General features: G+C 43.1%; 3 protein-coding genes and 2 non-coding genes across 5 annotated transcripts; 1 reads left to right on the top strand and 4 right to left on the bottom strand.

Annotated features, from left to right (window-relative positions):
* Positions 1 to 32,528: 32,528 nt before the first annotated feature.
* On the bottom strand, positions 32,529 to 34,636 carry RASL11A (RAS like family 11 member A). The gene is made up of 4 exons (XM_063150476.1): positions 34,487 to 34,636; positions 34,335 to 34,391; positions 34,177 to 34,256; positions 32,529 to 33,978 (listed from the first exon to the last, which is right to left on the bottom strand). The coding sequence occupies exons 1-4, from the start codon at positions 34,605 to 34,607 to the stop codon at positions 33,526 to 33,528; spliced, it is 711 nt and encodes a 236-aa protein (XP_063006546.1). The 5' UTR covers positions 34,608 to 34,636; the 3' UTR covers positions 32,529 to 33,525.
* A 4,532-nt stretch (positions 34,637 to 39,168) lies between these two features.
* On the bottom strand, positions 39,169 to 43,947 carry RPL21 (ribosomal protein L21). Its single transcript, XM_063149077.1, has 6 exons — positions 43,865 to 43,947; positions 42,363 to 42,441; positions 41,747 to 41,808; positions 40,645 to 40,757; positions 39,837 to 39,987; positions 39,169 to 39,299 (listed from the first exon to the last, which is right to left on the bottom strand). Exons 2-6 carry the CDS (start codon positions 42,427 to 42,429, stop codon positions 39,210 to 39,212), a joined length of 483 nt encoding a protein of 160 aa, XP_063005147.1. The 5' UTR covers positions 42,430 to 42,441; positions 43,865 to 43,947; the 3' UTR covers positions 39,169 to 39,209.
* Positions 40,453 to 40,585, bottom strand: LOC134415292 (small nucleolar RNA SNORA27). Its single transcript, XR_010027026.1, has one exon. It is a non-coding gene; the product is annotated as a small nucleolar RNA SNORA27 (small nucleolar RNA).
* LOC134415281 (small nucleolar RNA SNORD102) lies at positions 40,961 to 41,041 on the bottom strand. Its single transcript, XR_010027015.1, has one exon. It is a non-coding gene; the product is annotated as a small nucleolar RNA SNORD102 (small nucleolar RNA).
* A 13,314-nt stretch (positions 43,948 to 57,261) lies between the features above and the next one.
* Positions 57,262 to 90,050, top strand: USP12 (ubiquitin specific peptidase 12). Its single transcript, XM_063149076.1, has 9 exons — positions 57,262 to 57,441; positions 68,244 to 68,324; positions 73,720 to 73,933; positions 76,920 to 77,146; positions 82,189 to 82,265; positions 82,444 to 82,527; positions 84,864 to 85,061; positions 86,824 to 86,902; positions 87,444 to 90,050. The coding sequence occupies exons 1-9, from the start codon at positions 57,394 to 57,396 to the stop codon at positions 87,543 to 87,545; spliced, it is 1,110 nt and encodes a 369-aa protein (XP_063005146.1). The 5' UTR covers positions 57,262 to 57,393; the 3' UTR covers positions 87,546 to 90,050.
* Positions 90,051 to 143,769: the final 53,719 nt, after the last annotated feature.

The following is a 143,769-nucleotide window of genomic DNA, read 5'->3' as shown; positions in this document are numbered from 1 at the left end:
TCACATCCTGCTGTTTTAAATTGCCTTCATTACTTCATTTATATATTTTCTAATCTAAATCTCTCCTGATTAGCTCCATTTGATCACTGAGAAAACTTCCCCATGCTCCATGCAGGGTGTTAGCTCATCCATGAATCACTGCTTCCTCAGCAGTCAGCCCCAAAGATTAGAACACTATAAGCAAGCACAGTATATTTAATGTGTGATGCAAACGACTAATACTATGTTTCATTTTGTGAATTATAAAATAAACTCCTTCTGGAGATAAAAGAATGCAAATCATGCAGAAAATTATTTGTTCAGATTGTCAACCATGTGGAAGAAGAGTGTTTAGCAGCTTTAATGCCTGATCTCCAATAGTAGACTGGATGAAATCTAATGCAGCTCATCTTGTGGTGCTCTTTTGGATAAATATGTAAAGAAAGCTCCTATAAGGAATGCTCCTGCATGTTAACATCCTGCACTTTTATTTTTTTAAGAACATGATTTAGCAGATATCCTTTGGCAAAATTCTCTCTTAAATGTTCTGCTCACCTACCCCCAGGTGACATCTTCCAACCCTTCAATGGTACCTCACAATTATTGCTTTTGAAGCCCTTTGGAATTTACAGCTGTATAAATGTCAGTGCTGTTCTGTAAAAATATCAGTTATGTGAAAATCTTGGAAAGCTGCCCAGCTATGATGCTGCCAGGAATTTGGATATAAGTGCAACATGACTGGTTTGGATTCGATGGAGACTAGAGCAAGTTTTTTGATTCATAGTTCCTAATAACCATGCTCTGAGTGTCAGAATAGAGTTTGCTGTGGTTTAGATTTATCCATTCCTTTAGAGGAAGAAAGTGGCAGCTTCTCCATAAAACACATTGTTTGGGATGCCACCAGGTGGTGCCAGCAAGTCAGGAAAACAAGAGCGGGACAGACCCGGGGAAATCAGCCTGGACTGAGGATGAGGCAGCTGCCGGGACCTCTTCTTTCTGTTTCTAGTCGGGAACTTCAATCCCAATCCCTTCCAGCTGCTCTTATAATATTTTTCATGTTTTTATGTCACGCTTCAGAAGCCTATTTTAAGACTCAGCTGAGGATGCTGTAGGGCAGCTGGCAGGCCCTCAAAAATGTCCTCTTTATAAAAAGACAAGCACTACTGTTGTTTTTCCTAGCTCCTAACAACTGTTTAAAATCAAATGACGTGGAAAATCTAGTGATCTTTATGTCTTAATCCTTCATGCCTCATTTCTTTTGGATTAATATTTGACTGTGACTATTTTTGTTACTTAGTCACTGCAAAAATCAAAGCAAATTCCAGTGCTTCTTTTAAGAAATCAGTCATTCTTAGCTGTGTACCAGACTCTTTCTTCTGAGCTCATATTGCTCACATCCTGTTAAACTGTTGTCAGGATATTTCCCATCTTTGAGTCTGGATGTAAAATTAAGTCCTGCTCAAATTTAAATGGCATGGAAAATTCACATGGAGTTTTGTGAGGAAGCCCAGAGATCCACAGAGAGTGGAGCTGTAGAGTTGCTCTTGCCATGGGGTGGTAACAGGGCCAGGGAAATACCCTATAGCTCCATCATTTCACACAAGCTGGGCAAAAGGATGGGGTACATGGAGTGTTTCTCAGCCTTTGCTCATACAGGCAGAAGTAAAAAGAACATTGTAGTGGATCAAGAGAAGGGATTATCCCCTCTAATCACCCTTAATTATACCATATCTACATACTGCATCCAGTTTTATATTCCCAATACAGGAAAAATAAGATGGGGATGATGGGGAGAATGCAGCAGAGGTCACCAAGACATATTCCTGGATGTGAGTAGGATGAATTACCTTTAAGTGCTCTTCTCTCTCTGATTACAGAGGGAGCCTAAATACCTAAAGTTAGGCTATATGAATCTCCTATGAGGTGAATTTCTGAAAGTTGTAGGAGGGTCTGGACCAGAAGGACTGAAAGCCTGATTTTCCTGAGTGTTTAGCAGCTGCTCCAGCAACTGATTTGGACTTGGTTTTAAGCTTGTCCCTGTGAGTGTGCGGTTTGCCAGGCCTTTTTCATTGGTTCCACCTGTGCAAATGTTAACCTTTAGCCAAGCTTTCATCACAGGTTACTCACTGAATGAATGTAAAATCTCTATATCTACACCACCATCTTTCAGGTGATCCAAACATCATTTCAACAGTAATTTTTGCATTGACCCAAGAAGAATAAGTCCATATCATCAGCTGAGTCAGCTTTTATGGGTAACAGACTCCATAGACCAGAAGCATCCTACAGACTTGTGTGTAGCCCTAAGGGAGAAACAGGTGTGATCAGCAATTCCTGCTCTGTGATCTGCATTTGAGTGCCTTGCCAATTGATGCTGTGATGCTGAGGTGGCCATGGAAGTCAGTACCTCCTGCTCCCAGGGTTCACTCTCGTTTTCAAAGGTGGAAGTTGAAGATGCCTGGCAGTGCAGGAAATGAGGCCTCTTGTGCAAGTCTGTAAATACAGCTGCAAAAATGACATAAAGAAGAAAACAGATATAGCTGTCTCTTACCTGTCTGCTGCCTCATAGACTCCTGAAACTATTATTGCACAGAGCTCTTGTTGGCCACAATTTAAATGGTAACAGCTGTAGCAGAATAAAACATCCTAGTGTTTTCCTCACTGCATCTGCAAGACACGGTAAGGGAGAATACAAATTTAAAATATTATTTTTATCTCAAAGTCACAAGATACGTGGTGAAACTCTACCTCTCCTTAAAGAAGTGGATATTCTTGGAAGGTCAAATTGTTAGAAAGCTGTTTGCATTATTTAGTCATCTCAAGATGATTTCAAAATTTTAAAATAATACAAAGAAATTGCACTCTTTTCTTCTTCTTAGTTTGCTATCCCCGAAAAAGTTCTGTGCCAGCAGAGCATACAGTCTCTGTGCATGCAGTCTCCTTCTGTAACAGTGACATTTAGGCACAGCTATTTAAGAACTCAGTGTAAGAGACTGCTACAGGTTGTATTTGATAACAGCAGAGGTGTGGGGGAGTCTGTGACCTTTAGTGCAATAAAACAGTGGGATAACAAGGATCAAAACTTAAATCCTGAGGACCCACAACAAGCATGGCTGGTGCTGAGCCCTTGGAGGAAAGGCATCTTTGGAGCTGTCAGTCATAGCCTGCTTGATATGTCACATTAGCATCTTTTCCACGCTGACCCCACTGAAATGTCACAGCCCATTTATTTCATCCCAAGCATCCAGTGCCAGTGCTTGTGGCACAAGGTTGCATTAGCCCTGAAGGATTTCCTGTGCATTGGCCTGAAGACAGAAGACAAATAGAGGTGCTCTGTGCTCTAGCTTGGTCAGTCAAATTGACCTTTCAGAGCAGCCTTACATGGATCTATCCCAGATTTTCAGCACTGTAATCTGAGGGAAGTTTTGTGTTTGTGTTGCAGAGAAGCAGGCTCTCCTCCAAGAGGGATGGCAGATGTGTGTGTGGGAAGAAACCTCAACTAGTCCCTGCAGGAGGGATAATAAAATCATAGAATCATTTAGGTTGGAAAAGACCTCTCAGATCATCATATCCAACCATTAACCCAGCACTGCCAGGTCCACCACTAATCCATGCCCCCAAGTGCACATCTACACATCCTTTCAACACCTCCAGGGCTGGCTACGCCAGCACTTTCCTGGGCTGCCTGTTCTAATGCCTGACTATCCTTTCAGGAAAGAAATTTATCCAAAGGAAAAGAAGGTCCTTTCCATAGGGACAAGGAGAGCAAGCTGTGTAGGGAGCTCTGTCTCCTTTTTCACAGAGTGTAAGACTTCCTCAGATCTTGCCTCTAGCATCAACATTTGTTTGCATGCTTGCATGTGTCAGTGTTTATCAGAAACAGCACACTCACCTCCAGAGGCAATGGGAGAAGAGGCATGTCCCAGAAGACAGATACATGTCAACATACTCCTCCTCACTGGTGGTCAATGCTACTGCATGACCATGGCATAAGAACATACACAGGAGAGAGTAAAACTTTTCCAACTCTTACATTAATGTTGTTTTCTGGAGAAAAAAAAAAATTAGTAATTTTATAGAGAAAGCTTTAGAAGCAATTAATATGTAGGTGAACCAATAGCCAAATTATCCTTGTAAACCTTGGTGTACAGTTCTCAGTACAGGGCAATAAAACCTGGGAAACAGGAGCTCAGTGTCCTTCAGCAAAAACCAAACAAAACCTTCCTTAGTTATTTTAGAAAGCTGAATAGCACTCATAAATATATTTTCCTCCTTCAAAAGGCAGGTCACAGCAGCCTTAATTATCAGAGGGACAGAATGGAAACAACATAAAAATAAATCCTTTGAAAGTTTGCTCTCATTACCACATTTGGCATATTTAAGCATAAACACCATCTGTGTTTATCAAGAAACACAGCAATAGCTGCCGTCCGATCCCGCAGTGACACCAGTGTTTACAGAGATTTACAGTAAGGGCACAGGCAAGGCTTCCACAGAAACTGAGCTTCTCTGAGAGGATTTGCTCAGTCGCCAGCTGCTCACGTAGATGAAGGCACTTTTGCCAAGAGAAGCATCATCACAGAAGGAAAGCAAAACCTCAAATCTCTCATGGAAGTTTCTTCTGGCAACCCCAAGGAGGCAAATAGCAGCAAAAGTAGCTCGCAGCGAAGGATGAAGCCATACAACACACATTGTGCTTTTAGCGTTGTACCTGCCAGGGCTGGGAGGAGGAGCATCTGCGGCTCTGGGGTCAGCTCAGTGCTCTGCCCCCCTCACTGGCAGAATGGGCCCCTCCTGCTCCTGTGCCTTTGCAGCAGGCTGGGAATGCTGGAGGGGACTTGCCCTGGCAGAGCAGCCCCCAGGCAGGGAGGGAGCGGTTTGTGACCTGAGCGGGCGCTGCGCTCTTGCACCAGTCTCTCTCATCCAGCTCCGGTGCAACAAGAGATCCAGGGGAGGTTGTAGGCAAACAGGTGCCAGTGGGAACAATTCATCTACAGATGCTGTGGTAGCTTGCACTGCCAGCCACCTGTGCCCATGGGTTTGGACCCTGGGTTAAGTTTATTTGGGCTCTCCTTGATACTACTGCATCCTTCTGTGCAGAAGCAATAGCAGAGGGAAAAAGCAGAGACAAGAGCAGAAGCAAAACATGCCCTGCCTAAAGCCAGGATGCAACTTTGCCAAGGGGCAATGATGGCTTCATCACAACCTAGACACTGTTGTCTAGCTCAGCACAGGCTTTTGGAATCGTCTCACCAGGACCAAACTGTCCCATGGATGTGGATCCAGGCAGCTGATCAGCAACAACCAGCAACACATCCTCTGTGAACGTGAGGCCCTAAGCTGTCTGAAGCACAAAGGCACAGGCAACGACAGGCCTGCCTTCGCTGCAGGCTGTGGCACCAGTCTTTGCTTCTCCTTTGCTGACACACAAGATTTAGGCAAACTGCTCATACTAAAATCCCAGTGTGCTTTAGCTTCACCATGCAAAAGAGCTGCGTGAATAAATGTCAACTATTTTTAGATGATAGAATTGTGTGAATACATAACAAGCTCTTTTACACTGAAAGATTAGAAGAAAAATACACGGACATCCAAAGTACATCACCTAAATCTGAACAGCCTGGAACAGCATCTGATTTCCACTGCTCTAGCATCATTTGCCCAAAACCAGTTAAGAAGACTGGTACCAATATTCTCAGCATAATTTGGCTCTTCCTTCTTGTAGAGGTGGCATTGAGTGGCCTGATTGTGATAGAGATACAGTGACTGATGCAAAGGCAATCCAATTAAAATTAAAACAAATTAAAAATCCACAGTATTGATGTTAATTTTTTTTTTTTAATTCCAGCCTGATGGCTTTATGAGAAGCGGAACTGTGAAAGTTAGCAAAAACTGTAGGCAGCAGTTTCACTGCCTAAACTCTTTCACCAGTATGTCCATAGTATTTAATTTGAATTTTCCTTTTCTTAATTTTCTCTCATTTACCCTAATTACATTGTCAGTGTGCTTGCCTGAGTAATTTTTTTCTATCAACAGTGTTTACTGTCCTCAGATATTTACAGACTGCTTTTATATCTGCCCAAACACATGTGTTATACATCAGAAAAACCTTATTGTGCTTTATGATTTTACTTTAGAAGTTGATCACTCTGATCTTCTCCTGAAATTGTGGCTTTGCCCTGGATTCTGTCATCTCACCTAGATGGTGGTCTCAGTGCTCGGTGTACACTCCCAGAGGCTTTGAAGGCAGCAAGGAAGATCTACATGGTAAACACCCTGTCCCAGACAGAGAAGCAATTTTCAACCTGTGCTTAACTCTAAGAACACAAGAAATCCTACTTGCTTTGCTGAGGTTACACATGCCCTTAAAATAAAACTTTGTTCAGCTGCTGTGCTGGAGTGGGACCAGAGGGTTCTGGTTTACATCAAGCCCATTGAAAAGGGTGTTTTCACCCATTTCTCCATGACAAAATGCATGTGTGTGAGTAGAGTTCAGGGTGTGTTCTCTTGCAAGTATTTGATTTGCTGAGCACTGTCACTTCAGTATCTCTGGATGTGCTCTTCTACCTGTGCTTCTCCTCCCCAAACATTTGGGGCTTATGTATCTTTCCTGAACAACTTCATGTTCCTCCAAGCCAAGACACATTCTTGTTATTTTTTTGTCCAGCTTAAAAAGAGCATTTGAACAAGTGGAGGGATGAAGAGGGTTTTGTTGATGTGTTTGCCTTGAGAAAATATGACTTATGGTGGGAATGCAGGTGGAGTGGTTTCCTGGTGAATTTCTGCTGAGTCACTGCATTATTTTGTGCCAGCTCCAAGACTTTTATCAGTGGCTGTGGTGGTCCTAATGTACCTGTCTCATAGAACTTCCCTGGTATCTGTGAAGACATTGGTCCTTTTCTCCTGCTTCCCCATGCTGACATGCCCAGCACCTCTTTTTCTCCTGTACATAGCCATTTATTTTTTTGAAAATAGTGGGACGCATCAGCTTATGTCAGTCAAAATTTGATAGTGCAGGAATAAGGAGGAACACCTGCACACAGGCTTTTCTGCCTAAACCATGGCATAGCAAGAGCTTCATTTGTGTAGGAAGCTTGGCTAAAAGAAGACTTGCTTGAGGAAACAAGGAGTTATCCCAGATGAGTTATGGAGAGTTGTACCATGCTAATCACATTCTCATTCCTTTTAAGCTAACAACGGACAAAATCAGTGAGATCTTCAATACTGAATGGCTTTAAAGACAGATCTGCTTTACTTAGATGTCCAAGTATGGGCCTCAGTCTGTAATGCCACTCCTGCAGATCTTGTAGCTGAAGCTCTCCAGGTCTGGCTGCACACTGCACTGGTAAGGCAGGCAGATGCTGGTGACTGCTTCAAATAGAACAAGTTTGAAGATGTGACATCTGTCGTGTGAGGGAAAAACAGTATCAGCATATTGGAACTGCAGGGGACCAGGTGAACAGTTGCTACATGCACCAGAGGCTGCTTCATCTGTGATACTCAGACAGTGAAATGGCCACAAGCACAGCTCAGAGAGCTGCAAGATGTGTGGGGTAAGAGTGAAGGGCACCCAGCAGCCCTATGGTGAAAAATGGTGTGTGCCAATGGAGCTGCCATCCTGCCCAGCCACAGAGGGCAGGAGCAGCCATAGCTCTGCTCATGGTGAGGACACCCAGGCCTGGCACTGCCAGCACTGGTGGAGCAATTAACTGGGACCCTTGACACACCCATACACAGCAAGTCTCACCTCCAAGGTGATGGTAGACCTGGACTCTTCCATCTGTCAGGCTTATTTTTTCGTGACTTCAGATCTCACAAATCTTGTGTTGTTGACCCCAAGGAAATTTTCTGCTGGGATGCCTGATTGCTCCTTTTGGTTCTTCTGTTGACCTAGAACAGATTGTAGAGCAACCAAGTGTGAGGGTCATGCAGAGGGATGAACCCCATTGACTGCTGCTGTACAGTGAACATATCCATGGCAGTGTGCATTTGTTTGGATTACCTGCCTGCACCTACAGCTCAGGGGTAGATCCAGACAGTCCATTGCACTTGTACGTGCACTGAGTCTCTTGGGAGCTCAACTGTGCCCAGGTGTTTGCTGCACCGAAGGGTGGCTGCTGGGCATAAAAACTGTGCCAGAGGTGTGCTAAGTATTCCACCAGGACAGCTGCAGGCTGGTGGTGGAGGCCCATGTCCTGTCCCTTCCTAGTTTGTCTACATAGGTGTATCCAGAGACCAAAAGGAGGCCCAGGAGAAGATGGTCCATACAGGTGAAGAGCAAGGCAAGGACAGTCTCTGGCAGAGGTGACGGTGTCAGAGCTGAGCCGTAGCTGGAGTAACAAGCCAAGCCACCACACCACACAGCTGGGTTGCCAAAAGAGGCGAACCCTGACCTCTGCAGAGCCAGCAGGAGGTGTCAGGTTGGAAGGAGCAGGCAGAGGGGGAACAGCTAGAGGGGGAACAACCATGCACACCAGGCTGGAAGGACCCCCCACGCACCTGGGGGCTGGATGGGCCATTTCTTTAAGAAAAATCATCCTCTGGCTCAGAGCCCAGACTCTCAAATCTGCTGTGAATCAAGCTGCCCTCTTTCAGCACTGCACATACCTTTCATATTTCTTTCCCTCAAGGAACTGTTTTGTGATGATTAATGAATTATGAAGGTCACCTTTTGAGTCTTCAGCTCTTGCAGAACTTGAAAGAAAACAAAATCCGGAAAAGTTTGAGCTAAAAGTCATGGCAAATGCATCCATTTTACTTTATTTATGATTGTGTTCACAATGGATTTATTAAGTACGTTCTTTAAATAAACAGAACTTGAGACTGTTTGTGAAATACTGGGATTTTCTGCCTTAAAACATCTGCTGCCTAATTCTTAAGGACCATTTGGGTAACACTAGAGCACGTACAGATATGCATCTATTTCCTGGAAATTGCTTAAGCATACTTCAAAAATGTAGAAATATGCACCTTTACCACCCAAGAAAACCTAAAACTAAAATGAATGAGACTGAGCAGTCTCTAGCTGAGAGAAATTCAATAAATCTAACCTGCACATGAACTGTGTTGGTATGTGAGATTGGAAAGCTTACTGGCAGGAGACAGGGAAGCTGACTGTAAGTCTGTATAACTCAAACTAATAATTTATCATGCTGCATAAAGCAACCTGGCTATTTGAGCACTGTGCTTTTTCTAATGGTGTGCCTATTGAATAAACATCTGAACTTCTTCCACAGCTGATGATGCTCTGGATGAGAACTTCCTTTTGAGTGTCCATATCATTATATGGTTGATAATTTATATCCTTGGGGAATCTTCTTTTAGATGCCAAGTACAAAGAGGCAGATATTAGCAACATCTGCAGGATAAGCTTTTAATGAGATATGTTCTTGACAAAAATCTTCACGATGTTTGATGTCTCACCCCCTCTCTGTCTGTAAGAGTCCGACTGCACAATGACATCCAGTGGTTATATAGACAGTGTTAGACCTTCTCCAGTCTGGCTGCTTCTTGGCCTTCCTTTTTGTAACTCTCTTGTCTCTAATCAAAAGGAAGTCAGAAAATTAAGTCAGATTCAGCCTTCAAAGTCCAGCTGCTGCAGAGTGCTCCACAGCATTTCTTGCAGCTTCCTACCTTCCTTGCTCCTCAGCCCATCACAGCCTCGATGTTCCTCTGAATAATGGCGTGTCCTGCCCAAGTTTGGTTGAACCTCACTGAACTGACTTGAAGGCTGCAGCTGAGATTGTAAGAAGCCCCTTTGAACATTTGCTAAGCTGCTGTCACATGGGGTGTAGATATCCCATCCCGTTTGTTTGTAGCGCAGATTGCTGTTCTGTTCTAGAAGAAAACAAAAGTCCCATTTCCAGTGCATGCTGTTAATGTGGCTAGACTGCACAATTGTTGCAGACACTGTGATGAAACTCATTGTCTGTGTCTGTTATGCTGATTGTGGGTCTCTCCAGAACAGGGACCATATAAGCTTGTGAGTTTTGGATGAAAGCTGCCCTAGACTACTATTTCCCCCTTCCAGAACTGCCACACCTCATCAAAGACTAATCTTGCTCTAGACCTGGGAAAAAGAAGAGGGAAAAAACCATATGGGTTGTAATATAATGTGGTGCATCATCTGACTTGCAAGGGAGGCTTGAGAAACAGAGCAGAATTTTTTATGACAAGAATGAAAAGACCCTTTCTGGTCTGGACCCTAAATGATAGCCATGTGATCCCAGCAATAAGCAATCACCCTAATCACAATTCTTTAGAACATGTGACTTAAAACTATCTTCAGAGCTCACAGGTCATCTCCATGGCAAAAAGGGTGAGTTGGTACCCAGCTGCTCACATCTGTTCCCCTCACTCAGCTCAGGAGCTGTTCAGAGGACTTACTCTCTCAAGCCTTTGCATAGCCCCCTTCCAGCCCGGCGCTTGAAGGTTTTGCAGAGCATGTGTGCAAAAGGCTAAATTGATAGCCAGATTCTTTTACATTTATCTGGGGATGTACAAAAACACTATCACAACCCCTTAAGGATCATCTTAGTTATTTACAAATGCACAAATTCAAAAGATGCCTCTTTTTACTTAGTGATTTTGATCTCAGGTCCATTTTTCCCTTGGTCTTACCCTGCTCTTAACCCATCAGTTGAGACACATCAGCCAGCTTCCTTGCCATTTCTAAAGAAACACCTTTATGCCAAACTCTCTTATTCCTGCAGATGAAGGATTTGTCACTTTCTCAGCTGGCTACCCACAAATGCAAGCTCACAGCATCTGGTTTTACACTAGTGATTGACAGCACATATATTTATTCCTAACTAGCAATGTCTCCATAGCTGTCCTGTCAGCTGTGTCTGCCAAGATGGTGCACATTGCACATCCTCACTGCTGCTGAGCTGCATCAGAGCAAAGCCACCTTGACCCCTGGACATCACTCCAAACATTTCATATCCTGGAACAGCTGTAGTGACTCGCACATGTCTCTTGAAAGAGCACCAGTCTGGATCCTGGGTTGTCTGGATTTGTTATCAGTGAAAATGCACTGATCCTGCTGACATTTCTTTTCTCTAGGTCTTGTGTGGCTGAAAGGGAGGCTCAATCTGAGCATGACAGAATGCTTGATTGTTAATATTAAATATGGTGTCTCCGGGCCTTGGAGCTTCTTACACTATTCAGGACAGTTATTAAATTCTCCACCAAGACACCTGAGGAATGTTTTAATTTTAGGAAAAGAAGAGTGTCAGCCTTGAGCAGGCAAGAATTAGCCATTCATGTTCCCTCACTATGCAGGGCATGGAAGAAGGGAGGAAAAACCTGGCAGGAGCACTGTTTGCCTTGGCTTGCTGAGAGCAAAAGGATGGTGTGATCTAGGATTTGTCACTTGGAGAAAGTCCTTCTGGTCAGAGCTTTAGCAAGAGAAGCAAGGATCCTTCCTCAGATCAATCTCATCTTAAACACACATTGGAGAAATCCTGCAGCAATTCTCATGTAGAATTGCAGGCTATCAGGTAAGAGGGTTTGCTATGTCATACAGGAGTCATTCGAAGAGAGAAAACTTTCTTGCTTGAGGGACTTCAGCAGCCTCCCAGCTTGAAAATTCAATTTTTTTGGCAACAGCAACTGCCAACTGATATTATTTCTCTCCCACCTGTGAAGAGAAAATAATAGCTCTGTCTTAGGTGTATGATTTTGATGGAAGTTGTGGTTAAGAATAGAAATGATGCTGAGATGCCAGTCTTGGCACCTCTGGGGTGCAGAGCAATGGGTCTTTCAGCTCTGCATACACCAGCAGTGGGGTGGGCAGTGCTCCCCTTCTCAGGCAGGGGCTGGCCCATCGCCTCGCTCCTCGGACCAACTTTGCCAACACAGCAGCTCTGTGTCCTGTGTGTGTGTCAAGGTGCACAGAGTGCTGGGGTGTTCTAGACTGGTGAGAAAGCAGGCTCTGTACAACTGCTGACCTTGCCAAAAAGACCCTTACACAAATCTTCAAATGAAGATCAAATATAATCTCTTGATGATAAAATTTCACAGGAATTAATCACGTTCATCTGGATTTATGGAGTAGGAAGCTTTTGCTCTGTTCTGATTCAGTTAAATAATGATCTGTACCAGCTGCTGTAAACTGGGTGAGTTCACTTCTTTGATTCAGTTATGCCTACGCATTTTGGAGTCAGCATCCTCCTCCTGCATGGAGCTGTCTTCAGAAAGCTTTGCCCGCCCATGGGGCTGAGAGAGCTGGTCTGTTTGCAGAAGTGGAGCTGTGCTGTCCCACAGCCCACCATTTGTGAGGGCACCACCTCCCACCCACCCCAGTGTGCATGGATGAAGCACACACCACCAGAGGCAAAAGCCACAGTTTGCAGTGAAGTCCCCCTTAAGCCTTGTCTTTGCTCTGATGGTTTCAAAACCCTGGGTAATATTTCAGATGCTGATGTGCTGCATCACCTCCTCACAGGTGTTCAAGGTTGTCCCCCCATCTCCCTCAGCTGCTTACCTTGCCAGGAGATCTGCCATCTCCCACCGTGTCCTGGGGCACTGAGCACCTTGAGGGAAGGGACTGTGCCTCTGCACCACCAGTGGGATGGGGGCTGTGTCAAGAGCTCCCAGTCAGGCTGCTGGGGCTTGTGTAGGCTCAGCTCATACCCCTGTCTCTGCACTGTCAGTATGGGGGCCTGGCGGTGGAGGTAGGGTGTCTTTCTGTTGGTTTTAGCTTCTATCAGCAGAATATCTCTTTTCAAGATTTCATTCTGTTCTGATTTTTCTAGTCACTTAGCCGTGGTCTCAGTCCTCCTGCAGTCTGAAGGGCTAATGGATAGTTCCCCCTTTCAAGAATGACATGTACTTTCCTGAGGCATCTTTCACCTTTGGAGATACTCCCTTTAGACAGAGATGACTCTTCCTTGCTTCTAAAGAGAGAACCCCTTAGAGGAAGGTCTGTAGTGACAGATATTGCAGAGCCTGGGTGTGGAGCAGACAGAACAGTCATAGACAGAGGTCATTTCAATTTTCTAGGTGGGCTAAACTATCCAGACAGGACAATGAAGTTACTGCTCTCAAGGCCTGCCTATTTTAGGCCTTTATGACTAGGTCTCTGTGACATGTACTAACAGTAAAATGTTGCACTTCACAAGCACTTCTGCCAGACTCGCTGACAGCACAGCAGCAGCTGGAAGGGGCGCTGGTGGTTTCCACTGTGCTTTCCAGTTAGGAGCTGGGACATCTTTCATAGTCCTTCAAGGAGAAGAAACATAACAATGAATAGATTTAGGTTCTGGCCTTCTTTTGTTCTTGATTGGAACAGCTCCTGTCCTAATTATAATCATTTGCCATGTGATTTTAAAGCAATTATGAATTGACTGTAATGCATGCAGATTACTGATCTCTCATGCACAAAATTAATTTACTCTGCCAGCAATTTCAGACACTGAACTTCAGCTGGTGACTCACAGCTTTGCGTAAATGATTCTACAGAAAACCAGTGAAATAGTAAACGTTCAATACACATTTTTCTTTTGCAGAATCTTCATTATTACTCCTTAAAAGGAAGCTTTGCCAATGAAAAAGAAAACACTCCCACGCAAACACAGGCAATTTAACTGGATACCTTTTATGAGGCAGGAGATTGTTTTATAACTGATGTATTTATTATGATTACACTTAATTACGGGGAAAAAAAAAGAAAAAAAAAAAAAAGAAAATCACATGGGCAGAGAAAAGTTGAGAGCAAAACCTTACCAGGTCCCTTGTCCAAGAGTTGCTGGGTCATCTCTTCAGGTGCTGCATGAGAACTGCCGCAGGTTTAGTGACAGTGGCTGGAGGATGCAGCCTAGGAGGAGAAGCTATAAAACACAGGATGGTCCTTGAAAGATAGAGGCCCTTCCAAAACCACAGGCTGCTTATGAAACAGGCCAGTTCAGTCAAACCAATGGACATTCCTGCTTTGAAATCAATAAAGTAGACTTAAGTCTGATGAAATAGGTGAAAACTGCATGGAAATCACAGAATCTTAGAAAGGTTTGGACTGGAAGGGACCTTAAAAAGCACCGAGATGTGCTTCTCAAATCTTGGTCAACTTTACTAAATTATTCAAAACCATTTCAGACAAGACTGCCAGGGACCCATCTCAAATTATTCCATGTATCACCACTAGCATACTGACTCTCCAATGTCAGGGAAGCAGCAGATTCACTATATATGCACAAAGGCCATTTGTCAGGAACTTCTGGGTGTTAAGAAGATTGGGAAACTAACCTGGGAACTCAGGAGATCTCTGCCCAAGGAATCAGCCAGCCATCTGAATAAATAGGGATAGATAGCTTGCCACGGGAACCTTACAGCTGGTCACACTGTCGGGAGAGGGAACTGATACCAAACCCTCAGTTCCAGCTGAAGTTGTGCCAAGCAGTCCAGGCTGCAGAATTAGATCAGTCAATTCCTTGGCCTTTGTCATTGTCTGCCCTATACTCCCTTCAGAAGATTGTGATGATAAATTTACTACAGTTTCATAAAATATCACATGCCATTCCTTGCTTATGAACCACATTGTGACTCTTCTACAGCAGAGACCATTACCCAGCAGGAAAAGAGTGTGCTAATTCACAGCATCATTTCTGGCAGGGCAATCCAGAGCCCTGTATATGACACTATTGTATAGACAGTCAATTGTCTATACAATACTTCTGAACACCAGGCTTCTCCTTCTTTTACTTACTGATAACAGCCACAGTGTCTCAGCCTTAATTCACATCAAGGTAAAATCCTGCTGGTTCCAGCGAGGGCTGAGGCAGACCCACAGTGATGAAGGAGCATTGGAGACCGAGTGTTCAGCTGCCTCATGAGTGGGAGTTATTAGCAAACAATGAATTAATTATCTTTTATAGAGGTCTTGCAGCAGTGCACTCAGGGAGAGGAAACATAAGAGCCACTTGGAAAGGAACAACAGTACTACAGCATGAATGAAGCCTTTATCACAGCAGACACAGCAGTCCAACAAAAGCAGGATTCCATGGCTGTGGCAGAGGAGTAGCTGATCAGTAGCACTGCAGCCCTACAGGTATATATACCTTCAGGTCGTCACATAAGCTGAGGTGTCACAGGATCCAGTGCAGATAATTGAAGGGGACCATTAGGGAGACAAAGCGTAGGACAACTCTTTGTTCCACAGATCTGCAAATACTTCACATCAGCAAACAGGTCAAAATATCCTGTGCACCTTGGGTTTTTGTGTCCTTTTTGTCCTGACAGTACTCGCTGTCCCAGGCTTGGGCAGGGACCATGGGCAAGGGCTTGACCTTAAATACAGTCCTTGGCTAGAGGTGAGTTGATAACCAGGGTCCTCACGCTCACCCCACAAATGTCCCCAGAATGAAGCTGAGCTATAGAGTCCTCATTTATCTGGAAAAGAGAGGGAGGCACGTGTGCAGTGCAGGCAAGTTGCTGGGAAATACCTGCACAAGCACTGCTGGCCAAAAGGTGGTTGAGTACGATGCTGCTGAGGACTGCAATTACTGGTTTTACTGAGTCAAATGGAATTTGGTGGGACTTGCCCACTAGACAGAAAGTCCTGGAGACTAGAGCCAGGCATTACTGTACTTACCCCACATATTTGATGGTATCCATTCCAAAGGCAGTTGTGGCCAATGTGACTATAATTTCACATTATCTTAGCCCTCTTCTTTTTCTGCCATCTTTCTGACAGCTCTAGCTCAGGAGAAGCTAAAAAGGACATAAACCAACCCAGGGAATATAGAAGTTCAGGCAATTAACATATCAATTATGTTTTCTGTCTCTCTATCCATCCATTCATGCATTTATCCATCCATCCCTTCCTTCTCAAGTACAGTCTACAGAGAGGGGCGTGGTTGAATTGAGTCAGCCAGGAGATGGGACAGGTGATAATCTGGGATTTCCCTTGTCTTCTAACTTCTATACTGGCAGAAGCTGAACCCCAGTGGTACTTTCACTCAAGCTCAAGAGAGCCTTACTTGACTTTACCAGGCTGTCCAGTAAGAACTTGCTACCTTTGTCTAAGACACAGATGACTTTGCTGGCCAGGGGCTACACTTGTTTATGTAAAAAACACCTAAGTGGACTAAAGGTGTAAGAACCAGCAGTCTTTAAAGGATGTACCAACTTTACTGAGTAGAAGAGACCCAGAGAGACAACTCAAGTACTGAATCCCCCAAGCAGTTGTCCACACTCTGAGCTCATGCCCTGACTCCAATCCAGATGCCTTCAGAAGAGAAATCTTGTACAAAAAGGACTAGCCCTGAGCATTGTGGACACTCAGAGCAGGAGGCTGGGGTATGTCTCCAGCAGTATTTAGTCTCCAGAATAACTCATCTAGTCTCCACTGTGTTTAGCTGTGTGGACAAAGCTGTGCAGAATCTGGGTGGTCAGTGTATGGATGACTGATCTATCCTCAAGTCATGAGCACATCCTTAGACCTCAACAGCAAAAATGGGTGTGAGAAGTAAGGAAGTAACAAAGTTGTTAATGATCCTGGAAATTGAATAGAGTTGAAAGCCCAAAAAGGAATCAAGAAGTAAAAATAGAGGTGAGGCTACGTGTTTAGAAGTTTGAGAAGCTGTGATTCAGGGAACTCCTAACTAGGAATAACCAGGTTCTCTTGGCTGAAAGCAAATATATTGCTCTTTGCCGAGAAATGGGCAGTGTTTCCAATCTCTGATCCCTGAGTAGATTTTGTCAAGCCAAAAGCAACTTGAATGCATTCCTTCTCCATTGGTGTAGTATATGGTAGAGATAATTCATGCTATATATGTATAAAATATTGTAAAAGTCCAAAGTTATGTCTTTGACCACTCTGGCTGGGAGCAGTCTTATTTCCATTCACCTAGTTCCCGGACAATGTTGAGATAATATCAAGTCTCTTAATGTATGAATGGGACCATCCTGGGCCATGATTGCTGACTTCCCTGGCATCTGCACCTGGGAAGATTGCATCTAAAACTTCCTGGGCCATGGTTGCTGGAATGTCTAAGCTACTCACAAGACCTGCACCTGAGATGATTACATCTACCGTGCTCAAGAACTGGAGTGACTCTGCTACAAATGAATACAGACTCTGCCTAGATGCTCAGACATTTGTCTGGACCCCTGGACCTACCTTTGTCTGTTTCTACACATGTATGGCCCCAGTTCTACATGTGAAGAGACACAAAGAACCGTTCAGTCATCCCTGCCTCAGGCAGAATAAACTGTATATAAGGTAGCTGCTTGAAGAACTCGGGGTGAACCAGTGGGGAAATGCTGTCACTTTGTCAGTTGGATCCTGGTTCACCCAGCGCCAAAACCCAGGTTCGATGCTGCCCAAGGCTGTGGTGGTTTGTTTTTTCTCAAAATTCTATTTTGTTAATGATCTAATAAATCTTTGTTAAATTTTTTTAATAAATTTGGCTACCAATTTGATCATTTATAACAATTGGGAACAAAAAGTGACATGAGAATTTGATGGTGGCAACTTCTCTAAAATCCCTGATTGGATCTTAATATATAGTAATATAACAATTCTTTCAGAGATATTCAACAGCTGGTTGATTTGGTCGTGCTTCACTGCCCAAAATGTGAAACTGGAAATGGTAAAGCCTCATTCAAAGTCTTCTTCCTTGATGTTGAGGCAACATGTGTTCCCCAGAAATTGGGAGTTTAAAGGATTTTTGAAAGTTCACCTCCCAAAAGGCAGTAAGACCAGAGTAACATCTCTTCTGCATGGAAAAGCCTTCCTCCTCCTTCTTCATGACTGCTTATGTTTTTTTTCCTCTCCATTCTTTTAGTACCTACAAACAAGAACATAGTGATGCTTTGCCTACCTCTTCAGGCTCCTTTGGATGACTCAGAACCACTGTGTGCAATTTTGTGACTTAAAGAGGGAAGGGCAAAGCTCGGCCACTTGTTACTGTACTTAAAGCTGTTATTGTGTGTAAGTACTTGCAAATATCAAGGCCATCTTTGGAGACAATGATGTGTAATGGCTCTTCCAGCTATATCCCGTTTTCCAGTGGGACATAATGGCTAAATCAATGCAAAGTGTCATGAATTTCTTTTTTCTGTTCTCCCTGGGGCTGTTCTTTCCAGTTACGTGTGTTCAGCTTTGAACTCTAGAAAAATCAATGAAGATTTAGTTGTTCTCAAAAACCCCAAGCTAAAAATTTAAAGCATTTTCTGTCATCTTGGTGTGGAATATGTAATCCCTCTCCCCCTCAAGTACCCTTCGGAGCATGTGACTCAGCAAGCTTTTGTTAAATAAGCAGTAGCATAAAAACAAGTTTTTACTAAAATGGTTTTTTCCTCGAATCTCATTCTTAAATATAATCAGTGAAATTTTATTAGTAGTACTGTCATAAAAGAAACACTACCACTTTGCTGTTCCTGAAAAATAAAGGCAGTTTTCACTCCTAACAAAAGAAATTAAAGAAATTTACTTTTGTATCCATGCTTTGTCATTTTCCTTGTGTCAAACCCTGGTTTTCAGTTCACTTCTACACAATAGAAAACCTCATGATGCAGTTAGCCAATGCCTGCAAGAAGACAAGGCATAGCTATGAAACTGTATGGAGGAATAAACTGAAAATAATAAAAAAATGAGCCAGCACACTAAGCACAAACCAAAATATTTCTATGTTTATAGAAAAATAAATCTTTACAGAAGACATATTTGCAATAAAACCTTCATTTTAGCACCTAGACCTTCACAGTGGCTCTTACTTCCAGTACAACTTCCCTGCTTTAGGAAAATCAGATACCACAACCAGTAAAATAATGCCTTACCTCTCAAACCCCCTTTAGAAGCAGTAAAGTTTCATGCCCTGAGATATAATTCTGTTCTTACTACAGAAAAACCTACAATTTTCAGGAATGATGCAACACCATCAGAGCATCTCTCTGCAAAGTGTATCGGGGTCTGGGGAGCTAAAGGCATAGCACCCAGAAAGGTTTGGCACCACAGCTCACCGGCAGACTGCTCAATAAAGCAGTGGGAACGCTGAGCAATCCAGGGCAAACAAAGCAATTCATTACCATTTCAGAAAGCTCTTGGTTCTGATTTTAGCAGCTCAAATATCAAAGCTGCCTGGATATTGGAAAGTCAAAGCATCTGCTTAGGAGCATCAGGATTTCAACAGGTAAAAGCTGTGAAAAGTACTTTCAAGGCACCTCTTGGCCCATTCCTCTGATTTATATATTTCATAGTATTTGTATATTCTTCCTATGGCTTGTGTGGAAGTTTGAGAGTTTTGCTTTGCAAACAGAAGCAGATTCAACAGCCCAGCTCAACCAGTTACTAGCACTTCTGAGGAAGGAAAGAAGCCAAATCCTCCAGCAGCATGGGGGTGTATCAGCACACCAGCTGGGTTACTGCTGACACTGCCAAGCAGGCAGGATGCAGAACCAGGCACAGCCTTTCTGGTGCTGATTCTGTGCCCCAAGCACCCTCATTTCCCCCAGTAATGAGGTTAGTGTTGGCATTGAGTTTATTTGGGTCTGATAGGAAGAATGTGTAACTCCATTTTTGGGCGGGGGAAAAAAACCCAAGCTCTTTATCTGCAGCTGCTCAGTAACTGATGTCATCAAGACTGTTTCATTACTTTAAGTTGAAAATTGTTTTGTCAAGCATCTTCCCCGACTCTTGTGTAAGAACAGACCACATGGGGTGGAGAATGCCAGGAACCGACGAACACTTACATCTGTGGTCACATCATCATAACTCTGGGAGCAGAGGATAAAAAAGGGGAGCTTGAGAACTGAAAAGGCTTCTTGTAATGCCACTCATCAAACATGATGTCCTTGCAGGCCGTTTGCGGGGAGCAGGTAAGCCAGGAAATGAAGCTGGAGGGTATTCAGTGTTTGGCTCTATAACAAAGCAAAATAGCCCACGAAATTTTGCTCTGGTTTATCTCATTCTCTCTCCCATCTTCTCTGCCTCAGCCAAGCATCACCAGCCACACTACAGCCAACAACTGGCACTTTTCTTAAAAGCCACAAGCCAGCTCCAACTTGACTGGTGTCTTCAGAGTAATCTGAGAGAAGTTAAACCAGAAAATTAGATTCTCTCCTCATCTGACCAGCAGAAATTTCTGGAGAGCAAACTGCAGGAACCCGGGCATATCAGAGGTGTTCTGAGGAACAGGTCAAGCACACAGGAGTTTGAAACTTGGTGTTTGAGATTGTCTAACACAAATGGGGTTTCTGAAGGAAGAAATAAGTCTTGGCCAGCACTCAAGACTGTACTGGGAAGTATGTGGAAAAGAGTGAACCTGGTCCTTTCCAAGCCTTGGTGTCCTAGATGGGCAGGTGAGGAGGATGTCCCTGTAGATGCATACAAAATGCTTCTGTCTTCCAGAAGGCTCCTGTAGGATGCCCTGGTGAGACCCCTTCCCTCTGAAAGAGCAAGAGAGGTCTGTGTAGCAGGGGATGACAGCACCTCCTTTCCACCTGGCTGGACCATCCATCATCCATTCATGCCACTGCAGCAGCGACAAATCCAATTACATGCTAACCCACCAGCTCCTCCATTCATCTCCTTCTGCAGGGGAAAAACTTCCATACCAACTATGCAGCAAAAACCACCACCACCACCCCAATAGCTCACATTTGGGAATGTTGGGAGGACATTCTGCTGTGCCTGGGCTGGAGAGGTGATGTCCTGTCTCTTGGCAAAAACAAGGGCAGGAAGGAGAGGCAGCATCCAAGCAAGGGGTGCAGGGACAGGGATGGGGACAGGGATGGGCAGGGAGTACAGGCTGTGTGGTTCTGCACCCCACCACAGAGGACCAGGGATTGTCCCAGCAGGCCTCTGCTTGATCAGGAGCTCAGCAGAAAATGTTACATACACAGAACTCAGCAGAGGTTTAGCACCACATTGTGCACACAAAACCAGTATATGCTAACAAAATGAGACTACATATTTATTATACACTGGAAAACAGGAAAAAACAGTACTTAAAGAAGACCCTGTAACTTTCTTTTTGTGCTCTTTCTTTTGTGCTCAGCTTGACCTGCCTCATGCTGGTCTCTGTGAGGTTGGGGACAGACAGCACAATCCCCACACTGGGCCGCCACACAGCCAAAGGTATTCCCTGCAGAGCAGAACCTCTTGCTCAGGTGTGCTGAGGTTCCTGAGCTCAGCATTTACCTGTGCACAGAGGGGAATAAGACTCAGGAAGATTTTTCTGAGCATTATAAATTTCTGGTGGAGATGGATCCTCCCAGGCCTGGAGTAAGAGCCTCCCATGATTGTTCACATATCACTGATGCCTATAAGCACTTGATGAGCTCATTTCAGGAAACGGGACTAATGCCCACATCCCACCCTCTCTAGAGGCTGATTTCACTGAGTCAGGGCTAAGCTGTGTCAGTAGCTCCTCCTTGGTGGGGTCTGCCCCAGGCAGCAGCCCCCAGCTAAGGCTTGTGCAGAAGGCTTCTGCTTCCTGCACTCTTCCTCCCTCAGCTGTGTGCCTTGGCTCTGCCAGCTGAGCACAGCCCTCTGCCCCACGCTGATGGACAGTAACAAGGGCCTGGTTCAAATTAGAGCTGTTGATAGTAGCAACTTGCTCAAGCCTTCAAGCACAGCCCCAGGGAGATTAAACAAAGTTGTCAAAGTCCCCAGTGAGCAACATTTCCAGCAAATATAAGGGATGAATCAACCAAATTTCCTCAATTCTGGAGGAAGAGGGCAACAGCAGAGCAAGCAGATGATGTACAGTAACCAGCATTTCCTTTCCCAAAGCACACCAACCCCTGTCTGGAACTCTCAAGAGCTGCTGCTCCCAGGTTTCAATGACTCTGATTTTGGCTGACACAACTTTCCTCACTCCAATGGATTGCATCATCATTTTCCTAAAGTACAGAAAAGTTGGAGAAGGGAGAAAAATCACCACAAACCACCCTTTATCTTTCCTAATTCTGTCTCCACATTAGTAGATTGATTTAAAAATCATACAATTTAAAAGATAAGCGTTGGAGCTCAGGATGTTCTCTAATTTTCTGAACCTTTGGGTCACATTAGATCATAGCCCATCACTTTTCTTTTAGTGTGTGAAGGTCAGAAATTTGCATTGAATGACAGGAGAGATTTGTCTCCAGGAGACAAGGGTTTTAAAGTAAAAGTCACACCACAGGACTTGTGCTGTAAAAGCAAGTATTTATAACATTAGAAATAATTTAGAAAAATTGGTAAGAAAATCTAGCCTGCCTTTGCTTTCTGGTGAGGAAAGTGACATTTTCTTGCAGCAGCAAAGACTACATGAATCTATCTTTATTTTTCAGACAGGAGAAGCTGTCTGTAGTTGTTAGTAATAAAATCTCTCAAACTACCTGCTTGTGGATAGACTATATAGAGTTTTCCAGGAGAAGAAAAGGAACATAAGAAATAGAAAAAAATATAAGATATAAAAGTCTTCCAAGTTCCCATTTGCTTTGGGAAATCTTCCATTATGGCCTTTGATACCACAAAGTGCATCTTAGGACTAAAATTGGTCAAGAGTCATCAAGAGTCTTTCTGAGGCTTCCCATTTTAAATGTTGTTTAAATAATATAAACTATTACAGCTTCAAGAGTCTTTCTGAGGTTTCCCCATTTTAAATATTGTTTAAATAATATAAACTAATACAGCAGCTGTGCTGTACTGCTTGAATGCACTCTGTTATATGTACAATACTTGCCCCCCAAAACAGACATCATCTTCCTTATTTTCACCCTTTGCAGTGTGCAAAACACCACCCCAGAACTACATCCCACCTTGCTTGCAGTTTTGCAGCAAATTCTGAGTGTCCACTGGGAACTGAAACAGAGCAGTGAACATCCATGTGTTAAAATTTTTATAAACCACTTTTGGAGAGCTCTGAAACTCCACATTGCACAAGCTCATCAAGGAATAGGCTGATTTCATTAGGTAATGCAGAAGATTGAGGGCGGTTTTGCTTTTGTAACATCTTGTTTTAGCTAACTGGAGCAAAGATTTGTGACTTGGGATGTCTGTGAATGTCCTTAACTGTGGCTCCTCTGGGGTAAACCTGACCTGAAGGAGGGCTGGGGAAGAGTGGATGTGATTAGATGTCACTGTTTTGGTTTTTTTTTTGTGGAAATGCACGTGCTGAAGTGAAGAGCTTCAGCCCAGGTTTGACTGAATTTTTTGGTGAAGACAAGGGTGGGCAGCACAGGCAGGAGCAGCTCCTGTCCTTGCAGGGGTGGGAGCCCTTGGAGCCTCCCCTGGGGAGCAAAGCTGCACCCTGAGCACCAGGGCTTTCCTCTCCAGTGAGCACTGAGCCCTGCATTCCACACTAGATAGTGACTGATGAGGCGGTGCAACCTTTCCATGGCATGCTGCTGAGCTGGAGATGGAGAAAGTGCCCTGACCAAAAGTGCCACAGGGCCACAGGGCACAGCTGTGTTGCTTTTTGACAGGGGGAGGACAAAAGGGAGTTACTGCTGAGAGTGGAAAGCATGACAATTATAGCAGATTTCTGCTGGTATGTGCTGAGTGACTCTCTAAATTAAGTAATCTAAAATGCTCCCTGGCAATGTTCAAGCCACTGCTGAAGGTCATGCTTGAGAGCATGGGCTCCCTGCTGGATGGGAACTGCTCCAACAGACCAAGGGACCTTTCCAGTTCCATCTCACCCAGCAGTATTCCCAGCGCTGGTGGCAGGGAGCCATGCAGCAGGGAGACTTGCTCTGGTTTACATTTCCAGCTCCCTTTCAGGATCAGGAGCCCTCCACATTCCCGGCATTTCCCTGGATCCTCCAGGAAGGTGGGCAGCCCTCAGCCCCGTTCTCCGGGGGAGGATAGCAGCCCCTTTCCCCAAGGAGTTGTGTGATCACAGGCACCCACTAGCACGGTTCCACTGCTTTCCAAGCCATGAAGAGATGGAACTCCTGCTAGTGAAGGAATGAAATGCATTTTTCTAGGCCAGAAAATGGGAGGGTCAGAGAGAGCCCTTGAGGGCCTGGTCAGGTGGAGAAAGGAGATGAAATGGGCAGAGACTCACAGCTGAACAAAGCAAGATGGTACATTGACGAGCCAAATGTGACCAAAAACTGGGGCTGAGCAGGGCTTAGGAATTCATCCAGCATTTCCAGACCTAGGGCAGGAGTACCTAACCCCACTGCCCTCCTCTTTCTTCTTAAAAATTCTGAAGGGTGAGATTTTATGGGATTGATGTGCTCATTTTCCAGACTCTTAAAAATTATGTTCAAATTTCTGGCCTAAATCCCTGTGCAGCAGCTTATATCCATTATTTGCTGTCTTCTCTACAGCTGACAGGAAGGAGACAAGACAAGCCCCATGGAGACAGAGCTGAACTGTCAAAATGCCTGGAGGCAGGAGGGCTCCTCAGCACTAAGCCTGTGCTCCTCAGAAGTTAGGTGGGATCTGAGCTGGTGCCATGGACCCAACGTGCAAATGGGGGATTGCAGTCTGGATGTGGGATGCCACGGGGGAGTGCTTGTGACCTGACGCCCTAAATCCAGCTGAAGGCCTGGGAGATCACAGAAGAGTAACAGTGGCCCAGGGAGTATGGAAATGACAGCTTAGGAGCAAAGAGTCCCCTTGTGCAGCATTTTGTCTGAACAAGCGTCTTCTCAATTAACTGACATGTTAAATATATTTGTTTAACTTCTTTAGAAAAAATATTATCTGATTTGTTTTCCATCAGGACATACTGGGGAGCAACTGCCATTTTGAGAAACACTTTAAAAAAAAGAGCAGAAACACTACAAGATAAAGCATCTACATAAGGTGCAAGCCCACCATTGCTCCAGGGGTCACAGAGCTAGTGTTCTAAAATAAGAGATAACAACAACTGGAAGCATGGGCAGGGAACTGAAAGGAGCCAGTAAGCATTGATCATTCACTCTGGAATGAAACCAGAAAGGAAAAAGCTTGGCTGGAGCTTAGACTCTATGGCACAAGAAGAAACGTGAAGGATGGATGCTACACGTGTCTTAGCAGCAAAAGCAAATGTGGAGAAGTTGTGAGTCCATCAACAAATGTGTGAGCCAAGACACTGACAAGATGAGAAGCAAAAAGACTAAAGCATTTAACACTTTTTTTTTGCATACATTTCATTGGCAAGTCTTACTCCCACACCTTGCATATCCAGCATGGTTTACAAGAAGGGGAACAACCAATAAGGGGAGGAACAGATGAAGGTCTGCCTTGAGAAGCTGTAAGTATTGGGATTCAGGTAAGACTGGGATTCAGGTGAGCAGGTGGGATTCACCTGAGGGTGCTGATGTGACCTCATGGCTGCTGTCCATTATCAGAAACTCCCAGTGATCAGAAACAGCTCTGACAGCTGGAAATCCTCCTGCAGAATTTTCATGCAAAACCTGAGCAAACAGGAATTGGATGAACGAATTGTTAGATGGATTGAAAATTAGCTGGACCAAAAATTAGCTGGACCATTAGGTCAAAGAATAATAATCAATGTTGTGATGGGCCATCTGGCAGCCAGTAATGAACAGAGGACCCCAGGGAATGACACAGGAGTTGATATTGTTCAACATTTTCATCAGTCACCAGTCTGATGACACAGAGGGCACTTTCAGCACATATACAGATGGTAATAGATTAGAAGTAATGACAGCCATCTCCATTTGGCTGAGCTGGCAGCGGCAGTCCAGAGGGACTTTGAGAAACTTGGGATGTGTGACAATAGAAATCCCATGGAGTTTAATCCCATGGAGAGCAGTGCAAACCCTTTGCTTTGGTGTAGGACAGCTTCCTTCTGCCTACACAGCAGCCATGCAGGAAAGGACCTGAGCTTTGCTGTAAGACTTCAGCACAATTGAAGGGTAGTTATTGCTCCCTTTTTACTCACTGCTAGGAAATCTGCCCCCGAAGTGTTGTCTCATTTAGGGACAACAGTTCAGTAGTTCATTGAGGAACTGGAGAAACTCCACAGGATGGTCAGTGGCCTAGAGCACAGGAGCCACAGAGAGATGCTGAGGGACATGGATTTGGGTAGTCTGGCAAAGAGGTGGCTTAGGAGAGGTCTAAAACCAGTCTGAATCTGCATGAAGGGGAATGGCAAAGATAATGGAACCAAACCTCTCTACATTAGTGGCAAGCTATAGAAAAAAATCCTGATCTTCACTGAGGTGAACAGGTTTGTCTCTTCAGGGGCCTGAAGGAGGGTCACTGAGTGGACTCCTGTGGTGGAATTCTGCCCACCTACTCCCACTGACACTGCCTGTCTCTTGTGTGGTTGGCCCCAGCCAGTTCAAGCACAGCCCTGGGAACAGCTCATTCCCACAAGCTGTCTCCCAAAGGACAGCATGGATGGGGTGGTGTTAGGTCCTGCCACACAGCCTTTATCAGGACCCTCTTGGGCACTGCACTCTAAAATGCCTCTGCGAGCCTCATGCAAGAAAACACAAAGCTGTTTTGCATGCTAAAAGTACCACTCTTATGGGCTCAAATACAGCTCTCAAATAATTTGGAGTATTTTTAACTGCAGAGGGAAAGAAAAAAAAAGGAAAAAAATATAATTTAAAAAATATTTTTATCATTTTTAAATATTACTTGAGTATCCCAGAGGGCCCAGAAGAGTCCCAGGACTGAATATTATTTCATGTAGACCTTCCTAATCTAGGGGCAATCAGCTTTAAGCAGAGTGGGTATGGACCAGTCCACTAGATGTTGGGACTGGGATTCAGTCTCCAGCTCTCTTTGATGTGGAAGCATAGGCACAACTGTGGAGACTTTCAGGCAGTTGCCAGGGGGAACTTCCCCAGTGTGTAAGTCATGTTTGCCAGCTCAGCTCCCTGCTGGGAGGATGCTGAAGATCAGGAAGGGCACAAGCAGTGGGAGGAGCCCATGGTGTTGCCTCCAGGTAAGCAAGAAGCTTTTATAATTACCAGTTGCCATCATACAACACACAGGCAAGTGCCTGGGTGGTGTGGCTGGAAGCAGAACTGACATCTCCTTACCTGTCCTCTGCTCTGTCCACATGAGAGTGGACCCCTGAAATTCCCAGTTTCCTCCTCTGTTTTTCCTTCACTATGCAAGAGGACAATGCAGCCAGCAACACAGCTCACTGCCTTGGTTAAAATAACTCAATTCTGCTTAATGTCTTTCTTTTATTTTACCAGCTTCATGTTTGAAGATCTCATTAATACAGACAAACAGATTATAATGCCTTCTAAGCAAGCTTGATCAGAAATCCCTGAAACAATCAAAAGCCCAGGAAAACAATTTATTGCATTTGATGCATCAGTTCTTGGAATTGCAGCTATATTAGGCAATACATCTTTGCTCACTCACATTAAGCTAATTGAATGCATATTTATTGTGCACTGTTCTCCAGCATCCAGGCAAAATCAAAGGAGTCTGTTTCACTAGCGAGATGGTAATTTTGCATAAGGAATATGGACAGATTTACATCAGGCTATTAATGCTATTCCATTATTCAACACCAGAGCTAAAATTAGGAGTCACCTCAACAACCAGATGCATATTTTATCTTCAAGGTAAGAGCTTGAATTAGCACAGACCTCTGCCTCCTGCCTATAACCCCTAATTCTAGACAGGCTCTTCTACAGTGGGATCATTGGCGTGAGAGAGGCACATGAGACTCAGGCTAACACTTATGTTTGCATCTTCCTGTTTAAATCCTGAAGGGTCACCAGAAGTCACACTCCATCTGCATCCATTTGCTATGTGCTGAAAAAACATGAGCATCCAGATATGACATTTTATGAACATTTTTTAATAGCAAATCACTTAGTGGTACCTGTTTGAAGGAAATGGAGGCCACCTGCACCTGACTGAGCCCACTGCAGAAGCACCAGTGCTTTCCCAAGGCCTTCCTTGAAATAATACAGCATCTTTCCCCCTGCTGTGTGGCTGAGGGACAGGGAGCCCCTAGCACGGAGCAGGTGCTGTAGCTCATCTGCACATTGTAATAACAGCCAAAGCCTTGTTGTGCAACAGCCACAAACCAGCCCATTAGGAGGCTTTTTAATTGGCCATATGTGAGCAGCACTTGGGCAGATGTAAAAATTCCCTCCTAACTAATGCTGTGTTTAAGTACCTTTAATCTGCAGGGACATTGCTACTTGAGTGGGATACTGGGCACCTTGAATGCAATAAACCCAAGCAGAGCTCTCTGCTTTAGCCTCTACATGCTGTCTGGGACATGAGGCATAAGAGAAAGGGTAAAAAACATCATAATTTTGATATAAATCCTCAAATGCTCCTCCTGTCTGTACTGATGGAGTGGCTACTTATGTCTAAAGCCCAGGCCAGCTCTTTCCCAGCTCAGTCCAGAGGCTCAGAGACGGTGAAGAGTGAAAAGTCTGGACTGTGGCCTTATCTCCTCATTGCTGGGGAGCACAGACCAAGGTGCCCCCACAATGCAGGGTGGTTTCCCACCCATGGAGGAGCAAAGTGATGTATCTCATGGGCTGTGGTGCTTGCTTTACTCAGAAGCTGCTGAGGAGTCTCAGTTGAGCTGAGGGCAGGCTCCCCAGCCATGGGCAGGAACTCCTTGGGGGCTGGGGGCAGCTGCCCTCCCACTGGCCCTGGGCACACTGAGGTGACAGCCAGTCCTTTTCTTTCTCAGCATCTGAGTGCCACCAATGAATTTTCAACCAATTCAGCCTAATTGCATCCATATTTATTGCCTGCTGTTTTCTTACAGGAAGGCAACACCTCCTTATCTGCTTCAGATCCTGAGGGGCTGCCAGTACCACGCTGCTGTCGCTATGGTTTCTTCATGTTCTCTGCACTCCTCAGGCTTCTGCCAGATCTGTCTTCCAGGGTTAAAAGAGACGTTTGGACTTCTAATACCAAAAAGAAATGGTGGCATAGGGAGGTCTGCTTGCTGAGCGTGGTTCAGATCAAATCATCAAGCTCTTCAAGGCTCGTGGAAGGGTTCAGGCTCTGAGCCCCAAACATCAGGCACATTACTTTTCTGGCTCAGGGATTTGTTTGCAGGAATGGAAGGAAGTACCAGCTGCAGGACAGGAGTCTGTAATTCACCTCACTGCTCAGCTGGGGGAGAGTGTAGTCCCCTCTGCTCTGAGCTGCTCCCAGAAACAACATTTGTTGATATTGGCTTAACCACCCCAAGGGATAAAATTACTAGGAAATGTTTACAAGGGCCATTTGAAACCTGAGAAGAGGATGTTTTTAGTAAGGCAGAAAGAGCCAAATACCTTAGAAGAGAAATATTCCAGCTTTAAGAATTAATTACTGCTTCCCAGTAATGCAGGCTGACAAATAAGCTTGCGCAATTTTCCGGACAGACACATTTTAATGGAAATATTGTGCACAGGTCAAGAGCAAAATAGAGTTGCTGAACCACGACCCCCACAAGCTTGGGTACATGGGTGCCTCTGCCCAAACACTTGCCCAGCAAAGCCCAAAGGGCAGAGCATGGGGCTGAAGCCACTTGTACACAGCAGCTCACACCATGAGGGTCGCAGGTGAGGATTGCTCCAAGGGCTTGTTGTTTTCTGTCACAAAGGAAAAACATGATTAGCAAACAACCAAGCACATTTTTCAAAACAGCAGCTATGATATCTATGAAGCTCTGTAATCATTATGCAAAATTCACTATGTAGCTTTTCAGTTGTAAATCAAATATCACAGGGCACTGAAATGAAAGCTCAATCTCTATATCTTAATTTTTCTTTTGGTAGTGTGGGAAGATAGTATATAGCTTATTATGGTCCACAGTATACACTGGCATAACAAGTCACAATATACATTTATTATTTTTTCAGTCAAAAGCATCAAGCATTGAATGTAGTAAGAAAATTTCATGAACCAATTCCCTCAAAACCATTTTCAATAAAAAGTCTTTGCTTTCTCCCTCTTTTTAGATCGGCAAAATGAGGAGTGTGGAGGAAGAGCAAGCCTGAGAACCAATAGGGAAATCTGAATTGTCATTAATTACCCCAGATGCAATCTGAGCTGCTGTTTTGTGAGCTCTACTCATAACAAGGTTTTCAGGGATGTCACTGAAGGTACCTCAGGGACACAACTCTTTGGCGTGTTGCCTACAGTTTAGTGCAGTGACCCAGCAATGGCATCACCCTCAAAGATATTGCTCCTAGAAGGACAACAGACTTCGGGTCCTCGCTTCAGGAGAAACTGAAGAGATCCTGCTGCCCTGCTGGTGTGAATCACCACTGGTCATGTGCCAAGTGCAGCTGCCATAAAAGGTCACCTTTGCTAAAGGACTTAATTCGGAATCTATTCAGACCTTCCATTCAGCAAAAGCTAATGAAGTCCCACAGGAATAAAATAATTTTACAGGAGATCCATGCATGGCATGCAGATTTGTTTCCAGTCATCCATCCATCCATCCATCCATCCATCCATCCATCCATCCATCCATCCATCCATCCATCCATCTCTATCACTTTTGCTCGCTGTCTGAAGCTCGAACCCAACTCTTGCCCATGGTGTGAACACAGTCCTTGTTCGCAGCCTGCCTTGTTCACAATTCTTCCTACAAACAAACCACAGAAAACAGCATGAACCTGCAGCATTGACCATTTCCTGTGCTGAGAGGAAAGCCCCCATCAAGAGACAGTGAGGAAGCAGCCTGGGTCGAGGTGCTCGAGGGGGCAGAAAATGAAGGGGACATCCATAAAGCTTTTTGAAGAAAACACCCCTATCTCTGTCCAGGGATGTGCAGCTCCTGAGTTGAAGTGCACGGAACAGGTTGATGGCAGCTGCTATTTTAAAATTCATGAAGCCCTAAAGCATTATCAGATGATTTCAGAGCTTGGAGATAAGTAGACAAAATAGTCCAACAGGGGGGAGATGCTGATGTAGTAGCAGCCATAATAGTGTGTGATGCTGCACACATCCCTGCTTCTGAAAACCCACTCATCCATCTTGTCAGGGAAAATTGCTGTGATTCTGTTTCATAGCGGAGGTGGTGGGAGGAAAGAGGCAGATGCATATTTTCCTCTGATGAAGGAGAAAAGGCCAGGCTATGCACCACTTACCCTCCTGAAGCCACCCTGCCCCCTCTGTGAAGGGCTTAGAGACTGGGGATGGCAAGTATTCAGTAGGAAAGGCATAAGTGGACATGGCCCGGGAGAAACAAGGCTTTGGAGCTGCTCTGCTAGTACCTGTGAGATGCTTTGCCCTCCCTGCCCTGGTAGGCCTTCTTTGCTCAGGACTTTGCTACAGCTTTACAGGACTGAAGAAAATGCTGGGCTAAAATGTGCTGGGAGCCAGCAGGTTCTTCCTGTGCTTTGCTGGCCAGCTCAGGGTTGAAAACTTCTGGGTGAGAGTAGATCTGTGCCAGCCAGGGGAAGTTCAGACAAACAGCATAAATGCCTAATTTATGTACCTCTACCCAAAACTGCTACCCAGCATGGGCCAAAGCAGCTGCTGCCTTAAGTTGGAGGCATATCAGACCAGCCATCCCTTCCTGCCACCGACACACCTTAATCATCCAGATTCCCCATACATCCCTGAGGGGATCATCCTACTCCACACATGTGGCTGAAGCAGCCCAGCAGCATGAGAATCATGGGATGGAGACAGGGGATTTTGCACCCTTGACCTGAGGATGGGTGCCTATGTAGCAAGAGCCACCTCTAGCTTTTTCCCATGAGAGAGAGAGAGAGATGAGGAAAATTTATCCCCCTGCTCCTGCCCATCCCTGCCCCTTGAGTGCCCACTGGTTCCTGCACAAACTCTTCTCCTGTACCAGAGTGAGGACTCAAGCTCCTGCTTTGCCGGGGGCAGTGGGAGGCACCTAAGTCCGTGCCTAGTGGGATTTTTCACCTGGCCATTGAAGACCATGGTAAGATGCAGACTTGTCCAATAACATTACCTGCCCCTTTAGCATATTTTGTACTATGTGTGTACTGAATATCTTTAGCAACTTGCTTGGTGAAACTCTGTACTGTATACATGAGTAAGAAATAATTTCCAAAAGCTGCAGGTTAAAAAAAACAACTGAAACTCTACCAGAGTGGTATTTTCTCTTGGAAACAATTTGTTATCCTGGTTTCAAGATGGTGACATGTTCCACAAATATCCCACTTGTGACTTTTCAATTCCTCTTGAAAATTCCCCATGGACACATGGTCCATGTGGTGAGTTCAAGTCTGCCAGGGACATGCTCATTCTCACCAACCCCATCATCCTGCTCCTCTCAAACCCAGAATCCTGGGCCTGGCAGAGCAACTCTCACAGTAAAGAAACATTTAGCATGTGTTAAGTATTGTATTAACATGTTTAAGCAGTATTTGGTTTGTCCAGGCAGTTGCACAGAGCATTGTCTTTGACGTGCTCAGTCCCCCTTCCCTCAATTAGCACCATCAGGAAGACTCAGATGCAGATAAAGAGTGAAGGTGGCCCAGGAAGCTTCAAGGCCCAGGGATCAGAAACAACAGGGACTGCCCACTAACTGCAAGGCATGGCACCTACCTGCCTTTCCTAACACAAGGAAAAAAGGAAGTGGTCTTTTGACTTACCTATTTTATTTTATAAAATAAACCTTACTGGCCTTGCACTTGAGTGAGGACAGCGAGTTTCCCCTGTACAGATTAATCCACTTCCACACTTTCCACTCAGCATGGAGTAGTTTTATTTCTCACATACATAATTCAGAAGCATACTGAAAGGGCAAAACCTACATTCCATACTCAGACATCCAGCAAACAGTTAACAAAACCCATTCTAGTATGGTTTAGAGTTTATGTGAAGTAAGAGTAAAGCCTGACCTGTTTCCAATAGCTACAAAATTACTCCGGGGAAGATAAAGGTGTGATTCCTTTTAAATGTAGCTATTTTTTGTCCAAGGAAAAAGTCCTACGCATCAGTCCTTCCTATCATACATCTCCAGAGAAAGCAACAGCCAACCCACACACTCCTCTGCTGTGGATTGCTCAGCACTTTGTTCCACAGCAATCTGTAGGAGAAACTCAACCCTCCTGTTAAATGCTTGGGGCTCAAATTTTTAATTCTGTAGAACAAATCTCTAAGGCACATGAGAAATTTGAGCTCATTCCTAACAGCCTATCAGCATTCAGGCTATTACAGGTGCAAGCAAAACAGCAGCTTTGAGGGAGAAAACAGTTCTGTTATAACCAGAATTCTTACAGACACTTTTGTATTTTCATGTTTAATGAAGAGAGCTTTTTTTTTTTTATCTCCTACAAAGTTTTCCACCAAGGGCTTTCCAAGCATTGTATAAAGGCAGGTAATGATTTACATCATTAACCCTCCCATTTTACAAACTGGAAATTGAAGCCTCCAGAGAAAATCATATGAATAGCTAAACACAGAAAAGCCCAGTCTCCCCAAAAAAGAAATGGAATCAAAGCCTCCTGGCAAAAGTCCCCTTTCCAACTACCTTTATTTAGTTGCTGTGCAGCTTTTTTTTCCTTTTTTTTTCATTTAAAAATAACCCAACCAGTCAAATGAGAGAACAGCAAGGAGATTGCAAGCTTTGACATACTTACTTCTACACTGCTGGCATTAGTACAAAAATAAAGATTTTTATTAACTAGTTTACAAAAATAAATTCTATTGAGTCCCAGAGGATGTCATTGGGAGGTTTACTTGACTTTGGAAGATAAAGCCTGTTTGAAACGTCTCTTTAGATCTTGCATGTTGGGAGATTTGGGCCGAGGGATGATGGATGACCGCCTCCTGTCCGTGCTGCCGGCATGCTGTAGTTTGCTGATCTCCTTGCAAAGGTACTGGAAGACATCACAGACACCTTGGGAGTCCTCACTGGTGGAGATTTCCAAGAACAGGCTGCCCAGTTCATCTGCCAGCTGTAGTCCCTCTTTTGCCTGCACTTGCCTGGCATGGAGGAGATCTGCTTTGTTCCCCACAATAATGATGGGAGTCCTGGCGTCGGGGTGCACCTTGCGAATGTGCTGGTACAGAGGCTGGATGGACTGGTAGCTGCTGTAGTCTGTGATGGAGTAGACCAGCAGAAAGCCCTCTGCCCACTTCACACACCGGGACAGGGAGTCCAGCACCTGCACGCAGTCCTCCTGCACCTGCAGAACAACAGAGAGCACAGATTCGGCACTGGGTCAGGAGAGTATAAAGACCAAGCACAGCACCATCAAGCGGGTCCAAAGGGAAGCCTGAGCTCTGCCTCAGGTGACCAAGTCTGGGCATGTAGGAAATTTGGGCTCAAAAGCTGAGCCTTTGGGTAGCAGAGGAGAACCGATTGATCCAAAACATCTCCGTACCTGAATGCACCCCGGCGTGTCTTGGATCTGCACGGCAACGTGGTCCCCGTCCAGATGGACGAGGCGGGAGTAGAGGCTGCCTGTGGAGCAGAGCGCCGTCAGCGCGGGCGGACGCGGGGCCCCGCCGCGCCCGGCCCGCCGCGCCCCGCCCGCCTCACCTGTGTTGGGCTCGTAGTCGCCGATGAAGCGCTTGGTCAGGAACCGCACGATCATGGCTGAAACACAGAGCGCCGCGTTAGGCGGGACGGACGGACGGACGGACGGGGGAAGAGGACGGGCAGGGGAAGGGGACGGGCAGCCCCGCACTCACCGCTCTTGCCGACGCCGCGGGCACCCAGCACGGCCAGGCGGAGCTGGGCGCCGGGCGGCCCCGGAGGGCACTCGGCGATGGGCGCCAGCAGGAAGGGCTGGGACATGCCCGGCAGGCGCATGGGAGAGGCGGCTCGGCGGCGAGAGGGCTCGCACGGCTCCGCTCGGCTCGGCCGGCAGCGCCCGGAGCGCCCGGCCACGGCGGCTTTTAAAGGCCCCGGCGGCGGCTCCGCCCTGGGGCCGCCCCGCTGCCGCTGCACCGCCCCCCGCCGTACCGCCCTCTCCCCCGATTTACCCCCCCGCGTTATACCCCTTCCTCTTTCTCCCACCCTCCCCACTCCCAGGGCGTGGCGTGGTCCCGGCGGGCACAGCCCAGGGGTCTGGCGGACAGCCTGGGCAGGCCGTGCAACCTGCGTCCCACGGCAGGGGCGAGCATCCTGCTGGGCATCCCCCCCGCCCGAGGCAGACGGGCAAACGCACCACCCTCTCAGCAGTGACGGACTCCAGTCTTGAAAGAAAGGAAATTATTATTTTACCTCAGACTATTTTGTTTCCACACCCGAACATATTCCTCTACAGCCAATGTTGAAAACTCAGCTTGTGGATCGAACAACAGCCAGCCCTGAAACCTAAGTGGTCTTGTTTGGGCCCTTTGGGTTTCTGAAGTAGAAAAGTTTTGGAGAAGAATGGTGCTCCACCATGGGCTGTCCTTAAATAGGACAGCCTCAGATCTGCAAGCAGCTGTGCAGATGTTTCAGTCTCCACAAACCATTGCCCTGGCTCCTGCTTCTGCTCTGTGCTGCCTTGCAACTGTGTGAGTACTTAAAAGATAAATAATCCATTCAGAGGCTGCTTTAATTTTAATCAGGGAGATACCACATGCCAGCAGGACACAACATGGAAAAGGACTGTGGATGGTACTCAAATGGACTGATCTCATGGCACAGAGGGATGGAGTCACCGTGAGAGCTGCAGATGCTTGGACAGCCCAAGTGACCCTGGATGCTCACACACAGGCAGATGAGTTCAGACAATCCTAATTACATCAGTTAAAGTAGCACCTGCAGAAAAGCATAGTGGAAGAAGCACCGTTGATTATTTGTGCTGCTTTAGTGCCAAAGAACCCTTATGGGTTTCTTTTCACTTCCAAAAGCTATCAGCCCTAAAGTTCCTACTTTACTCCCCATCATGCTAGCAAGCTCTTTTCTTTTGGGAAAGAAGATTTCTCTGGTACCACTAAAAGCTTTTGGTTTCCATAGGTTCCCGCTATTGTCACCTCCCCCTAGTGATCCCCCTAGAGGATCGCTTGTCTTTGGCCTCACTCACAGAGCCAGCAGCAGCTATTTTTGGACACTTCTTTACAAAAGACCTATCAGAGCACATTCAGTGTGCCCCTGAAAGAATGCTACTGAAACAAGTCCATTCCAGGCAGAAGATTCCCAGGTGCTGAGCTGTGAAAGCAGCATTGAACAACCGTCCTCAAACCTTGAGGAGCTGCCTCTTTCTCCTGTACAACTGGAGCTGCCTTGCCTGCTGCTGGGAGCACCCTCAAAGGGCAAGTAGGGGTGGTCAAGCAGAGAGATAACGTTGCCCAAGCCCAGGCAGGATGCCCTGTGAAGGAATTCATGTCCAGGGTGTGATGGACTGTGTCTCCATCAACACCTACCCAGGTACAACAGGAGCAGCTCAGTAAACTGAAGCATTGGGGGCCCAGATTAGCTGTCCCCACGCTGCACACTAAGCCCCCCTGGGATGTGTGGGCCTCCAGGCTATTCCAAGGGGCCTTTCTCTGCTCTGCAGGCCCCACTTGGAAGTCCAGGCTGTACTTTTTTAACCCCCTCTATGGATGGCCTATCCCACTACCCCTATGGCCCATCACAATCCCCTTTCCCTCAGCAACACTGCTCAGTGCCAGGTATGCCATACTGCTGCCTGACACACCCTGCTGTTTCAAGCTCTGGCAGCATTCAACAGCAGTACTTTTGGGGGGAGTAGGTGGCTTGTTCCTGTGATGGTGGCATGGAGAACATCCTGAGAACATCTGGAGCTTCTTTTTTTTATTTTTCTGAGTTCCTAAGCTGTATGGGTGCTGCTGGTGGGAGCAATGTTCCTACCTCGTGCAGCCTCTGTACTGACAATGGTTCCTCCTTCCACTTCCAGGTCCTGCCTTTTCACTGACCCTCCCTGCCTGATACTGCCTACACAGTGCTCAAGAAACCTCAAATCCTGCTGTTGCCAATAGACTGAAAAAGATGAAGCTGACAGCTCAGAAGGCAGCTTCCTTGCTGCTTCTCTAGGAGACAACAGGAGATTTTGCCAGGGGTAAAGGTTTATGGCTGTAAAGGAGCCTCAGAACAGGACCGCAGAGAACTGGTTACAGCTCATGGATTTAGTGTGTAAAACCCTTCCAGAGCCAAGTCAAAACTGGTGACTCCAAACCCTGTAAGGAACATGCTTCATGTTTCAGCTCAGGACTGGAGATGTCTCTACAGGCAGTGCTTCAGCTTTTCCCAATTCACAGATCTCCCTCTTTCGTCAGGATTGTGCAAAAACAGGGCAGCCAAACACACAGGAAGCAAAATTCAGCAGCTGAGATCAGGTACTGAGATCTGTTAAGTGTCTGGGCTGTGAAATCTCAGAGTGGAAAACCCCCACTTCACTAAGTGCAACAAACAGGCTACACATTCATTTATTTGTCCTCTTTCCAAACATTAAAAACAAACAAAAAAGGTTATTTTCTTCCTGTACAAACCCAGATTCATTTTCAGTCATTTCTGGGAATCCTGACCAAGAAAACCTTCCCAACCTCACTTCCCAGCCTAGACGGCTTCCAAATATGCATTTACAACCAACTACCATTGGCATAGTGACCTTAAAAGCACTTTTTTAAAATAAATTGCATAGTGTTGCAATGCAGTGTCTCTGGGAGCGCAGCTCTTAAACAGGACCACTGCAATGCTGTCCAGTCTTAGTATTCCAATTTGTTGAAAGTAAGTTCAAAAAGTTTAGAACTGTGCCCCACTTATGATGTTAATCATTTCATCATGCTGCTACAGCTAATCTGTCGTGATTTTGACAAATGAGTACTAACCAAACACAGAACCAAAATAGCTTAGACATGCATGAGAAGCAAATTTAAAATGCTATCACCAGTTTGTATCCAATAGCCTCCCACTTAATTCCTACAAAGCCTAGTGGAAAATGATGCTTATCTTGTAGGGCAAATACCACTTTTAAATGGCTGTGGAAACTGACAAGCCAAGGTTGATAAAGCTCACAAATCTTGCTGCTCCAAGAAAAGCCCCTTGACCATAAAAGCCAAGTGCATGTGGTGCACAGCTCCACTGTCATGGAGCAGCCTGCTAAGGGGCATGCTCTTCCAAGTCATTCCACCTATACAGCCTGCTGCATCTTCTGAGATGGGAGCTTGGAGAACTTCAAACATAGCAATCTGCTCACTGGAACTTGGAAACTCCAGCCCATCCAACCTAGGGCCCTTCACCCTGAACACCAGCCCAAGCCAGATTCTGAATTCAAGGTCTGAAACCTACATTCCATGGGAATGGGAACACCCACGATTGAGAGTTAGGTAAAAGCAAACCTCATCATCTCTGAGTTCCTTACTCCCACACTTAGAAGCTGCCCTGCAATTCACTGTTCAGCAACTCTCAGCAGTGAACACCTACAAACAGCTTGAGGTCACTTGCTGCTCCAGTACTTCTGTCTACACGCAGACATGAGTTTTACATCACTTACTGAAGGCAGCTGAGCAATGCCTGACATGACACTTCAAGGTAAACTATTATTTACCTGTAACTACAAAACAAGCCTGAGACTGTGCGCTTTCAAGGCTAACCAAGCAGATTCCCTTCAGCAGTCTGTAGCAGGCTGCACACTGCTTCAAGCAAAGCTCACTAAACCAGCACTGGTTAGTAAACAGTCAGCTGAAAATCTTCTTCCATTTAAGAACTGCACGGGTGGCAGTGGGCTTTTGTGAGACATGAGTAAATCTGGGATGAGAGGAATTCACTGCAACATTCAACAGGCATGCAATGAACATATAAGATGCAAGTGTTTAGTAGCTATACCAGCCAATTAAAATGTTAAAAATCAAAATACAAAGGCTGACAGTTCTGGAATTAAACCCTTGTTTCTAAACTACCACTATTTTGTAAGAAGGCTTATTGGCATGGGGATGCTGTAAACATTATTTTGCAAATTACACTGATGGAAGAACAAAATTTGCCTACAGACATTTCCCTAGAGGTTGTTTTCAAAAATGGCTTCAACAATTCCTCAGTATTCATGAGGCTCCTTAGCCAAAACCTTGCATCAATGAAATCTGAAACACCTTATCTCTTTTCCTACCAAAAAAAAAAAAAAATAAATCAAGCCTTCAATTGGCATTGGCCAATTCTTAATACAAATTCTTAGTTTGCTGGTGAAATATTCTTATAACAGCTCATGATCATTACTAAGCACTAGCAAATTTCAGCGTTCCTAGCATTTATCATCTATATAGATGATGAAATTCGTCAGCAAAAGCTGCAGATGATTTAAATGACTAAGCAACATGGTAAATGCAAGCTAAATAAATATACTTCAATAAAAGGTTTCTAAAGCATCTGTTCAAGCAAAAAAGCCCCAAACCCAACTAAATGAATCAGCCACAATCACATACACTTGTCCAAAACCATATCTTTAGTTTATTTTTTAAACATACATTATGCCATGAATTCATAAGGAATTGGCTCCAGCAGCTCTGGATCCTTGCCATTAGTTCTCACAAAGTGTGCTTCTCTTGGTGGAGCAGGCTGTAAACAGAAGAAAAGCATCTTTTCAGAAAATAACATTTTGTCAACCATTTAGCACATTATTATATAAACATTACAGCAATTTTACCATTCCTAGTCTCATAAACTTGATTCAAAGAGTAGCAATAAGAAAATTATCTGCCAGAAAATGTGCCTGACTCTTGCTACTGAATTAAAAAACCTATGCTTTACTCTCAACCCAATGAACACGGAGTGACGTATCCTGCAGCTCCAGAAGCAACAGCCATTATCTCTTCTCTGAAGTCTGGTTATTAATTCTTTCCTTCAAGGCTTACAATAGAACCTGTTGCAACTAAAAACTCACCTATAAAGCAAAGACTCTACTGACCCTAAAACCATCCAGAGCTGCTGCTGCAGCCTTTGTTCACGGCTACAACTACAATTTTCATCTGGCACAGAGCAGTGCTCAGCCACAAACATCCAGACAGGCTAAATGCCGACGCACTGCATGAGGCCACTACTCCAAGAACGCAGTCATCTCCTGCTCAAGGATTGTGACCTAAACAGAAACATTACCTGGCGTTTCAGCTGAACCCAAATGCCTTTTTCTTTTGCTTCCTTTTTCTTCCTTTCATTTTCCTTCACACGCTGCAGAAAGCTGTCTCTGCTCTTGGAATGTTTAATATGCTCTATACGCACATTAATTCTCTTGGCCAGAATCTTGCCCCTAAGAAAGGCAGGCAGTTTTTAATCTTCACTTGAAAAAGGTCACATTAAATCAAGACTTACAGACCTTACAGAACTAACTCCATAAGCTCAATTACAGGTTATTTTTTTTTAAAGGGCAGTATCTCAAAACACTGCTGCAGATGCACATCAGATATAACTTACATATAACTAAAAGCTTATTATCATATAACAAAATAATATATAACAATGTGCTGACAATTTCAAATTAAAATTGTGGAGAATACAGTTTTAGCCTCTTAGCATACAAACAAGTAATTTTATTACCAATGCACAACAGGCCAGCTCCTGGAACAAAAAAAAACCTATTTGTTTTTTACTAAACTGTACAAAATTTAGCTGGATCCACCTACATACTAGTATTTAAAAAGGGCTTCAATGCCAGCACACTGGCTGAGAAGCCCTGCTAGGTAATGTGACTTTAGGTGCTGGTAAGAGAAACAAAAAATGTTTCCTCTGACAGGATCCAAGTCAAATGAGCATCATTTGCTTGGGTTATAAAAAGGAAATACACTTTACCCACCTTGAATGACCAATCAAGACAAGATCTGTCTAACTGGTAAAGTGAAAGGAGGGTGCAATCACAGTTCAACTTTCTCAAATACCAAGTTTCAATTCATAGGATTTCATTACTTACTTAACCTGCTTGTTAACAATAATGCCCACAGCGTGCTGAGTAACATTATACACCCTTCCAGTCTTGCCATGGTAACACTTGTGGGGCATGCCTTTTTGAACAGTACCCATGCCCTGTTAAGAAACATAAAGAAAAGGGGGGGAAAAAAAGGAGGGGGAGGGGAAAAAAGGGTTTTTCTTTAAGAAGTAATTTAAAGTATACATTTCAAATTATTTGAGATTTATTACAAAATATTCCCATTTTACCCCAAAGTTGGAATTCATCGCCATGCATTTTGCATCTGAAGACTACCAAATTTTGCTACGTCAGTTCTGGTAGCTTTCAGTGTCGGTGAAATGACAGATCACTTTGCTTCCAAGACAAGCAAGCAATCACAAGAGACATTCATCATCAAGCTCCAGCGCGTGAGGAAGTGTCAATTCTGAACAATACGTTCTCCAAGTCAAACAACAAACTAGCAAATTAAACACCATCTTCTGTCTGACTGCTACAAGAACATGGCATTCCAAATGAAACCAAAGGATTCAACCAAATAGGAATCCTTGATGAAAGGCTTTCACATTCACTGCAACTCAGATGTGAAAGTACAGCTGACTTAAAAAAAGTCCTAATATATACCAAGTGATGGGAAATGCTGCTTCACTGTTCTCCCCTTTATTAGTATATATGATGTATCCTCCCATTTATTTCTTGATTTCTAGTTTTAGTATAGCTTTGCAATCACCTAACTATGAACCCCCCACCACAAATCATGGCTCATAACAGAATATCAACTAAGTGACAGCTGAGGCTCCTATGAAAGCTGTGCCAGTAGCCAACTCAAATATTGGCTATGGCATACTTCCCTTTTGCAGCTGAATACACCAAAACAAAGCACACCCAAATTATATGTATCTACAAAACCCCACATACGCCAGCATGTGACACTGAAATGCTACTACTGGTTCAGTAGCACTGTCATTCCAATATTGCTCCCTAAGTGAGCAGTAGGCACTTGTGTGTGCAAATGTGACCCAAGCAACAAGAGCCCACCCCAAGGAGCTGGAGACTGCTCAGGACCACACTGCTTCAGCTTTCAGTCACACAGCACTGCAGAAAGTACCTTGATATCCACTATGTCACCCTTCTTGTAGATCCGCATATAGGTAGCCAGAGGGACCACTCCTGTTAAGAGATACAAATTTGGATACTTAGGAAGCCTGGAATTTCACACACACATAAAAAGGACGAGGGACACAGATCAGGCACATGATACAGTTTTCCTAAATACCTCAAAAATCAAACCATGCCTTTTTAAAGCGGTAGTTACACACTTCACACTTTTAAAATGCCCAGCTAAAGAAAAATCAGATTTGTGTTCCAAATGCCAAAATTGAAGAGACATTAAACTATTTAATTTAGCAATATAAATGCAACTGCTTATTGATCAGAGGAAAAACCCCTCTATGTTTTAAGTAACTGCTGAAATACTTTCCTCACCTTCAGATTAATTTTCAAGCACTGACAGAATTAGCACTGTGGCTACTGCCAAACAACCAGAATACCAAAGCATTTGCAGTAAGAGCTCAGAGCTCTGTGTATAGTTCCACAGAGCTTTCAGCCCAAGTTGTCAGAAACCCCTTGGCACAAGGCCTTGTTTCACAGCCCATCCCCAGGGAGTGCAGCTGTCCGTCAGGGCAGTGAGTGGATGCAGTGCTGGCCCTGCCAGGGACACTCACCATGCTTGCGGAAGGGCCTGGAGAACATGTAACGCGTCCCCCTCCTCTTTCCCTTTGTGTTCGTCATTTTGGCTGGTTACTGTAAAAAAAAAAAAGGCAAATTATTCACAACTATCAGTTCACTCACCTCAAAGCTGATGGAATTTTCAAGTATTTCGGATTAATGGACTCTTTAAGCCTATTCAGAACGACATTGCTTCAATTCAAGCAATGGGATTCGCTTAGGCATCCAAAGAAATCAGAGATTACAGGATCACAGCTTAACTCAGGTTAGAATGGATGCCAGCAAGGTCCTCAGTTTAACTCCTGCTTACAGCAAGGTCTGCTGAGGTCAAACCAAGCTACTCAAGAACTTTCTCCACTCAGGTCTTGAAACTTGACTGGATAAAGTTCTTGAGCAGGACCAAAGAATATTCAGAATTAGAAGGGACCCACAAGGACCAACTCTTGGCTCTGTTGACAACACCAGAAGAGTCACAGCATGTAACTGAGAGCATTGTTCAGAAGATTATTGAACTCTCTAGGGCTGGTGCTGTGACCAGCTTCCCCAGGGAGCCCATTCCAGTGCCCAACCACCCTTGGAGTGAAAAACCAAACCCTGATACCCAAATTAAAACCTTCCCTGACACATCTTCATGCCACTTCCTCAGGTCCCATCTCTGGTCACCACAAAGATCAGTGACTGCCCCTCGACTTCCACTCATGCAGAAGCTGTAGCAATGAGGAGCAGCTACTCCTTGCATTACTTTCCCCCAAGACCTTACTGCACAGCCTTCCTAGGGAGCATATTTGGAGGCCTGGCTGTTGCCATTAACATTATTCCCCTTATATCCAATCTGAACTTCTCCAGACGTCAGCTGGCTGTTCCATGCTCCTTCCACATGCCCTTGCCAGGCATCAGGATACCTCCTCTCGCTGCGAGATGTCCCTCGATGACGCCTCTGCCCCGTTCCCTAAGCCCCTCCATATAAGGCATCCATAAGGCAGGACCCCCACCACATTTACAGGCCATTATTACGTCAGACACAAGGCTCACACGCTCCGCAGGCCTACGCGGCCATCCCGGCGTCGCCGGCCCCGAGGAGCCGTCCCTGTGGCGCCTTCCCTGTCCCGGCATTCCCGCCGGGGTGGCCGGGCCCGCCGCCACGTGCTGCGGCGCTGCTGCTCCGCACCGGCTCCTGCCGCGGGCCTCGGCGGCCCCTGCCTCCCTCAGCACCCCCCTGCCTGCCTCCCTCCCTCCCTCCCTCCCTCCCTCAGCACCCTCTGCCCTGCCATCCCCCTCGCCCCCCGCAATCCGCCCGGCACCGCCACCCGCAACCCGCGGCCTCCTCGCTCCCCCACTCCCCGCCCCAGGAAGGCCGTGGTGCTCCCATCAGAGCCGGCGGCCCCCCGCCCGCCCCCGCCGGCAGCAGGAACCCTCCGGCCGCGTCCCCGCTCCGTGTCCCCGGCAGCCCGCGTCCCCAGCGCGTCCCCCGGAGCGGCGGAGGGGCGCGGGCGCTCACCGTGCGTGCGCACAAAATGGCGCCCCGGCTCCAAAGGAAGGGGGCGGTGCCGCGCCCGCCCTTAACAGCGGGGCCTCGGCGGGGCTGTCCGCACCGCGCCTGACGGGAAGGGAACGGCCTGGGGGGCAGCCGGCCCCGGGATGCTGATCCCGAAAAACAGCCGCGGCACAAGGCGGATCCTGCGGCTAAAGCAGGGACTAACGCCGCGGGTTTCAGGGCTGTGCATGTGTTTTCATGGCAACGGGCAGAAAGCGATGCACAGGAAGTTCCAGCTGAACGCGAGGAAGAGCTTGTTTCCTGTGCGATGACCGCGCACTGGACAGAGCGCCCAGAGAGGTTGTGGAGCCTCTCTCATTGGAGATATTAAAGAACTCTCCGGACGCAATGCTGTGCCATGTGCTGTGGCACGGCCCTGCGGGAGCAGGGAGTCTGGACCAGATGCCCCTTCCAGCCTGAGGCACCCTGTGACTCTGAGAGCGGGGTGGGAGAGGTCTGGCAGCGGGGCTGTCGGGAACAGGGAAAACAAGCGATGTGTCTGTCAGGGATCCCGAGGAGCGAGTCCTGCGGTGAGCCGCTGGCCCGCCATCCTTAAGGAAACAAGTTTGGAAACGTAAGACATAAGCAGCCAGCAGGATGTTATACGACGTGAAAGTAGTACGCCGGCATTTAAATTGGCGGCAGTGTGAGGGTGCCGGCGCTGCTGTGTTTCAGTCACGGCTGCCCGACCGGAGATCCCGCACTCCCGGGCAGGGAAGCGGGCTGGGAGAAGCATGCTAACAAACAGGCGAAGAGGCTGCGCAGGTTTGGGTTTTCTTAGTGTTGTAATGAGGTTTTTCGTATTATGATGCCATAATCTTCAGTTTGTATGGCAGAGATTTCCACCAGATAAATAAAGCCCGGATTGTCCACGAAGAGCCCTCGCAGTGCCACAGGTTGCATGGAGAAGGAAGGGAGTGGTGAGCAGGTTCCCGAGCCGGCAGAGTGACTCGCTGTGTTTGTGCATCTCTGGTATCGGAGCAGACAGGAATCACCTTGGGAATCACTGGTTGCAGTGAGTCAAGAGAGGGCCTCCTTCCCCCAGGCTAAACATGCAGGGACGGTTCAAAACTTGTCTTTGCTGAGGAGTTGCCCTACTGCAAAATTCTTGTTTTGAATGAACGAAGCACTTATTTAATTTACAGGAGGAATGATTACTTAAAGTGGGGTATAAAATCCTTCTTGATCCTCTGACTAACCTCACGGTTCTGCTGATACTGTCTTTCAAAACTCAAGCCTTTTCAATCATCACTTTGAAGCAAGTTTATGGATCACAAGAATGGATATAGAGGATTAAATTCACTATCATGTTCTGCTTGCAGAGCTGCCTGGCAGGACGTGTTCTGACAGACAGGCCCTGTCTCCACATGAAACCTCTTGGAGTAAAGTGTTATATATAGAAAAATGTGTCTGTACTCCATCCCTTCACCATGAAAAATCTAGATTTTACAGGACCTGATACCTATGCAGAGAAAAATTATATAATTTAATATGCATTCAGCCTAGATACCATGAAACTTTTCCAAGCATTACAAGCCTGAACAGATCTTTGGTGAGAAAGTGCATTGACAACAGATTTCAGAGGGGATATCAAGCAAAGACAGAAAGCCAAATCCTAAAAGGCATTATTGGGTAAAGGAAGCTAGGCATTTGCAGTGAGTGAGCTGAATGCCTTAATCTTGCCAGTGATTTACATGGAGGACATAATCGCCCCTTCCACCGGGAAGGAACAGGGAAGAAACACCACATGCTAAAACCCATGTCCACAAGCAGAACACATATGGAAACACGTATGGAAAGTGTCATTCATAAGGGAGTGGTAACTGGGAACTCACTTGAACTCTGCTCTGTTTGTGGCCAAGTAACACATTCAGAATTCGCTACATATTTTTTCCTGAATAACATGACAGGTTGATTCAAATTTCTGTAATGTTTTTTATTCATAAATTTACCCGGATTAACACATTCCCAGGATCCTTCTTTAGCTCCACAATTCAAAGAAACAATCATGTTTCACAGTTTGTCTCCATTGAATCATTCCCTAGGCATGCTGAGTCTGATCCAGAAATCCATCTTATCTACCAACGTTTGATACATGGTTTCCCAAAACTGACACCTGAGGAGCAGTTAAAAGACTGCAAAGCATTTGCATATTGCTCACAAAAAGATTTCTTAATAATGGCTGTCTGCAGCAGATAAAGATGCTCAATTTGTGGGGTGAGTTCTGGTCTGGAAGCTGGAGCTAGGAGCCAAGCAGATGTGGGGGAGACCTGCAGCTCTGCATTCCAGACTGCATGTGCTCCCCTTGCTGCCCTGCCCTGCCCTCTCATAAACCCAGCCTAAACTGCTTTTCCCTGATCAAACTGAAGTTGTAGGATGCAGACTCCAATTTCTCCTAGGCTGTAGGCAAGCACCACATCTGGTTCTGCTGCAGAAACACCAGGTACTCAAGATGGTGAACACAAGTAGCAATCCACAACTTAACACAAAGATCCAAAACACTGTGAAGGTCCCAGACTGGTGCTCCACCCATTGACGTACGCCAAAATTCTTTCTACACCATGCTAAACTGCTTCCCTCCCACTTTGCCTGGTGTGGAGGTAGAGCAAGACAGGGAAAACAGCTTCAGTGGGAGCCAATTCAAAAGTTGCTGGGGAAGGGAGCTTGAAAGGGAGGGCTCATTAGAAGTCAGAGGAGTGGAGGGTAGATAAACATCACTTTGTTGTTCTCAGAGTGGAAAGTACCATGCCAAGCCCCAACCACTTTCAGTCCCCAAGTTCCCACAGTCAGGGTTCTGGTGTCTTCTCTGGGAGAGCCCTATTCTCTTCTGACATTTCTCTGCAGCATCTGTGTGGATGATGGCTCTCTGTAAAGAATAAATGTGCTGTGATGATTCTGCACATGGGGTTGCCAGGAATCCTTCACTGAAATTTTAATGCACAGTGGGATCTGGCTTGCTCCTATGCTTAGTGGACCAAGTGATAGATCCTAAGTGTGACATTCTGTTTGTGTTGGTTTATTCAGCAGGTGTGTGGAAAGAATTTAAATCAATGAGAGTTTGTAAAGTGCTTTGAGGTGAAAAATGAAAAATATTCCCCTTCGCTAAGGTGTAGGTTTCCTGTGTCTCACAAAATGCCTTCATTACATATAAAGATAAACAGCTGATTAGGACTGGAGTTAAATTTTAACAGAAATAACTGCGAATAAGTGTTAAAGAGGATTAAAATCTACAGTTCCCTTTGTGATAACATTGCAAAACCAAGATCCTAAATTGAAAATCAAGATTGTGAAGTTAATTGGTTACCCCATTTACAGAAGTGCAGCATCTATACTGTGCTTTTGTTTGAAAAGTTACTGACCAAAGTAATCTGTCACCTCCTCAGCTGACCCAGTTATTCCATTGTTCACTCTTTCCAAAAGGATCATGTTATATGGCATCTCAGAGTCATGCTTCTGTCCCCTTTTATGGTCTCTTCAGCTCCCCCATGATTCTAGCCCTAACAACCAAACTTTTTATTTCTGTAGTTAGTTCATCTCTTTATCCACAAATCCCCTTCTGTAAATGCAAGCTTGAGCCTAGTTCCATGGGAGTTAAAATCAATCAAATTAGTGTCTAATCAACCAACCTCCTTCCAAAAATGACAGTGCAGACAAATTTCTTCAAAGGACTCACCGTGGAATTGCAGAAGTGCCAGTACAGGTGGATATACTGAGCTGCATTGCCAGTGAGGCATATCATGGGGAAAGGAATGGGAAAAATGACAGCCTTTGAGAGAAATAAAAAGGCAAAAAACTCTGTAGACCAAGAATTGTGATGGGGCTCATCATGTCACACATGGGTGGAAGTTTTCATTACACTTATGGTACTTACAAATTTGTTGCCAATTCAAAGTGTTCCTCGATGCAGGAGGATTGACGCCAGAGTGAAACAAATGGCCCTTTTCCATCATTATCTAGACTGCAACATGAAATCTCAAATACTGAACAAGTTCTGTCATTCCACTGCTTATTTGATTAACATGGCATTCTACCTATACAGAAATCATCAGGAACTTCCAAGGAAGCAGTTTTGTAACTGTGACCATCTTCTTACAGGTACCAATTAATATAAGACATTTATCAAACTTCATTTCAAAAGCAATTAAGGTCCCTTTCTTTCCTTACTAACAAAGCAACTTCTCAATCAATTGATTTTATTATTCAATGTATCCATTATTCAGTTATTCAACTGGTATCATCATTCAGTGTTTTCTCAAACTTCTTGTGTTTCCACATTTTTGTCTCTCTGTAACCTCTCCTGGGTCCAAACCAGTTACCCAGGAACAAGCAACTCCTTATACTGTCACCATCAGCTTTACTGTAGTTTACTTGTTTTGGCTAAAGGTGATTAGCCACTCCTACACTGATACAGCTGATAATTGCAGAAAATTCCTCTCCTTTGTCATGGAGGAACTCAGCTGCTGCCAGCAGCAAATCTGCATAAGGTGGGGATTTTTGTGGGGATTTTCGTGGGGAATGTATGGGATATAAGTACACAATTAATATTCAAATATATTTTTTAAAATCCGATCTTTCACAATCCAACCTTGAGCCTTTTGCTAGCCCTCTTGGGAATTACTAACTGCAGTTGAAGAACTGGCTTAATGATTAGGGTGCTATTTTCTCTTCCTTTATGTCTGATCTTATGCGTTCTTCTAGCCGGAAGAACAATGCTTGCCCTTTTTCTGTAATTATTTGCACAGAATATCTCCTGTACACTTTAATTTTACCAAACTAAATTCTCCATTCTCCTGAAGCCTCCACACACTTAGCAGGCTCTGTGCATTTTCTTCCATTCCCACACACCTCTTTTGATTATCAGTGATCCAATTTATACCCAACAGTCCTGGTTAACTTGCTGACTGTGAACCCATTACTTTACTTCTGAGATACTTTCTGCTGTGTACCGAGGATGATCACAATCATCAACAAAACAAAGGTGCTGTAGTTTAAAAAGGTCTGATGGATATAAGTGCACAAAGTAAAAATGTGGGTGGAATAATTCTCTCATCTATAAATACTCTATGGCATTCTATTAGCAAATTGGCATCTGAAGTAGCCATTTGCATTTCTCATTAATTGTTCTGATCACAGCTATTAGCATAATTGTTTATAATTACTTATGAAATGGCAAAGAACCTTGCTGGAATGAAAGGGCTATATAAAATATTGCTGGTTCCCTTTCAAGTAAAGAAATGTTGTCTACTTAGTGTTAGCTGAACTCAAGTAAGCACAAATTTAAATTTCTCTTCCAGCTATGCCAGGTTAAATTTGCTTTTCTGTATGAATGTCTAAAGACAAAGTAGACTTTTTATGATTTTAATAGAGCTACAAAATGCTGTTTTGAATAATGCATGAAGTAACCAGAGTTATTGCAAACTCATTGTAACAATCTTCCAGTAAACATTATTGTCTCGACTCTAGATTTAAATATTTGGATGCCAAAAGAAACTCCTATCCTGCTTCCATAGTATCTTCTTGAAAGAAAAGGAAGGAAGGATCACATCCAGAATCTACAGGAGTAAAAAGCACACTGTTATCTGCATTAGAGTGCTTCACATGTGTTTATAATTCCACTTAAGTATTCTTTCCTAGGTGCTTTAGCAGAGTTTGGATCTGTGGTCAGAAAATGTTGGCCTTCACTGAGTGATTTCCTTTCTGCCACCTTTCCAAAGTGGGAAATGGTCTGTAGCTTCTGCAGTCATACACGTGCCAGTATCTTAAATGATGAACCTGAGACAAGAGTCCTTGACATCACAAGGTGCAAATGCCTTAAAACAGTTGTACTTTTAAAAAGTACATGTGCATTTATTTTCACCCTGTTTTGAACATTTTCCATCCTGCCGTAATTTTCCAGCTTTCTAGCTGATTGAGCCATAAACTTGTTCTAATAAGGTGAATTTCTCAAGTAATCCTCATCACCTGATCCCAGGAACTGTGGTTGCAAGGGAGCTATCGAATATCACAAGGCTTGCGATAAAATAATGAGAGTTGGCTACACTCTGACAACCCCTGTCAGTGAGACAACAATAGCTGCTCTGAACAAAAACTGCAGCCAGAAAGGAACAAATTAATGGTCAGTCAAGGAGAAGTGAAACAGAGAATTAGCAAAGGATAAACTTGACCAAACTTTGACCAACCGAGGATAAACTAGACCAACTTTCCCATCTATGTAACAGGAACAGTAGCACATATTTATGGATTATATATATATGGGGTTATTGTAAAGGATCAATTAATTGGTATTTGGGAAATGCTGTGGAGTCCTTCATGGAATGTGCAAAATAGCAATGTGAGCTAATCAGCATATGGGCTGCTCCAAGGTAGCTGCAACTTATTCAAGGGAAAGAGTCACGTGAAGGGACAAAACAAGGAAAAATTCCCACAGGGCAAATAGCAATAAGTGCTGCAGGGAGAGAGAAGGAAATGAAATTGCAAGGCAAATGGAAGGAGGAAATGAGACCATACGGGACAAAGAGGTGATGCTTGGACTGCTGCAGTATAAAGACACAGGGCACAAACTGCAGGAAATGGAGCTTTATTAGTTCTGCTGCTCTTGCAATAACATGCAGTTGATTGGTGGGTTTGGATTTTTTCTTTGTTTGGGTTTTTTTTCCCTTTTCTGTTTGTTTGTGGGGTTTTATTTAGCTTTGTTTTTAGAAAAAACTAAGTATAACCAGAAAAAAACAAATATAACCAGATGGGAGTATTTAACTGACCATCTGCAAGTACAGAGGGGAACTGTGGGTTCTCCAGGGTATCAATCTTGCAAGAGAAGAAATCAAAATTATTCTACTTCTGTACTGCTGACAAAGAGAGCATTGTTTGAGAACTGATTGCAACAAGGACTTGAACAATAGCTTTAGATCAGCGGAAGCACAAAATATTACTGTGACATATGTGTCATTAAAACAAAAGTAATTCACCATCCGTTAGTGTCATGAAAGACACTGGCTATTAACAGTAAATGCTCTTTAACAAATCTATTATCTCCACAAAGCAGTTTCCAGTATTTTTTTTCTACCTCATATTGGATATTATTTCCTACTGCATATCTATCTCCATGCTGGTTTACATATTCCTCCTTAGCCTCCCTTGTATCTTGGTACTGCAGAGAGCTGATGAGTGGGGGAGACTGTAAGGATACAGAGTCTTCACCTGGAGGCTGCCTGTTGTCAGATGGTGCGTCACTGTTGTTATTCCGTGACAGCTAATCTTGCTTTTGGGAAACTGCTGTGCAGATCACAAAAATAAAACCTTGCTGACTGCAACGGGAAGCGTTGCTTGGTATTTTGGTAGGGAACACAGAGACTGAGGAGGCATCTTGTACTTCTTACCTCTAACAATGGATTTTCCAAGTTAGCGTTAGACACTGTCACTGACTCACGACGTTTCAGATTAAGAAGAAACTGGAGTTACTGAAGCAGTGGCATCTCAAGTGCCTGGATCAAGGATCAAAGCCATTAATTTTTAAAAAGTTTCCATTTTGAAAGCATTTCATTACAATATTAACCCCCCCTTTTTAAACATACTTGTGGCTTTATTTATTCAAAAGATTATGTTCAGAACAGTGTAACAGTGTAAAAAATAACACAGTTATTATTTTTGTGCCTAGCCCACATCCTTTTATATCAAGATCACCGAGACCCAAGCTATGCACACTTCTCTTGCAGAATACAATAACATCATTCAAAAGAGTTACCATTTTATAAATGGACTCTTTTTCTACAAATTATAACTTTATTTCCAGTTAGAATGCCACCTTTTTTTAGAAGTCTAAAAGACTCAACATTGATAAGAGTTTAGAAATCTACTGTTATTTTCAATACAACTATATTCTTACATTTTACAGTCCATTGGAAATCTCTCTTAACTGACATATATTTTATATTTGTAGAAATTTTTATTCAGTTTAGTAGCATACATTTTTTATTTTCCCTTTTAGCTTCTCAGATGCTGGTTATCCTTTGTATAGCAGATTAATTGTTTGCCAGCTATACATATATGGCAAGATGCCCAGTATCAGCTGAGCTGTGAAAATCAAAGTATGAAAATATCTCTGTGTGTGAACTCAGCAAGAAACAAATATTAACCGCTGCTTAAAAAGAAAAAAATAAAACAAACCAAACCCACCACACCAAAAACCAACAAAAAACCAAGAGAACTCAACAACTTTACTGAGGAAATCTTTGATCTTCTAGAATGAATGTAAGGCGAAAAGTTATCATGAGCAAATTTTACCCTGTCAGGGAACTCTTGCCTAATCTATTTCCTTAACAGATTTGGTCTAATAAGGATTATCTCTCACACCTCTTTGTAAAATATTATGAGATCTACTGATAAAAGATGCTAATGAATAAAAAATATTTATTTATTGTATAATTATACATAATAATTTGTACATTTTATATACTTTCCTATGATAATAGTTTCTTCATATCTTCCTAATGATTACAACTAAGACAAGTCATGCTTTTGAAACTATGAATAAAATGCATAGTTTGTCTAACTACTTGCTCAGATCCTCCTAAATCCAGGGAGTTTACCACCAGCCCTGTCATGGCTGCCAAAGAGCATGTACAACTGTTATGGAAATGGTTGTATTTTCTGAAAATGTACCTTCAATGTAATTTACAAAAATAATTTACTAATAGAGACATTTCACTGTCAGTCAGTACAAGATGGTTTGATAACATTATTTTCTAAATATATTTCCTGTTGTCTCTTCAGTTTCCCAGAGGGATCTAATTTCAGTTTTCATAATGTGTTAAGATTCCAGTTCTGTATAATTTATGCAGCACCAGGTTTTCTTGGAATTATGAGATACAGGTTGGGGAAAATTTCCTTTGTGTCATACTCTCTACTGCCTCACAGCACAAATCCTGGAACACCCATTGTCTACAAAGTGAGGTGCATTTCTGAAGCAAGGCTAGTTTATCTGTCATGAGAATGGTGGATGACCTTCACTGGGATATGTGTCAATAAAAATACAGATGGTGAATTCTTTTTTGCAAGGACAAAACCGCCTCCCCTCCACCCCCACTATTACGTCTGGATCCATATTTAAGAGTTTCCAGAACAAGCGGAGAATCTACAGAATCTACAGAACCTACAGAATCATAGAGCCGTTTAGATTGGAAAAAGACCCTTAAAATCAATTCCAAGGGTTTACCCAGTATTGCCAAGTCCACTCTAGACCATGTCCCTAACTGCCATGTACACAGAGCAACCTGTTCTGGCCTCAGATCTGACTGTGCTAGGAGCAGAAGGTTGGACTGAAGACCTCCAGAGGCCCTGTCCAACCTGAAATATCCTATTACAGTATGCACTCTGTACACTAGACCAACAACAGGTGTGCTATGTCCGCATGCAGGTAGTGCATCAATAGTCGGACCAGCTGGTGGTTTGACTGGCTAGTGGAGGGGTAAATAGACTTGTGGGACCAATTCTGTTGTCAAGCAACATTAATGAATACCTGACATGCCCCAGATTCAGCAGAACCATCTATAGTCACAGATGGGTGATTCAGGCACAAACACACCTGTACCGTGCCTACTCTTCAGTTTCTGAAGCCAACCTACCCACACACCCTAGAGTGAGCTGGGTGCTTGCCAAACCACAAGATTATGAAACAAGGAGAGGCACAGGTTAAGCAGCAGCAGTTTACCCTTGTTATATTTTCTCTTTGCTCCCCTGTATCTCTGTACACTTGCAATATAAGTTTTTCAGAAGATAGAATGGGCTTTTCTCTTAGTGTCTCACATATTGACTGAGAAGGCCAAGTGCTGTGGCCTCTGACTTGTATTCTTAGATGTTGTGGCAGTACAAATGCTATGCAATAACCACAGCTTCATGCTCTGAGAGATTTTCAGGGCAGGGAAATAATTCTATCTGTTCAACTGATGTACCTCTGTAAGAAAAGAATCCATTCTTTAGTGAAGCCCTTAGGAGGTAGTGTAGGTGCCATTTCTCTTGGCAGCATATTCCAACCATTAATGTCTCCCACTGTTAAAAAATGTGTGCCATTTATAATTAAAACTTGTTTCATTTCAGCTTATAGGTATTTTTCATATTATGCCTCTCACTCTGCAAGATTAAAGATCACTGTAGACACCTTCCAGTCTTTTTGAAAAGTCAAGCAGATTGTGCTCTTTAAGTCTCTCGATAAAAAGAATTTTCTCCTGCCTCAAATAATTTCTCAGCATTCTTTTGACAACAAGGACACCAGAGGCTAGTGCAGTATTACCACAAAAATCTGTTCAATGCCATATCTGAAGGAAAAATAATGTCTCTTCCTGATTGCCACATCCCTGGCTCCCTTGTTGTATAGGCAAGAATTCACTTATTTGCTCATACCACAGCATTAGGCTGGCCCCTGGCCACTCTAAATTTCTTTTCAGTCACTGCTGTGCACACCAAAGCCCCCCATCTCTTGCAGATGTGACCTGCTCACTGTATTTTTAAGTGACTCTACTTGAGAATATATTGAAATATAATGTATCTGAATGGGATGAATTTACCAAACCATGCAGATCTTACGATGATCCGAGAATAAATTTAATTTCTCGTTTAGCTACTCTTTCTATCTTGACAGCATATCAATTTTGCTTTCTCAGTGCTGAAAATACTAATGCCTCTATATATTTTTCCTGCTGTTAGGAACCCAGTACTCTCCTGCCAGGCTTCCTGAGTAACTTTACCCTTCAGTGCTGCTGTTCATGGCATCCCATCTACCAGTTTCCTGAATAAACTTGCCTGATCCTCCAAATCCAGGGTTGATAATCTCCTCCTCTCCTTCCTCAGCCTGCACAGGATCATGTACTCCACTCCTCAGTCTCTACAACCCAGGCTTTGATAACCAAGGGATTGATTACTACATCCCCAGTTTCTCCTTGGTAGAGAAGAGCAGATCCAGCTGCCAAACCATCCTGGGTGGCTCAGCCACAATTAAGAAGTTATCCTTGATGCCTTCCAGAAATCTCCTTGATTGCTTGCATCCTAATGTGTTATACTGGCAGCAGATATCAGACAGGCTAAAATTATCCCCAAACCCATGGTTTGTGATCAAGGAACTTCCTTCTTTCTTATTACAGTTCTCCTCAGCAGATTGGTGGCCAGTTGGCAAAGATGCTGTGGTTGCCTTTTGTCAGGCAGCAATACAAGACGTGGCTGATATCTTTTCTTAGGCCAGGTCAGTTACTGTGCTGATCTATATGAATTACAGTCATTCTGTTTTCAAAACATGGTAGCCTCAAGCATACACAAACACATGCACAGTCCTGGTCTACCTACCCTGTTTTTCCTTAGTTCACCAAATATACTTCATTTTTGAATAATTCCAGTTGCCCCAAAGGGCTTGATGATGACAATTATGGGATGATTTTCAATTCTATTCCTTACTTCCTCATATTTCACTCTAGCTTAATGGTTGATCGTACAGAAAGTGTTTCTGTATTTCCCCTCATTCTGCATGGTGTGAGTTCAGTTTGCTTATAACACAGCAACTCAGTTTACACAGAACAAAATCAGTCTCTGTGTATATTATTAATTTAGCACCCTCCCAGCTGCTCTTAGTCTCCGACCACAATTAGCCTTACCTGCCAGATACAGGCCAGCACAGCCATACATACTCCATGCTTTTTGAAATGTAATCCAACAATAACTGAAACAATTCTAAAATAACTGAATTTTTGCCTTGGAACTAGAGACAGAAAGATCACTTCACAACAAGTATCTTTTACCTTCTTTCTCTAATTTATGGGCAGGAAGAAACTTCTAGGCAATCTCTGATTTTCCAGTTGAGTGCCTTTCAAAATTTCCTGCAGTATTCTCTGGCCTGAACGGTTCCACTTGATGCCACCTAATTGGTTCCAAACTGAATTATCTCCCAGATAACGGTAGCAGCTTCTGCAACAGTGCAATTGCTTTTTGTGCTTTTCTGCTTCAGGGAGACAGCACACTGCCTTATTTTTTTCTTGTCATGTTTTGAAATTTGGTCTACTCTGGATGATAGAGGAGTATCTGTTGTGGTGGGTCTGATTAATACTGTAAGGAATTGTTTTAGAGATGTTTCTGGCAGCAAATGTATTTCAGTAGATGAACAGCTGGATATCTGAAGGTTTGACACGTCTATCCTGCTAAATACCCATTCTTGCTTTTTTTTCTCAAAAATGGCCAATCCACTACTTTTGTATCTATTCTTTCTCATTCCCCTGATGCTGTCCTCCCCCATGGTTTCTGTGGCAACAGTTTCAGAATATATTCATCCAAGAGGTGTTCATTTTCTCAGCTACTATACTTTTGAAATATACAATTCGAGATGACAGGTATCTTATAAAATGGTTTTATGTGATATAAAACCATTTTCATGATATTTCAGGTTGCAATAGTGTTCATTTATAATACTTTCTAAAGTCATATTCTTTATGTTTCAGCTGAAGGAAAATTTACTATTCCATTAACTTAGTTGCTAAACAACATGAACAACATGTACTTCTGAAGATCATAGAAATTGAAATGATTTAATGTCATAGATATTAAAACACTTTACAGTGAATAGATGTATTTATGAACAAGACCTAGTGTGCATTGACATTGTTCTTAATGCATCTTGATCTACTAGATTTTTCCTGTGTATGAAAAAAGTCAGGGTGGCAGATATCGTAGCTAGCTTTGTGCTTCTTTAGTGCAGGTATCAACACCTTGAACAAGTCATCCAGATTTCTTCTTACAATCTGCAGACAACCAACACGGCTAAGCTCTTTCTCAAGTAGGTCCCTCGGTTACCTGGTATGACTACTCTGCACATCAGCTTTATTTTCCCACATGTCTGAGGCTGGCGCGCTGTGGTCCCTTCTAGCCAGACCCTATTCTGTGGTCAGGTATTGGAATGGGTTGCCCAGGGAGGCGGTGGAGTCGCTGTCCCTGGATGTGTTTTAAGAGGCGTCCCGACCGGGCGATGTGGTTTAGGGTCACAGTGCTGGGTGGACTGAAGATCTGAGGGATCTCTTCCACCCTTGTCGATTCGACGTCTCAGTACAAACTCTGGTGCCGCTGACGGATCTGTCGGTTCCGTCCGTGCCTCCCGCGGCGGCGGAGCTGGGCCGGCCCTTGCGGGGCGGGGCGGGGCGGAGGGGCGGGCGGGAGCCGGGCGCTGACCCGGCGGGAGGCGGGGCCGAGCCGGGCGGGATCGCTGGGAGCCGGCGGGCGCGGGGAGCGGCGGGAGGGAGGGAGGGAGGGAGCGGGGCTGCGCGGCGGCGGAGCGAGCGGCGCGCCCGGCCGCGGGGGCCCCGCGCCGGCGGGGGCGGGGGGTGCCCCCGCCGCCTGCCTTCACTGCCTGCCTGCCCACACTGCCTCCCTTCACTGCCTCCCTTCCTCCCTTCCCCTCCTGCTCCCGCCCGGCCCGGCTCCGCTCGGCTCGGCGCTGTGATTGGGCGGAAGATGGCGCTGGGCGGATGGAAATCCTAATGACAGTCTCCAAAATCGCCTCCATCTGTACCATGGTGAGCGCGGGGCCGGGGCCGTGCCGGCTGCCCGGGCTGGGGGCGCGGGGCCGGGCTGCGGGGGAGGCGGGCGGGGGCGCGGGGCGGGAGCGCCGCCGTGGGAGGCGGCCGGGAGCCGAGCGGGGTTAATCGGCTTTGGGAGACTCAGCCTGGATGCGGCGCCGAGCGGCTTGAAGCCGGGTCGCGCCTGCGGACGGGGCTGGAGCGCGGGGGCACCGAGCGCAGCCTTTCCAAAGTGTGCCGAGAGCGGGGACAGCGCTCCGGGGCATCGCCGTCGCTCCCATTGCGAGGGTGTGCGGGTTACGGTCGGGCTTGTGGAAGAGCCCTCCTTCTCCCGGCACACTCCGGAGCGTCCCTGCTCTCCCTCCGAGTGCCGCGCTCCTGAGCTGGGCTGGAATGCCCATCCGCGGGCGCTGCTCCGGGTTACCTGCACACGTGCGCGCATCCCAGCGCGGCCGTGTGATCCGCCTGGGGCGCAGCGACCCGGGTCCCCACAGGAGGCTTCTGCCTGGGATTGCTTTCTCATTGCTCTCTCTCTCGTGGTGAATTAGAGCCATAAACAGAAGCACAGATGTGATAAAGCTCTCTTGGGTTGTTTTAAAGAGGGGTGGGGAGCTCAGTACATTTGGTGATGGAGGAGTGATGAGTTTAAGGAAGGAAATATATCCCTTAGTCAGTAGAAGTTAGTGCTTGTTATGGAAGAGATGTGCTGATGGTTCATAGCAGAAGTTCTTACATTTGTGCTCTCTTCTACCTATTCCATTTCACATGGCCATGTGAAAGTTCTTGTTACCAAATATGTTTCCACAGGGGAAGGGAAAAGATGAATATGGGGAAGAACACGCTCTGTCATCTACTCTGTTAATTTGCTCCCATTATTATATCTCATCAAACAGTGGGAAATGCTTACGTTTCATATTATTGGAAACTGATTTATGATTTTCATAAATTGTGCTGCAAAGAGGTTTGAATGTCTCAAACAGATATTTTAGAGGTGGCCTGTGAGAATTTTGAATGAATATCTGTAAGCTCATAGGATGGGATTGCTCAGGTGGTGTTTAGTCACTGGAATAATGGGGGTTTTTTTGATATGGGAGATGACATATTTTAGTTTGGAATTGGAAGAGTCTGACTTCTTAAATTTATCAGCTGTATATTTATCAGGTGTCATACTGACATCTTGGTGTGGCCAGGTTGGTAGGACGTGTACCATGTGCTTCAGGAGTTTCCATTCTCTGAAGGCAGGTTTTAGGTTGCTGAGGAATCAGTGTGATTGTTCCCTGAGCTGGGGAGATCTTTTATTGCAATTCTAGCTGACATCTCTTCACCCAGAGCTGGCCGCTGGCCTTTGTGTCAGCATAGATTCAGTGCTGGCCTCTTGATTTGGGTCAAGTGTGAGACCTCACTGCTTGCTTCTGGACTGCATACAAACCATAGCTCTGGACAGGCAGACAGTTTGAGATTATTCTGTGTGTATGTTTATTAGAAATGATGTTGTGTCACTGAGATTTAGGTCAATCCTGAAAGAAAATTTTCAACCAAAAATCTTCTTATTACTGACTGAAGTGTCTGTATCCATAAAGCTGAAATGCTGATGGCAATTAAATGCTATCTGTCCAATCACTGTCATGTGCACTGGGGTGGATCAACTCCAGGCATAAGTTTTTTGCTGAGCCTTTTTGATCCATAAGCTTTAATAATGCTGTGATATGCGATACCTAGCATAGGATACCAGCTGTAAAAACTTTTCTGCAGTTAATATAAGACTGTGCTTAAAAGTATATCTGTAAAGATAGTGTGAAGGAGCACGTAGTATTTGCTGTGGTGTTGTTCAGAACCATGTAGTTGAGGCGAGGCAGATCTTTTTGACTCTAACAAGAGTCGAATACTTATGTTTAAGCATATGTTTTACAAAATTGAAGAGGATTATAATTGATGAGTAATACTATTTTTTTTCTGGCAATGCTTCTTTGTGTCAACACACTTTGATAAAGTGCCAGACAACTACCTAAGAACTCTTACAAGTTTTTCTTGCCTTTTCTTGCCTGTTGCAAGAACTTTCAGACTGTTCTGTGTCTTCTTGCGAAGAAAAAAGTTCTTGTTAGTACAAAACCAGTAACAGGCAATTTTTGTCAAGAGACAGTTTGTGCCTACACAAACCTAGCTTACATATACACTTATAGTCTGTAACAGAGCAGTGTAGAACTGTATTGAAGAAACTCTTCCATTGCACTTCTGCTTTTCATGACTTCTTTTTTTTAATCCAATTTCAAGTTTTGCTTCTGCTGACCCATTTGCATTTTATGTGTCTTACCACTGTTGTTCAAGCCCCGAATATTACAAAGTAGTATATTGTGTTTTACAGAATGGGCAGGTTGTGTGAAGAGTGATAACCAGTATGTTTAGTTTATCTGTGGTACCTTTTGGGGATGATCTTCCAAGAGGACATCCTGTCTGTGTTGTTTGGTGCCTTTGTATATGCTGCATTTGTTCATTGGTCAAACACCTCAGTGTTGCTCCCAATGTTAACAGAGCTCTTTCTACAGTAATGTGTCCTAGTGTTGTTTTGCCTTTCAGCTTCCTTAAAATTCTTTGCTGTATATCACCATTCACATGCTTCCTTGTGCTGTAGTAAGTCTTAATTACAAAGCTGGAGATTGTGGAAAAGCTCTGAAAATACCTTTTCCCTTGAGTGCTTTAGCCACTGTTCTTGTTGCAAAATGGATGAGGTTAAAATTGTGTGGTCTACTTTTAAAAATTATTTTTAACATCTTTGCAGTAAAAGTAGAACTTGGTCTTTACCGTCATCCATGAGTAAAACTGCAGTCAAAGCCGTACTTGACTGAACTGTATGGGATTTTTATGCATGGCTGAGGAGGGATAAAGTAACCTAGGCTGACTGCAATGAAGATGTGCCCCATGCTATACTCACAGATTGCATCTAGCACTTCTGCTTCTGTTGTCTAGAATCCAGGAAACGCTTGCTAGCAGTTAAAAGGCATCAGGTCTTTGAGTAGCTGAAGCAGAGAGAAGATAGAAATTACATTTGTAGCTTACAAGCTGTGAAAAGCCTCTAAGATGTCAGTCTCAGACATACACAAGGAAGTTGAAATGGCAATAGTGCTTGTTTTCAGTGTTTCTTCTACAAAGTGGTTGATGATGTTGGCACAGCCTGAAAAAGCGTGATAATATTTTAAAACTATGCTAATCTAGAAGCTGTAGCATTAGACATCAAAATCTTCATGTTTTGGGTGTTTGTCTCTGTATTCCCTTCTCTGTCTGCCATCTCAGCATCTGACATGCAGGGTCTGTCACTGAATGTCTTCAGTGATTGTTTCAGCCCCCCAGCAGTGACATCAAACACACTGTTGGTGGTTAGATGTTGATTGTGTGATGCAACAGTGTGTTCTGCGGGAGAACCTCTGCTTATCTTACAATGCAAATTTTTGTTCTGTTTTTGAGAGGATTAAGACGTGTGGAGTCACTCTGAATGGCTGGCTATTGTCCTTTTCCTGCCTGCCTCTCCTCGAGGGGCACTGCCACGAGCACACTTGTGTCCATTTCGGTCACATTTCACAAGGGTGGAGATGTTTCAGGGGTACTAGAGTTGAAACAAGCATGTGTGAGAAAACAAGCATGTGTGATGTTTCCTCATCTTTAGAGGAAACAGACCCTGGAAGTTTCCAGCTGAGGGAAGGCTGAGGTGCGCCTACCTTGAGTGTCATAGCAGAGAGGCTTTATAAAAACTCCCCGATGCAGGAACATTTTCTAGCTGACCGTGAGAGAGGTGTGCATTTACTGCTTCGGGAATTGTTTGTTTACAGTCGGGTTTCAAACCTGATTGTGAAATCTGCCCTTAATGTAAATTGATGTTTGCCAGGGTCTGCAGCCAGCCAGCAATGGCTATGATGTACTCAGTCCTGTCCTTCTAATTGCACTGTCTTCTCTGAAGCACACATTATAAGACTTAAACATTAATTGATGATCAGGTTAACAGATTCCACAGGAAACTATACAGAGGGCCCATGCTGGAAGAAAGGAGAATTGAATTACAGGTAGGAAAGAAAAGTTATGGGAAAACAGCTTCAAAATGGGAGGTGATGGCAAAAAAAACAAGACAACAGCAGAGAAGGAAAGGACTAAAGTCACACAGAGGAAACCACAGTATTGTGGGGTTCCTTTATCCAGCTGGCTGGCTTGCTCATGTAGCACAGTTGGCAAGAGGGAGCGTGTGCTGTGTCTCAGCCAGTGCATTTCACTCTGGCACCATGACCTGCATCTGCGTGCTCCGGAGTGTTCAGACACGTGTCTGCTGTGGTGGCCCTGCTGCAAGCACAGGAGTTTCTGGAGAAGTATTTGTTAGGCAGCTGGGGTATTTTGGAGAAGTATTTGTTAGGCAGTTGGGGCAGGAGCTTGCACCACAGTGAGGAAGTCCACTCATCTGTTGGAGTTCTTATCAGGAGACACTTGGATGATAAACATGACATTAAGATTCAAGCATTTGTCATCATCATTTTTCTAGCTGTAACATGCTACAATAAAAGATGAATATTTATATTTGGTCTTTTTAACACTAGGTTTGTGGCACTGTTCAGTGTAATAATTAATTTAGACAAATTTGTTTTTAATTTTCATCAAAATAGGAATTTGACTCTAATATAAAACAATTGTCAAAAATGAGACACAAAGAAAAAATTCTCAAAGTTACCTAGTTGTCAAGCAGTATTTATACCAGCACAGGGAACGATTAAGTTGACATATTACTTACTTGGATGATTTATGCAAGTGTTCCATTTTCTTTTTACCTACACACGTGTGTAGGTAATTCATCTTGCATGTTCTAAGCACAAGGAAAAATTAAATATGAATTTGGACTCTGCTCTTGGCAGCAGAATTTTTAGCTGTGTCAATGGGAACAACTGATCCTGTTACTAGACAAGGCTTGAATATTTAGATTGGTCAGTTATGTAGTCTTTGTATTTACTTTTTACATTCCTGAAGCAACTAATTTGCATTAAAACGTCTGGGAATGATTCTGTAAAAATGTGGCAAAAGGGGCTTTTCTATTCAAATTTCTTGAGGGGAAGAGGTGTATAAAAGCCCTGTGTAAGGGCTAACTTTTGTTTTCGTGGTATAGGAATATTGTCAGAGTAAAATGCTTTTAACAAGTGGTTTGTTTCAGTAAGATCTATCTTATCTTTCAGTTGAGGAAAAAAAGAATCTAGATATTTTCTGTAGTGTAAAATCAGAAGGTTGTATTAACATAAGTAGACCAGAATAGGAAAACATTTTTTACCATCTTTAATAAACTCAAATTCTTCTTATGATTCCATGAAAATGGGAAGTTATAAAAGCAATATATTTGTTTTCTGGAAGTGGAATTATGTAAGTAATAAAAGCATGTGAAACACACCGCAGGATGCAGTTTATCAAAAACAACTATTGAGCAAATGTGTTTTCCCCACTCGCCCTGCATTTTGGGTAGTTAGGTGAATCTAATTTTTCTGAAATATTAACTTGTCTTTGACTTCAGTACTCAAAAGGAATCACACTTCCCACTTACAAGGAAGTGCTGCTATGTGTAGTTGCTTGAAGGAAAATACATTGTGAATGTTCAGTGGGGCTCCAGTAGATGGGTTCAGTAGACATACGTAATGTGAAGAGAAATTAATTTTGTGCTTTAGTATAATTTTCCTTACCCAGGCAGAAGTGTTTTTACTTCATACTCAGAAAATCTTTTGTCTTAGCTGCACTTGATAAGAGTATATAGGACTATGTCTTAGACTGATTAATAAAATAACACTATTTTGAAGTATTTAAAAAGCATTAACTGAAACTATCCAAATATTTAATGTATTAATAATGCATATTCTTTTGCAAAGAAATGAACAACAAGGATTATTGAATCCCACTCATATTTCACTGCTGCTTCCTGGCTAGAAACAGTATCAAAAGAATTGTGTTTCAGTTTTGGTTGCAACTGAAGCAATAAATATAAGCTGATTTAAGATAGCTGTTCTCTTTGCTCTTAGTCCTGATGCATGTGTATGCATTTGCATATTCTGATTTAATGTAAATGGAAGAGTAGAATTCTGCATTTCTTCTTTAGCAGAGAATTCCTGTCACAGTGCATTGGGCTGTGAAATTCTGTATATCTTCACTAGTTGCATAGAGAAGGGAGAATCTTTCTAATCAGAAAAAAAAAGTGAAAGCACTAGTGAGTTCTTCTGTACTGAGATTTATTTTTGCAAATTATAAATAATTCCATTAATTTTACATTTGTTCAGGAACATTGCTATTCCTGATTACTGAGTTTCCCTTTCGTTTGTAATACCCTTCTGTCACTAGAAGGAGTGATAGTTCTGTGTTGTGTGGTTCTTTGGTTCATTTACCTATTCTAAGGTCATGTCTAAAAAATTTATCTTGCATATACCTGTGCAACATGGTTTATTTATTTGAGTCACCTTTAATCAGTGTTGTTCTTGCTTCTTGAGTGAGGTGGAGAGCATTGTAGAGAAGGATCATGCATAGTGCATGTGTGAAGGGAGAAATGTATCTTCAGGATGCTGGAGACAAATGTAAGTTTTCAGAAAAGGAAATTCTTTTAAAGGTGAAATTCTGATTTTACTCAGAAAATGTACAGCTTAGTTAAAGTAGAGGGTAAAGGTGTTAAACCACTGAAAAGATGACCCACCAAGCTATCAAGTGATCTTTATTCTAGAAAGGGGTAGATCAGACCCCCAATCCGAGGCCAATAAGATGTGCAAGCTTCCAACACGTTAGGCCGGTTATGAATCAAGGCTTTGTAAGGGAAATTCTGCCTGCTAGGTTGGATGCTAATGACCAGGTAGGACACTTTTAAACTGCAATTGTTTGCCTGCTTGCTGACATGTTTTTAGGCAGTATTTTTAATGTAGGGTGGCATCTCAATTTAGCACGCTTTGGTTTGCATTTTGGGAGCGGTCTTAGAGTGCACAAATTAGGTGACTTTTGGAGGAAACTACATCAGACAACACGGATCAGCTGCAGCTGGTGTTCAGTCACAGAACCAGCCTGTAACTAATCTGGCAAGAATGCTCTGAAGCCCAAGGTGTGTATGTCAGATCCGAAGCACCAACTGATTTGTTTTACAGATTGGCTCTGGTTATCTTACCCCTGTGTCAGCTGTTGGTGTGTCTCAGAAGGACTAGTTCAACATGAAACACCACAACAGTGCGGCCTCTGAGGCTGTGAGAAAAGGCAGTGATAAATGGCATTTCATGATACTGTTTCAGCAAGTGAAAAACTAAACAAACAAAAAAACAAATCTGCGTTTGTTTGTCTGTGCTTTATTTTTTTCTGCCCTTTTCCATTGAAATGTGTGGCATCAGTGGGCTTTTTAGTTTATTTTAGAAATTTGGGATGATGTATATTTGTAAAACATGAAAATCAGGAAAATACAACCTTGCACATTTCAAAGATAGTGCACCTTCTTATTCCACTGTATTTCCTGGGCTTTGATTCCTCTAAACTGAAATAAAACCCTCATCTACTTAGTGCCAAATGTGTTAATATTTACAAAACTAAAGCTCTTAAAAAAAAAGTTGAGAAACTTACTTAAGGTACTTCCATGGTAAACACAGATTCTTATCCCTTCATTAAGAAATTAGCATTTAAGGCAAATGTTATAAATCCAGTAGTATAGCTTTTTGCTTTAACTTGAGGGAGGAGATAAAGCAATTTATGTTCAACTGATTTGAACATGATTAAATAAAGGTTACTTTACTTATCATTTTGAAGGATGAATTCTGTAGTAGTTCAGTTTTACACCTAACTTTCATTAGGTTTGTGAAGGTTTTTGTGTAACTATTGTTAGTTTAAAGTAACGAATAAAAAGCAAATCTTGATTTCATATTTTGTTCTTGTAAACAGAACTTAGTTGCAGAACTTGCCCCATTTAAAGCTATTTTTTATCTACCATAAGAAATGAGTGTTTTGTCTGCCTGCAGTATTGTGTCTGTGCTGGAAGGGGGTCAATGTCAGGCAGTGCTTGGTTGTGCAGCTGTACAACTTTTACACTGATGCTATGCAAAAAGTGGTGAATCCCAGAATTACAGCAATATTATCATCATCTTGAACTTCTGCTGTGCCCCTGTTGCTTCTCATTTCTAGATAATGACCATGTGTGCTTCCCCTCAGAAGGACAAGGGAAATAGGAGGTGGATGTGCTGACCAAACTTGATGATGTTCCTTTCTGTCCCCTGTGTAATACCAAAGCCAGGTTGCAGTGTGGAGACTGAACACCTGTTGTATGTGTTATTAAGTGAGCCCCCCAAAAAAGAGTTTATTGGGGCATTTTCCCTGGGGATCCCAGTTAGGTGGCAGAGGAATAAGTTCTCTACTCCACAGCATATAGCACAGCCTGAAATTTCCCTGGTCTGGTTCCCAAGTCCAGTAACTCTAGCTTGGCTGATGAAAAGAGAGGCACTCCCACTTCTGCCCTAAGCCTGCTCATGTCCAAGAGATGATACAGTACCATAATAGTTGGTGCTGCTGCAGTGCTCTCCCCCTGCATCTGTTTTTGCATAATGGAACAGTCAGCTGGGACTGATGATGTGGACTGTAATCATGACTGGGAAAGACTTTGAAGCAAGGGATAATTAGGTTTTAAAATAGCTTTTATGGGTCAGTTGTGAACATGCATTTCAGTGTGCTCTTGCTGTGTTTCTGCTCTTTGCAACCAGTACACTGTGCACAGTATCAGGGATTACTTTGGAGGGAGAGATAGCATCCTTTATGACAGACAAAAAGAGAGCTGTAAAGGGAAGTCTGAGTAGCTCGGGGGGTTTTACACTGTTGTAAAACACCCGTGCTGGTTTGTAATAACATTCACAAACAACTGCATTTAAACATAGATGTTGCCATGCTTTGAAGTCATGTGAAAGTCTGAGCCTTGAATGAAGCTTCTTTGAGTAATCAGAAAACCGTGACGATCTGGTGCTATCTCAGCATGTCTTTCTTATTGCCAAGTCAGACCTTTATTGTGCTACAAAACTAAATACAGTGTTCAGGTCTGCACAAACAGAAACATCAATGTTTATAGCATAATATTTACCTTTCAAAGATGGAGTTAAGTAGCTACTCCACCCTGGCTTTGAAAAGAGAAAGAATTTCCTTAAACCTGCTCTTGAATTTATTTTTAAAGAGGTAGAGATTTTAGCAATAATGTAAAAGTCCCCCACAGTTCCGTCTTTTTCATAGTTTATTTTTAATACTCACCTTGCTGGAGTTTGTGGGCGCATTTAAATAAGGCTGCAAAACTAAATATTCAGAATCTCAGAGTGCTTTAATCTTAAATGAAGGTTTATACCCCTTTTCCTCGCCACTCTAATCTCCATTTGAAAACACCTTCTAAAGTAATAAGCCCTGCAGTTAAATCCTCAGGAAAGGAGAGGCTTTATCAAGCTGGGTAATTGGAAGGGATGTGACTGATGACAGCAGCCAGGGCTGTGCTATGAATGGAGCAGAACTGTGTTGTGTCAAGCATGGAATTTTCCTGGCTTTTGCCCTATTCTGTTAAAGTTGTCACCTCCTCATGGGCCTTTGAGCACATGCTTCCAGTTTCAGAACTGCTAAGGTAGTTTGTGTAAAGTCCTGCAGTGCCATGCCACATCATCATTTCATTTTAATGGTATACATTTTAACACAGTTCTAATATTCATTCTGTTTCACTTCTCCCTGTCTGTAATTAATCTGTGCAATACTGTGTGCTGATTTTAATGCAGTCCATGATTTTGATGTAATTTGATTGTTGTAATATGTCATGTAATGGCTATTTGCTATATCTTGGGTGTAAAAAATGACCTTGTTGGGATGGAGTTGCGCCTGGTTTTAAGGTTCTTTGCTGTGTATTATCCTCTGTTTTAGCTGCACTTAGACCAGTTGGAGTATTCATGCTCATGTATTAGTCTCACTGAGGATATATACAAACAGATATAGATATATAGATACCAGTTTTGTTGAGTGTAAAAAGTTGTATACATTTCCATTTCTCTAAAAGCAATCTATGTAAGAGCTCATCCAAAGCTAGGGGTTTTATGTTCTCTGAATTTTCCAGCATACAAGCTTTTCTGTCTCTAAATAAAAAAAGAAAACAATGCTTTTCTTTGAAACACAGTGTTTACTGCATCAGTTCAGTCAGCAGCCACAGAGTAACCAAAGAAACATTCTCTGACTTCTTTTTGAGGATCAGACCAAACAGATTTTTGGGCAAAGGCTGCAGCATTTGTAATGCACACCATCACTAGCTGTTCCGCATTTTCTTTTAGTTTTACAAAGTTCAAGGCATTTAGCAAAGCACTTTGAACAACTTATATTTTGAGTGTAGGTGAATCAGACCAGTCTGTTTGCTTCCTGTGAACAATCTGCATCTCTTAACTTTTTCTGGAACGTGCTTTACAGTATGAAAATTACTCTTCTTAGAAGGAGCTCACCAGTTGGCCTTGCATCCTGTGTCTGACCTGCTTTGCATTAGTGCAAGTGTTACTAAAGTAATTTGACTCTGGAAATAATAAGTAAAGAACATTGAAGCAGTGTAATTGCGTGAAAATACATAAAAAGTGTATAACCTTAAGATGCTTTTGAACAGCAAATATTTGGAAACATGTCTTAAGGTAACTTTTAGTTGTCATCAGGTGTTTTGCAGGGTTTTTTTAATGGATGGTTACCTAGTTTTGTTTGTTTATCCTTGCTGAAAAACTCTTTTCCACAGCTGTTTTCACTGTTGCCACACTAATATTTTGCTGCTTTTGATTTTTTCCTAGGGCGCCAATGCCTCAGCTTTGGAGAAAGAGATTGGTCCGGAACAATTCCCAGTCAATGAGCACTACTTTGGTTTGGTTAATGTGAGTCTCAGTCTGTAACTTACTGCTTTGGAAGGACAGGAATGGATTGGTTAAACAAGACTGGGATGAGTGAATACTTAAAATTCTGAAAGATATAATCACTGAATATTCATACTATTGAAATGTGTTTCAGTATTTAGTGTATTTGTTGAAATATGCTACTGGATTGCTAAAATGGGCTCTCTATTGAATACTTTTATTTAATTTTATTAGTCGTAGAGTAATTCTTACATCACTTTAATGTTATTAAAATGTGTAAGTCATAAAGAAGGCTATTTAAAGTACGTAGCTTGTTGTTCATAATGTGCCAATAAAGTAAAATAAATACATTAAAAGAAAAAAAATCTTATGAAAGACTATGATGCTAGGAAGTATTTATATTAAGATTAAAAAAAAATACAGCCCAAAGAGGGACACAGAAAAAATATATTGGACTGCTTGAATCAATAATTATTTTTAAGGAATGATTTAAACTTTAATTTCTGATATTATGGATGAAAAGTGTATCTTGTTAGAAATTGAATTATACTGATGTGAAATATTAAATTAACTGGGCTTCAGAAATGGCATAGTTAAAACAGGTTGATTTAACCAGAGCTATTGTCTTGCTTTTCTTAATGGAACTGATTATTTAAAACTTGTCCTGTTGCTGTCATGTGTCTCTACCTCCAGGTGCTTAGCACTGACCTGGTTTGAGAGTCTGCAGTCTGAACATGCACTCTGGAGTCAGTAAACACTGACAGGCTGACTTCCATGCATCTCAAAACACCATCTCTTAAATTCAAGTGATTCCTTTCCTTTCTCATGAAAGCTGCCAAAGCCCCCAGGTTACTTCTCTCAAAGAGGAGATGCAGCAGTTTCATTGTTAATGCCTGTCAGTTCTGCAGCTGAGCTGAGGCTTTCCGTTTTTCCAGTGACAGGGTTTTCTCAAATCTGTTACTCTGTTGACAGATGAACTGTTTTCCTAATTTCTTGTACAAGTCCAGAGAGGATTTAAGACTTAACGGTGAAATTGTATTGTACACCTAATCTTAAAATTTTACATAGTTTTTACCCTTAAGAGAAGGTTCAGTAAAGGACAATCTTCTTAATATGTCATGAAGATCAACAAATTCTGGCTTTTTGTACTCAAGGGGGAGTAGAAATTTGAGTGGGTGTGTGTCATTGCACTCATTTAAGAGGCAGGCAGCTACAATATATCAGAGTGCTTTTAATTTTCTGTGTTCTACAGGACTTTTGCTTATTTTAGCTTCAAACAATAAAATTTTATGGGCTAAAATTCTTTGAATTGTAACAAATAATAAAATGGGATCTCATTATGTTTATGGCATGCTGGTGCTGGTTTTCAGGTACAGTGATGGGAAAGGAAATTCTATGATGTTGATGCCTGAATGGTTTTCAGGTTTGTTCTGCAGGTTGTGTTTACTAACACAGCACATACAGACCATAAATGTGTAATGAACTTGCAGCATGTAAATCTGCCAGGAAAAGAGGAAGTAACTATGGCCAATGACTAGAAAGAATGACAGAGATAATGAAAAGAAATACTAGATAATTAGATAATAAATTAGTGCTATTAGATTGAGAAGTGATAGAAATCACAGTTTTTGCCTTCATTGATTTCTCTAATTTATTGTAGCAATTACAGGAAGTGAATCTCCTAGAGGCTTATTAACATTTACTGCTAAGTTTTTCTAATTTGTTTATTGATTTTGTTTGTCCTAACTTTCTCCAGGGTAGTGGGAAAAAAGGAAATAATGTGGAAGTCAATAGCTTTTTTCTAACTGTGTGATAGGTGGCCATTCAAAGTGTCTGGAATACAGAAAAGCATTTTAGATAAAGATGACAATCCTGAAATAGAGATCTGTCAATTTTCCACATGTAGCATAAAAGAGGAGGAGGCAAAAGCCCTGTCTTACCTCTTTTCCAGCTTTGTGGTAGAATCCAGGGATTGTTCAGAGCATGTGCTGAAGGAGCAATTTGAGAGGTAAAAGACCTAAGAAAGGGCAATTATGGGAAACATATGGAAGACAAGATGGTTTATGGGAATGGAAAATTCAGCTTATACTTGAAGGGACAATATTGTTCACTAAATCAGCAGGAAATATCTAAGATACATGGTAAGATGAAAGCATTAGGAGCGTGATGTCCCATGCGTCTGGATGACCAGGGGCATCAAGTCTGCTTATCACTCTTCTTTCCCTCTTCAGTCCAGTCATGCAAACTGTTCGAATCTATGTGCTTCACAAATTACATCAATCATTTTATCCAGTGAGGACGAAATAAGAATTTTAATCTCAGAGAGCTGCTCTGGAAGCTCTTCAGCAGTGTACCAGATTTCTCGAGCAGGTTTGGTTATTCAGTCTCTTGCAGTGGAGCCATGTGTTTTGGAGAAATCTTTTTCCCTGAAATGGCCTATTGCAAGGATGAAAAATTGTTAGAGCTGCCAGTGCATCAGAGCTGGGAGGAACCCCAGAGCTGCTCAAAAGCAGTGTTCCAAACAGATCTAAGTTCTTGTAAATCTTTTTGTTGAATGGGGTTCAACAGCCACGTTTCTTCCCAGTTGTATGTGCATCAGAAGAGTAAGCTATAAGATTATAAATGTTCATAGGTGTGCAGTGGTTTTGTTGCACAGTGTTTTTGTTTTGCCTACTGTCTCATTGCTCCACATAGGTTTGGGTGTTGTAACTTTGCTTTCAAAATTTAAATGAGATCAAAAAAAGGGGTGTGTGTGTGTAAAACATAGTGAATGCATTATTTTCCTGAAAGGAAACAACCTGATTTCTCAGAATTTAGAGCAGAAGAGCAGTATGAATAGATAAAAAAGAAAAAATGTGGATTTTTTTTTACATCTCTTAGTCATGCACAGCATAAGATGGTCCCAAAAAGGTCTTTTTGTGTTTTCTCCTGCTGTTCTGAGGCAGGCTGGACAGGCATGAAGTGCCACAGTGCAGGGCTTGACTCCCAGGTGCTGTGGCTCTGGGGCAGTGCTGCCTGGGGTGGGGAGGAGGAGGAGGAAGAGGAAGGTGTCTCTTGGCAGCCCAGCCCAGTGCTGAAGGTCCAGGATTAGAAGGCAGAGTGTGAGTGGGTGGTGGGAGCTTGGGAGACTGGAACCAGGTGTTGGGTGTTTCTCTAAAGTTGGGAACTGAAGTAATACTGGTGGTAAGAAAAGCATTTGTTCATTTAGCAAATTGAGTTGTGTAGTCCAGAAACCTCCCAACCATTTCCCACTTGTTGCATAGTACAGGTACAGCCTTTTAAATTTTATTTCATGATTGGAAACATTTATTTTAAAAATATTTTGAGTTTCAAAGTGATAAAGACTGATGCTTTAGAGATAAAACAAATGGGAACTAATTAAATTTTCTTCAGGAGTTTGCTTTCAAACATTCTCCTGTTGCCTGCTGTGTTTCTGAATCTGGTTGGAGAAAGCCTTTTATGAACTTAGTCTAGTTGCTTTTATTTCATACTCACAGGCGTGTAGGTTAACATACATTCATATTAAATTAGTGTGAATTTTGTTCAGTGTTCTGAGGTCTTCATATTTTGTCTCTCACTGCATGGTTGCCATTCTAATTAATTCATCATCAGACTGCTCCTTTTTAAAATTGGAATCTTATGAAAATTCTAATTTGCTTGCTTTTCATCTTTTGACGCTTGCTGTAGAAATTTTAGCAGTTTTCCAGTTTGATTAAATTTTAAGAACTTTCTTAGCACTTTAATGTAGTTCTCTTTTTACGGCTGTTTCTAATTAAAAACTCCTAAACAGCTTACAATATTAAATGTTTTGACTGAAGCCACTGTGTGATTTCATCAGCTTCCTTTAAGGTAAAAAGCCCCAATTTTCCTCTTAAGTTCATTGACTTATTTGCAGATTTGGACCACAAAGAAGCTAATACAAGCATTTTCCTAGCTTAAAAAAAGAAAAATAATGGATGTTAAATTAATCACTTTTTAATATGGATACCTTAATGACATCTTAATATTTTTTAAAATATGCTTCTTACTTATTCTTTGAGTGTGTCTTGGTTATTTAGAAAGTAGTTCTTCGTATTTCATTTGTTTAAAATAGAGGAAAGCAATTAATTTTTAAGTTTTGTAATTAAATTGCATGGTGCTCTTGTTTGTCTTAATTGGGAGAGAGCAAAAACTATTTACTTTCCTGTTATTCCTAAGGTGTGAAAACTTTTAGTTCTTTTTCTCTATTGAAGGAACCTGCTCTTAAAATATCTCTGAAGGCAGTCTTTGCTATATAATTCTCCCCCTCACAATGATAAAGTCTCAGAATTTGCTGCCTAGATGTGCTGCTGTCTCTGTGTAACATAAATCTGAATGTTATTTCCACATTTTGCAGAATGTGTGCAGTAAGTGGATGCTTCAATTTGCAGGTTTTGTAAATGCAGCTGAAGGGTTGGATTACTTGCTGAGGCCTCGTAAAGATTTTTCCCACACTTTCAGTGTTGGATAATAGGTTCCGCTGGAGGAGGGCAGCTTAAAATTAGGATGGCAGCATAAAATTAGGATGGCTTTATCCCCTGATGGCTCACAGCTCCTTCACGGGGTTGGTGGGGATGTTTGCAGTGCTGGGGGGAGCTGCAGGCAGCCTCAGTGACCTCAGGTGCCTGAAGGAGTCTGAGGAGGGAACACTGGGGTGTCCCACCTGGGCTGTCCTGGTACAAAGTGGGTTATGGATGCTTTTCTTGCGATTCTGCTTTCCTCTTTCAGTCCAGTGGCTTGTCTCCTTCAAAGTGTGCACATCCCATTTGTGTTCTCTTTTCCCTGCAATCTTGATTTCAAGCTACCAACTGCCATAGCTTGGAATTCTAAGCAGGCCATGTCACAAATTTCCTTAAACAAATCTTGTCACCCTGGAATGAGAACTGAAAATGTAGGAGCAGGTTAAAGTAGTTATTTCAGACACTGATGACAGCTATTAAGATTTGGAGAATCTAGTTCCTGAAGTGTGTGAGGCACTCTCCATTTTCAGCTGAATTTCTTTGCAGTACAAGGTCGTGCTGTACATGTTCATTGCTGTTGTGACTGATGTGTGGTAGACAGATATTTTTACCTGAGCTTATTTTGGGAGTTGTGACATTGAGGGTATTTTTTGAACATTTTGACCCAAATACATAGAAAATATCACCAATAAGTTAAAATTTAAGTGAGACAGAATTAAGTAGTGTTGTTCAAATTAGCCTAGGTGTTTCATGCACTTACATACAGCATACTTGGTAATCCTTTGTGCAATGTCAATACGTTTTTCTACCTTAAAGTCAGAAAGAAATGATTTGTAGAAAGTTGACCTCTGCTTACGCACTCTCTTACAGCTTGGAGTTAATTTTACCTCTCTACAGTAATGCCATGCAAACTCACAGATCTCTCTCTTATTTTGTAGTTCGGGAACACGTGCTACTGCAATTCAGTTCTCCAGGCACTTTATTTTTGTCGACCATTTCGAGACAAAGTCTTGGCCTACAAGAGTCAGCCAAGAAAAAAAGAGAATCTCCTTACATGCTTAGCTGATCTCTTCCACAGTATAGCCACCCAGAAGAAAAAAGTTGGAGTAATACCTCCCAAGAAATTTATAACAAGATTACGAAAAGAAAATGGTAACTTTTTTTTTTCCTTTTTCTTGTGTAACAATTGTAGCATTTATAATTTGATTCTGAAGCTGACACAGTGTATGCCAGCTAAATGCCTATGTATTTGTGCTCTGTTGAGTACCTATATAGAAAGTGCTCTTGGTGCTGTAGTATAAACAAGAGGTAAGAGTGTAACCCCGGAGCAGTTTTGAGAGGGAATCCTTGTTTCTGTGTATTCAAATAGAGCTAAAGTGCATTGTCATTTTGTCACTATCTGCTTATGAAATTGCTTGCTAATTTTGTTTCTCTGGGAGTTTAATATTTGTAATCAAAATTCACTGTAAAACCTTTGTCCTTTATTTAAAAAAAATTTTTTTTGAATGGAGGAATCAGTCTCCCAAACTGAGTCTGTGAAAAGACTTGCCCATAAGAATCTAGATTAAAGCCACCCCACTTTTTAAAGTTGACTTAGAATTTATATATATTTATATAAAAGTAGTTGACCTCCTTTTAAAACCACTAAGTAGTTTTGGCAAATTATTTTTTACATGTCGTCATTATCTTAAATTTCAAGAGATTTCTAGGGATTTTTCACATTTCTTGTTTCTTATCTGCAGGCCTAATTTGTCAGAATGTTCTAGAAAATTATTTGATGTTAAAATATAAATGAAGCCTTGTAATCTGCTATTCAATCTGGATACATTTTTATAAAAATACAACTTTTTTTCCTTAAGGAGTAATTACTATAGTTAAATAAACTGTATGATGTACTATACTTAACACTGCTGCAATAAACGTGTTCAGACTGTTGCAGTCTTTTCCAAGACCATGAATACACACTGAAAAAGCATTTAAATGATGACTATCTCTGTAGTAAAAACAAGAAATAAAATATTATGATGACATTCCTAGTTTGACATGGCTCTTCCAGCAAATGCACTCCATGAGCTGTAATGATATTGTTAAAAAAAATCTCTTGGGTGCTGTACAATCACTTGCCTGTGCAGAGCAGAAAACTCATTCCCTTCTTTGGCACGTATCTTTGGGTAAGTGTGCTTGTGTTTGATACATTTACAGAAACAGTTCGTTATAACAAATGCAGAGAATCATTCAGATGGAAAGCAGAAAGCAAACCACAGGAGCCATTAAGTTCATTATAGAAAGTGTTCTTTGTAATGTGTAATTATGTCATGCCACTAAAATTCTACGCAGAGCAAGGCAATTGGAAACCCTTCAGTAGAGAAGTCAGATGTAGAAGTTCAACCCTTGTATTCTTGGGCCTCTTTTAATGATGATACTCTCACCTTTTGTACAAATAAATAGCTACATTCAGGCTGCAATTACACGGGTATCATATATGCTATTAAGGGTATATAATTTTGAGCCTTAAAGAAGAGTTAGTTTAAGAGCCAGGTAGGTGTGCAATGCCAGTCTAGAGTCTCTTCAGTCAGTATCAGCTATACCAGGGTGATAACTGAGGAGACAGTCTTAGTGTATTCCAGACTCCAAGGCTGCTGCTCCATCTTTATTTGCAATGTCTGAGTACAGCATGGATATATTGTACATCTCTGGGCTGGAGAGGAGCTTTTCACCGGGGTGTGTAGGACAGGACAAGGGGGAATGGCTTTAAACTGCAAGAGGCCGGGTTTAGATTAGAGATTAGGAAGAAATTATCATCTGTGATAGTGGTGAGGCACTGGAGTAGGTTGCCCAGAGAAGCTGTGGGTGCCCCATCCCTGGAAGTGTTCACGGCCAGGTTGGATGGGGCTCTGAGCAACCTGGTCTTGTTGGAAGGTATCCTTGTCCAGAGCAGGGGAGCTGGAACTCAGTAATCTTTAAGAAGCCTTCTAACCCAAGCAATTCTGTGTTTCTCTATTAATGACCTTAAAGTTTAATTGCTTGGGAAGCAGCTGCTGGCTTGAAGTCAGCTGGAGGTGTACTGTTACATTTGCATAAATTTATTCTAATTGTAAAATGAGCAATCTGTAGCTTTCACTTTGCTGTAGTTAATGCTTATTACTGACTGGGCACAAAGCCCTGACAGGCCTGTGGTAGTACACTGTGAAGAACCTCTGAAGTCTTTTACCTCAAGAGACTTGTAGCTTTTGCCCTGCCTTGATTTACTTGATTAAATAAAGACCTTGCAATTGGCTAGATTGAACTCACTTGTCTCAAAAATAGTGTAGTAGTTCATTAAATAAACTACATGGTTCCTACTGTTGCCTGACCTATTGCACTACTTAACCTCTCCAAATGACCTAGATTAGCATCAAGGTTTCCCTACTTAGCTAATAACCTTACACCTTTTTTTTCTATTTGAAGTTTATTCCTGGATGCCATCAGGTGAATGACTGTAAAGCTTCCCTGGAGTGCCTGTATTTCAAAACCTGAACTTCACTGAGTATCTTTTTCATTCATATATCCACTCCTGTACACTGAAGACCTGTCTCTTAGAACATTCTTGGACGGCCAGCAAAGTGAAATAATTGCACATTAAAAGATTTGTGTGATACTAGCTTGGGATATTGATAGGCAGGTAAATTTCCTCTTAGCAATTCCTAGTCAGAGAGAAAAGAAGTAACTATTACTGAATCTGTGTTGTCCAAGACACTGACCTAAGCTTGGCAGAGATAGCATAGTCTCTGTAGGAGATCCAGTGGCATCTGGAGGCTGGGCAGAATGACCTGTGCCAGTTCTGGCAGCACCCCATATACACCTGTGTTTGGGCCATTGAAATTTTGTGCCCTGCTTTTCTTGCAGTATGGTTCAGTTTTCAGGTAATTCCAGTCAGCTGAGTGATTTCTGTCAGTGCAAGGTGACTTGCTGTCCCCTCTTCCCACCCCCTATTTTTTTGGCTTAGTTTATCATGTAGGCATTTTGGGTTGGTGTCGTATTGCCGTGAATGATTCAAGATGTGAAATCTTGACTGGTTTTGAAATCGGACTCTGTTAAAAACCTTTCTGTAGCGCAGCACTAACTGATCATTTAGTAAGCCTTGTGTTTTATCTCGCAGAACTGTTTGATAACTACATGCAGCAGGATGCACACGAGTTCCTGAACTACCTTTTGAACACCATCGCGGACATCTTGCAGGAGGAGAGGAAGCAGGAGAAGCAGAACGGGCGCCTGCCCAATGGCACCGTGGACAGTGAGAGCAGCAGCCCCCCAGACCCCACCTGGGTGCACGAGATCTTCCAGGGAACCTTGACTAACGAAACCAGGTGTCTTACCTGTGAAACTGTAAGTTCTCATGGGCTTTGTAAACACCAACATGCCGCCTTCAGAGCTGCGTGCTTCACGGTTCATTTCTCCCAGCAGAACAAGATATTAGTTCCTTTCTTCAGTGATCTTTATGTTTGTGTGAATATTTGTGGTTTTTCTTTGTTGGTAAGAACATTCCCGCAGCCGATGCATGAATTGTAGGAAGAGACATTTGGTCAATATTAGGAAAATGCCCAGTTGGATTTTTTGTCGGTGTGATCATAATCACCTTCAAAATTTAGATCAGAAAATTCTAAAGTGGTGTACTCTTAAACAAAGTAAACTCTGTGATTTAAGGGTGTGAGGTCCTTCTCAAATTTAATGTCTAAATAACTTAGTGTTGTGCTTACCGATGCATCTCATAATTAAGTATTATGAATCAGTTTCCATGGATTCCTGGTTTTTAAATTTAAAGCTGTTGAAATCAAGATACTAATGGTTGGCTTTTGGCACTTTGATAGTAGACTGGGATTCTCAAAAAATATACCTTCATGTTCATGAAAAGTAATCCTTCCCTAAATGTCTGTCCACAGGAATTCTTCTAATACTACATGCTGAGAAATAAACTCTTTCTCTGAGTATGCTATACTAAAATATTTTTGAGAGGTTCTACAATAAGAGAAAAAATGTATTTCATAAAAATTGGATTTTACCAGCTTGAGAAAGAGTAAAAGCAGCACAATTGAAAAATTACAGTAATTCTGTCACGGTCTGTTCCTTAGAGATTGTAAAAAGCTAAATGGCTGTGGTTTTTGTATAGCTTCATGCCAATTTTCTTTAACTTAATTAGGTAATGCAGATATGTCAGCATGACGTTGGAAGGCAGGAATTCATCAAATCTGTATATTTCTCATGTAATTTTCTCAGTCTTCTAGAAATACCCATCTCTTTTATTTCAAAGAAAAGAGATTGATAATGTCATGTATAATGTAACTGCAGACTATGAGTAATTTAGGTGCTCATTCCATGCTACCATATTTTTTTCTAGCAGATTTCCCCTCCCTAATCAGTATTTCTTGGCAACTGTCAATTGTTTCTCTTCTAGTTCTTGAGCTGTTCTTTTTTTTTTTTTTCCTTGAAACATGAGTTTAGCCTGAGTCTTTTGACACAACTGGCATCATTACCTTTCCTCACTGTGGCATTATGAATTACTGCTGTCAGGATTTTGATCTAGGTACCGTCCTTAATGCAATTTTAAAGCACTGATATGCTCTTTGCACTGATAAAGCACTGATATTTTATTAGTTAACAGGTCTGTCACAATTTTGAGAATTCTACGAACACTGCGTAGGTTTTTTTTTTTTCTATTAGCTGTAGCTAATAGAAATATTCAGCTATTGCTGAACAAGATGATAATCAAAGTAATCTGGAAACTATTTGATCAGGTTATGTATTTTTAGTATGTCAGCTTGTGTCCAAAACACAGTGACCTGGAAATGAGCACTTAGAAACACACTTGGACATATTAAATGGGCAATATTACTGTGAATAGTGTCTTATTTTTAAAAATAATGAGTATATATGATTGTTTTGATGCTTATTAGGAGCTGTTGGCATTTAGATTCTTTCTGTATTTAGAAATATAAGCTAAAATGTTAGGAGTACTTGGAAATAGCTCATATACAAGATTACAAGCAATAGTGGATGAATTTCTGCTTCTTAAGGACAAGACGATAGCCCTAGTATATTTTTAATTTAAATTGGAAAATTATTGCATATTTAAATACAAAGCATATATTTATATTTATAATGACTGTCACTATCTTTGCTGAAAGTGACAGTCATTATCTTCTAATAGGACAAACCTCCTCAGTGTTCGTAAAATGAGCAAAATTTTATTCTGATTTTGGTTATCCTGGTTGTGGAAAAGAGCTTCCTTCCAGATGCACTGTTTCATTAGCCCATCTTAAAGATAAAAACTGAACTATCTAAAGATGCATCCTCGGTTTAAGTACGGACAGTGGAGTATAAGGAACATAGATATGATTCTTTAACAAAGATTTGTGTTGTGAATTAAGCCAATTTATGAAATTAATATGTTACAAAAGGATTGTAAGTTGTTTTTTCATGTTTTTAATGTGGTTTCTCTTTATAATGCTTTCATCCTTCCTTGACAGAGGCAGAATGATGAAGTGAATGTAAATTTTAGGGCTAATTTATAGAAACTATCTGGAAGTTAATTGGTTTTACGGGTTTCTCTCATAGTTTAAGGAAGGATAACAGTAAATCAGAAAGTATTATAATTGGCTTCATTAAATTTTGAACAGCTAAATGTGGCCAGTACTTCTGCAGAGAAATATAGGGAATTGTCAAAACCACCATATCAGTCTCCAGGTGATGGTCTTGCTCTTGGGTTCAAATGACTCTACAAGGCATAGAATTCTTTGGCTCAGTTCTGCTTTGGACTGAGAGAAGGCAGTAAGGAAAATCCCAGTGTTCTCTCTCATATGAGTCCTACAGAGCCTTTAGCTCTGCTCGATTTTCATTTCTCTTTTTTTTTTTTTTAACCAAGATAAGTCACACACTTTGTTTCAGCTTCTTTTAAAACTGCTTTCTGTTTTAGCACACACGGCGGTCTCTAGCTGCAAGAGCTCTTTTGCCAGTGAGCAGATTCACATTGCCAGTGAAATCCCCAAGTGTAGGAAATAATGGATTCTGTGAGTTTCAGCCTTCTGAGCTTTGTGTTCTGTGCAGCTTTGGTCATCAGAGTGCATCTGAGCTGTGTGGGTGCAGATGATGTCCTTGACGTGGGAACAGCACACCATCCCCTTCAGCCAGAGCTCTGGAGCATCCAAAGTCCTCACTATTACTCAGATGTTCCTGTTAGGACCACTCAGACAGCTTTTTGAATACATCAGGGCTCCATCCTGCAAGTGCTGAGGTTTTCTGATCATGCCCATCATTTTTTTCATTCTACAGATGATTGAAATATATAGCATTGCTGATTGTAGTCTAAGCATAGTAATGTTTATTTGAAACAGAACCTTTACAAAAAGTGGGGGGAGGGAAACTTGTAAGATTCCAGAGTGGCTTTTAATTTTTTTTTAATTAAAACTGTATGAGTTCATGTTAGAAAAAATCTGTTCAAATAGTAAGGCTCAAAGAATCTTAAAAATTAAGAATAACAATTTATAAATCACCAACCTAAATGGAAAACATTCCACTTGGCTATTCTTGCAATGAAGCCTTTAATGGTTCCTCATGATCCTAAGTGCACAGTGGGCTGTCTAACCTGAGTGAGGTGTTTTAAGGCCATATTATCACAGAGAATGGAAATTGTCCTTTTGCAAACTTCTGTTTTCAGTACCAATCTCTTTTTGACCAAGTAGAACACATCCTTTCCCTCCTCTCCATTGCCCTTACAGCTTTTGTGTGGGATAGAGCTGCCTGTGAAATCTGTATTGTTTCACGTAATTTTCTTTGATTAGACCAAAAGAGGAAGAATTATCTAATTGCATGTCTGAATAACACTGATCACATGACTCCCTAATTCCAGCTGTCCTAGCTGAAGACTGCAGCAGCAGAGTATTTTCTGGAACTGATTTTTTTTTTTTTTTTTCTGAGCCATTCCTAATCCCCAGTTACAATGATTTCCACCAGAGTTCTTAGTATTATAAATGCAGGTCTAATAATTCCAAGAGTGATTTGCAAGGGGATATTTTGAAGAATTGACCACACAACTAAACCATAACACATCCCTGAATGCAGGAAATGTACAGCACACTGAAGGTGCAGGTGGCTTTTTTTTCCCACTTTAAACATTCTGGAAGTTTTCCATATGTGCTCTGTGATCTCTCTAAAAGTATAAACATTATACTTGAGCATCTGAATATTGCAGTAGAAATGATGTGTACTGACTTAGTGGTGTTTTTTGACATGCACACTTAACTCTTGGAAAGACTAGGGACAGAACAGTGGGAGCCCAGTCTTCTCACAGGTATTAACAGAAGCTTTCAACTTAATTTCCTGGGTGTTTGGATTTGCCCTGTGCTCTTAATGCTCAGATATGGTTGTCTTGACCATCTGCCTTTTTCTTTTTTTCTCCATGTACACTGCCCTTAGGAGCTGTGTGTTTCTCATCTCTTGATTATTAGAGAACAAATTTCCACTTCCTCTTTTTTTTTTCCCCCTTCTGAGTTGAAAAGGGAACATAAATCTCATATGTTTAAAAGATTCAACTTACATTATTTCCCTGTACCTATTTCACTTTTCCTGCATTCAGTCAAGAAATTGCAGCCAGGTATCTTTTCTAAAAGCATTTACTTCTGTATCTAGGCAGAGACCATTGTCATGAGGGGCATTGAGAATATTTAGATACAGAGAGGACACACTAGCAGGCAAAAGTTAAGGTTGCACATCACTGGTTTTTAAAACTTCAATAGCATAGTTGGTTTTCAGGGCAGCTGTGGATTTTTTCATCATTTGTCAGGGTTTGTGGTGGAATTTATTTTCTACTTCTAGAATGTTCTGTTTTACTTTCTTGTTACTCTTACATTTTTGTGAGAATTGGCTGCTATTCTGCCTGTGTCAGACCAAGCTCTCATTTGCCAAATTTAGTGTCTGCTGCTCCTTTAGGAGTATGAGTCTAGCCTGGAATAGGCTCCAAAATATTCATGCTGTTTATTGGGTACACTGTGACATGCAAATATATAACTTTTGGTTCAAGGGAGTCAGAGAAGAACAGAAGTGAGAGCACTAAGCAGAAGAATCACAGTGATTCTGTTTTTTTGAAAAATGTGAGGTGTAGAAGAAACTTGGCATTAATATTGTTGATCTGAAGTCACAGCATAAAGAGAACTGGCATTACATACACCCAGAGACTCATACACACCTCACCCTTCCTGAAAAAAAAAAGAGAAAATACAGAAATCTCTGAAATAGAAAGACTACTTGTAAAATTTTTTAAAAGGGTATTATAGGGTAAAAGATACATTCTGTCAATAGAATGTGGTACTGAAAAACAGAGGTAAATTAGTATTATTTGTCTTAAGTCTGTACTGTTGGATCTTCTTTTCATGCAGGTAAGCAGCAAGGATGAAGACTTCCTAGACCTTTCAGTTGATGTGGAGCAGAATACTTCAATCACTCACTGTTTAAGGTAGGCACAAAAATCCAAATTTTTATGATTTGCCCTTACCTGTTACCCAGAAAGCAGGAAATAAGCTGCCAGTTCTATCTTATGTAGATTGAAGTGTATTGTTTTGTTGATATTGTACATTTATATGGATATTTCATATTAAAGAATTAATGTTTACAGCTTTGTTTTTTTTACTCAGGGGTTTCAGCAACACAGAAACTCTGTGCAGTGAATACAAGTATTACTGTGAAGAGTGTCGCAGTAAGCAAGAGGCACATAAAAGGTACAGCACAGTTGGGGAAGGAGACACATAACCCATGCATTCAATGAAAATACTCTGGTACTGCTTTTGTGTGTCTGTGTAAAGAAGAGAACACCCTTTTCCCCTTAGTTTTTCTACTCTTCTTCCACTTAAAAGTAACTTGCCTTCCTTTCTCTCGCTAGAATTCAATGTGTCTCTTTCCATGAGTAGTGAGAATCCATGTAAAGTGTTGTGGGACTCCTTTGATCATTATTTATTTTACAAATAAGAAAATGAATAGTCTTAAGACCAGAAAAAGTTAAAAAGCCAAGTCAAAACAAATTGTCGGGGGCTAATAAAAAATAATTGGCAATGATGAAGTCATTGATTGCATGTGACTTCTGAAACTTAGTTTTGTTTTGAAAATGAAATAATTTCTCCAGTTGCTGAAAGATTCACTTTGGTAGCACTTTTGTAACTGTTGTTGTTCACTGAGTTTCTGATTTCTTGAACATGTTTGATTACTTGTGCCAAATTGCTTGACAGAGCTCCTGGAAATCATCCGAAGCTCGGTGGAAGCCTGAAAACCATTATGTTTGTTTAAAACCAATTCCTGTCTGCCTAATAGTTCTAGTCTTGTTTACACCTTTGAAAAACCTGTCAATTTGTGTACTGTGTGGTTATTTATTACCTGAAAAAGTACTTGGCTGAAGGACTGGGAGCTCTGACATGCTCTACTGGTTATGCCACTGCTGCTGGTTATTTGGTTTACCATGGTTTGCACACACAGATTTTGCATATCTCATCTGCAAGTCTGCCTTCACACATTGCCTAAGCTTACTAATTGGTGTCTGGTAGAGGTTGTGGATCCAGGCCTGGCCTGTGTTCTGTTGCCTGAGCTCTTTTTCTGTGTGGGAGGTAATGTGAGCCATGACCAACATAAATTGGGTTGGCATAAACCTGTACTGTAGGCACTTCCATGGCAAAACACAGCTTTGATTGCTTATGTTTTGGGTTTCACGTGGGGTGTAGGTTCAGTTTCACTGCAGTCATACTTTTCTTCCTTTTCTATAAAACAGTTTAGCTGTGATGGGGACTACTCAGCTCGCAAAGATGGTGTACCAAATTTCTTCACCATTGAAAGAGCTCCAATTACCAAACACAGTTATATTGTAAGGAGAGGACTTAGTTTTGAAAAGAGAGCAGAAATTGTAGCCATAATATAATCAAACTATAACTCACCCTAAAAAATAGTTGCTTCTGTCATCTTTCTGCCCTGCTCCAGATGTTTTCATTGGCTGGTCCCCTTGTGGGCAGGTGAGTTACCAAGGAATTTGTCCACAGTCCCCTATCTTTTGAAAACCAGCTGTCTTTTACAAATTTCCTGACATTCTGAAAGTGTGGCCTTAATAGACCTGTCTGAAACCTGGGCTGTATTGCAGAGACTTTTGAGCTGCCTTTTGGGGCTGAAAGTTTGAAAAGGCAGCGCTGTGCTGGTCCAAGGCACTTGGCTGTGCCAGGAAGCAGAGAGCTCTGGTTTGGTTGCTTTGTTAGGATGGGCAGATTCATTGCCCAAAGATTTGGAAATCTGTGATGCTGCCAGGCCAGCTGTGGTTGGCTGAGGAGGATTTGTAGGTACTGATGTGAGATATCAATACCTCATGCTAGGGAAAGGGGCCATTGAGCCCTCAGTAGAGCTAGGTCACTTTCTGGCTTTGACTGCTGTAAAACATTGCTGCAACATTTGTACCAAATTTTTGTGCCAGAGCTCAGCCTTATCTTGTTTGGATAGCAGGAGGTAGGTGCATAACAGCGGGCTATTTGTGTCCCTTGGAAATTTTAAATGAATGGCTTGGAAATGAATGGCTAGGAAAACTTGGGAGTAATACTTATGTGACAAAGTGGTGTAACAAAGCTTATTTTAAAGAGCTTGTTTGACTTGGCTGGTTTACTGGGAAATTCAGCTCCAACAGGACCTCTGAAATAGCTCTGTTGCAATACCTGCACCTGTACATCAAGTGGGATCAAGGTTTTACTTTTGGAACTCCGAAAAGCTATGGGTAGATTGACTTAAAAGTTGAATTCTATGCTGTGTGATCTATATGTCTAAAATACTATGTGAGCTCATCACAGTTGTTTTTATGTAGTATATCTTACTGTTTTAAATACATTTTCAGTTCTCTCTCTTTCAGTTAAAAATCTTTAGTTTAACAACACAATAAACTTTTAAACATCGGATTGTTTTGGTTTCCTTTAATGCTTGAAAAGGTTTTTAAAGACTTCAGTAGAACAAGTTTCTTGTTTTTTGCTACTGACTGAACGTTTAGGATGAATATTGGAAATATTGCTGTTTTTTTGGCTTTGCTCTTTTTTTTCAGGATGAAAGTAAAAAAGCTGCCTATGATTCTGGCTCTCCATTTGAAGAGATTTAAGTACATGGATCAGCTGCATCGATACACAAAACTCTCTTATAGAGTAGTTTTTCCTTTAGAGCTTCGTTTATTTAACACCTCAGGAGATGCCACCAATCCTGACAGAATGTATGACCTTGTTGCTGTGGTAGTTCATTGTGGAAGGTAATTACTCTGCTATAAACAAGGGACTTTTTTATAAACATAACTGTGCTTAAAAGAACAACACAAAGCCCCTAGTGTCATATAAATCAAATAAAGACCTCTTAAAAAGTAACTAACTTTTTTAGGAAAAAAAAGTGTTGTGGGGAAAAGCTATCAGTCCTGACAGAAATTATGGCCTTGTCTTTGAGAGATCATTGTGAAACATGGTGACTGTATTTCACATTACAGATCTTTATATGAACTTAACTGTGTTTAAAAAAAAAAACACAAACCACACATTATCATACAATAATATTTAAAAACAGTTTCTAAGGAAAACAGCTTTCTTAGGAAGGAAAGCATTATAGAAAGAATAATTTATAAATCATTTCCTTTAGGGTGTGGTTTTTTCCTTAAGGCTTGAGCAACATTTTCTGAAATATATCCACATATTATGAGTTTTGTTGATTACTTTGTTTCTCTGCTTTCAAAATAGGACTGTTAGATTTATATTTGATTTTGCTATATTCAACAAATGTTCTTGTGGCTTCAAGAACATTTAAAACCAGCTTGTTCTACAAACTGCTTATTGAGTGGATAAAAGCCTCAAGTTGAAAATTTGAAAATTACGATTTGACACCTAGAATTGCAGAATAATTTGTATTGTAAGGTTAAATACTGAAACTCAAAGCAGGGTTACTTTGACATTAGATTAGGTTGCACTGATCACAGTTTCATAGCTAGGAATCCTAATTTCGCTTTCTCTTTGGACAATTTGCTCCACTTATTCAGTCTTCTCACAATGACTGAAGAGTAGACTTAAGATAAATAGATCTCAAATTGGACAATTTTGGAAAAAAAGTCTTTGTGCCATAGTTTTCTGGGACACTCTTGTTCTGGATTACAGGGGAAAATCTTTCTGGCCATTCTGACCATTTCTGCTTTCTTGGGGACTTCTCCATTCTTGGAGCCACGAGCAGGAAGGAGATGCCCACGCTGTTTTCGTGGAGATCTGGTGCACAGACATCTCCCTCAGGATGGCACCTTCCCTCCCTGACCTGGGCACAAAGCCATGGGAGTGCTGCTGGCCAGTTACTGTGGCAGTTCCAGAACTGCTTCAGCTGGGTTGTGCACTCTCAGTTGTAAGGTTCAGCTGTTTCAGAAATTGTGCTGTTTCCTTACTTGAGACCTGATGACAAATAAGGCACTCCTACAGTTCTGGTGGGTTGTTTTTTCTGGCACAGCCGTGGAGAAATTTCTTGTCTGCCATAACTGAAGAGGCTGAGCATTGTGACGGTTTTAACTGGGAGCCCTTCTCATTGCTGAGCTTCTTGGGACTCCTAAGCTGCCCATTTAATTCAGTTTCTGTTTACAGTGGACCAGATGAAGAGACTGGAGATGAGCAGCAGCTCTACAGGCTTTTTCTTTCTAAAGATCAGAAATAGTTTGGGATCTGTTCTGTCTCTATGAAATATCAGAATGCTTTATTGATTTCACTTCTCTGTCTCTTTTTGAGATTTCATTTATATTGTCAGTGCCTGTGCTGCTCATTCCTTATTTGAAATTGTAATACTTTATTTAACATAATAAGTAAGACTATTGTGAGGATGATGTAAGTAGAGAGTAAAAAGAAAAAACACGACACATCCAAACAGAAATTGTAGTGGTAGCCATTTTAATTACTGTTAAGTGCTGCTTTTCTACAAGAAAAATAATTAAAGGGAATGCATCTCCACATATATGTAAGTTATGGTTTATGTTCTTTCCCCATTTTGTTTTACAGTGGCCCTAACAGAGGACATTATATTGCAATAGTGAAGAGTCATGATTTTTGGTTGCTTTTTGATGATGATATTGTTGAGGTAAGCCCAACCAGAGCACATGCACCTCTCTTGTGGATCTGATTATTTGAAGTAGAATGACTGGTGTGCTGATGAAAAGAGGCTTCAGCCCCAGTCTAAATGAGGAATAATTGTGTGTGCAGAGCTGTGCGGCACAATTTGACTGTACAACGCTTTGCATTCCATTTAGGTTTTTAAAAAGAAACTCATTTGTTCAGGACCACTGTCTTTCACCATTGTTTAATAAACTGTTTTGTGGCAAGGCAAATAATGATATAGATAAAATAGGTTTTAGTTTACAATACATAGGAACTTAATGCAATACTTACAGCAACACTTAAGAATTTATATATAAAACATACATAGCTGCTACCCTCTGTGCAGTTGATGGCTGAGGAAAAGCTGAAACATAACAAATTAAAGAATTATTTGGATTTTATTGTGTTATGTAATTATGTGAAAGTTAATTTGGTTTTACAATAACTTTTAGAGTGGAACCTAATTTTATGTGTATATTAAGCAAGACATTCCTACTTCAATTTTTTTGTGTTTTTACATGCAGAAAATTGATGCACAAGCTATTGAAGAATTCTACGGGTTGACATCAGACATCTCAAAGAACTCTGAGTCTGGTTACATCCTCTTCTATCAGTCCCGGGACTGAGGGGGAGCTGCGGTGAAGAGAGATTCTTGTGTGTCACATCTTCTTGTCCTGGAGTGGAGCAAGCACTGAAGAGAAGGAAAGCAGGGAGCTCTGGGGGCAATAGCACAGTTTGCACACAACTAAGGAAAGAGTTTGGGGTTCTTAAAATGTTTATATCATTTTCATTTTATTTGCTCAGGTATCATGCTGACTACACATCTCCACTGCATCCCATAAAAGCAAAAAGAGAGATACCAGCCACACTTGCCGGAGCTTTCCTTTGGGGAATGCCATCTCAGTGGTCCCAGTTCAAAGCCCATTGAAGCCTTCCATGGACTTCAGTGACCTTTGAATCAGGTTTGGTGCAGTTAGGAGCGTTAGAAATCTGTATTTTATACAGACTTTGTGTAGAAAAGGTAAAGGATTCCCTGTGAAGTTAGTTTCCTGTGCTTAGGTTTGAAAGAGTGAGGTTTGGAAGGTTAACATGTAAGCAAGAAGTTATGTCTGGGCCCAACTCAATTGCCTTCTTGATGGAAGTGGTTTAACTGAGGGTGTGAAGTGGTGTCAGGGAGGCAAGGATGCTTTGCTTCTCTGGAGAAGCTTACATTATTTATAACGTGTGATCGGGAACAATCAGTCAAGGTTATGGCTTTTCATCTCCGTATGGGGAAAGATTTGGTTTGTAATAGTTTATTTTTTATTTATAAATTATTGTAACTTAGGATCTTGTGTATTGTCCTTTATTCTAACAAGTATTGGAAATTTTATATATTAATTTGAATTTAAACTAATTATGTTTAAATATTAAAGGAGAGACAATAAAAATTACAAAAGCGACACCTACAATATCTGAAAAATTTTTAACACAGAAGAGAGATTTCCTTCTGGAGGAACTGGTATCCAACTCAGGTATTTTATTTAATAAAGTCAGAGTAGACTCTTCCCATTAACGGGTGAAAAAAGGGATGTAGAAGACTTAAATCATAAGAAAACGTTGGTGCAGTGGTGGTATACCAGTCTTTGTAGTTCTTTGATGATTTGTTAATGGTTCATACTCCAGGCAAATTAGAATGATTTGGATCGAAGTAAATAATTTTAAGAATATTATTTCCTCTCCTAAAAGCAGATCAACTTCTGTTAAACATTAAATTAAGTCTGAGTAATAAGAAGAAATCAGTTTGGAATTTCATGAGACTGAAGGTATACCACATTCTTGTGAAAGTAATAATATTTAAGTCTTGTATAGTGGAAATTTTTTGAAACTAAGCAGTTTACCTTGCTTTAAGCTTATGAAACAGCGTTAAGAATTAAATCTTGGCAAAACACCTGATCTGTAAGAAATGTGAACTGTTTGACATTCTTCACTTAGGAGTACATTGTCTGACAGTAGCTGAATGTAATTTCTGGAAGGTCATTGAATGTGCATTCCAGATTATGGCAATCAGGTCTTGGATGTCCTTGTCACTCCCTTGTCAGTTAGTGATTTTTACATTACTGTAATTTTCTAAGGTTATTTTATTGGTACTGTTACAACTTTTGAAAAGAATGTCTCCTGTCTGCTGCTATAACTGACTATTTACTTACCTGTATCTTTTAGCTCAGGAAATGACTTCACCTATTCACTCAGTTGAACAAATCTTTAACAGGGTCACTAAATAAATTGGGCTATTTAGCAACTGTCATACTATAACAAATCGCTTTTGTAAGATGCAGAGTTTCTAACGCCTTGGTTTGGCTAGAATTCTTTTATAGAAGATTATGTATCATGATTAAACTACCAGCATTGTAAAGTAAAGGCTAAATATTCTGGGAGGTGCAGAAAAATATGATTGGATTTTTCTGAAAGGATTCAAATAATGTTAACATCTATTTTTTGGCTTTCAATAGAAAAAGGTTTAAGGGGTAAATCAGTTGCATAATGGTGCATGTTAGAAGGATGAAGTCCTTTGCATACTAAAGGTACAGTATTGCAAAAGAACTGTCTATTACCTTTTGCTAGTTTGTTTGGTCTTTTTTTTTCTTTTTCTTTTCTTATTTTTGTTTTTTTTTTCTTTTGTTTTAATGTAGTTGAAAGCTGAGGCTAGTTGATAAATGTTTTATACTTTAACAAAATTCAAAGCATTTTTGTTGTTTCACTGGTTTTACTCCTGCTATGTATTTTTATAAGGTACTGACTTTTATTTTGTATAGGGGTTTTGAGATAGTATTCCAAATTACATATTTCGTTTTTCTTTTAGTGCAGCTGAAATAATTATAAGTTCTTCATTAAACTGATATCAGAAGGTGCAACTTAAAACAGAATTAAAAGAGACAGAAATACGAAATATAACTGATTGGTATGTAAAACATTGTAGGATTTTTTCTTGACTGTAATACAGTGAGGAGTGTGGGAAAGTTGTCAGTTGTTGTAAATGGTGGAATTTATTTGCTGTGTACCTATGTAAATGTCAATTGGGATTGCAGTCCCTTATTTTGTATATTGGAGCAAAAAACTTCTATTAAATAAAGTTATGTTCTCTAAAGATACATGCTGTATCCTTTGTGGAGTCCAGATGATCAGTCAGCTGCCTTTTGTACTTTATGATGTTTTTTAAAAAAAAAAAAAAAACAACTATGTGGAACTTGCTGTGTTAGGCCAGCTGCCCTGAGCCCTGGGCAGAGAGGTGTGTTTAAATACACTGCATTAAGTGTCTTAATGTGGTGTTAAGGAAATCACAGGGTGGCAGCTGTGTTTGGGGTGGAGTGCTTCTCTAGCAGTAGTTTTTGGGAAGTCCTTGGTCTCTGAGCTAGAAGAGAAGGGAGTTTTAAATACTGTTCTTCCTGGATTTCTCCTCCCTTAAAAATAAATTTGTCCCTTGCCACAAAATACGTGTCCGAGTTACCCAAGGGATTTCTTGGGTGGCCACCTTGTGGGAGGGAAAACAGAAGGAGAGAAAAATGGGAGAATTTACATCATTGACATGTGAGAGACAAAGGACAGGAGTCCAGCTCACAAATACAAGCTGTAGCTGGTTACAGTGTCCATGGATGATCCGGGATCTTTCTTTGCTTGGAGTCCACTCTTCTTCTGTAATGCAAGTGAATAAACACGAGGTTTCACAAACAGCTCAGACCATGCCATATTTGTAGTTGTGATGACTGTGTCTGTAGCCTTCCACTGCCCAGAAATGGTGACTTTTAGGTGTTGGGGTACATGTGTGAATGGTTAAAAACCAAGCTGTGTTTTCAGAATTTAGTCATAAACCAGATTGCATCTCCTTAGCTGGCATTCAGGTGGTGTTAGCACACAAGGATTTGGGGCCACTTCAGGTCCCCACCACCTGTGCCACCTGCGTAGGGCTGGCAGATTAATGTGGGATCCACAGATCTGCATCCCTCTGAAGCAGCAGCTTGAAGCTGGGTAGGACATCCTGCCGTGTTCCCTGTGGAAAAGGGTGGTGGTTTCTATCTGTGGGTTTGGTTTTTTGTTTTCATTTTGTTGTTGGTTCGGGGTTTTAAAAAGTCGTCTGAGAGCAATTTCTTGAAATTGTATTCATAGATGAAACCACCTCTTTGGTTACCTTTGTCTGTAAAAGAAGGAAACGTCTCAGTGCATGTTAATTACCTGTGGGCTGCAGTATTACACTGACAGTACTTTCGTGACTTTTCTAAAAGTTTAAACAGTGCAGGTATTGATTGTTTGCTTCCAAAGAGTGGCTGTACTTTGTAAGGTTTCCAGTTTTCCCCACATTTGTCTGAGTTGATCTTAACTTTGTGTGTCTTGGAAATTCAGGGGTTTTTTTCCCTCTTGACAATGCAATATGCACTATTAATGGTTTTGGTCTTACAAGGCTTCAAAGTCCTCTAACCTCTCACAGCATAATGTGAGATGTATAATACATTAGTTTCTTTACCTGTGAGCCTCCAAGAACTCAATTATTACTGAATTAATATTCTGCATAATCTGTATTCAAGGGTGGTTCACTTTGCAGCAGCTTTGCCACTGATTGATTGCTATAAATGAACTGTGCAAGTCAACTACCATGCAAACAAACACAAGCTTCATAAATACAGAGATCCCTGAAATCCATTGTTTCCTGTTTTAATGATAGAGTGTGGTGAGGCAGTAATGAACTTTCTTTGGTATTTGTTAACATATATTCTTTGGGGAACTTCTATACTAAGAGTGTGTTGGATATATAAGGAAGATTGTAGATATCACCAGTTTTGAAATTAACAGAGTAGTATCTTTGGCTTTTTAAATAGAAGTACAAATAAAATTATATTCTTTCTTTCTCTCTAGTGGCTTGTGATTGCTGCCTGCATAAGAGATTGTAAGGGCTCAGAAGAGGGTAAGGTGCTTGGTACCCAGGTCATTGTTATAGAACCCATGTTGGCATCATTAGGGAAATCTAAATACAGAAGGACTATCAGTCAAGTCCTTGATCTGCATTCTGCAGGTTACATAATTCAGGATATCCAGGAGAGAGAATGCACAGCAGGAATCCATCTGGAATTAGAGAGACGTAGCTTTACAATTATTTACTGGCACAACAGATATGAAAGCAGCATTCCCCCAAAAGACAAAATATTGTATTTAGTGCAGATTTCTGGTGTTTGGAGAATTTAGGGGATGCTCAAAACATCCTGCCATTCTTGACTTTTTCATGCCTTTGTGTGTGTGTTTAATTTGCTGTTTGAAATTTCTGTCTGTACACAGATACTTAAGGTTGATATGATTGTATTAATGAGTGCTCCTCCAGAAACAATTTATGCATATATGGAGTGTAATATTTTAGTGGTCTAATCTACAAATATTTTCTGACTCTTCACTAGGACTCATTTGTGTATTTTCTGTAACTGATTTTAGGAAAAAATAGTGAAGGTCTCAGAATATTTTATTATTGTATTATTAAGTGATTCATTATCTAGGGATGCCTCTGCTCTCGAGTTCATCAGCTGAATTTGAGTGTCATTGGGTCATAGCACAACGTGATGTGCATCAGCTGCCTTGAGGTGTGATTGTTATGTTGCTTCAACTCTGTTTCACTGAGTGTTGCTTTGTTGCAGTGGCTGCCGTGATCAGCTCTTACAAGATGTGCTAACAGCATTCAGCTGGAGTTGCCTATTTCCAAGCTTGCACATTTATTTGGCGTTCTGGAGAATCATTATCCCAATGTTGTGTCACATCCATCTTCTCTGCATCTTCCATGTCAAGGAAGATTGCCAATACACAGCCTCAGAGAGTGTTTGGTAAATCACTGAGTTGTATGTCAGAGATGAGATATAAGGTATTTGCACTGACAATATCTGGTGCTTTCTGTTTTTGTCATGTCTCTGTGGTGAACATACTCTTCAATATAAAAAAGATAATTGGAATCATGGGATTGAACAAATGCAACCTTGGTGTACCCTTTTCCTCCTCTTTTTAAGGAGACTGTGAAAGGCATGCAGTGTTTCCCCCTATGATTGCTACATAATCAAAAGCATATTTGAAAAATGAAATATTTGTTTTACAGAAGATGCCTTTTAAATTGTTTTTGAGCTTATTTAGAGTTGCATGGCATGGCAATGTTACACAGGGGTCATCAGAAGCAGGTTATGAGAAGACCTGTTAGGAGCTAGATGCCAAAGAGGTGTCACTGTAATTGCTAATCCCAGTCTAATGTGGCCCTAAATTTTGCCAAACAGCTACCAAGAACCTTCAGTGAATATTGGGAGAAAAACTGCATTAATCAGGACTGTACTTGCTGCATATACAATACTCTGAGACTCTTTTCCAATTTTTTTTCATAAAAGAGAGACAAACCATTTAAAATGTACAATTTCAATATTTATAGGATGTGTGTTCACTCTTTTTTGTTTTTGGGTTTTTTTTTTTTGTTTTGTGTTTTTTTTTTTTTTTTTTTTTTTGGTGAGGGTGTTGTTTCTTTGTTTTTAATTCTGGTAACTTTTCCTGTATTGGAGAGTATTAAAGGGAGATACTACAAGTTGAGATCAACACGTGTGTTCCACAAATATATCACAACACCAATTAGCTTTTTTTCCCCCCATATTTTGCATGTAGAATTATTCATAATTCACCAAAGGAGAAAATAGACAAAAATTACTATAGTTCCTAAGTTGTCTTTTGTCTTTATTCACTATTGGATTGTGTGCAAGTTAATATGTATTTGTGGGGGTAAAAAAAATTCAAAAATAACTTGGCCATTTAAAAAAAGTAGAATGCTTGATAATTTTGTGTTTCAGTGAGTAAAGACATTTTTTTGAAAAATATGAAGCAGTGAAACACTGCTTTTGGACAAATTTGGTAAATTTAAAAAATAATAGTAAAAAATAATGATAAAATAAAAAATAATACCAAAAGATTGTTAATAAGGATTACAGTGAGCGGAAAAAAGCCCCAGAGCCTTGAAATCTCTGAAAGCAGGGACAGGCTGGCTGATGGGGCAGTCTGTATGACACCAGTTATCAGCCTGCACTGTGAATCCATGTGTCCAAAACTGGCGTCTCCTGGTGGTTTTGCTGTACATCAGGTACATCTGCACACATCAGGAGACACAGCTGTGTGTTCAGCTGGAAACTTCCATGGGGAACACAGCTGGGATAGTAGTGACAGCACAGCAATATTTGTCTCTAAGTGCACAAATGCCCACCTTCATTTTGGAAACAGAGAAGGAGGAACGTGAGACTGCAGCTGCCAAGTGTCCCCCTCGCAAAAAAATAAATCTCCAATTTATATGGGGATGCTGAGTCCTGAGTAATCCAGTCCCACTTCAGTGTTTTCCATCAAGAAAATGTGCTTCAAACAGCTGCCACCCATCTCAGGAGGTCTGGCCTGCCTGGCACTTGTTCTCTTGTGTTCTAGTGTTGCAGCCACCTACGTGAAGGGCGATAAAAATTCCATCTTATAAAACACTCCTTGCAAAATCGGTGGTAAGCCTGGACAGAAAGCTGCCTGAACTGGTTGCCTGCTCTTCCTCTTGTGTGCAACAGGCATAGCAGCTTCAAGGGCTTAGCATGTGCTCAGTGGTTTTCATAGTTGAGACATCTTGTTCCAACTTGCTCAGTTTGGTGGTTTAACTGAGGGGCATTTCAGCATCTGCTTGTGGAAATTATCTCGTTGAACCATGATCTGACTCCAATTTCCATTCCTGGCTGGGCATGCATATCAAACATTTCCTGATGTTCTGTGCCTGTTTACCTAAGTACTAAGAGCAGAACTGTGAGGTTTTTTGTTCGGTTCCCTCAAGGTTTGGGTAAGATTGTAGGGGTCAACATGCAGGAAGGTTACAAAAATCCAGTTAATCATTAAATTTAATAGGAGTTACATATTTTAAAAATTGTTGTTGATGAGGAAAACAGATCATGTTAAAAAAAGGCATGATTCATGTGGAAGCAAGGAGCGATGAAAGTTTGTGGCCTTGAATATCTCAGAGAACAAACCTTTTCAAGTGCTCCCTAAGAGTATCTGGACCCTCAAAAAGCAACATTTCTCTCTGAGCATTATCTGATATGGTGATTCAGTGCAGAGCTTACCTTTTCTGGTGAAATGAAAAGCAATGAAGTATTTTTCCTATTCTGCAGGCAAGGTCTGCAGTAATTTTGGGGGCTTGAGGTGTTTTTCATTAAAAATCATTTTGATGTTTTGTGATTAATGATTTACTGGAATCCTTACAGATGATTAAATTTGGTGAATTAAGGTTCTAAGTCGCCTTGTATCAAGGCTGGTTTCCCATTGTTGCTGTTATTTTTTAAATTATATTAAGGAAGATGTGAAGATCAGAATCCAGCTGTCACATTACTGTTCCATTTATTTGGCTGATTGCTCTGTTGTGGATGTCTAGATAATTATATGTAAATCACTGACTTCTTGCTAATGGCCAACTTGAGGGTTTTTTTCCACAAATCTGTCAGTTCTTGAATGTTTCTCCTAAAGTGTGAAGGGGAATTAAAAAAACGTTTTGACATATTCATGCAAATGTAGGCTGAATGTAGATGTGCAAATGCTTAAAGTGTGCTCTCCGAACGTGGCTGTTTTCAAACTGCTGCTTTTGAATGGGGAATCAGGCTACGTATTTAAAAACAAAAACTGATGAAATGCAAGTGCCTGAAACTAATCATTGCAATATGATTTAAAATCCTGCTTGTCTCCTCAACATTTTTTTCAGTGTCAACAGTAAAAGTCCCCTGAAATGAAAAGGAGCTGCATAATCCCAGTGTCTTTGGAAAGGTCATTACAATGTGGGTGCCTAATACGGAGTTGGAAGCTTAACTTTTTATACAGAGTTGGCAATTTTGGCCTGACTTAATAAATAGAAATTTTCTGTAGTTTTACATAAGATAAAGAATCCATTTTGTGCCTGGTGATGAAAAAAATTTTTGCATTAAAAAAATCCCTGTTTTCATAAAATCCCTACAAATAGCAATGGCCAAAGCATTAGGGCTGTCCTAAGTGTGGCATATTTAGACCTGTGTGAGCAAGGGCTTGTGTTTATGGATGATTAATACTGTTCATACAAAAAGACTAACATCAGCAGTGAAGCTTCCACATGTTGTGTGTGAAAAAGCAGTTCAGTTTTAAAGAGGCTTTTGAAAGCAGTCTTTGCTCATAACTTTACTGTGCTCAGCTAATTGAACTATTCTTTCTCATTCAGATACCAAGTGGGGCTTGGAACAAAACATTTACAGTAAATTTGGATGCTTTTATAAATTCAAGTGAATAAGTTTCAGCCTAAAACTGAGTGAAGTATGCAGCCAAACATAGTTATAATTATTTCATTCACATGTCAGTAATGGCTGACTTATCCCATAGAGAATTTTAAATCTTCAATACTCAATTAATAAACCTTGGAAAATTGTGCTTAGTCTGTTTTCTTATACTGTTGACCTGCAGGTTTTTTGTTTTGGGAAGAACAGCTTCCTGCTAGAATATGTTATAAACTAAATGATAAAGTTAATTAATATAGATATGTCATTCTGTGAAACTGTATAGCTTTCATAAAGTACTGGAATAAACCTTGATGATGATAATGTTGACTAATAAAGTGCAATTCCAAGCTACAGAATGGCCAGCTGACTGGAGGGTTTGGATTTTTTGTTCTGTAAGTCATTCTTTGGTTGCTGGATGTATACATGTGCCCATCCCTATGCCTCCGCTGTGCCCTGAGATGAAAACCTAAAACTGATTTCCCTGTTTCTGGATTAGGACTGATAAACCATGAGGAATAGTGACCATTGTGGACAATAGAAACAGGCATTAGTGTTGCCCCATATTGCTGAAGAGGCAATGCTGTGGTTGTGCCTGAGGAGAGCAGTGGTCCCACCAGGATACCCTGGGACCTGGGCCCCAGGACTGGCTCTGGCTGCTTTGTGGAGGGACAAACTCTGTTGCAGAGTTCATACACATTAAACCAGTCCTGCCAAGGCAGTGCCTTCCTTGTATATGTACTAAACACTCAATGTCATCAGGAATTTTGCTGATGACTAACGGTGTACCAGGGATTTTTTGCTTTAGAGTGCTGTTGTGAGGAAAAGCAATTGCATTCATGTCATTAATACAAGCTTGTAAAAGCAGGGCTGCAAGAGCAGCTGTCTGAGAAAAGGGAATCTGGTTCTGTTGAAACATGTTTCTCTTTCCACATCAAAATAAAACCCAGCAATTTGCTTGGGCAAACAATGGGACTGGAGAGGGAGCACAGAAGGCGTTCCAGCTTGTTGAGCATGCGGTGGCCACCTCCCAAGCCGCGCTTGTCACAGCAAACACAGCACCCAGCATGCTGAGCCCTGTGCTAGGGCTGTCCTTCCAGCAGGACACTGCCTCAGATCCACTGTGCTCTTCCTGGTCTTCAGAACACCAGCAGAATGTGTCTCAGCTTCCTCAGAGCCCATCCATCTCTCCCTGAGTCCTGGTGGGTCGGAGATCACCAAACCACCAAGGGCCAGGGTAAAATCTGCTAATGGTGTGTGGCCTTTTCTAGAGAGGGTCCACTCCTGTTCTATTTATGCACTTGTGTCTTCAGAGCTATCACTGGGGAGGAATTTCCCAACAAAGAAAACTTGGCTAGAAATTGATTTGTGGAAACTGAAGTGTTTTGTGGGAACATAATTCACCAGTTTTTGGTGAAACAGCTGCAGTGTGAAGACAGTGATCCATTCACTTGCGTGACAAGTCATTGGATGGGTTTATGGGCAGTCCAGATTTCAGGAGCACTACAGGGTAGTCATGAGGGTTTCAGACAGTATAAGTATCTTGAGTCTGCTGTGCTTGTTTAAGTTCCCCACAAGATACAGTGGTTTCAGATTTGATAAGCCTGATAACATGCATGCACTAAGAGGCTGGATTGAGACTGCCTTCCTCCCTTTGCTACCTTTGCATGCTTGGCTGGATTTCACTGAAAGACAACAGGGAGAAGCAGAGGTGGTTTATTGTGCTGATAATTTATCAGTATCTAGAAGAACTGAAAACTTTGGATATGTACAGGAAACCCATTGGAGCTCATAGAGCAAGAAATAGGATTATTAGCTTCAGAAGACTTTGGTATTAAAAAACCATATGAGATAGCAAGGGAGTTTCACAGAGACTTTTGAAGAAAATAGGTGACCTTGGAGTAATCTTTTGACTCCCTGGGATGAAGGGGATTGTTTCCCACTTAACCCTCTTTTTTCATGTCTGCCCATGGCAAGTTTTTTGGAATTATCTTTCAATGCCATCCCCTTGTTTGCTTAAAATTGGTTAGTGAAAGAGCAGGAGCTATTCCCTTCCCAAATCTGTGTTCAAACAGCATCTCTGGTCATGCCTGGTCGTTCAGGGCTTCGTCCATTTTGGTCTTGAAAATGCCCAAGGCAAAGATGGTACAGCCTCTCTGAGCATCCTGTGTCACTGCTTGACTGTGCTTGCTGTGAAAGTTTCTCCTTGCAAGTCTGAACTTCTCCCTCTTCAATTTATGGCAACGATCAATCATCCTCCCACTGTGTATCACAGAGAATAGCCTGGTTTTCATCTTCTGTGTTTTAAAATCAAAGACCTATTGTTATTTAATGTGACCCCTTGTGCATCACAGAGCTGTAAGTTTCATCCTGCTGCTCCTGGGGGACACCTCTAAGTGGTAAATGTCTCCTCATTTAAGGTGCCTCTTGCTGGCTTTCTAATGAGGCTACTTGTGGCAGCTCAGTACCCTTCTGCTTCAGAATTTTCATGTGGCCTTGTACATGGTTGGTTTGAGCCAGCGATTTCCTCCCCCTGACATGGCTCATCTCTTCTTCCCTGTGTTTGCCCTCACCTCACCCTCCCTGACTCTCCAAGTTTCTTTGTTTGTGTCTAAGTCTCATGTTCCACAGGACCTGCTCCCCATCTCTGGATGCTGCCTCAGAGCAGATGTCTGCACCCACATCATTCTGCTTTCTGTTCCTCCCTCTGTCTTCCTCAGCCTCAACTCCCAGCCTAGCTCATCCCACCAGCTCCAGCCCTGCTCTCCCCTCTTGCTCTCTTCCCTCTCCTCTGGGGTAGGTCTGAGATTTGGCTCCTCTGCATTCAGCCTGGAAGTTCTTGGCCTCTCCCGACCTGGGCTCAGCAGCAGGATGTTTCTGCTGCAGATGCAAAGCTAACCCCCAACCCCAGAATTTAATTTGTGACTCATGAGTTCTGCCTTTGAGAGCTGCAGGTTCACAGGCTGCAGGCAGTCCATGTCACAGGGGGATAACCTTCACCAGGGACTGGGCCATGCTGCTTGCCAGAGGGGACATAACCACTTACTCTGTTTTCAGCCTGGAAACTCCTGTGCAGTTCTTCTGTCATACCATAGAAAGCTACACATTCCAGTTGTGAGATCTCCTAATTGTCAGGGTCTGCTCCTCATCTCTATCTGCACTTTGGCTTGGGCAGCCGTGCCAGCTTCATTTTCCTAGCAAAGTCACAATAACTTTTTCTTCATCTCCATTTACGATTAACATGAGGGCTCTGGTTAAGATATAGTAATTTGTAAACTAAAAGCATTGGAAAGATGACTTCACTTCATGATCTTCTTCTCAAGAAAAATAATCCTTGGAACACCTGTAAATTATCTGAGGTACTGTGTCTGCTGCTAATAATATCCTATTTATTCTCATTTTCTACTTTTGAGTTTGCACTGCTCGTATCTATTTATATCTCCCAGTGAGTTGCTGTGTTATCCTGAAACTGTAGGAGGATCAGGCTATTTCCACCAGTTCATACAGCCTCAGTCCAGTGGGGCTGGATCCCTACATGCTGGAGAAGGTAAACCACAGCAATAATTATCTGTGGCAGGAGGCATTAATTACGCAGGATTCCTCATTCTCAGCTGCACGTAATGCATTGCCATTTTAATTTCCTGTCCTGCACAGCAGACACACTGGGCTTTCCTGATGCTGTGGTTAAGTCATGGTGGTGGAGCTGGGGCCATGAGGGGGTCCCAGGGAGGCAGCAGTGGGGTGCAGTGCTCCAGCTGTGACCCCCAGCCTCAGGACTGGGCAGCTTGCACAAACTGTTTCACCTTGAAGCCCAGCAGCTGCCAGGTAAGGCAAGAAGGAAACGCTGACATAAAACTGTGCTACAGCAGCTTTCCTGCCCTCAGCTGTCCTCCTGCTCCTGGATCTAACAGCAAGCCCAGAACTCCTCAGTTCTGCAATAACAAACCAAGCTTGCAGGGATGATTTCTGCCTAGCCAAGAGCATGTGGCAGCCCTGAGAATTTCTGGTTTTCTTTCCACAAGTAATGATTGGCTGCAGGACAGACCCCTGAGAAGTGACGGGGAGCAAGTTGTTAACCATCCATCCAAACAACAGTCCGGTTTGACACACTGGTTTTCGACAAAGTTTAGAAATGGAGTTTTCCCAGCCCCTTGCAGAGCAGAGGATGCTGCTGCTCCTGCCTTTGGTGGCAGCTTCTTCCCCAGCTGCTGCTCCTGCGGCTCCCCCAGCACAGCCACACCAACCCCTTTTGGGGGAGATATGGCTCCCCAGCACCCCTTTTCCTTGTCAGTGTATGAGCTCTTTGCCCCCAGGGGAGGTGAGCAGCTTGGCAGCAACACCAAAGCCCTCAGACACTAACTCCGGGGGAAGTGTTTTATAAACATCACACTATTTTTTACAAAATGTAGTGAGACTGTAATCAGGAGTAATGAGAGGAGGTGCAGCTCCAGCATGCTGCTAATTAGGCACTAAAAACCTGAGCACAGTTGTCAGCACCTCTATCTCCAGTGAGAATTCAAAATGTGGTATTCCTCCTCTTCCCATTCCCCCCGATGAATAACTCAAGTGACATTCAGTTATAATCACAAAAAGTTATGGCAAAACCTATTCCCTTTAAGCTGTTGCACATCCAACAGTCCCTGGCAAAGTCAAGAGGGCTTATTCCAATTACTGAGACACAAAAATATATTGCTATCTTTTTTATAACCAGTTAGAGAAAATTGCACTTGTTATTTCCCCACAGCTGATGGGGGTAGTGCTGCTTCCTCGTTTGGCTGGAATCCAGCCCCAGCCTGAGCCTGCCTTGGCTTGTTTGGGCAATCAGTTCCTGAGCTGTAATTTGTCCCTCCAGCTGGTGCCTGTGCAGTGCTACTGAAGGGATGTGCTAATTACCTTGTATTAACTCAAGCTGAGACAAGCAAAGTGCACTTTCTAATTTGTAGGTGGAATGAAGATGTTGGACATTGGTCCTGTCTTTAACAGCCTTTGTGCACACATCCAAGCCATGATCATTCCAGCTTCTCCAGGAGAATGCCATGGGAAAAGCATCAAATGCCTTACTGAAGTCCAGACAGACAACATCCACAGCCCCTCCCTCATCTACTAAGCTTGTCACAGAAGAAGATGAGGTTGATTGAGCACAGCCTGCCTTTTGCACACCCATGCTGGCTGGGTGCGTGCCCTCATTGTCCTGCACATGCTGCATGGTGCCACCAACCTGCTCCATGACCTTTTCTGGCACCAAGGGCAGGCTGACAGGCCTGTAGTTCCCTGAATCCTTCTTCCAACCCTTCTTAGAGATGGGCATCACATTTGCTGACTTCCAGTCAACTGGATCATCCCCATTGAGCTAGGACTGCTGGTAAACCATAGAACTGTAGAATGGATTGGGTTGGAAGGCACCATAAACATCAACTAGTTTTAACCTCCTTGCCGTGGGTACCGACATCTTCCACTACACCAGATTCCTCCAAGCTTCATCCAGCTGCTCTTGAACATTTCTGAGGATGGAGCATCCACAGATTCTCTGGGGCAACCTGTTCCAGTGCCTTATTGTTGCCATCTCATTGCAGGGGGTCCATACTGTTGTCTTCTTATCACAAAAGTTCCATACCTTCTCAGTGTTTCTCATGGTCATCTCCTCAGAGCACTGACTCTTTCATCTTCACAAAGCAGCCAACCGACCCCAGTTCCCTTCTCACCCAGCCACCCCACTCTTTTATAGCACTGTTCTTCTCACTGGCTACAGCTGTGGCCTGGTAAAGTCAGGCCTGTTCCTAATCTTTGATAGTTGGCCCAGCTGCAACTCCTTAGGGGTAAAATTACTTTCTACACCATCTTTATTTTCTTATATTCTATCCCCCTACACCTTATCACTCTCACAGTAAAGAATTTCTTCCTAATATTTAATTTAAACCTATCCTCTGATGGAAAGTTGCTTGATGAACACTTGATCCAGGTCTCTGGGTACCCTTGGATGAATCCTCTCCAGCCCCACAGACTTGTGTCTAAATGGTGCAGCAGGTGAGGATAACTAAACATTTCCCTTTGGAATCTGAGGGCTTCACTCCGCTCCCCATCCCTGTCTTCTGTCTCAGGGGTGAGCCCTGTTAACTCCTTTAGGCAGGCCATGTTGCAAAGGCTGCGGGCTGTATTTATTGCTGAGATCTTGCAGGAAGAGAAAGTGACTGCTTTTCTTTAGAAAATCCTCACTTTTCTAGATCACTCCCTTGTCTTTTGAAAATCCCTAAATGGAATTTAGGATAAAAACCCTGATAGTTGGCATTCCTGATCCTAGAAACAGGTTGATTAGCTGGGATATCCAAGGGAGTGTGGCTGTTCATCATCCTGGCCTGTCGTTCCCCTGTGCACTGCCAGGGGCTCAGGACCCTCTCCCCTTGTCACTTCTGCTGCCAGCAGTGCCCTGGGGCAGAAGGTCACTTCCCAGAGCTTTGAAGGCTGGGAAACTGGAGGTGAAGATGTTTACTTCTTCACCTGACATTTACCACAGAAGTAACAATGAGATCCAGCAGTGCCATACAGCTGGCAGGAGGTGCTGAACCCAGGAGTCTGGTGAGACAAGCAGATGGGTGGCTTTAGCTTCAGAGAGGAGTGGGTTTGTGCTCTCAGCCCCCAGAGATGTGCTGGGTTCCAGCTGCTGCCCCAGGGGATCCCACAGGATCCTCTCCTCACCCTCCACACCCAGTGACTGCTTGCTGCAAGGCAGATTTCCTCATCTGAGAGACCATCCTGTGGAAAAGCCTTCCCCCAGTTTTGTGCCTCACCCACAGCCTTCCCCCCGTGCTCTTTCTCCAGCAACTTCTGAACCAAACCCATGCCTGACTCAGGAGTCTCAAAGGCCATTGTTAGGAAAATTAATCCACAAAGACCAGGAGTTTTTGTCCTAAAAGGAGACAGAGGGGTGCTTTTACTGTATTCAAATAAAGTGAGAGGCCATGGGGCATTCCCCTGGGGTCTCTCAAATTTTTGGAGGACGCAGACTCCCTTTTATCCCAATTTCCCAGCCACATTTCCCTTCTCTCTTTCCTCATTGGCTGAGGTACTTGAGAGGTTCCTGATACACCTGATACTGAAGATTTCCCTCTAATGTATAACCCTCCCTTTTAATTTTTAATTCTTACGGAATTTAGGGGGTTTTCTTCCCCATTGTTTCTTTCATCTTTCAATGTCTAATTTCATTTATCAGCAAACCTAAAGTTTATTTGTAAAGGCAAATATCCTTTTCCATTCATCAATCAGTGGAATCCTTCCCATTGTTTCTTTTATCTCCCAGTGCTAGTTTTATCTACCAGCAGACCCACAGCTTGTTTGTAAAGACAAATCCACTATTCCTCTCATAATCAAGTTTCTCCAAGCTTCATGCACGGTGTTGGATGGGTAAAGGAGAAGACACAAATAATTATTTCCGCTAGTTGTCTCTTTTAAACTTTTTATAACAGGTTTTCTTGAGGTATTTTCATTATTGAGGAGTGAAAACCATCTCCGAGAGCTGAAGAGGAAATAAAAAGCTCCCTGCCAAGTGTCAGTGACTTTACCCAAATCCCAGGGACGTCTCCTTCACACCACTACCCTACCAAGCTTCTCAGAGTTCAGGTTTTTATAACAGCATGGCTCCTGTACCAAGGGGACCATGTATTTTTGTAGGCTGGATCTCATTTTTTTTCCATCTTAGTTTGTATTTTCTATTTTTAAAATTATTCTTCTTCCAATATCTCTATCAAAACACACACCAGGGCTCATTTTTCCTAACTATTTATAGTCCTTCACTGCATTTGAAGTTTTTTTTAGGGCCCTCAAAGCTTGGCACAAGGAGGCTGGCCAGGGGTGGGGCAGGGTTAAGTCATGGCAGGATGTTTTAATTCCACACATGACGGGAAAGCATTAACCCCAGTATCAGTGCCTTAGTTTTGGTCAATGTGCCTTGCAGAGCTTACCTGGCGTGTAACTCTCTTAAGAAACATCCTAAACTAGGGCATATTCTTGGTATAAGCAAAAATACCCCGGAGTTTGGCACTGCCTCTGCTGTGGCCGATGTCCTTGAGATGTGAAGATGCCTGGGCAGGGAGCATCCCGCCCGCCCTGGGGCAGCCCTGGGGCTGTGCTGCCCTGCTCCAGCCCTGCACACAGCCGGAGCCGGCTCAGCCGAATGAATCCTCCGAGCTCGGCAGCCTTTGCATTTCTGTAGGGACCCGTCTAAGCCCTTAAATAGCCCTTGCTGCTTTGAGGCTAGACACAGGTACTGAAGTCCCGCAAATATTTCAGCTGTCATCAAAGGCAAGAAAGAACTTGAGTAGGCAGCGGCTTATTTTTAGATCTGATGATACACCCATGGAAAAGGTTTTGTGGTTGTGTTGTGAATATCCTTCCACTTAATAAGACTTATTCACCCACTCTGCCACAGTTTGCTTGTCTGGAGTAGGCAGTGACTTGGAGTTTCAGTCACAAATCCTCACCCTCAGTTTCTGAGGATCTCTCCCAGCAAGGTCTGCTCCAGCCATGTTGGGGACAGCGCTGGTGTCAGCCCTCCAGTGTGTCTGATAAGGCAGGGAAAGCCAAGTAGTCTGTCATCCCTCTGTTATCAGCAGCAGGGAGGGACACCTGGTGAGCAGAGTGTGGGGACTGGGGCTCTTCCCCTCTCCCCAAGCAGCTGAGGGTTGCATACTGCTTGCTGTTAGCAAAACACTCCATCCCCCTCTTCTTTAACCGTGGAAATTGTAACCTGTTCTTCTGGCAATGCTTCTAGAAAATCTCTGGGCAGCAGGGTGAGAGTGTCCCTAGCAGAGAGGCACGCTGGCATCATGATGGCTCAGGTCCATGTGGTTAATCAGTCCCTTGGATAATTAATGGATGTTTTTCAGATTGGTAGGTCCTGAAGATGATTCTATTATTCAAAGTAGTAATACTAGAGAGAAGGTGGGAAGAGGTCTCTGGGCTGTGATGAGCAGTGGGTGTACATGGAGCTGCAGTGAGCAGGGGGTGTATGGGTAGCACAGCAGCTGCCAGCCGTGTTTGCCCACGTTAGTTAGAGCCTCTCTGAGAATCAGGTTGGTCTGAAAATGCTAAAACCTGCTTGCAAGCAGTCCTAACAGCCATACTGAAACTTGAACAGAGATCAGCTTGATCTGGAATGAGATGAAAAGTCCCTGGGTTTGGATATGAGGAAGGCCTCCATCTCCAAGTCTTGCTCTCTGCAGCATTTTCTGCTGACTTGCTCAATGCAGCTCTCTCTCAGATGGCAAGACTCTGGTTTTTAGAGTTGCTTGCCTGCTCTGTCTATGCCACCATGTAGAGTATTTTATTCCAGTGGGGGATGAGAGATAGAAAGGGAGAGATGCTGCAAGCCTGATTGCAAGTGCCTCAGTCAGCAGACCTTTCAGTGAATTCCTCTCACCTCACATGAAACATTCTTATTTCAGGTATGTAATGTGAGAGATGTAATTAAAGAATGAGAGGCCAGGCAGTGCAGCAGTGAGCCCCTGTCCCACAGGAGGTGCTGCCTGCAGCCACAGAAGCCCTGAGGAAGCTGGGGACAGCCACAGGTGGATCTGTTTGCCATCTTCCCTCTGCAGAGCCCCAGCTGCCCAGGGCTCAGTAGCCAAGCTCTCCTCTGGACAAGGATGTTCATGTCCCCAGCAGACAGGGCAGTGCTAACGTGCCCTTCTGGGCGGTCAACCAGAATTTCCCCAAAGACACAGCCAGACCCAGCCTGGGTCCTGAAACAGCACATTTATTTTAAGACAAGTAAAAGATTCAGTAAGACCTACAGGAAGGTTTCTAAAATGCTTTTTATTTTTTTAAATCTAAGTCTATAGGAAGCAAAGATGTTACATTGCAACACTCACACTGGGCTGTTTGATTTAGTAGGTCAGGTTGAGCACAAATGTAATTTTGTCTGTCCCTCCTCTGCCTGCTGTCCTCAGATATAGGCCAGCTTCCTTTTAGATACAGTCTAATGGTAAAAGATCTGATTTCCAAGGGCCAGACCTAGCTGTGCCACCTGCTGCCTCCAGCAAAGTTCAGGAGCTCGGGGGGTGTGTGAAGAACCAGAGTGCCAGCAGCACATGGCACACACAGCCTTTCCCTGCAGGTCTGCCAGGGCCTGGAATCAGCTGTGGTGTGAGATCCACGCAGAGCAAAGGCTCATCCAGCTCAGTGACTGGTTCAGGGCTGTCCTTTGTTCTCCTCCTCTGCTCGTGGTGCCGCACTGAAGGGTATGAAAGGTGTAGGAGTGCTCACCCATGTGCGGCTGCTTGGAAGGGGAGTGGGAAGGGAAGGAGCAGCTGGCTCTGCTGGTGTGGGTGCTGTGAGAGGCAGTCGTGGGCCTTTGGGGTTATTTCTGGTGGGGACTGCAGAATAACTCGGAGAAACAGCATGTGAGCACCAGGGCCTGCCTGCTCAGTGCACGTGCCTGCTGGGCTCCCTTCATCACCTCTCTTGTTGTGCCTTTTCCATGAAAGGCTGTTGGGAGCTTGGAGAGGCTCTTCTTGGGGAAAAACTGCAACTGCCAAGAGGAAAGAGAGAAGAGGGGCATTAAAAGGAGACCTCATAGGTGGAATATCCTTCTGCATCCAGAGGAGCAGCAGAGCAGCAGGAAGACAGGAGGTGTTTATGCTACCTTTCCACAGTGCCCTTCAGCACGCCCTGCCTATCTGGGGGAGTGACTTCAGCAGCACTGACTCAGAACCGAGTGTTTGCTTCTCCAAGTCAAGAGATAAGCACAAAGGGTTTTGTTGGTGTTGCCCACATGGGGGGTATGGACACTACAGCAAGAACAGGACAATAATTCTTGCTACACAAATTTGCTGCTGGATGAGGGTTGGAGATTTTCAGGGTGCCAGAGGGGTGCAAAAACATCCATGCTCTGATCTAGGAGGGTGGGGGCTCTGGCAAGCCAGACACGGTTTGTTTGTGAGAATTCAGGACATCCCTCTGGCTATCCTGGATTGCCAGAACCCCTGCCAGGGGGCTCAGAGACCCTGGCACAGAGCCCAAGACACCTGTGACTTTGATTATGACCCCTGGAGCAAATTACCAACCTTATATGAGGATCTGCAAGCCATGAAAGTATAAGTAGAAGAATAATTAGTTTGTCATGGGGTGAAAAATAGATTTTTGGGGGTTTTTGAATGTGGGTTCAGGAGGCAAGATGGAGGAATCTGGCCGTGTCCAGCCTTTCTCCTTCTTCTTGACCTCCATCTTCTGCTGTGATGCTGGCACTTTTGGACTGGTTTAGAGTAGAAGCTCACTGTCTAACATAGGTGATAGGTATTGGGAAGTTATGGTAAATAAAGTACACATAGTTTTTAGTATAAAAAGATAACACCGCACTAGGGGCAGGTAGAGTGCCTCTGGCTGTCTTGTTGAGCAGACCTCAGCAGGTCAAGAGAAAGAATTTTATAGATACAATAAACAACCTTGAGACTGAGAAATGAAGAGTTCTGACTCCTTCTTTGAGTGCCAGGCTGGGAAAAGAGACTTTCTGACGTATCTCAGGGTCACTCTGACCAGTAAAGTCCTGAGACTCGTGGACAGACAAAGCCTTTTGCTGCAAGACTTTTGCCAAGCAGCTGTGCTTCTCCTGTCCACCTGACTGGCAACATGCTCCTGTCTGGCTCCCTTTCACAGAATCACAGAATATTTTGAGTTGGCGGGCACTCCTGAGGATCATTGAATCTAAATGTAAAAGTGCATGGCCCATATGGGGATCAAACTTGCAACCTTGGCACTATTAGCACCATGCTCCCAACAACTGAGCTGATCTTGGGGTCTTTACTCCCACCAGCTCCTGTGTGGCCTGACCTGCCTGTTGGGATTGCATTAGTTCAGCCATAAATACAATAGCATTGCTATTTATTTCAATTAACCTGTTTTCTGATTAGAGCAATCAAGCTAGCAGTCACACATAGAAAGTGGCTCAACGTATTTTTTCAGTGGCTAATGCTGCCAGCTGAGGTCCCACAGGAACCTGGGATCCAAGGGCTCAGGTGCCTGGGCTTGCTCCTTCCCTGGTGCTGTGTCCCCTGCAGATGCTCCCTGCCACCCAGCTGAGTCAGCGTGTCAGTGCCATCAGCGCTGGCACAGCCATGAAGTAAAGCTCTTTGCAGGAGTATCACTGTCTTCTTTTGCAATCTGTAGTGTTCAGGACAGCACCCACTCAGCTCCTGGGCTGAAAATGCGAGTAACAGTAGATAGGATCATAGAATGGATTGGTTGAAAGCTCACTCAGTCCAGGACAGGCTACACCTCCCACTAGACCAAGCTGATTAAAGCCATATCCAGCCTGGCACTGAACACTTCCAGGAATGGGGCATCCACAGCATCTCTGGGCAAGCTGAACCAGTGCTTCACCACACTCACAGCACAGAATTTCTTCTTAACATCCAATCTAAACCTCTCCTCTTTCAGTTTAAAACCAATCCCCTTGTCCTATCACTGCAGGCTTTTGTAAAACATTACCCTCTCCATCTGCTGTATGTGGTATGGGGCTGTGGTCCTTCTTGTGCACTCCCCAAAGTCTGTCCCTGCCTGCAGCTCAGGTGGGGAAGGGCCAGGAGGTGGTGGCTGGGAGCTGTGGCAGCTCCTGCCTGTACTCCCCCCGTGGGTGCAGGACGGCTGCTGGGGTGTCAGGAATATGTCTTGTGCCTACAGACGTGGTGAGAACCTGCAATCTTGTTGCTTTTATCCTCAACAAATCCTATGTAGGTGGAACCAATTATATATAATGTACTTCAGCTTCCTAAATGCAAAGCATAGGAGGCTAAAATGTGCCCCAGACTGACGTCAGGAGTATTTCAAGTGTATAGCTGAAGGCAGTATCCCTTTGATATCTGTCTATTAGTATCTGTTTTGCTGATGTCATGGGTAGCTTTTTCTTCCATTCATCTGTTTAGAGGGTTTTTTAAACTGTGTTTTAAGCAATCATTTTCACCAGCAGAATGAAAGAGAATTAGCTAAGCCCAGGATGGGAGTGCATGTAGCTGTTGCAAGAATATGATGCCATGGAAAATACTCCCTTGAGCTTCCTGGGTTCAGAAATAAGCTCAGAGTCACATTCTGTGGAGGTGCAGAGCACATCATGCACAAGCCAGTGGACTTCAAACTGTGCATGTGTCTCAGCTCTTGGGGATTCAGGTGATGGTTTTATTTTCACAAGCACATCTATTCGGTAAGAAATGGTTTCTCAGTAGCTCTGGAAATCCAAGGGCTGGCTCAAAGCTGGGCAGGCAAATCCATTTCTGTTTCAGGCAGCAGGGAGGGGGCAGTGTGGGGGACATGTGGGGGCACATATTGGAGTGGGTTGAGGATGGAGAACAGCCTTCAGGGGACAAGAGCGGGGCTTTTCAGGGGCTGCTGATTGGGCTTTTCATCCCAAATCACCTTCTACCTCATCTCCTTGGGGAAGAGAACACCTCCCATTAGGGTCTCACAGGTCCTGGGTGCCAGAGCCACCCTCATGGCCATGCTGCTGCCTCCCATCGCCCCACCGGATCAACCCACGTGGAGAAGGTAAGGGATGCACAAAGGGTCAGGGAATGCAGCCCCCACAGGTAAACAGTTAAACAAAGATTCTCCACGGGTAGTCAGACCTGAGAAGGGTGTGAGATGCAGATTTTCCATAACTCCCAGACCTTAGGCAGACAAACAGGAGTCCTGGGATTGCATGACAGGCTATTGAAAGATGTGCACTTCTCACTCTTATTGAAAATGCTACCAATTAATACAAGGACAGAGATTTATTTATGAGATGCTGGGCTTATTTAGCACACTCAGTAACCAGACATCTCCTTTTCACCAGTCAAGGATTTCCACCAGTTCAGGCCGGCCCCAGTGCCTGCATCTTTAACTCCCACTGACATTTCCACTGCATGGGGAAAAAGATGGTGAAAAATAACAGCAAGATTTATCTGTCTTCAGAAAAGGCCACATTTTCAGTAGCCACTGACAACCTTTACATTTAATCTGTAGCATCTGCTAGCACTGTATGTGTAGTAATGCTTCACACTGTGGATTTGGTATAAACAGTGGCTTTACATAAGCTGCTGCTTCAGAAAACTCATATCCAGCAGCTAATAAAGTGTAATTAGTAACCTGGGCCTTTCGTGATGTTACTTTAAACAGATTGTTCTCTGTGGATGGTAACTGTCAGTCTGTTCTCTGTATCATTTCCTTGAAATCTCTCACAAGTAGCTCTGCCCTCCTGGTAAGGGCACTGCTTGGGGAGTTGGGAAATGAAGAGAGAACCTGAGCACAGAGGCAATTAGTTGAAAGTACATCTTGTCCCTTGAAAAGCTGGCCCTGTTAAAGAGCACTCAGCCCACCACACTCAGGCCTGAAAGAAAACACCCTGAGAGGTCATTTGGGAAAAACTGTGTCTCAAAAACAACATGTACCCAATCCACTCAAGGTAAAGGACATTCAGGTTCCTGACAAAGCCAGCAGCCATCATCCTGAGGGCTCTCTATACCAACAGCTCTTGGAAACTCCTGTTCCTCCTGTGCCTCTCAATCCTTTTCAGTATTGCCCAGCCACCACGCACTGCCACAGTCACTGCCCATCTCAGATATTGAGGAAGCTGGAAGAAGTGCTCACTGAGCCACTTTCATGGAATCATGAAGTCACAGAATGGTTTGGGTTAGAAGGAGGAGGTGGGGGCAACAGCAAACTAAGGCCTAGAAGCTGGGAAAAGCTTCATGGGGTTCAAAAGCATCATGAGAACTCCAAATATCAGCCAGCAGCCTTGGAGAATGCAAACATCTCTCCAGAGGCAGGTCCTCTGAAGCCACTAATGCTCAAACTATTGTAGTTCCCCTTATTTCATGCTTGCAAGTGATGGAGCAGAGTGATTTTGGCTCAGTCTGTTCCAAGTCCACCTGAATCTCATACCTACCCTGGAAAAGTCAACACAGAGTTAAAGCTCATAAATTCAGACAAAAAATAAACTCCTCAGTTGCAACAAATGTCTACACAGTACAGAAAGTCCCTAAGCCTTGCCTAAATGGACTATCCTGAGCTGGGGAGCATCTCTCCATTAGTGAGCAGGAGGGAGATATGTGAAGTGCACTGATGCAGATGCAGCAATGCCACTCTGCCCTGTCTCCTTGGCTGTGCTGTGTCTGCAGATGTACCCAGACACAGGCTTGCACTAGGCTTATTTTCTTTCTGTTGTTTCTTTCTCAGTCATACCCAGAAAATGCAGCTCCTCTGACTGATAAGAGCCTCCACAAAGCACACCATGTTTGGTGTTCAGTGCAGGCACATCCCTCCCTCGGCCTTGCCGCAGTCATCACTACACATGAAAGCTGCAAGGGACAAAGCAGTGATGAGCAAGGCAGCAGAAAGGTCAGTGGAGCAGGGATGCTGTGGTAGGGATGTTGTGGCCTGAGAACCTTGTTAGTCAGAGGGAGAGTCATGCTGGGGTGACTCAACTTGGGAAAATATGCTTTTTTTGATTACTTAATAAAACATACTTTAATTGTTAGGTTTTTTGATTTAAACAATTGCTGTTACTGATTCATTGCTAGTGGATATCAAGGAAAGGGAATGTGATGGTACAAGCTTATGTAGCAGAATTGTAGCTGCCACTGCAAAACATGCTCCATGTGGTGCCACCTGTATGTTAGGCTTTCATTTATGCCATCCCTGTGATTTTGGTGCTTTACAATTTTGCCAAGTGGGTATGATTTGAACGAAGTGTTGCCATGCAGGTAGCCTGCCTTGAGCTCCTGTTAGTAACAGGATTGTGGTGTTTCTGCTGTTTCTGAGAACTAAATTAGGTGGAAATGTTTTGCAGATCACTGTTTTATACATTGCAGGACATAACAGCAGAGGTTCTGGTCTCAAAACACCAGCACATGACATGAATGCTTTGAAATGCATCAGCCTCTGCTTTCTCAGATCTCATGTGCTCCCCAGAGGCTTCCCCAGATCCAGCTTCTCTGCAGATGCTTTACACCAGCTCTGGGCCTGCCGTGCCCTGTGCACTGCCTGCCCTCCACGTTGGCCATCTCCAGGGCACAGTGACCCATTGCTTCCCCCACGGGGCAATGCCAGAGCAGGGCTTTGTCAGCAATAATTTATTTCAGCTCCTGGGTGCCATGGGCCAGAGGCCAGAAAGCCTCTCAGCCCTCTGCTTTTGATACTTCTCCCACTGGCACAGAGAGGCAAGGAGGGAAAGGAAGTATCTTTGCTGGAATGCCAAAATGAAATAAGTTCATTCAAGGATAAAAGGTGTGGGGGGAGGAGGAGCAGGGCCTGAGGAGACAGACAGACAGACTGGAGACAGCAGGGGCAGAAGGGGTCACACTACCTCGGAGGGGATAAGCTGATGGAGAACAGCCTGTAACCAGCACAGCACACTCCTTTCCTGAAACCTGGAACAGGAGCCAGCCCTGGCAGTTCTCCACATTCCTGGGCAACCAGCAACATCTCTGCCCTCAGCCAGCAGTCGGGATACATGGGCACTGGCACAGGGGTGTCCTGTGGGTCCTGCAGCAGCTGGTTGGCCACAGATCCTCACAGTCAGCCGGAGGAAAGCTCGTGTGAGTCTCCTGGGCTTCAGCAGAGAGGAATTACTGCTCATACGTGCCCTGGAAAGGGAAGGAAGGAAAGAGGAAGGAGTGGGCTGTACACGCCATTGTGCCACAAGACCTCTGCTGTGACAAAGAAGACATTGCTGAGAACACTGAGAGCACCTGGGAAATGCCACCACACATGCAACCTCCTCTCCATTCCTCAGAGAGAAGGAACAATCCTTTCTTGTTTCATTCCTCCTTTGAGTAACCCCATGCTTTAACTGGCAGATCCGAGTGGGTCCAGGAGCAGAGTCCTACAGCACATCCCCTCCTGCTGCAGCTGCCAAGCTCCTCACCCTTTCTGTAAGTCATTCAAATCATCAGCTTGGGTCTACTTGTCTAGGAAGGCTCTGTCCCAGGCTCTCACTTCTCACATCACTCTTCAGATTCTGATTCCTCAGTGTATCAATTTTAAGTCCACTTACTCTCAGGCTTGTCAAAGTTTTCAAAGTACCTCATGTACGACAGAAAGTGCAATCTCTATGCTAATAGGCAACTCCCCAAAGTACAAACCTGACAGAGTATTTCTTTGATTGGTCATTCTCCTATTGGTGGCATTTGTAACACTGAATGTTTTTAGAGATATTACTGTATGTCAGCTAGAGTTATTGCACCAGACTGAACTTAAACAGCAGCACTCTATTGCCAATATTGAAAATCCACACTGACTGAGACCTATGAGCCTACTGTTTTTTGTTCCTGTTTTGCTTAAACTTTAGCCCAAATCTCTTAAATAAGACAAGAAATGCATTTGAGAGCCTAAGCTCTATATCCGCTGAGCTTTCTGGAAGATGGATTAGTGAATTTATTTGCCATATAAAATGTAACTAAATAAAGCTATAAGAATGTTCACTAAGAATAATTCAGCACTGGCAGAAAGACAGATTCTAACATCTATGTGCCTTCACTTCAACAAGGTTTTACAGTTTTAAAGAAAAGGACACACAGTCCCTGAGAATTAAGAACCAGGTGCTCTCAATCACTCCCACTTGCAGCTGTGTTGGTCTAATTCTGTGCAGCCTAGATGGGTGCATGGGGACCTGTGTCCCGGGGAGGAGAAGAGTATCCCAACCCTTACAGACCATACCAATGCCCTGGCACTTTGTTTTGCCTAAGAAGTATCACAGAGCATAAAGTTTTTGGGTGGAAAGGAGGGATAAACTACCAACAACAGCCACTCGCTCTGCCCCCATGCCTTAGGAAATCCCTCTTCCATAATTCCAGCTCTTGCCCTTCCTGCATCTTTCCCATGCCCACCCAGCCTTCGCCTCGGCCCGTGATTTTAGGAAACATCTTCTGCCCTCCCCTTATGGTCATATTTTCATAATTCCTTTTTTCCCACTGTCTTTCTCACTCTTCTCGCTTTGGGCAAATTGTAACCGTGATATCCCGGACACCCCGGCCTTTCCACAGCGCCTTGGCTGCTCTGGGCGTCCTTCAAGCATGCCATGGCCGCAGCCAGCTCCCATCCCCACCGCCAGCTGGGCAAACAACAGCAAGAAGCCCCGTACGCCTCCGTGGCAGGTTTATCCGTAGATAAAGGCGGTGCGGGAGCTGCCGCTCCTCGGTGGGAGCGCGGTGTCCGCCCGGGCCGGGCGGGTTTGGCTCGGTGTCGCAGCGCCACCTGATGGGACAGGGCGGCTCCTGCTGCTGCTGCTGGTGCCCGGCGTCACCTCCCGGGGCCCTCGGCTCCTCCCGGTCAGCGGAGCACGCCTGAGCCCCGCCCGGACACGCTTTGGGGGTGCCGTGGCTTAACCCCGGGTGGGCATCCAAGCCCTGCACAGCTCAGTTCTCTCTGGATGTGCAGAATCCGGTCCCCATTGCTGCCCGAGCAGTTATTGACCTCTACTACTCCCTCAAGCCTGAAAAAGGGTGGAAATCCTGAAAAACCTTGGAAAGCAATGTCTAGGCTTGCAGCACATGCATAATGATTCCTTCGGTGGAGGATTAGCACAGAATTAACAATAAAGCACCCAAAAGGTATTAACAAAGTTCCCACCATGGAAAAATTGATTGAAGTCGCATCCTACACAGTCCTGGAGAAGACTTCTTGAAGAATAGTAAGATTTCCATCCCCTCTGCTTCCCACCTTGCTGTCTGTATGCAGCACATTTGCACTCAGAGGCAAATTCAAGTCCTCACCGGCAGAGCTGCTGCAGATCTGCTCCGCTGTTCATACCTGGGACACAGCCTATTGCACCTCACACCTCCCATTTCCAGCAGAACAGACGTGCCTCATTTCCCCTGAGGTTGTGTAAAACTTCTGCTGTGCACCCCACTGCAGGTCAGGCCGATCAAATGGAGGGACAAGCTCAGGACATGGGGAAGGGCTCACAAATTGTGGATTCTAACCTTGTCCTGCCATATCCATACATCAACCCCATTTTTTCTGCCTGTGAAAGGGTAAGAGCATGGGAGCCCTTTTTGTCTGCAGTCTAATGAGGTCCCAGGAAAAGCAGCTTTAGGCTGTGTAGGGGCATGGTCTGCAGCTCTGCAGGGGAGACCTAAACATTCTTTGGAGACCTGTGCTTGTGGGTTCCTCTTTAAGCAGCAGATGTGTGACCCGTGGGTGAGCGGGGCGTGCCACACCTCTGGCCTCAGCAGCCCCGGCCACTCTGCCTCCCCTGCCTGCTGCACACACAAATGTGCCACTGGAAAAGTTATGAGCTTTTTATTGTCACTTGTGGAGCGAGATACTGAGCCATCGGAGTGCTTATTCATTTCTGGTTATCTGATTGTCGTCATGTTTCTGAACTGCCCGTTGGAGGTAAGAGATAAACCACAGCCAGCCTCAGACTCAGAGGCGCCTTTGACGTAGCCAGGTTTTTTTCACCTGGGGATAATATATTATTTATTGACTCACACAGGGTCACCTGGAAATTCTTCATGCAGGGAATCGAAAGGGAAGAGTAAATACTAAAACCAAAGGCTGTCAGGACCTCCTTTTGCCAGTGGGATGGGTTTTTTCTGCTTGGTGGCTCTGCTTCTTAGAGGGGAGGGAAACTCCTGTGCCCTCTGTCACTCTGGGAAGAACAAATGCAGTACGGAGAAACACAGGCAGCTGTTTATTTATTTCTCAAAAATTCTGTTTCCCTGTTTTCATAACCTTCCTCTTTTTACACCAGCTTAGATGTGCCAAACTACTTGAAGGAGTGAACTGCAGGGATCAGCTCAGGGATGGTGGGGAGAGCCAACATTACTGCCAGCAGGAGAGAGCGTTGCTGTTCTGTAGATTTCCCAGGTCTGCTCTCTAAAAATTAATCCAAATCCATCCCATGAAGCAGCATTTGCACTATAAAATGAAAAAAAGAGGTTTTCCTGAGGCTCAGGGGAGTGGTGTATGCACAGAGCATTCAGAGATAACAATTTTCTGAACAAATCTTTGATGTTAGTCTTTCACCACATAATTTCAATGGGAGCAGGAGAGACATCCATCTGCTAAAGGGAATATTTGCCTCTTCCATTCTGCTTGCAGCTTTGCTGTTGCTATGGTCACATATTGTTATAATTGTCTTTTATTAAGGAGAATCTCCCTTAAAGACTTTTCTACCCAATGCATCCTGCCAGCTCTCTGGTTCATGAATACATGTTTACCTATTTAGCCTGCCCAATGATGGCATTTTTAAGGCCTCAGGGTATTTGGTTTCCAAACACTGAGAGAATTAATAGAGAAGTTCCCAGCATGATCATGATTTCCTGAAGTCAGAGTCAAATAGAAAGAGGTGGCATCAGATATTTTTATGTCCCTTTATGGAAAAAAAAGAAAAAGTGAAGATTTTTGCTTTTTATCAATCAGAGATCAAGAATAATAGGCTGAAAGAGATTAATTAGTGTAATTTGTCTGCTTGGATAGAATGGCTTGCCTGCCTTCTGACAGAACTTTCTCTCCCCCATTTTTCAATGGCCTGCAGTTGACATACATATGGATTCTACAATTTCCCTGGAGTCATCACTATACTGGGGAAAGTGTCTTATTTTCAAAAGTAAATTGCTCTGCATCAAAGCCTCACTGTGCACCAGGCTGGGTGTGAGCAGTGAGACCAGGGCCCTCTGCACAGGAACCACAGGAGTTTGTGACATCTCCATCCCTGTCACTTGCGCCAGTGCCTCACCACTCTCACAAGTTAAGAATTTCTTCCTTGTATCTGGCCTGAATGCCCCTCTTTTAGTTTAAAACTGTTACCATTGTCCTATAAATGACCCCATGGATGGTATCTAATTGGATCAGACCCATATTGGGCTTTTCTTCATGTGCCCTCCAATATGGGAAGTTAATTGTTGGTAACTATTTATTTCCTTCTTTGGTCTGAGCACACAGAGAGGTTGAGCTGGCAATGTCCCTTCCATGCTGAGTGTAAAATGTTGGCTGAGTTCAGTCTGACCTGGCGGAGGGATAGAGCTTTCAAAGAAAATTGTGTCTGTATAAATGTCATGGAAGTGCATATAGCCAGACAGAGACAAGGACCCTTCTCAGCAACTTTTCTGAGCAAACAGCTGTAGCTGAGCTCGTGGCTTGTCAGACACTGAGGAACCAGCACAAATGACAGCTCTTGTGAACCCTCCAGACAAAAGCAGAGCTGGAGCCAGGCTTATTGCCACTGATGCTGGAGTCAGTCACAAGGCAGGTCTGTAGGCAAGCAGGCTGTGGGAGGCACAGGGCTGAGCACAGCAGCCCCAAATCTGTCCCACAACCACTTTGCCTCTTCTGCTGGGTTAACCCCAGCTCAGACAGGGTGAAACACAGCACACTGGTCCAGAGGAACAGAAAGCAGCAAGTGTCACCCTGTAGCAAGGCAATGCTGCTGCTGGCTCTGCTGGACAGGGCATGAGTGCTGCTGGGTGGTCAGCATTGAACAGTGGGACTGTGGAGCCAGGACCAGGGGCCAGGCTCAAGTGGCTTCAATGGTTAGGAGTTTGGTGCTCAGAGGGTAAAATGCTAAAGTGTTGCTGACATTTTGGTGGTGTTGTAAGGACTTGCTTGCTTAGAGGGAAGATGGGAAAGAAGGAAAGGGAAAAACAGGTGGTCAAGTGGCAAAGATGAAATGGCATAGTAAGAAACTCGCCCTTTGTTTTCCTGAGGTGAAGAAGTGGAAGGGCAGGTTGATGGGGTTGCAATCCTCCTCCTTATCCTCAGCATCCCTGAGTTCAAGGAGCACTGCCAGACCCTTGGCAGCAGAGCAGCTCCAAGAGTGTATCTCAGTCCCCTGTTCAACTGTGTGATTATTTACAATTAGCTGTGTGTAAATCCAGCAGCTGGAGTATGACGGGAGTTACCTGATCCAGCTCTGGGGCAGTTCTCAAAGTATTGGGAAGAGTACTACTAGTCACTAAACTAGGATGGCACCAGGATGATGGTGAGGTCATAGGAGCAGCCTTACCAGCCCAGCTCAGCACCCTGTCCCCAGCAGGTGGCTGAAGAGAGAAGGAGGTTATTTTAGTCTTGTTGAATTTGTGTTGATGCCCATCTCTGGTGGAAAAAAACAACAGAAGTGGTTCAAGGGAAAATAGAAGAACCAAGCAAGTATATTGAGACATTTCAAAAATATCTGTTCTATTCCACAGTGATCTATGGCTCAGAGACCTAAGACATCTCCGTGGATTTCATCTCCTTGAGGATGTCCAAAACTTATGTGAATCCACACACATTTACCTTACATCCATGAAGTCCTCTCACAGGGAACATCACAGATCTAAACATTGTGCAACTCCATAAATTCTGCACTGCATAAAAATAAATCACATTTTGTTTTCATTGAAATTGCAGCCAATTTTGTGTGAGTTGCTCCCATGTTAGAAAAGGCTGATGGGTGGTTTCTTCACCTTCTTCCTGTTGTTTGTAATTTATAACTTGCCAGAATAACTTCCTGTCTTTTGGAGAGCTAAAGAGTTCTCTCTACCTGGTTTTTTTTTTCCACACACAGAAGCCTTTCTGTACCTTTGTTCACCTTTGTCAGCTTTCTCCATATCTTTCCAGCCATAAAGTAATGTGCCTTGTCGCCTGCCAATAGCACTGTGTAAATGCTAAGTAAGGACAACATGTGCCAATCATTAAGCTCAAGGGAAATGTTTGGAGGTGTTTCTGTCCCACTGAGGTGGATTCGGAGCAAACAGACACAAGGGGGGACCAGAGTGTGGAAGGTGGGAAATCTGCAGCACCAGAGAGTGAGCAAATTCTAATACCTACAGAAAAACAATGTTCTCAAACAGCTGATAAAAAATGCAAATTTCTGTGTACTGAACACAGGACACTGCCTCTTGAGTCCTTGGAGGGAGATGTCTGAAATGTTGGAAGGGCTGGACATATCCTTAGAGTAACAAACCACACTTCTGGGTCTCCCTTGAACCAAGCAATGGACGCAGCCTGAGTCGAAGACTTAAGCCACTCTGCAGTATCCAGCTGTGTGCAGTGAAATGCAAAGAGTCTGTGCTGGCAGGTACAGGGCAATGCAACATTTAAGTGTTTGTCTTAAATTCACAGAGGGCCTGGGTTATACATGGAAAAGTCTCCAGATAGGTGTGGTCTGGTGTTCATTTAATGTGGCAGCCTGGATCTTAATATCAGGTCCCCCTAAATTCTTAGCACAGTCCTTGGAACAGTGTTCTTATTTTTTAATATTCATCACTGAAACATATAGTTATAAAAACTGACACAAATCATGGCCCCTTTTTCCCCTCCTAGAGCTCCATCCGCTGCTCAAGGTGGTTTTGCAGTGCCCATGTGCTGGTGACACCGAAATTAATGAACCACAGACAAAGCACTCACAACCACTTCCTCTAATAATTTCCCTGAGTTTTCCTGCCCAACTCTGTGGCTAGCACACACCCTGAGGATGGAGAAATGAGTCCAGTCCCCGCCTCAACAAGTTTCAATCCACATCTGCATCCTGCCAGGAGGGGTCTGTATTGCCTGCTGTGCAGGTAGTCAGTGTACACAAGAAGGGAGAAGAATGCAAAATACAATTCTAGGTCACCTGAGCATTTTAGAGGGGAAAGAGCCTTCTTTAGGTGATGCCTTTTCTGCCCTAAAATCACAAGCCAAAAAAGATTAAAATTATAAAAAAGCAGTAACCGTTTATTGAAGGTCCTTCAGGTGCACTCATGGCAGAGTTCCCCCATGACAAAGGGCTTTGGCAAATTATCATAACTGGCAACAATCCCCAGTTAGAAGTACTTAATGAATTAATTCCCCTCTTGGTTTAGCCCCCTGCTGAAGCCTCCCACCTTGCTTCTAGCCCCACACTGTTTATGTCTAAACACATGGAAAAGTGACATGGCCTTGGTTCACAGCAGAAGCAAGATTAGATAGAATAGGATTCCAGGAATGTGTTTGTCTAACAAAATACTGGCATTAGCTTAAGAAACTATATAACTATACAATAGTAGTCTACAGAGCCACAAATATGTGAAAAAATACAATAAGTAAAAGTCTTCTGGCATCATAGGAGTGACTTTTCTGACCTGCTGCAGACATCTGCTCTAGGCAGAGCCCAGCTGTACTGCAGGTGACACTGCTTCTCTTCATGCATTTGCAGGAGGAGCACAACACAGGTCAGCTAGACCCACAACTGTGTGGTTGTGTCTCTATGTGATGAATATCCAGGCCTAGTGACAAAAGTGAAGGCTCTGTTGCCTTGAAAATGTGTTGCTAAGAAGAGGCTGAAAAGTGTGAAATACAGGCAGCAGAGGAAAACACAAGCAGTGCTGTGGAAGGAAGGAAGAGGCTGTTACTCATAGCTCATCAGATACTGCAAGGTTTAAAACCACGCTTTCAGGAAGATCCCAGAGCCATTTTTATTGAAGGATATGAACATTTATAGAGCTCTACATATTTTAGTGAGCCATGTAAACACTAGCTAATTCATTTAAGTAACAGCATAAAGCAAGTTAAACCATTTATCTCCTCAGAGATAAACCAGTCAGCAGAGTTTAAAAAACAAATCAAGTCCCTAGTAGAATGGTTATTTAAAAGGGGAAATGTTTACAGTGTTTAATTTATTTCTCCAGAATAAATTCCCTGATATTCCTGCAACAGATGAGTACAGAAAAAAAGGAAATTCATTTGGAAAGCATGATTTCCCCTCCAGTGTTACAGCCACATCAGCCCTTGTTTTCAGAAGCATTGTTTTTCATCAGCTGGTGAAAGCACCTGGAAAGCTGGAGTCCTAATTCCCGTGATTGCTTCTTCAGCTCTGATTTTCCTCTTTCATATGCACACAAAAGAAGACTTTAACAATGTGCATAAAACATTCTGATGGTGAAATTGGGTTCAGCTGCTTTTCTGCTCCCTCCACTCACTGTGCTTAAGCTAAATGAAGTGGTCTTCCCAAAGCTGAATCCATCTGAGTCCCCAATCATTGTCTAAGAACTGGGCGTTTATTTTCCTTGCAGCCTTCCAGTCTCTCTCCTGAGCTCATGAGCAGGAGCACAAACCAGAGCTGGCTGTGTTAACTGGGGGCCACATCTCCCACTGCCTCTGCAAACCCACACCTGGCCTCTGGCAGGACCGTACATAGCTGAATAAAGGTTTTGAGGATGTAGCCATATAAACTAATGTAAATACTACATAAAAAATAATCTTCATTGTGGAGGAGGAAGTAATGCAACTTTATGAGTGGGAAGGTCAAGGAGTGTTATCTGCTATTACCCATGAGCTTTGTGGTCTCCATTCACATTTGATCCATTTGCTTTTCTATTGACACTGGCTTGGGATAGAGGAAACTCAAGCTAAAATCAGATTGCCTGTCAAGATCCTGACAAAGGAAGGAAAGGGCCCTTGATTACAAGGGACCTGACCTGCCATTCCTCATGGAGCTCCCTGTCCCTTGGCAGGGCTTGCTGCCCTTTAGCTGGCTGCTCCAGGTGCTTCAGGCTGGCAGCAGGTGTCTGCTGTAACTTGCAGACTGGCTGTCATCACCTTGCTTGGAAAATTTCTACTGGAAGAAGTTTCAGAAGAGAGTCCTCATGAATGACAGCACTGTCCCTGCTGGGTCCTCTTGGTCCCCTCAACCAAAGCACGACCAGTGTTATTCTTTGCAAAAACAGTTGTCCATCTGACAGTAGAACACATTTAAATACCTAAATACCATTATAGATCCATTACATGAGTATACAGATACATGCAGACACACACCAGATTATACAGCAGGAGCGACCTGCACACATAGTAAAGCTGGATTTTTTTTTAAACAGCTGTTTTTAAAAAAATTATGATAAGGTGCTTTGTAAACCATGGGGAAAAAAAACCTACAGTCTATAACTCTAAAAAATAACAAGTAGAAATTAAGAAGTAGGGCAAAATTTGCACAGGATACACAGATAATTTAAAAGGTATTTTGCTTTGGAAAGTAGCAATTTAACAGCACTGCTGAATTGCAGGACATTCACTGGCACAGAACAAAACATTCCTGATTATATTCTGTCTCTTCAGCTCAGTTTTGCAGATTTTTCTCTCAGGAGGTCTGAAAGAAAACTACATTTGTCTCCGTTTTCAGATTTATGCCCATGAACCAGAGACTGGGATATGGTCTTCCATATTTTCATTACAGAAGTTATAGGAAGACTAAACCTGTCCCTTGTGATTATTTCCCCTCTTGGTCTAAAATGCAGCAGCAGGGAATTCTCTGCCAGTGGAGAGAAAATCGGGAATACTGGGCCATAGTAAGGATTGAGTGAACAGCCCACCAGGAGAGAGGCTTTGCCCCTGCAATGAGTTTTCTGGGCCTAGGACAGATAAACTTCCCCATTGACGCAGGCTCGTGTGTGCCTGCACACACACAGAGGCAGCCAAGGCCTCAGGGACTTTTGCCACCCTGCTGTTAATCATTATCCAAGCAGAGCCTACTCTTTGAGATCTCTGACCTGTTTTGCAGCCCCGGAGGGGTTTATTGCAGGCAGCACAGCCTTGGCCAGTGTTTGGATTGCGTGCTGACAGGCAGCCAGCTGGCCCTGGTTCAGAGCCCGCGATACGGAGCCTTGCACGGCCGCGCATTTGTACTTCTTGGGAACAGGGAGCAACTCCTGCTTCCATTGGCCAAGGGGGAGCAGGCAGTTCCAGGGACATGGGGTGAGCAGGAAGCAGCCAGGTGAATTTCCCTTGGGTGATAATGAGGTCATGTGGATGTGGTATCTGCAAGAACCACAAGCATGGATCCAGGACTGAAAACAGTCAGGTCACTGGGGATGGTGCAAGGAGAGGCCCTGCCTTGAGTGAACTATGCCAAACACAAGAAATCTCCAAAGCTCCAAATCTTACAAGATTCATGCACACAGAAAAGATTTCTCCCAGAGGTCTTTAAGTAATTTATAGAATTTTTTTCAGATCTTTGGGAGCTCTTTCTGAGTCTTTTATGACTTGCTGTAGCCTTGAACTTCAGCAAGAAGTTCATTCAAGCTTGATTAATTCAAGAATTTGTGTTGTTCTATTCATGCTCCCCTAAATTGTAGATAATTTAAAACAAAGAGGAATCAGAACCATTTTGTCAAACATTTTGATGAGCCAGTATCCTTCTGAATCCTGTATGTCATTTCTTGTTGGTGAACTCAGGGTATGTGTCTGTTTTGAATCTCATGAAAGTGTCACATTAAAAAAATCCATAAAGAAATGGAATTAGGAATAAACCCAGTAACCTTGCTACTGAAAATATGATTCTCTTCAAAGATCCCTTCCAAACCAAATCGTCCTATGGGTCTGTGACTCTGCAATAAGTGCATGATCATGCAGTCACTCAGGGAAGTAATAGGGCATAAATGAATGAAAAGGTTCCTTCTTTTCAGTACCAGAAACTCATTAAAATCCCCTGAAATTCTAAGGAATGGCACCAGCCACATTACGTGGCAGACAGATCAATGGAGTTTCTCTGGTTCAGGAGGCTAAGCCCTTGCAGAAAAGTGTGCTGCAATCAGGATGGAATCCTTCTTTCTTCAGAACATGGAAAGGTGTGACTTTCATAGGAGCAGGAAAGCATTGAATTGATTTTTCTTTTTGGCACATCTGGAAGACCAGTACAATTTGAACCTCCTCTGTTGGCTTGCCAGTTCAAATCCTTGCACTTTGCAGAAATGACAGTTCTGTGCAGGAACTCGACACTAATGGGACAAGGAAGGCTGCATACTATTGACAAAAGTCTTTTCATCACTTACAGCCAGCTCACTGGGTGCATAATCCCAAAATCCTTTGAAATTTTGGGGACTGAATTATTTTCTTTGCATGTATCTGTTGTCTTCTTCAGTCTTACTCAGGAGTTTGCGGTGAGCAAATTGTACTCCCTAGGGATAAAGATCACTTGTAGGTCTATTCCATTTTACCAATTACATCACAGGCAGTAATCTTTAAGGTATAATATATATATATATATATATATATTTTTTTTTTTTTTTTTGTTCAGCAAAGGGCTATTTTTGTGCAGTCAATAAAGTATAAAGGCACTGTGTGTTCAGGAAAGAACAGTTTAGGGCAATTAGGAGTTGTTTCATGAATGCAAGAACAAAGCTCCCTTCCAGCAGCTCTCTGCTCTGTGGCTTCTCTAGTGCCTGAGAAAAGGCAGCCTGTGTCCAGTGGGGACACAAAGGTTACAAAACCTTCCCTCAAGCTGTCCCTGGAGCTGTCTTTAGATCTTGAAGGAAGGGCTTCTTGATGAGGGGGATGAGTGTGTTAGTGTGCACCAAAGGTGTTGACTGCCATGCACTCTCTGTGTTGTGTTTTTGGGGTCTTCCTGAAGGCTAGAAAATTATTTACACTGTGCTGGACATCTGAGGGTATAGGTGAAGTAGGTTTGCTCTTCCCTTGATACACATCTGTGAGGAGGCAATGATGCAACTGATGACATTTGTTAGCAGAGGGAATAGTGCAGAAGAACACAAATGAGAAGTATAGAAGTGGAAAAGTTAGGAAGAGAGTAAAAGAAACAGGAAAGGATAAGGTTTAACTTTGGTAGCAGTTTTCTTAGAATTGGGATGGAGAGAAGAGCTGAAAAGAACAGAGAAGTGAAGAACAGTCAGCAGTCCCCAGTTGTCTGATTTACAGGGCCCATATAAACCCTCAGTCACACAGCACTTTTGTTTTCCAAAAGTCCCAAGCCATGGTGCAGCAGACACCCATGCTGTGGCTGCACAGGCTCATGCAGGATGCCTCGTGTGCCTGCTGTAGGGTGCAGCCCTCTGGACAGCTCTGCAGACCCAGCGCTGTCAGCACCACCCTTTGTCTCGTGGTCAGAAGACAAACTGCAGATGTGTCCAGTTCAGGATCTGGACATATTTAAATTAAGTTTTCCAGACCTCTTGCTCTGTCTGCAGATCTCTGTGCATGTGCTGTTACTCAGGCACACATGATTTTTTGTGCAGGTAGTTTAATATGATGTTGTATTCCCACATCCTAATTATCTCCCCTGTGGAGGCCCCTGGTTGGGAGCAGGAGGTTTCTGTCCTTCTCATTACTTTAGCTGATTCAAATCCTTTCAAAGAGCAAGGCCTGGAACAGCAGTTTCATGACCTACAGTCACCTTCAGTGCCGAGGCTCACTGAGAGGCCACCCATGCAGGGTTTGGGCAGTACTGTGCACAAAGTGACACCCGAGCTCTTGCATTTTCCATGAACTGCCACACAACAGAATAAGTGCATTGCCCATATTTCTCTGAGTGGTGCTACATGAAATGCCAACACTTAAAACACCTTTGTATTTCTGTAGAATAGCACAACCTGAAACAGGAGCAGAGCAAGTTCACACAGCTCAGAGGTACCACAACGTGAGGATAGTTGATCAATCAACTGACTAATTGCGTCTGACTGCAGCAAGGAGAGATTCTTCTGTCCTGTGTTCGCTTGCAGTGAAGCGAGAAAGAGAACTGGGTTGCCCAAATGGCCTGGGGTGCAGGCTACCCAAGGCAATCAATTGCTTCACTCAGTCACCCTCACTGATTATGGGAAAACACAAAGTGCCCCTGGTAGCCCTGGAACCTTCAGCCGTGAGGCTGCCTGCAAAGAAATGCTCAGGATAACAAGCATTTTATATTTTTTATATATTTCTAAAACATAACTGCTATTTTATCACCTAATCAAGCTATATAGTAGTATTTTATTGCCAAATCTGAAATTTATTATGGGTGCTTTGTGGTTATACACCAGTGTTGAATTAGTGCTTTATTACTATAAGCAACTGATAACACCTACCCAATTAAGGTATCTTTGTATCTATCTCTATTTGGAACTGTTCCGACACCAAGTTCTTGTCAGTACTGAACAATTGTTATTATTAGTGACTGAAACAGGACTAAATTAACAGCTAGAGAAGCTGTGATTGCACCACTAAACTCCTAAGTAGTTTGATTAGTAAATAATACAGTAATACCAATTAAACATAACAGCTGCTTATCTCATGGAGATTATAAAATAAATATATAGTTGTAAATATATCTTGTTATGGTAGAGTATAGTTCGCATGATTTAAAATACTTTTAAGAAATAATTACGCTTTCTAAGAAGTCAGGCACCAGAAAAAAACAGTGGTCTGTATCTCAACATTGTGAATACATCATCACAAAAAACCACAAGCAAGTAAAAGGAAAATATAAGACAGGTAATTTATGAGATATTATTTTGTGATACTAAGTTCTAAGTAGTATTTAATGTTCTGCTTTGTGTCTTTACTTTACAAAAAACTACAATCAAAGATGGCAGAATTTGCATGAAAATTGTGGCTTTATGGCAGAAGGATTTGATCTTGCTGTTAAGCTGGTCTTTGAGTTGCAAAAATGGGCTGTATTTTGACATAGACCTTCCTGTGCTTTCAGAAAATCAAGGATTTGAATCCTCTGTGTAACAAGACTGCAATACCTGCTCCTGGCTGCAGTTTCCTTTTCCAACTGCACCCCCTGAGGCCAAAACTGTTCCAAAGAACAAGAAATACCCCAATGAGTGATGAAATGGTCCCCAGTGGGGCACAGCTCCTTAACGTGTAGCTCAGGAAGGTCATGGAGCTGTAGACACTGTGCTGCTGAGAGGTGCTCCGTGCTGCCGAAGGAAGCAGAAATCACTGCACAGCACTGGAGCGTGGCCCTGTTCTTGAGGTTTGGGTGTCTCAGGACGATGCTGGAGGCACCTCATTTTCTATTTTCTATTAGGGATTTAGTCTTCTGGGAAAAAATGTCAAGGAGCCCAGAGAAGATACAAGGCAGATCAATTTGATTTTCTTATAAAGGAAGTAAGGAAGAGGCAGAGACTGTGACATGAGTCATAGTTGCGGTAACTGGGGAAGGTGGGAACAGAATGTGGGTTTCATTATTTCAGTTAAAATTTTCTTCTATTTTTTCCTTCCTCACTTACAATTTTATTCAATTCCTCTCCTCCTCCCCTATTCTCCCCCCTCCCCTAGGACTGACAAGTAGGAAAGGCAGATGATGAAGTATCTGCCACTAAAATTCAGCAGGCAGCAGGGCTGGTGAAAATTCCATGCTCACAGCATTTATGGTAGGGTGCAATCAGTGGCTTGTGTTTGCTATTTGAACAAAGAAGCTTTGGAGTTAGAGGGAAGGTCTTCCCCAAGAAGCTGCTGACTCCTGAAACCTGATGTCCTGTTCCTTATCAGGCTGGTTTATGACAGGTTTCATAAATGTTTTATGAGACCCTGATGACTGCATGGCTAAGCTGGGTGGTGGCAGCTGCCTCCAACTTTGTGCGTTATTGACAAAGGATCAAAGACCAGATTTACCACCCTGATAAGATCAGAAGGATAAGAATCCTGAACTGACTTTTTTCCTATTTCCTGCATGAACAAACACGTTGCAGGATTTATTGACAGAGGCTCAATGCTGAAGACCTTGTTCGGACAAAATTGCTGCCAATTTCTACACCCCTTCCCCTAGGCTTAGTGAAATTCCAAGAAATGAGCAGTAAAGTTTGAGACCCTTGTCTCACCACTTTGACTGAAAACCCTTCTAGGAAGAGTCTCTGGATAGAGGGACCCTAAGGGGATCATTGGTCTTGATGGAGTCAGGTTGATGGGAACCACGATGCATTGCCAATTTCCCAATTGTTTGAAAGCTCTGGTGCACAAGGCCTCCTGCCACACCTAGCAGAGCTCTGTCTCACTTCCATCTGCAGTCCTCAGGATGGGGTCTGCTGACCACCAGCTGAGACCAGTGGATGCAGCAACTGGGAACATGGGCTGCACGACAGAGGCCAGCCAAGCCATTTACAGCATTCCAATTTAGCACATCTGACTTTCCGACAGCCAAACCCCTGGGAAGGTCCTGGGGTTGATCTTAGCCAGGGTGTGAAGGAGTGCTTGTGCTACAAAAAATGTCTCTCCTAGGCATGTCTGCCAGCGCCTCCTGCCCCAGGAGCACTGTCAGCCCAGCTGGGCACTGTGGTCCCAGGACCTAAAGGCTGCAAGGTGAGAGGGCTACTCAGCATGGTCAGAAGCACATTACACCTCCCAGATTTAGGGTATCAGCAAGCTAAAGAAAGGGGGTGACAAGGCAGGACTGCCATGTGTTTCAAACAGAGCTGCAAGTCCTAAGAATTGACTGCTGTTACCATTTTTTGCTGTAAACTTTCTAGGCAATTGTCCAAAAAATGTATCTCTCTTTTCCAAGCCTGGGAAGAGAAATATTTTTAGTTTCTTGTCCGGAGATTATTTCATTATTAGTCAAAAACTTTTTAAGACAGCTAAAAATAAGATACTGTGGAAACATTAGGCTCAGTCATTCTGTGTTTGTTGATTTTTTTAAATGCAGGAGCAGAACAACTCAACTGTCTTTGAAAGACACAGGGCATGCCTGTGCCATGACATTTGTTTTCCAGGAAGCCTGACTACTGACTCAAAAAATGTTCAATAATAGGGCTTAGTGAGACTAAAGTATCACAGAAATTGCCTTCAGAGCCACATTGACCAGCAGAAGGGATGCGTCATAGAATTTACTTGCCCACAGCACTTAAATACAGGCAAGAGTACCAAATAAAGAGAGGTGACATGGGATTGAAATTCTGATCACCAACTGCTCAGAGCCAGAGCCTGCCTTAAATCGGATTCTTCACTGCCAGACACACCCTGCCTGAGAGAGACTGGTGTTCATCTCTCTGGAGAGCAGGGAAACACCGTCTGAACTCACTAGGAAAGATTTAGATGTTCTCATTCTGCTGTGTCAGACAACAGTTGGCTAAACTGGGGGTTCTCCCAGGCTTGAAACATGCAATTTGCTGGGAGCTGCTGTCTGGTTTGAGTACTACATTTTCTTCAGTCTCACTGAAAATCAAAGTCTAAAAAAAGTGCAAGTTTAAGCATTTTGCTTCTGTCCCTGATGCCAGAAGCTTGCTTCTCTAGAACTCAAAGGAAGATACTTACTAAAAAAGGTAGAGCTAATTGACCATGAAGTAGCCTGTCAAGTGGGAATGGCTGGGTTTAGTCCACTATTTGTGGAAGTATAAGTAACTCCACAAAGATATGGAGAGCAAAAATCAAACCTAGGGACCTGAGGTACCTGAGGGACTTTAAAAAAAAAAATACATGGAAAACTATTACATATAAAATCTGTCATGTTTTTGCTGGACTTGATAAGAACAAATACTGTGTTATACATCATAGATCGATTACAGGTCTAGTAATACAACACCAAATTACAGAATGGGGAGAAGCAGCTGCTGGTGGCTAAGAAAGGAGCTGAGAAAATTACAAAGAAGAAGAAAATCTTGTTTGAAACATTTGATGTTGCTCACAACTCATCTCTAGACAATGTTGATCAGTGCCAGCAGGGCAGGATGACAGGCAGCAGAGCCAGCACAGAGGCAGCAGCACCGACTTTTATAGCGAGCACGGGCAGGTGGACACGGATCTTTATCTTCCAATTTGTTTTCTAAACATTATCAACTCAGATTGCCCTTCACAAATTTCACTCCAAAACTTCAGAGTAATTGGCTTTTACAATGCAGTAAAGGAAGATATTAACTGGTTTAGAGATTGACTAGACAACCATTCACATCACTCTTTTATCAATATTGCCATAATTTGACACTTTTGAATAGAGGAGGATTGTAAAGCGCCTGCAGACCCTGTAAAACATGTTAAATGGAGATTAGTCTTACTGCTTAGTTTAAGCCTAGTAAAAGATAATTAAATTGACTGATGCAGCTGTAAATCTCACTTTTATCAAATACTGGCTCTCTCTGTCCTTATGATTTTACAGCATCATTAATGCTGTTGTGACAATATCATTAATCTCCTCCTGCTGTTCAGAGAATGAAAGGCAACCAGCAAACACTATAAAAATCTGCTCTCTCTTCACTAGTATTATCTTTTCTCCCTTCTTGGCTCTCATACAGCTTAGACACATAATTCATTCATGAGGTGATTTCATAAGCTGAAAATTAATTGTAAATACACCATATAGTTTCTGTGGCTTGTGAAATAGTATTGTTATAATAGTATATTATATGGAATTTGTAAAATGGTTTTATTAGTTTTGGGGGTTTAGAGGATTTTTTTTTTTTTTTTTTGTCAAGCAAAAGAGATTAGAAATAATTCCTCAGTGTTCTTTAGAGTTTTGTTTAAGCCCTTTTTTTATGCAAGTCTTTGTAACAACACAAGATATCATCAGGCCTACAAATGTGGTACACTGCTGTTTTGGAAACCCTGGGACTTCCACCTTAAATCATCAGGTTTTTATTTTTCCTCAATTTATTAGACAGGGAAGATGAACTTTTTTCTGCTTCTGTTTTCCTAGTGAGGGCTGGGCTTGGGGAGGAGGTGAACAGCCTGTATGGGGAGCCTGTAGGAAAAGAAGACCATGTAAGCCATTCCAGTGTAGTAACTGCAGTAGGCTTTGCACATCCCTCCCTGGGGCAGTGGCTGCTGGGGACATCACTCACTCCCTTCTTGCTGTGCTGGAACTAAGGCACCTCTGCCCAAGGCACCTCTGCTTCTCACAGGGTCTATTCTGCCCACTGCTGTACCTCAGCATCTCCACAAAATGATTCCATCTTTCTTTTCTCTGTGTGCATCTCCTCTTTATGGCTGAATATGAGCTGTACAGCCTGAGTCATATGGCCTTTTAATTTCCAAAGTACTTTTCTTTCCAGGACACTTGCCTTCCCAACATGTAACCCTGGATGCTGGGTCATGCACCTTGAGTTGATCAGGGCACACAGAATCCCCTCTCTTGGGATGAGGTGGACAAAATAATCCCACCTCAAACAGGAGGAGACTTTAGATAAGTGAAGTTCAGATAACCACACTGTCTGTTTTCCCCAAGGTCAGCTGGCTCAGCAGGGCTTTATCCATATTGTTTTACCCAGGATATCTACCTGCAACCCAGGATTAAATCCCTTCAAACCAGATTTCTACTTGAGTGCTTCACTTTGGGTGGTGGATTTCACATGACTGAAATTTTGTGGCGTCCTCCTGGGAAAAAAACCAAACAAACAGCAACCCCCCAACAATCTGAATGCTGTTAGGGTCTCAGCCGGCTGCTTTCTCTGACTGTCTGTATTTTCCTGGTTAATTCAAGGTTTAAGGTTGTCCTTTAGGCCCAATGTAAAACCAGAATTGTGCTGTACTTAGCTGAATTCAATGGAACAAATTTACTACTTTAGCTCACTGTTTATGAGGGGGAGAGTTTATGTAAAAAATATTTCAGAGTTCATAATCTGGCATATAAGTTACAGTTAAGCCTAAATATAGTGCTTTAATCATCAGCAGCTATAATTTCACTCCAGTATTTCTTTAAACTCTTTGGTTTGAAAGTCCAAAAGATAAGAAGTACTTCTCAGTAATGCAAAGAGAGAGAGAGCATGGAGTTCACCCAGAGACTGTTCCTCCAGCCTGGGCTGTGCTTACCTTTTCAGCTCTCAGATAACTGGGAGGAAAAAATTCCATCTCAGCTCTTTCAAACCCTTGAGGTGGCCAAGGCTTGCCCCTTTGCAAAGATCTAGGGCAAACCACACTCTTCTGTATCAGCCCTGTAGATAAACAGCCATGGTGGTTCAGGGGTGACCCCTAAGTTCTGCAAAAGGAATTGGTGAGGAGGGTACAATGCTGTGGGATAAAGGAGTGATGAGAATAAAATCATAGATAGTTTTTGGTATGATATGTGTTAAGGTTGAGCTAGCCTTATAAAAGACTAGCTCATAGCTAGTCTTTTATAGCTCACTAGCTTTATATAAAAGAACTGGTGCAGCTTCACCTCGAGTCCTGTGTGCAGCTCTGGACAGCACAATATAAAAAGAGGGTGTCCAAAGGAGGGCAATGAGGGTGGTGGAGGGTCTGGAGGGGAAGCTGCATGAGGAGCTGCTGAGGTCACTTGGTGTGTTCAGCCTGAGAAGGGGAGTCTGAGGGGAGATCTCATTGCAGCTTCCTCGTGAGGACAAGAGAAGGGGCAGGGACCAATTTCTTCACTCTCATGAGGAGTGACAGGACTTGAGAAAACTGCCCAAAGTTGAGTATGGGGAGGTTTAGATTGGATATTAGGAAAAGGCTCTTCACCCAGGGGGTGGTTGGGCATTGGCTCAGGGTCCCCAGAAAAGTTGTCGCAAGCACCAACCTGACAGAGCTCAAGAACCATTTAGACAATGCTCTTGGGGTGTCCTGTATATAGCCAGGAGTTGGACTTAATGATTCTGATGGGCCCTACGGGTAACACAGAGTGAGTCCTGTCCTGCAGAGAAACTATCAGAAAAGAGAAATCTGTGTGAGCAAAACAGGATGACTGTGCACAAGTCCCAGGTTTGGTGTGGGCAGCTCACTGCTTCCTGCTGCCTGCCAGGGATTTGGTCACAGAGAGAGACCCTGACTCCTGTTCCCTAGGGCAGGATGGGAAGGGCCATCATGTGGAGGCAGGTCAGCAGGGCAGAAGGGTTTTTCCAAGATGTGAGTGGCCTCTCACTGGTCAGAGCTGTCCCCCAAAGTCTGGAGAAACCCTCTAGCAGGGCACCATGCTTGGCTTCTTCCAGGGCACCATGACATGGAAAACTCTCTTAGGCAGGTCAGCAGGTGCAGGTGCTTAAGAGTCCAAGGGCAGAGTTTTGCCAAAGTTCACTCCTTTATGGCACACAAAGTTCTGCTGCCACAGCCGGGCGGCTCCGCTGCACCCAAGAGCAAGGCCTGGGCTGTCCTAGCTCCAGGTGGAGCATGTGTGCCCAAGCAAAACATAGTGTTTTTCAAAACCTGCTATTAAACAAGCTCCCAGATGCATCCCTGGGTCTGCCAAATGGCACTGTCAATGCTCAGTGTCACAGTGGTGCAGCAGCTGGAGGGGCTCCAACATTTGATCCCAAACTAATGGCACAGATTATCTGGAAACAGAAATAGCAGAAGATACTGTGTGTTGTTACTCCTCAGTGAAAGATGCACATGATTTGGTTCTAATTATATTTAGTTCAAGTTGCTTCCTAACGCTTAGCATTTGAAAGAGATGTCAACAATTTTCACTTTCTTTAAATGAAGGGTGATAGGTTTTTATAGCAGAGTATAAAGATATCAGCTGGGAAATCTATGGCCATCAATGGCTTTAGTTTTCTCCCTTTATCTGTTGGTATAGCCCTAATTTGACACTTGCCTGTTGAGGAAACTTGTAAAGCAACTGCCGACCCTGTTAAATTTAGATTAGTCTTACAGCTCACTTAAAGCCAGTAAAGTGATAATTAAATCCACTCTTGAGCTGTAAAATCCAGAGTACCTGGAATTAGCTCTATTCCTGCCACTGGCAATGCAGCTTCATTAGAATTTGTATTGTCCCCTGATGTGGGGACCCTCCAAACATGGAAAGGAGGGGAGTATCTGTCTGACCATGCTGTCCAGACCCTGCAGCCTCCTCTGGCCCATGCAGCCCTGTGAAACACTGCTAGCTTGCTGCCACAAGGCGATTCTGAACCTTGGCACAAGGCTGATATGACAATACTTATCTCTAAATTCAAACCAGAGGTTACAATGTGGGTCAAAATCATTCAGCTTATCAGAGAGAAAAGATAGCCCTGCCCTGCTATTGGGGCAGACAACAAATAATTTTGTGTTGTCCTTTCTTGGCTTCTACTTTGAAGGATCATTAGTTATTTGGGAACTGAAGCTCTCAGGCTTTGGCTGAGGTTTCGTTGTGTCTCTGCTGAGCGTTGCAGGAGAGAGCCCAAATGCCCCATTGCTTTTGGCATCTATGAGCCAAATGTGCCACATCCCCATGGGGACAGCAGAGGGTAGACTCAGCCATGGATAAGAAGAGGAGCTGGAAGAGAGCATGGCAGTCTGTCCTTTCCCCATAATGACCAGTTTCTTGGATCATTTAATTCTGTGTCTGTGTCCCTGGCATCCACACATGGATTAGGAAACACAGAGGAAGACAATCTTCTCTCAGCAGAACCTTCCTATGTGTCACTTGGTTTGGAACAATGACTGTCACTGCTTGCTTCTTTGGTAGGGGAAGTGATCTGAAATACCCCAAAACTGCTTTCACATGTATCAAAAGGAAAGAATTGCACATCAAAAAAGTCATGCAGAGGAGAACAGGTTTCAGGTTTGATCACTGATTCAGCAGAAGGCTTATGATAAAAAAAGGTTTGAAATACATTCAGTGTACTTTGTAGTCTTAGTTCAAGTTTTGTCTGATTTTTTTTTTTCATTTCAGAATTTTTTATTTTCAAAATCCAAGCACTGGATCATATCTTCTGAGAAAGTACTGCAGACATTTGTCTGTCCTTAATCTTTCCCCTTCATCCACCACTAACAATGTCTTCTGGAGCAGGAGACAGGTGGAGTTTGGCGCTGAATCCAAATTACCATTTATTTCCTAAATTTATTGAGAAAGCAGCTGAGTAATGCCCACCTCTGGTTTGATGCCAACTCGGTGAGAACGTCCTTTGTTACATCCCTGTCCTGCCTGGATGTGAGAGGATGAGATAACTTTGTCCCAAAGGAGCTACATGGAGGAGCAGTTCAATTTTCAATGAAACTCCCCAGATTTATCAGCCTGCCTCTCTGCTGTAAGCCCAGTCTCTAGGCTCCCCTTAGAGGCAGTGCTGTGCTCAGGGGAGCAGTGCTGCCAACCCCAGGGCTGCCTGGCCAGTCCCAGGAGTATCCGAGCACAGCAGGCTGCACTGACAGGATCTCTGGTGATCTCTCATGTGCTGCACACTCAGTGTGCAAATGGGTGTCTGAACGCGTCTGTCTTGACCTTGGACTGAATTCTTTCATACAAAAAAAAAAACCAAAAAAAAAGGGGGGGGGGTATAATTCATGCAAGTGAATAATAAATTTAAAAAAACAAACAAACAAACTTCTGGAGCCTGCTGCTGGTACCGAATGCTTTGCAAAGCAGCAGTCCCTGATGTGAGGCAGCAGGAGGGAGATGCGCTGTTCAGACACATGCAGGGTTATTTCTAGTCGGCTGTTTAGTCGCTGCTGTTGAGGGCGGCACGAAGGAAGTGCAAGCGCTATCCAGGGAAGCCCGGGGCAGGGAAGGGATCGCCTCCTGCAGCATCCCGCGCTGCCTGGCCGCGGTTTGGTGCTGCCACCCGCTGGGCTTCTGCATCCATGAGTTATTTTGCCTTTGGGCTTTCATTCCCCTTCGTCAGACGGGAGTTCAAGGAAGGACAAGCCGCCCCTGCCTGGGCACTTCATGTCCCTGGCCAGGGCAGTGGAAGCTGCCACCTCCCAGTCCCCAGGATGGCACCTATCAATCCTATCTGCCCAAACCAAACCAGTGTTCCTTCTGTGAGTCAGGGGCCTCATGGTGAAACCCTTTGTCTTGACCTTGTCCTTCCACTGCTGCCTCTTTGCAGCCCCACAATTCCCAGATTCTGCCTTCAACCCTCCTGGCACCCATCTCATCTTCAGCTGCAATCACCAAAGAGAAAGGCAGAGAATGCAAAACACCCCAAACAGGGACATTTTAATGAGAGGTGGGAGCACAGCAAGGCATGAGTGTTCTTTTAAAGTAACCAAGAGATAGACACTGTCCCATGCTATTTGAAGACACAATAAAATTTAATGCATTAGCCTTTCAAGAGTTACCAGTGCATCTCCCCTTGGCTACCTTCAAAAACACTTTTTAAATATTGAAAATCCCTCTGAGCCTTCACTATGAAACTTTAATGGAGACATATTCTCTGAGCCTGTTGAAAAGATTTCTCTGCAGCATATATTGGTTAATTTACTGAGCTTCTTTCTCCCCAGAATCTTTCTTCTCTCTCTCTCTCCATCTCAAGTGCCAGTTCTTCTCTTTGTTTCATTTTTCATTTCTTCTTCACTTTTGAACCTGAATTAATTAAACTTTCTAACCATCTTTTTTGCCTCCCCATTTCATTTAAGGTTTTTTTTTTCTTTTTTTATTTTCCACCTTTTCCCCTTTTTCTTCCACTTTAAATTGCCTCTTTTCTGTAACTTTAGATGAGCTCTTTCTCTTCTGTACCCTTCTAGGTTTCCATGTTTCCTCTGACAGCAAAGTTCATAAGTAATTGAATGTGTTAAAATGACTGGAACAGCCCATTCTCTTCCAAAACATTGAACTCAGGAGGACACCTAGCTGCTCAGAAGATGTGACCAAACATAGAGTGAACACAGATTTAAAAGAAAATCCTCCAGATGCTGATAACCTTCCTGAACCCCCTTGAGTGATAGTCTTCATATCAGTGGTCAGGCATCTCATCTGAATTTAGGAGATTGCAACATGGTGTTTGGTTTTGAGGACTTGTCTGACACCTTTATAACTAAAGGCAAGAAATAGGCACTCCGGGGTATCATTCACTGGACAGAATTTAAAAACCTCTTTGGATGTCAGACCACCTTCTTTTGTTTTCTATCTAACCTATTCCACAGTGCCTAAGGCAATAACTGTTTGGGTTTTCTTGCTGTGATTGCTTACTTCTTGTGGCATTTTCTTTGAATACACAGATTATTCAGTACCTTTCTTGAGCTGAACATTAGGCATGTGCACAACATGCAGATAGTTCTTGTACCAAACAGGTTCACACATTGCTGGTATGATGATTGGGCAATGAAATTATGGTGTGGTGTGACAAATCTTGTCTCCAGACCATGCTGCAGCATGTGTACCTCAGGTGTCTTCAACAGTGCCCCGTCTCTTACAGCACTGGAGCAGCTGGGAATGGCCTTCTTAGAAGGCAAGAAGAGTTCTGGTCAGTTATCTTTTATTCTGAAAATGCAACTATAAAGAAAAGAAGAAAGAAGAACAACAGAATCATGTAGCAGTTCAACTTCAGCATCATCTGTGTTTCCCTTGAGGACAACTTCCAAGAAAAGGTTGCTAGTTCTGGTGAAATAATGCAGCAATTATCTGTTGCCCAAATTTTGCTTTTAAGAGACTCAGTTCCCGACCTTCCTCACTGAAATTGTCCCCCAGGCCAGGGAGTGGGGTTATGGTGAGTCGACCTTAACCAGCAGCCAAACACCTACACATTTGCTGGGCCTCCCCTCTGCTGCAGGATGGGAAGATAGAAGGAAGGCATCCAGTTAAAGGCGGTTTGGTAGGTTAAGCAAAAACTGCACACTCAGGCAAAGCAAAAAGAGGAATTTGTTCACTTTATCCCTTCAGCAACTGATGTTTTTCCACCTCCTGGAAACCAGGGCTTCATCACATGCAAAGGTTAGTTGAGGAGACACATGCCATAACCACCAATGTCCCCTCTTTGTCCTCCTTCCCCTGAGCTGTTACTGCAGCATGTGTTGCTGTAAGGCAGGGAATAACCCTCTGGCCAGCCTGGCTCAGTTGTTCCAGCTGTGCTCCTTCCCAGCTTCTTGCCAACCTCCAGCCTACTTGCTGGTGGGGCAGAGTGGGAAAAATAAAAATGCAATATTGCACAAGTGCTGCTCAGCAACAGCCAAAACACTGGTGTGTTATCAGCACTGTCCTAGTCACAAATCCAAAACTCAGCACTGTCTGGGCTGCTGTGGAGGAAATTATCTGTTTTTCAGCCAAGCTCGGCACAGGTTCAGCATGTAGGCAAGCATCTCCAGCTGACCTGTTCTCTGAGCTCCTATGACAGTCTGGGGTGTCTCCAGGGCTCAGCTGGCACGTGGAGACCCACCAGCCCTGCAGCCACCATTCCCCAAGAGCAGAGGTATCTGTAAGTCCTGTCCTGTGTCTGCCAGTCCCAAACCTCTGCCTTGGAAGCCCTGGAAGCAAAAGGATAGTGCCACCACATACCTGCAGATACCTGCATCTCCTCTCATGCTGATCTCCCTGCAGGGGCAGCTGCTCAAGGACCAAGGGACGGATCCTTCTGGGTACTCAATCCAGAGCAGTTCCGTCATCTTGCAGGTGCCTGGCAGGAAGCAGCTGGCAGAGCACCTAGGAACATCACCTAGGGGACAGGTTCAACAAATTGCTCTTGGACCTCATCACATCTTTTAGGTCCTGTTCCCTGCCCATTTTATACTCATTTCCAGGCATTCTCAACGACTGTGTCGATATATTAAGCTTTAATTTTTTCTAGCATTTGCTATTATTTTACAAAAGATACATTGTGTCATAAATCCTTTTGCCTTCTTATTTAGAAACTCCAATAATTTAACCTTCCACTTTGTCATTCAAAAAGTAATAATCCTGTTCAGCATCCCCACCATTCATAATTATCCACACATACAAAATGGCACATCTTTGGGCTTTTATATCTAGCTGACAAATAAAGGTACTATCACCTTTCTGGACAAATGCTTCAGTTTTGGGTATCAAAACAATCAAGCTCAGTTCATTGATGCCAAACACACCTTTCAGACATATATTTCTCCTGACAGTGTTTCTAGCACCTAAGAAGTGTTTCTACATGATCACAGTCTGGACATTTTGCTGATGGATAAAGATGTTGCAGAGTTGGGGTTTAGTTGTTCCATCAGCTCTGAAAAGTCAAAACCAAACTTGTTGGAGCTTCTGTGAAGGCACAAAATAAATCCCCTGAGTTCCTCAGCTATAAAGCTCCTGATCTGAAACAGCTGCTGCTATTTCAGTCCTGAAGCCATTTCACAGTTTCACTGAAGTACACTGGGGCTGCCACATGGCTTCCCTTCTCACTGATCCTTTGAAGCCAGCAGAACCAACACAGATCATCTAAGGAGCAGGGGTGAAAATTAATTAAATTGAGAAATTAAATTAAGTGCATAGAAAGTGTTTGACTTGTTTTCAGTGGTCTGGACATTGACAAAAAAAAAAATCAGGATTTCTTTTGGTATTTGCTTCACTGTCAGAAAGACAGCTGGGAAGGAAGAGAGTCTGCCTCAGAGGGAAAAAATCAGTAGTTGTATGAAAAAATGGAGGCTCAATGCACAGATAAAATTCCTGTGAATAGATGGATCTAAAATACCTGAAATACCATCTGAAAACCTTTGGTGGTGATTCAAAATGATACCTTGAGAAATAATTAGTAACAAACTGGTATGTCAGATCTTTATCCCATCATCTGGCCCATTTTATGATCCAAGCACTAACGCTGTAAGACATTTCTTCATGGACACAAATTCCTTGTGTTCCCAGACATGCAATCAGGTACATGTAGGAAGAGCTTGGTGGAAATTCATGTCATTCCTCTAGGAGTCACTCCACTGAATTGACTGTGAAACCAGCCCTTCTTAGTGTCACTGCTCCTGGAAAAGCCTGTTTAGATATTAAGGCTTTGCATATGGATAAATGCCTGTGCTGTTTCTCCATCTCTTAATCACAGTACTGAGTACTTGAGCAGACCTGGTTTGTGCTGGATCACTGTGTCTGGATTGTCTATAAAAATGACTTCATGACATGGGAATAAGCCTGTAAGAAGACATCTAGAAATATACTGCTCTAAAATAGCAATTAAAACATAAATGAGCAATCCAGAACCTTCCTCAAGGGATATAAGAAAATTCCAGATGCCTTTCCCTGCATCTCAGATTATCTCCAAGGATTTTGAAATTAAAATACTAATAATAACAGTCAAGAAAGCTGCCAACTGCAGAATATAAAATCACTAATAATAACCTGAGCTCTGAGTTAAGTAACATTGTTAATAAGGCAAAAACATCAGCAGGCATAATTTTAAAAAATCCCTTAATATTGAAAAAGACAGATAAACCAAATGAGTTATGCAAATTTCTTTCTTAGCCTGTTCCCCAGGGAGACCAGTTTCTTCTGATTTCCTTGCAGCATTCATCTTCATTCACAGTCTGCCTCAAGAACAGAGTCTCCAGATGAGGACACTGCCCAGAGGATGGCTGGACCAGGCCACGTGTCTCCAGTGCTACATGCAAACTCATGGGCAAAATGCCAGCTGCCTGGGACATGAGGTGATGGTCTGCCTTGTGGGCATGAATCATAGAACCAGGGAGACATTTAGGCTGGAAAAGACCTCTAAGATCATTGAGTCCAATCAAAAACCCAGCACTGCCAAGTCCACCACTAAACCATGACCTAAAGTGCACAGCTTTTAAATACCTGCTAGGATGGTGACTTTCATAACTTTCCTGGACAGCCTGTTCCAATACTTGACAACTCTTTCAGGGCAGAAATCTTTTCTAATACCCAATCTAAACCTCCCCTCATGTAACTTCAGGTTACTTTGTCTTGTTTTATTGCCTAGAGCACATGAAGAACACGTGTGACTGAATGTGTTAAGGGACAGGAAAATGCTTGTCCTTAGCTTGAACATGAGCCAGCCTCCCCCTGGACTTCTGCCAAGTCAGTTCCTGTGGTCTCTTGTGTGCCTACATAGTGGTAAGTCTTATAGATGTCTTTGGAGAGTCACCACATTCATAAAAAGTTATGGCATTTTATGTGTATAGAAAGTGTTTGACTTGTTTCCAGTGGTCTGGACATTGACAAAAAAAAATCAGGATTTCTTTTGGTATTTGCTTCACTGTCAGAAAGACATTTATGCCAGAAGGACAGCTAAGGTTGAAATGTTCAAGTGCCCAGAAGTTAGGAAATGCCAGAAGCCAGACTGATGAAAAGATGTCAGTCTGCCCCTAGAATGGCACATCTGGACCAAAAGTGATCCTCTGTATGAAGGACTGGGTCTGATATGGCCCTGTTGTGTTTCAGAGTTTTAAGGCATTTTAAAGGCCAAAGGGAATTTAAGAATTATCAAAGTGTATATTTTAATCTTAAAGTTCCTCATCTTAATATTCTATATTATGTCTTAAATAATAGATGAACTTGCCTCCAGCAAAAAATCTCTGAAGAGATGCAATGGATGGACACTGTCCCTCTACTGCATCCTAAAAAAGCGATGTTTGGCTTTTTACAGGACTCAGAGTAACTGAAAAGTACATGCACTCTGTATTCCAAGTACATAACCTCGTGTTCTCTTATTTTCTATTTGCAGCTTCCTAACTTTTAGGAAGTAAATCGGAATAACTTCACCTCTTGCCACCCCACAAGCTGCTACTATCTTTATTTTTCCTATGATTATGCCTGATAAAGTTTTTTATCACATTCAAATGGCCACTGAAGCAAGTGAACAAAGTTTTAAGTAAAAACAAGTGTTTTCCAAATTACCCCCTGCATACCTGGTAAACCCTTTGTCTAGCAGAGAAAAGTCCTAGTGCCCAGTCAGCCAAGAATTTGCAGCCTCTGAGCTTAGGAAGGAGTGAACAAAAGGGTTTATCTTTGCCATGAAATGCCTCCTTTCTTCCTGCTCAGCCAGCTGTGTTTTTACAGCCTCCTTGCCCAGGCTTGTTTTGAGGTTTGGAGCCCATGGAGGTGAGAAGTGCTGCCTGCTGCTGCACTGGAGCTCCTGCCTGGGCAGCAGCTGTGCACAGAGAGAAGGTATTGCAAGGCAGTGATGAAACTGCTGCTGCTGCTCAGGGAAGGAGCTGGGAACCCTTTTTAAGCCAGATGTGTTCAGTCTCCTGCACTTATCGGGAGGCTTGAGAAATTGGTTATCTTTTTTTCACCTGTGGCCATCTGCCATAGCCAAGGGCAGAGGCAGGAAATAGAGTGACATTTTTAAAATAGTGATTGGTATTTGACAAGTCAAAGTAGGTCTTGTTTCCAGAGGAGACCTGTCTGCTCCTTGTCTTTCATGTACAGAAATGAAACACAAACTATCATTAAAAAATGCAGCTTCTGCTAATTTTCATGTACTTGAAAGAGGCTAACTCAAAATAGAGGGGAAAAAATCCTCATGTTTTTTAATTCCCTGTTTTGTTTGTTTTCCTTTTTGCTTGTGAGAGCTATTGAACTCTTTCCTGTCTGCTTTAAAAAAAAAATAAAATTGTAATGCTGTTCAGAGTACTCTGACGGCATGTTATCTCTGGCCAATCTCTCTGCATTGGACTGAGCTCCAGGCATCAGAGAGGCTGCCCAGCGTGGGGCTGATTGAACAGCTCCAAGAGTGATGGAGTGATTCCCACCATATATTATGGAAACAGATCAAGCTTGCCACATACAAACAATTCCTGATACTAGAAACCTTATCTTCTCAAATCATCACCTGTAGCTCAAGAAAGCTACAGATCTTTTCTTGCTCCTGTGGTTTCACAACAGTGGTAAATAACAGAGATGGATATTCCTTCCATCAAGGATTTTTTTGAACTGAAACAAGTTCAATAATAAACTGTTGAAATTGAAATAGTTCTTCATTTTCCTGTTATTTCATGAGAGCAAGAAACACCTTGAGATGGAAATACCTCCTCATCTGTACTATTCCCCAGCTCATGCTGGGATGTTAATGAACCTTCAGATGAAAGGTGTTCCTGCCCATGGCAGAAGAGCTGGAACTAGATGACCTTAAGGTCCCTTTCAACTCAAAGCATTCTGATTCTGTGATTCTGTGATAATGCACAACTCATTTTCCTTGAGCATCTTCTAAATTTCTTGCATATGCTCCTGTAGAAGTTCTTACTTTCAATATTTTAGTCTAAACTGTCCTCCAAGGTCTTAGATTTTTCCTCCCTCATTGTGTGTACACCTCTCAGACTGATATTGCAACCTCTGTAGCCACCAGATTCACCCCCATGTGTCCAAAATAAGCCCATGAGGTAATTTTGCTTGTGCAGCTGGCTGCTGCTGGCAGAATGGGAGCTCCCCTTACTGCAATGCAGTTGGGGTGAAAGTTGTCTTGCTGGTCTTCAGCCTCTGACAGTGGCTAAGTTGTCACTCTCACTTTCTTCAGAGGGGGTGCCCTTTTTTTGCCCTTCTGCTGGATGCTGTGGTCTAAAAGTGCCAGTTTCTTTCTGTAACTATGAAAGGAGCCTCTTTACAGCACCAAGAAATCACTGCTCTGCTGCACATGGGGATCACCCACCACCAAGACACCTGGGGAAACCTATCTGCACACTCCAACTCCATGTTTGATGCTGCCTTATCCTTATTTTCATGAGTATCTCACCCTCCCTAATTTGCTCCAAGTCTATCTGTCTCCCCTGGCTATTCCCTGAGGAGGGTGAGATCCTGCAGCATACAAAGCCAAAGGAACCTTAATGAAGCCACACAAAGTAAGTTCCAGGCAGGAGAAGAAAACTACATACCAGAGCAAAAGCAGCCAGGCTGCCAGCCACCCTGTCCTGCCATGGCTCTGGAATAAACCTGGGTAAGCAGGTCCTCCTCATTTTCCCACCAGAAAGACCCAGCTCCCAGTGTAAGGCACCCCTCCTTGTCTGGATAAAGCAGGTTGATAAAGTTTGATAATAAGTTTTTTACACAACCATTTCTCTTCAAAACATGTGTGACTTTCATCCAAATTTTTAAACCTGGATCAACCACTTTTAAAACATCAGTGCTGATTTTTTTAGTATGTTTGCAGTTTGCAATCATCTCTGGTTTGCATTAATTTGTCAATATCACCATCATGATCCCAACCTCCTTGTTTGTAGTTATTGCTACTTGGGCAGTAGCAACCTAACCTGCTCCCAGCTGGCTTGCAACCAGGAGGATGTCGTGTTCTGCCTAGGATCCATCCAGTTCCCACTGGAATTATGCAAAGCAGGTTAGACAGTCCCTCAGAAAATAGACTGCTCTGGAGTTGGCAAGAATATCTGCTGCAGGAAAAGTGCTGGGCAGGGTTGG

The sequence above is a fragment of the Melospiza melodia genome, chromosome 2, assembly GCF_035770615.1.
Source record: "Melospiza melodia melodia isolate bMelMel2 chromosome 2, bMelMel2.pri, whole genome shotgun sequence".
Lineage (NCBI taxonomy): Eukaryota > Metazoa > Chordata > Aves > Passeriformes > Passerellidae > Melospiza > Melospiza melodia.
The sequence above is the reverse complement of the archived record's forward strand: the minus strand, read 5'-3'. Positions and strand labels throughout refer to the sequence as shown.

Excerpts from the sequence above, each read along its gene's own strand:
- RASL11A (XM_063150476.1), bottom strand. The coding sequence starts at position 34,607 with ATGCGCCTGCCGGGCATGTCCCAGCCCTTCCTGCTGGCGCCCATCGCC. Across the intron at positions 34,392-34,486 it reads CCGCGGCGTCGGCAAGAGCG|CCATGATCGTGCGGTTCCTG; the intron begins GTGAGTGCGGGG and ends TCTGTGTTTCAG. Across the intron at positions 33,979-34,176 it reads ACACGCCGGGGTGCATTCAG|GTGCAGGAGGACTGCGTGCA; the intron begins GTACGGAGATGT and ends GTTGTTCTGCAG.
- RPL21 (XM_063149077.1), bottom strand. The coding sequence starts at position 42,429 with ATGACGAACACAAAGGGAAAGAGGAGGGGGACGCGTTACATGTTCTCC. Across the intron at positions 40,758-41,746 it reads GTGACATAGTGGATATCAAG|GGCATGGGTACTGTTCAAAA; the intron begins GTACTTTCTGCA and ends GTTTCTTAACAG. Across the intron at positions 39,988-40,644 it reads ATTGTTAACAAGCAGGTTAA|GGGCAAGATTCTGGCCAAGA; the intron begins GTAAGTAATGAA and ends TGCCTTTCTTAG.
- USP12 (XM_063149076.1), top strand. The coding sequence starts at position 57,394 with ATGGAAATCCTAATGACAGTCTCCAAAATCGCCTCCATCTGTACCATG. Across the intron at positions 73,934-76,919 it reads AAGATTACGAAAAGAAAATG|AACTGTTTGATAACTACATG; the intron begins GTAACTTTTTTT and ends TTTATCTCGCAG. Across the intron at positions 82,266-82,443 it reads TCAATCACTCACTGTTTAAG|GGGTTTCAGCAACACAGAAA; the intron begins GTAGGCACAAAA and ends TTTTTTACTCAG.